The sequence below is a fragment of the Argentina anserina genome, chromosome 1, assembly GCF_933775445.1.
Source record: "Argentina anserina chromosome 1, drPotAnse1.1, whole genome shotgun sequence".
Classification (NCBI taxonomy): Eukaryota; Viridiplantae; Streptophyta; class Magnoliopsida; order Rosales; family Rosaceae; genus Argentina; species Argentina anserina.
In genome coordinates, this window is record NC_065872.1 from 3,647,240 (window position 1) to 3,781,818 (window position 134,579).

Sequence of the window (134,579 nt, forward strand, 5' to 3'; positions counted from 1 at the left end):
GGCTCAAGCAGTTGCAGTTCCATATGGGTTAGGTGATCTGATCTGATTCATCAGCAGTAAAAACCCAAATGGAAATCACTGGCCTCAAATACATCAACCTTGTGATTCAATACTTCTTCAAAGCCAAGACTACCATGTGAGTCCGTTTCTTACAGAAATCAAATTTACAGAAGCATAAATCCTCTCTGGGGTGATCTATGCAAGAAATTGGATATATCTAGTAGTTACATTACTTTCCACTACATGATGATTTATATCTTGTAGTGATCTTACCTGTTGCAGCTGTAATTTCCTTGTATATGTGCATCCTCTTGTATATACTTCCATAAAGAACTAATTTTACCCCACTATAATTTTTTGTTGGTGACCCCTGGTTTCTCTTACGAATTACTGAGTGATCTTCCTTTTCCTTCAAACTGATTAAGAGTTATCTTCTAGTAGTTATATGACCTGTTTCTTTCTATCCCTCCAGTTCACTTGTAAATATATATTGACAAGAGAGCCTGCCCGCGCTTGGCTGCGGGTTAATGTTGCTAAATTAGAACATGATCACACAATTTATGAGGGTGATGCTAGCTGGATGGTAGTATTTGATCACTTGGTTTTCAATTCTTGGTTGCGATTCAGCTAGTCTTTGGGAAGCAAGGAGGACCAAATATATATACATTTCATCTGCCTATCCCTAACTTGTGTCCTTTGAATTAGTGGTTATAGCTAAAGAGAACAAATTTATGCATAGATGGAAAACTACTGTTATAATTACATTAAGTTCTGATTGGAGGTAATAGAAAATTGCTATTCAAGTGATAGCTTTTCCAAGCAGTGTTATGTTTCATCGTACACTGTACTTGAGCAACAAAAATAGCTACGCTATATGCTAGAGTTTGATCTGGAGCTACAAAATTCTTCCATATGCTATAGCTTGATTTGGAGCAACAAAAGTCTCTCATGTGATCATTTATAGGCCTGAGACCGGTTCTAAAATATTGATTTTTTCCGGAACCGGAATTGAAAAAGAAAAAACGGTCCGGATTTAGCACCATTTGCTTCCGGAACCGGAATTGAATCGAATCACAAATATTGGGTCGGTTTTCGGGTTTTTACGGTTTCAAAATTTTACTGTAATATATGTTTATCTTCAATCCTTAAACAATAACCATATAAAATACCAATTGTAAAATGCAAATACAGAACGTCAACAACCTCTTTAGTAATTACCCAATTATCAACAATTAACATACTCAATTATTTCAAAAAGAAATGAGAGAGAGAGAGACTGCAAACCTAGGATAATTTGGATTATAGGGAGTAACAAAATAATAGAGGAAGTCAGGGTGTAAGACAAAGCGAATAGTTTTTTTTAATAAGTTTATATAGTGATTAGTAGAAGTCTAAGAAGTAAATAAAAGAAAATGATGAGGGATGAGGCGACGAAAGATGTTTCTTTTATGAGTTTTTCTTGTATAGTTGTGAGTAATCGGTTCTAACGGTTCCAAAATCATTTTCAAAAATAGAAACCGAAATCGAATCGAATCGGTTATTTTGGTGCGGTTCCTCTAGGGTTAGTAATTTATTTTTTTTGGAATCGAATTGAATCGATCATTTCGGTGTGGTTCTTACGGTTCTAAACGGTTCTCGGGTCTAAAGTCGCAGGCTTAATCATTTATGCATAAAGATTGCAGTTGCTGCAGCTATGTTACTTGACATTTCTTTTATACATTCTGTCAAGAGCGGATGACTTAGACAAACGACGCTCAATCATCTTTTTGTTTATGTTGTTGTTGCTTAGTTGGAGTTGATGATGATGACAACCCAGCTTCATTTGTTTTCCTGTTGAATAAGGACAATAAGCAATAAGGAAGGAAAACTGATTACATAACTTAGAATTAAAGATGGTGATTTATTTTTGGTCTGTTTATTTATACTTGATTTATATTGTCCATTTAATTATCAAAAATGATTTTTTTTGAAATGTAGATGTTTAAAGTACATATATAGACATTATGTAACGGGTCCTTTAATAGATAAGCATCTTAGCATCAGATGAAGCTAAAATCAATGACTAAAATATCAATAATTTCCTCGATATTTCCGCGAAAGTTTCCATTTTTCGACGTATGGATATATCTATTACATAACAATATTTTTTCGATTGAAATTTTCAAAATTTCTCGATATTTCCCGATATATCCGGGAATTTTCGAAATTTTCCGATATTTTCATTATATCGCCACGTGTCAAGCCAACTTCAAATAAAATAAAAAATCACTAGTTAGGAGAATCAAACCTCTAATATATCATTTTGCAAGCACAAAATTATAGTCAACTCTATTACACCAACTTATTGTTATATATGACACTTTTATTATATATTGCATTACATATCTCAACATTCATCTAAAATTAAAATAAAACCGAACTGGTTGTTGAAGGGAATCGAACTAATTGTTGAAGGGAATCGAACCCCTTTGGTGTAGGAGGAAGCAATGATGGACTTTACCCTTATGGGGGAAATTCAACATGCCTTGTCCACCATATTTATCCTCTAATGAGATGCAATCAAGTGAAAACATACGGACACAATCTAATACACAATCTTCACAACTATGGTTGTGGTCAAAGTCGAGAAACGCTTGATCCAAACGGGAACTACCAGTAGCACAACCCACAGTTAATAACTCATGACTCATATGGTTGGCATATAAGTCAATATATGCAAAATTAGAAAGGGGAGGTATCATTTAATGACTATTCTTCACAATATACTCAGGATTTTGCTCAAAAACATGATGAAAATAGTGAAAATTGTGTACCTCATAAATCATTTATGTGGTTCTAAATCACTCATGTAATTTCATGTTTAATGTATCATTTATAAATAAGGTGTGATGAGCTAGTATCTCTCTAGGTATATATATATATATATATATATATTAAGTAGATTTTTAATAATGTTCGACGATTATTTCACCTTAAATTACTATAACTCACTATAAATTCACTCATGTAAATCACTCATGTAAATTAATGTATCATTTATATATCATTTAATGTATCATTTCGGGAAAATTTCGTTTTTAAAAAATAATTAAGTAAATTAATGTATCATTTATGTGGTTCTAAATCACTCATGTAATATCATGTTTAATGTTTTTATATAAATTTCCATTAATTTACTCAATTATTTTTTTAAAACAAAAATTTTCCGAAATTTCTATCGAAATTTCTAATTTTCGGATCATCGATATTTCCGTTTTCGCCGATATTTCATTTCTTGGCTAAAACTATTAAACAAAGAGATGTTTCGTCTGGCATAACATCATTATGTAATAGTTCTTTATTAGAAAACAGCCCGTATACTTTATGAATATTTTGATCACCTGGTAACGACAAACACTAAACATTTATATATTTTTAATTATATTGATAGGAGGAGTGAAGTAAAAGTTTCAGTTGATATTGTTTGAGATATGCAATAATGTATATTCAAATATTATACTGCTATAAAATTGACAAAATAGTAATTATCACCTCAATTTGTTTTTTGCCTCAACTTCAATTAATGGTACAACTGATTCAATAATTCTCAAGCCTATGAGCTGTAGATGTGTGAGAAAGGTATTGAAATTTAGAGTAATTATTGTGTGTACCCGCCACACCACGTGACACTGTCATGTGGTGTACCAAGTTAATCATATTACGCCATGATATAATTAACATGCACACGGTGAAAATTGCAAAAATTTATTTACATATAAGAATCAATCAGAAACAATCACAGTAAAAAATAGACCAATAACGCTAAGGAGGTACGCCACGTGAGATATGTGGTGGGTATATATAATAATTTCTCTGAAATTTAATTCAAATGAGACACCATTAAAATCTTTCTTTGAAGTTAATCACATATAAAGAAGAATTTTTTTTCCAACTGATTACAATGAAGGCATACCTTGATTAGATGGTTTTCTATCAATGTTTTGTTAAATGCTTTGTTTAGCAACGCTTAATCCTAAATGATCACTGATTGTTAGTTTCTCAAAACAAAAAGAAAAAATCTGTTCAGAATTCAAAATCTTATTTCACCTAGAATCTTATTTTCTCAGTCTCAAACAAAAGCACACAACTCCAATTCTATATAGACATAACACAAAATCAAACAAAAAACAATCAGACGATCCAAGTAAACTCATTCTTCCAACTAAATGATCCAAGCAACACCATCACCCAAATAACAGAAACCAAAAAAGCAACACCATAACCAACACATAATGAATCACCCAAAGCCATAGAAGTAAGAGTACCCGATCCTGCTCTGTTGATAAAGTACGAAAATCTATTCCACACCCAAGCTGTTGACGACAATTCAAACCCTAAAAATTAAATCTCAAATCAAAAATTCATAGTGAGTTTCAAATCTCAATCGAAAGTCAATCCCTCTAAAAAAGGGATGAGATTAGCCACATCAATTTTTCTAAGAGAAACAAAGAGAAAGAGACTGAGGATAAGGTAGAGAAATCCAGACTTTTGAACCACCTACGATCGCAAAGAGAGACACGAGAAGAGAGCGCGGAGAGAAGGAAAAGAGAACCAAAACAATGCATAACCATATATCGTTCGATGTTGTAAATAAGAATGTGTGCAGGGGCAAAAGTGTCATGAGTAGTTCATTTGTGCTATGAGTGAACCAGCTCAACGACTTTGAAGTTCTCCAGTGCTCTGAATGAAATAATCCAACGACTCCGAATTTTCTATATATGAAATCATCTCTGTAATCCTAGTCTCCGACCTGCAAAAGGAAAAGAATTTCTAATTCCAGACTTCGAGATAAAACAACGTTGGGTGGGAGAACACATGAATTTGCGTGTCGGAATTGGGAAACCTAACCCATGAGTGGGAACACCTTGTTAGGATCATAATTTATTAAAGGGAATTAAGCAACTAAAATGTAGAAATTAAATGGAAGATAATTAAGACATTTCTCATATTCATATCTTACAAAAGAGAATGCAATGTCTTATATAATGTACTAAATAAAATAACCCTAATATCCGTTAACATATGATGCGATCGGAGTCTAATAACTAGCTCATCTGAGTAAATTAATGCACTGGCCCAAATAGTATAGGGTTATAGAACGTTGGTCCTAATATACCTGTCGGCAAATGAGAGGGCGGTGGGCGTCAAGCACGAAACTCATGGCACAAAGAAAAAGAGAGAAACACTCCCAAAAGATTGGTACAAGTACAACACATTGTTCTTTTCTTCTTTTTCTAATGTTAAAAATTATGTGTCACAGTTTCTAAGACGGACGCCAGTGCATGAACGTATCCAATCCAATTCCACCATTCAAGTCCTCCTCCACCTGTTTACCATTTCTGGTTTGTTTGTTTGTTTACCGCTTTATCTGAAAGGTGGTACATCTCCACGGACACCACCGTCCCAACACTCCACTCTAGCTCCACCACGTCACCCCCTTTTAACAACCAATTTTCAGACTCGTGATGACGTGACGGGGTTTACTTACAGTCATGGACGGTTTGGGTTGGTTTACAGCTTTGTTAATCATCTTCCCTTTGTCAACCTCTCCCCATTTCAATGCTGTCTTCAAAGTTTTGGGGTTGCAAATTACACTAAAATCACGACTATCGGCTTGTTCTCGACACGTATAACAGGGGATTTGTATTATAGGAAACACTAGAATCTATTGCGAAGATAATAATGAGGTACGTTTATTTCGTACAAATAGAGTGATTATAGATACACCTTCATTTCTATTATTTATATCTTGTTAATTATTTAAATTTTATATCACCCCTTTTATAAATTATCGTCTTAATTTTTTTAGAAGATTTCATATTTACAATGTCACCTATTTAACATGCAACAAACTTTTATTTTTCATTGAAGTATATTATATTATGAGAGTTGAATTAAATTCAATCCAACCTTTATTGTAATATAATTATAGAGTGTCAGGTTAAAAAAATTTATTTCTATTGTGTTAAAAATCTTATTTTTAATCAATTTAAATTTTTTATGAAACTAATATGTATTAATTGACATATATAAGATCGTTGATTTAATTTAAAGTGATTAAATTTCAGTTTGGAACATAAAAAGATGAGAATAAATATTAAATCAATACTTTTTTAGATTGAAACATAAGAAGATTGAATGAAAAAAAAATAGAAGGAGGTGTATATAGAAATTAGGTAAATTTAGAAAATAAAAAAAATGATGATGGATTTATATAGTAATTATAGAGGTATAACTAGAATTACTCATACAGATATCATGAGGCGTTTTAGTTGAAGTCAACTATGAAAATTAGATGAGACAAGTGTATTTCTTACAAGAAATTTGCGCTGGGTCGGATATTTTTTATGAAAATCTATCATTTTCAAGAGTCTAAACCCCATTATATTCCTAGGACAAAAGACATAATTGAGTTACAAGCTAAGAAAACTTATATGATTAACTAATTGCTTGCTTGTTTCATGAATGTACGATATTAACATAAATTAGTAAACAAAAAATTGTATTTTGTATTTTTCTTTCTTTCTTTCTTTGTTAATAATTTCTTTAGGAAAAGAGTGTCACGAATCACTTTCAGCAAGATATGATTCTTTTATGTTGAGATATTTTTATCCGACCTATCTTCTAAATTATTAAGTTGATGACGTGTAGATGCTTTGGTTTGGTTCATTCCCATTCTCTGATAAATCTTCAACACGTGGTGTATCGTTTCATTTTAATGACCTCCTTCCATCTTGACCTCTTTTCCTTCTTCTAAGAACTTGCACAGTTGCATGCAGCTTAAGTACCTTCAAGTTTGAGCAACTCAGAACTACTCTGTTTCTTCTTATTCTACCATTTTTGGTTCCCGTCTTAGTTTTGAGCTTAATATTTGTTTGGGGGAAGAAGCTGGAAAAAGCTGAGGGTACATGATAAGCAAAGCTAAAGCAGTTGGTGGTGACTCAGTTCTGCTTTTTTTTTTTTCCTCTGCTTTTGATTAGTTGGTTGAAGTTGGTTTAGTAGAAACAGGAAAGGTGTAGAGGAACATAGAATCCCCCTTAAATTTCTTGAGGCTGATATGGGTTGCCTCTGATCTAGGGAAACTGAGGCTTTCAGGGACTTTCCATTCTGGTTTTTCTGCATTTCTTTGTGTTTGGGTCGTTTCATGTATTGGTTTCTCTGCTTCTCTCTTTCCTATGAATCACTGGGTTGGTGAAAAGCTAGAGAGATCACGTAAAGAAGGTTTTGGTTCTTATCCTATTCTGTTTCTGTGGGTGATAGAGAAGAGTCCAGAGTTATAGAGGTTGAGAGTGATCTCTGGAGCTTTCTATTTATATCATTTAGTTTCAGTATATTCTTTTATTTACCTCTAAAGCATCAGATTCAACTTCCCATCTCCATTCGATCTGTACTTGTAGGCATCTTAGTGTTTTTTCTATGTGTCTCAGATAATTGGACATTGGTTTCTTTCTCAAGAAGAACTTGTTCTGTTTCTTTGTCTTTGATTCTTTTCGAGACGTGTCTATATATCATAGAGGGAGTAGTTGATTGAAGACTACTAGTTTCAAGAGGGTTAGGAAGGTTTAGAAATCCATGGAAGACATAGCTCAAGCTGTTGCAGTTCCATATAGGTTGGGTAATCTGATTCATGAGGAATCAGCAGTGAAAACCCAAATGGAAATCACTGGTCTCAAGCTGATATCAAATACATCAATCTTGTTATCCAATTCTTCTTCAAAGCCAAGTTTACCATGTGAGTCCATCTCTTACAGAAGCAAAAATCCACAGGATGAAAACAGAGATCAGATTTCTGGTGAACCCATTAATTGGGGAAGTAAGGAGTGCAACTTTATGCCTTTGTGCAATCGGGTTCTAGGTAGTTCATGCTTCAAATCTTTGGTTCATGATGAGGGTGAGATTTGCAGTGGATCTAACACTTCTGATGCATCCACCACGTCGGTGAATCGGGCAAAGAAAATATGCAGAACAAGCTCTAATGGGAAGGTTTTCGATTTGGATCGTGCACCCTTTTGGGGATACACTTCCATCATTGGAGGAAGACCAGAGATGGAAGATGATGTTGCAGTTGTTCCCAGACTTTTGCAGATTCCTAGTCAAATGTTGGTGGATGAATCTGATGACATGGGCCACAACCCAAGTCAATTTTCTGCCCATTTCTTTGGAGTTTATGATGGACATGGGGGTTGTCAGGTACTTAATTTGCTAATCATCTCTCTTTTTTGTGTATTGATGAATTCTTCAAGTTGGGTTCTTTTTGTTCAAGTACTAATACCAGTTCTTCAACAGGTTGCTAATCATTGTCGCGAACGTGTGCATTCGGCTTTGGTTGAAGAGATTGAAATTGCCAGAGCAGGCCTGAATGAAAGCACTGGTGAGTCTTGGCAGGAGCATTGGAAGGAGGCATTCACCAATTGCTTCAGGAAAGTTGATGCTGAGGTTGGAGGAGCTCCCAAAGGCACACATTCAGGCAACACTAGTGCTTCTGAGGCTTCTCTTGATCCTATTGCTCCTGAAACTGTCGGCTCTACTGCTGTAGTTGCTGTTGTTTGTCCAACACATATTATAGTAGCAAACTGTGGTGATTCGAGAGCAGTGTTGTACCGCGGAAAAGTTGTGATGCCATTGTCAGTAGATCACAAAGTAAGGCCTTAGTATATGTTTTCCTTTCCATAAAATCTTTCTTATCTTTGATGCTCATAACTGATTAGGATTGTTGTGGTGTTTTAGCCGGATAGAGAGGATGAATATGAAAGGATTGAGGCTGCTGGAGGCAAGGTTATACAGTGGGATGGTTCTCGTGTGTTTGGTGTTCTTGCCATGTCACGCTCCATAGGTATGAGCCTACTCTCTCACTGTTGCAACATAGTTATGTGTTCAGTTTCATGTCCAAATTTTTTGATGTACTCATGCTGTAGAATATATCCAATTCTCAGGTGACAGATACTTGAAACCATCAATCATACCGGATCCAGAAGTCATGTTTGTATCTCGAGAGAAGGAAGACGAGTGCCTAATCCTAGCCAGCGACGGGTTGTGGGATGTAATAACAAATGAGGAGGCCTGTGACATTGCGCGGAGGCGGATCCTTGTATGGCATAAGAAATATGGTGATACAGTGGAAAGGGGTGAGGGAGCTGATCCTGCAGCTGAAGCTGCAGCAGTGTACCTCTCAAGGCTTGCAATCCAGAAGGGAAGCAAAGACAACATAACTGTTGTAGTGGTAGACCTGAAAGCTTCTAGGAAGTTTAAGAAAAAGACTTAAACTCAAAATAAAGAGCTGAATTTACAGAGATGTCCAGTATATGATTACACTATAAGAAGATTATAAACACTAACTTGACTCACTCAGCCCATTAGTTTTTTAACCCTGGGTTTAGTTTGGTCATAAATAAGTATAGCCTTCTTAAGATTTTGGTTTACCTTTGGCTTTTGTTCATAAACTATACTAATTGTGCATAAATCAGAGAATAGTTCTCCTTCTTGCATATCATATTGTGATGTAAAATCCATCCTCAGAGATCCTAAGCTTGACGTGACAACATAAAATCTCGGCTCTGTGATCCTTCATAAACAGAGATATTTTAGAAAAACAAGATGGATTGATAATTACAGAGCACGAAACAAGATTGATAATCAATCATCACAATGTCCATATATTGTTGTTTGCTACCAGTCCAAAATGTGTGGTTATTGAAATTATACATAACCAATGACTTCCGATCAAACACCATTAGATCATGAGAATCTGTTTAGAAACCGGAATGTTTGTAATTCTTGATATGGTTTGGAGACATGAAGTGCTTCATGACCCAAAACTCATAAATTCTTCTTTTTTTGTATGATAAATCTCCATGTGGTGTTATTTATACATAGCCAATTTCTGAATGCCCCTAGGGATTGGAAATTAGGGACCGCCATGGCTTTGATACAAGCTTGAAGCGGTACAAGGCTTTCACCAGTAGCCATGAAACAATGTCGTGTATGATCTCAGGTGGAAGCTCGATGTTCTGGCTACGCTCTTCCATCTTCTTTGTTATTATGACTATCGTCCATCTTCTTTGTTTGCAGAATCGCAAGCGATCAAGGGTTGATGAACTTGTATCTATATAACTTTATATCCAAGTAAGAAATGAATTCCTTGAAAAATGAGTCGGGAGAATTCTAGTGGCATTAGGATTTATCAGGGTTATCAGGGCCCGTGAGGATTAAGAGTTTTGATTTTGATTTGCATTTCAAATTACTTGAATTTGAAATATAAAAATTTCCTTGTTCGGCAACAGTAATTGATGAATAGATTTGAATCAAAGTTTTTCTTTCTTTAACGAAAGGTAGTCTTCATATTAAACCGATGAATAATTTCCAAACTATTCCGGTGTGCAATTTACAGAGATATGAGGGGTAGATTTCATTGACATCACTGTCCAAACGGAATTGTTAACCTCACTGGCTACTATTCCTACTAATGCCTGTAAATTATCCACCTAAATAGTTAATTTTATCTTTTATCTTTTATCATGGTTAGCCTACAGGAGTTTCTTGGCAAAATGTGAAATATTGCTTTGTCATATCATGGTGTTTGTAGAAAACTATTACTCCAAATTATATTTTATGTTCTAGCGCAACTGTCATTGCTAATCAGGCTTCAATTTGAAGTGTTTAACTAGTTAGCAAGTAGTCAAAAATCCAGCATTCCAAGTATCAACAAGAATTTGTCCATTACAACCCTCTTGCTACCAAGGGAACTAATAATGAAAAAAGTGACCAACAGCATTCTGCAGAGCTTTCGATTTTCCCTTCTCACCCGTGGAACACCTAGGCAGTGCCCATGCTGGAATGCGCAGCAATGAGCGCAGATGACTAATCTCATGAAGCAATCATTCCCTAAATTTTGCAAGGAAATGGAAGAATTTAGAGATTGATGTACACTGAAAGCTGATTTACATGGTGACGCACACTGAAAGCAGTTTTACAATTGCAACAATATGAGCTTAATATGGAAAAGGTAGTAAGTTTTGTCTTCCAAGTTCAGATTTAGTCCAGGATTTGGAGTTAGCTCGAGGATTGAACATACCAGATAGGTTTAGAAGGTTGCAAGTGGAGATCCTGCTTCCGTGAAGTAAGCGGACAGATCAATGTTCAAGTCGTCATACATGCTGATGAAAGGATGCTCCTGAAGTCGCAAACAAAAAAAAAACAGTAAGAAAACCACACCAAAAAATAATGAAAGCGTTTACAATATCCTACTAACTTTTACAGTAAACACTAAAAGAAGGATTTCATAGGTCATACTAGGAGATCATGTGCTGACAGTCTTGTCTTTGGATCTTTCCGTACACTGAGAAAATGAAAACAGTTCCCAAAAGTAGAATTAGCCGCCTCAGTAAAAAAACAATAAACAAAGGTCGAAAAGATAATTTAGCCGCCTCACCAACACAATACGATAACAAATCATATCAACACGAGAGATTTTAAGGAAACTCAGTTATTTTGGTCAAGGTTCCGATCACCTTTGGGATAGAAATGACAGATAAAACACATTGGAGTAAGATGAAATCCTATTTCAATAGTGCAATGCACTTGTTCTACAATGACTGCTTCTTTAAACAGATAATGACGCATGTATAAATGAATCAAAGTGGCGAACAATATAACGAGCAGATACACACCAAAACCAAAGCATCACTTACTGGAGCTCACTTAAATCTATTTGATGTTTTACACACTTGCACCAGGTAGTTCACAATTTAAAAGATCACCAACTTTGTCTCAAAGCAGAAAAGTTAATCCTTACCATGCAGAGATAAATGAGCAGAACTCTGGAGAAAACTGATCGGAAGGTGCACAAGGTGGTGGCAAATCAACAACAGCGCTCATAAGCTCAAAAAAGTTTTCCCATCCTTCACTTTGATCTGGTGGTGTATATGGGAATTTACCTGTTGCACACTCCAGTAGTACTAAGCCCAAGCTCCAAATGTCACTTTTGTAGCTATAGCTGTGACCTTGTATTCTCTCTGGCTACAAAACAAAGTTAATATATACAGTTAGTTCCTTATGAAGCATGAAAATGCTTACAACCAAGGAGAGCACAAGATGTTTATTTTTTTGAAAGGGAGCATAAGATGTTTATTATAGCAAAATAATTTAAATTACTCACCGACATATAGTTGTAGGTGCCAACAAAAGTATTTGCCTGTTCAGAGGTGTTTGCCTTTATTGCACTCACACCAAAGTCAGTTATCTTAATTTCTCCTCTGTGATTTATTAACAAGTTTGATGGTTTGAAGTCCCTGTGAATTATGTGTTTTTCATGATGAAGGTACAACAAACCGCGCAACACCTGCATCAACAAGAAAGGGAGAAAAAAAAACAATCGATGTTATCACAATGAATAACAAGTACACATAAGTTTTTTGTCAGAAGGTCTGGCACATTAATGTTACCATGTTAGGTAACTCACCTGCTTAGACATAGCAGAAATATAAGGCTCTGGAATTGATCTGACTTTTCTTAGAAGATCTGCTAAAGACCCACCATCCATGTACTCTAGGATAATTGAAATGCAACCATTTTCATAGAAGGACTGGTAACAAACAACAATATATGGACATTGTGATGATTGATTAATTTTCAATTCTTGTGCAATCTGCCTGCGAATAGACTCCTGGATATTCATTTGGATTACCTGAATGTGGAATATGCAGATGAAGTTAAGGACACTGTTAAAGAAAAGGGAACAAGGAGAAAACAGTAGATTAGGCAAAATATTTAACTGCACATTGTCAAGGTGCTCTAGACTAACAAGTGCATCCAGAAAACCAAATGCCTGTCAATAGTGTAGATTTTAATACACGTAATATACAATTAAAGAAACTGCAAGTAAACTCTATCAACTTTCAGCATGGTATAAGACAGCTCTTATAATGTAAGTTTTGAAAATCTATAAGAACTTGAGTCAACAAAGAAGAGTACATTTCCTCATAAGAAGAGGACTCCAAGAAGCCGACAAGGGAACGCAAACTTCTTTGGGAACTACACCATAAGCTATTTGACTAGAACAATTAAAGGCAGATTATTCGAAAGTAAGGGGCACATAATATACCTTCAGCGCAAAAAACTGCCCAGTCCATTTGTGCTGAACCAATTGCACAACCCCACCATTTCCTTTACCAATGACTTTAACCACGTAGAGATCTGCTAAAAGCATTTGATTGTCTGCTGCTTGAATAGGGGCTGGCTGAACATTTCATTTCCATTTACAACAAAATCAGAAACACTTCAAAAGTTTTCTTTTGACATGAAGCTTAAGATATAAAGACTCACAATGCACGAGCTTGAGTAACAGGTAAAACCCTTTTCTCTAATATCAATAATTTCATACTATATTGGAAACACTCAGTGTAATGCACTTCCAAAACGCAATTTGAGACAAAATTTGCTGGAAAGAGAAAAATATTTGAACTTTGAGAATCTTCAAGCTTATGAATCAGAGAGTGCATAAGTAAAACCTAATAAAGTGATCTAGGATTCACATCCAAAACCAATTGGTAGTGGATAGAGTGGCCCAAACCCTTATAAACCCACAGGCTAGGTCTCAAATTCTGAATGTAGGATGTATATTCTCAACACGCCCCCGCACGTGTGACAAATTTTAAAGCCATACATGTAAACAATATTTTGGGTCACGTGGAATTTGTGTGACCATTTAGGTTTCCCACGTGGATATTGAAAATATACATCATACATTAGGAATTAGGACCTAACTTGTGGGTATATAAGGATTCGGGCCACTCTATCTATTGTCAATTAGTTTTGAATGTGAAACTCATATCACTTTATCATGGGATCAAAGCAAGGAACAATCTAGATCGGAGTTTTGGAATATACATAACTATAGGATCAATTACAATCAATCTACTGCATGATACCAGCTATTACAGAGATGTGATTATATAGATTAGTAAACACTGGAATCAGCCTTGATTTGAGCTTTGATTTGCGGCATTCAATTCCGGATTAGCAGTGTGAATTGATATAGTTAACAAAACCCATTATCCTAATCTCAAAAATGCTCTGAGCCAATCCAAATATCCAATTCTAAAGGATTTGCTGGAAAAAGTAAAAGCTTTGAACTTTGAAACTCTTACAACTTCAACTTCTTTATTAGAGACGATCCGAACTCCTTCCCTATTGACAAGCAGATCCCCATCCATAAAGGTACCACTTTGAGTCCTACAAACAAACCCAATCACCAAACTCAATTAGAAACACAACACAAACACATAACAGATAGAAAACATAAACGAGAGCAGAACTTACAGAAACTTCTGGATAGAAACTTCATCAGGAGGAGGAAGAGTAAGCTTGAGCTTAGGCCCTAAGCTTCCCTTCTTCATGATGATGATTGTTGGGTTTTGCTCGATCAGCCCTTCGAAGTAGTTCAACTAGAGCTCCTCTTTTATGGTTTTGCTGTTGCTCGCTCTTGGTCCACAGTCGAAAGGTAGAGTCTTTGGGATTTAAGTATTTAGCAATTTGATTAATTTAAAGTAATTAGAAGTGGGACCTGACCAGTTGGACTAGTACTAGTGTTTGATGGAATTTGGAGAACAAACTTTGAGGAAGACTACTCAACCTTCTCAGAAAACTGCAGGAAGAAGATGGCATCGTTGACATCTCCCTAATTCACTTTTATATAACCCCTATCTCACATTTTCTTCCTATTTGACCAATATTCATTGTATTTCTAGAACAAAAAGGCAAGAAAGATCAAAGCACGTGTGAGTAAGAATGGGAAGCAAAGGAGAAATTGCCCTGCAATATTTCATCAATAGTCTAGTAGATGGTGAGAGCCTTAAAGGTCTTCTTCCACGCATGTTATTCATATAGCTCAAATTGATGAGAATATGCAAATCAAATGTGGCAAGTTTCTTTTACATCAAATATGGCATGTGATTGAGTAATAAAAAATTTAGAATGTGATATTCTTCATAACATAATGTAACTCGTGTTTATTATGTTTTGATTCTTATATGCGAATCAGTGATAAATTATCAGAAAAAAACAATCTAATGTTTTCACCGCGAGGAAAGCAAGAGTAAATAAGTGCCCTCCAGTCTCCACTACTATATATGGACCTACAGGTTATTGTCTTGTTTCTTCATTACTTCTGCTAATAATTGAATGTAAGAAGAGAAAGAAAGCTGCTGTTGTAACTTGTAACTATTACTATGGCGGCCATAATCATAGTTTAGTATGGCCACCACAGCCCCACTACCAGACACAGTCTTTTAATTGCCTCAATTTCTGGTAACCCTGATATTGGGGATCCAACTCATATAAGCGTCCGGATATCATCTTCTCATGTCGGCAGATATGAAGGTCATAATTATCAATGATGGAACCTCATGCACTTTCATCTGACATCATGTACAGTCACCACTTTCAAGAAACACACCGATCTACGGTCATCTATTTTTTAATTATTTTCAATATTTTTTTTTTTAGGACCATTTAAATACATATTTTAATGATATTTTAATTTTTATATACTATATAAAAAAAACAAACCGTTTAGGCCCCGACTAGTCCTCCCGGCGCTAGTCTCCGGCAATTCGTCCGACTAGCGTTTAACGTTTTTTAAAACCTTGATGCTGCCTCTAGTGTTTTTGGGAGAATGGTGAGGAGGAATGTTGTATCCTGGAACAGTTTGATTTCGGGGTATGCTTTAATGGGAGAGGTGAACTTGGGATCAGCTTATTTGAGGAGATAATGAATACGGATAAGAAACCGAATGATGTGACGCTTGTAGGGGCGTTAACATGCTGCGCGCATGCAGGGTTGGCCGAGAAGGCAAGGATCAAGACGCACGGAATTGAGCCTAAACTAGAGCACTATGGGTGCATGGTTGATGCTCTTGGCAGAAGTGGATGTCTGGAGGAGGCTCATGACTCGATCAAAGAGCATGCCAATGCAGCCAAATGTTGCCTTATGGGGTGCATTGCTTGGTGCTTGCTCTACTCACGGTGATGCAAAGCTCGCGGAACTTGCAGCTAAGGAGCTAAGTGATGTTGAACCGTGGAACTCTGGGAATTACGTGCTGTTGTCCAATATTTACGCCGAAGAAGGCCGGTGGGGTGAAGGTGAGTGTCAGAGAGCTGATGAAGGAAAACTGCATCACAAAAGCACCTGGCCAGAGTGCTATAGGGAAGCCATAAACGTGCACTACAGTGAGGAAGACCAAAGATATAGACTTCAGAAAACCTGATTCAGGTCATATTATTCTACTTATCCCCTTACTATTCCCCCAGATAATCGGCTATAGTACATTATATGAGGAAGTCTTGGTATCATTGTTAACAACAAGCATATATGCTTTTAGTTGAAATACTAAATAACAGATAAAATCACCCCAAAACAGAACAAGTATAATTCATATTGCTGTCTTCAAAAACTTACAATCACATTGTTGTTTACATCACTGTTCTAAAATGTATACATTCTGCAAGCCACATCAATATTCCCAGAGATTTAGATTCACTGTTATTGCTACAAACCAAACTGCAAACTCTGTAATTGTAATCAATATGATCCCTCATGCTTCTTTAATGTTTAAGGTGAACTTCGCTAGCATCTCAGGAACACCAGATATAATAGGTCCATACGTCTACAGGCATGAAACAATCAAAAACAGTCACCACTAGACAGATGAATCTTCATTACTCATAAAGAAGACAGTTATGAACTTCGCAGATTTACCTCGCGATTTTTGTTGATCTGGCACAATGGAATAGCCAGCAATTTTAGGTTTTTCGGAACAATGAACTTCCGACTTTCCGGCAACTTTACAAGATAGAGTTTTGTGCACTCCTGCATAATGACACAGCACAAGACCTTATGCTTCTTGGAAACCCAGTTGAGGCAGAGTCACAAATGCTGTTCATACACTTTCTTCTATTGTTTGGTTCATATATTCAACCATAGCACAGTTTATTAACTATGCATACATGATTAGCTTATAAGAGCTGGGACTTGGGAGTGTATCTATCACCTTAATATCTATTACTTAGTGATACAATACTGTGATAGAAGATTGTGTAATGTAGGATACTAGCACTACTCACACGATAAAACACTAAAACCAAACTAGCTACCTTTGGGTTTCTCACTGAAGACGGCAAGTCCATACATGGCGATGTTTCAAAGTCTGGACTCCACATTACACCAAGGCATTCACCCACCTAAACATTGAACCAATTATTCATTATCAACCTTTCAATGAAAATTCCACATTACCAATGTCCAAATTTCAACACAATGTACTGCACCTCCCAAGCAATCCCATCAGCATTAGTATTGACACAAAGCTTCCTTGACAGTTTTCGCTTCAAACCATCAACCTCTGAAAGTTAAAAGAAATCCTGATTTTAGACCTTGACCAAAAAAAAAATCCTGATTTAGACAAAAACGCCTTTGCAGAACTATATTCTTGGAGTTCTACAAGAAGATGATTCTACCTGATTCCCCAGGTCTTAAGCGACCTCCAGGAAGCTTAAAACAACAATTCCTTACTTGCAAGAGCAGTATATGAGGATGTTTGAACAACTCGACCTGAGTCAAAAGTCAATTTCAAATTTCAAACAAGTATTTACCATCCAAGAAATTACTATTCTTGTAAATCCAAAATCAATTTTATGGTGTCTTATCCCCATTAAACTGTCAGACAGTTGAAACTTCATAATAAGTAAATGAGGACAGAGAACCAACCAAAATAACTGCTTCTACACAAGTCCTCAATCCATAAGTAGCATAGCTACCATATCAAACAGAAGAAAAGTTAACATTCTGAATATCTGAAGCAAACCAAGTACAGGTAGATGAAAACAAGAGGAACCCAATTGAGGAAAAAATAAAAACAAAGAAAGAAACAAAGAAAGAGTTACTTGGAGTTCAATCTCTGAACACGATCAGCTAAAGTCTCATCCTTGAGCGGAATGGCTTCCTTGGATCCAAAGTAGTAGCAACTGAGAGGGTATATGTCCAGTTGACGGCTTTGATCGTCGTTCTGATTATGATCAACACCGTTACTGTCTGACACGCATACAGAAACCCCTGCTTCTTCCCCCATCTTCAAGTTTCGTGAAGCTCCCAACCTGGAGACAGACCAGACCACAGAGACAGAAAGATCGAGCAGAGAAAATATATAATAGGGGAAAGAAGAACGCAGTTAGAAGTATAGGTGGGACTGGGATACGTGGCTTTGTGTCCCAACGGGCGTGGCTTTGTCTGATTGGCCGACTGTGTTTTTGGAACAGAGTTGTAGGGTTTAGTATTCTAGATAAGAGTGAGCATATAACGTTTCGGTTCGGTGTTTAATCTAAACTAATCACTTAATTGGTTTTACTGAATCGAATTAATCTGAATTTAAATAATTAATTTAATCGAAATTCGTTTCGATTTCAGTTCACACGTCATATGTAATTATTTTTTAATTTTTTAAGAGTTGAGATTTAAACTCCTACCCAAAGATGATGTCACAAATCATTACATCACACGCATTTACACGCACTTCTTATTAATAACTATGTAAAGATTATATTTATTCTCATTTTAATATATATTTTCAATAATACATCAAATATCAATGTTAGGATTCAAACTTCTGACCTATAATATAACAACCATGCACTCTACCAACTGTGCTAGACAACCTTCTATGTTATGTTTTGTTAATTTTTGTACTAATATCCATTATTTATTATTTTTTAAATCATTAAATTCGGTCGGTTCGATTTTAAATCGGTAAACCATTTTCCAACCGTTTTAGTTCGATTTTTTTTCATTTTCTAAACTACACATCTTTAATTCGGTTATCCGGACCATATTTTCGATTTAATTGGTTTTTCTTTTTAATTCGGTTTATGCCGACCCATAATTCTAGAGAGACCTAGATATGATAATAGTGAGTAAGATGATCGGTCAATATATGGGCCTCATTTGCTTGTTTTACAATTCTACATGGCCCAATTGTAGACTTTTCAGATTAAGTTGATGCATGGTGTTTAAAGATAACTATTAAGTTCTTGCTAGGCTAGTCCGAGTTAAGAGAGTTTTGAAGAACTATGAGAGGCAAGTGAATTTGACAATTGTAATCTAAATTGAAACTAGCAATCGGGTGATTAGAGCCGAGTCATTAACTATCTCACAAATCATTTTGTTGATTATGAATACTCTCACTATGTAATATAAATTCTCATTGATGAGTATGAGATGGTTCATTTTTACAAATATGATGATAGAAATGTTGTTGATGTTCTACTAGATTAATTCTTCTCATCAATTGTAAGATTACTACGAAATGTATGGACTCAATAATTACAATGCAGGAATCATCTATAATTTGACTTTCCAGTGCTATGGTTATACAACTTGATCATTTAGTTTAGACCACCAGCTATGAAGTTGCAAGCTTCGAATATGAAGAGGAGGAGAAAGCTTAAGCTACCTTGCAAGTTAAGTAACTTGAAGAATTACACAAGTCTTGCTTTAAGATGAGAAAGTTTGCAGTTAAGAGCTTTAAGGCAGTTGCATGAATTTGTTAATCTTTCATAAAAGACAGGGAAAGATTAAGAGTTGCTAATTACTCATTACCTTCAATTTTATGCAACACCAACCAAAACCAAAAACCCAGGCCACCCACCATTACCCAAATTGGCACACTTCTTTTCCCATGGATTCAAGTTTACTACTAATGCAGTACCACTGCCTTCTAATTTTATATTTGTTCAGTGGTAGGGATAAATCATGCATATACAGTGGTTGAAATGTCCTAAATCCATCTATTTTCATAGAGAAAAATATATAAGAAAATAAAGCAATATAATTGTATGTTCTTTATAACTCGTAAACAAATGAACTGAATAAAAACCACACTTGTTCAATCATGGATTCATAACCTCCGTGATACTGAGAAGCCTCTGGTTGTCCAGAAACAAAAAATGTAGGAATAAAATTCCGTTGCCGGGACTTGAACCCGGGTCTTTCGGGTGAGAGCCGAATATCCTGACCAACTAGACTACAACGGATTTGACAACCTCTATTTGCCGAGTGAGTTTATATCTAGATAGCAAATAAGTACTAATTGCCGGCATAAGGCGGCCGAGTCGCTAACCAATACGAGTCCATCAAAGGGCTATATTGTCTTCTAAATCGCTGAACCAATCATGTTCGATGAATCCGCCACCTACCATTCTGCCTATAATTTAAACAACTACCGAAAATTAATTATTTCGTACGAGGCGAAATAATACAAAACGTACGAGATAAATATGTTATAAATTCATATATTATTATTCTTTTTCTCATTAAAAAAGAGAGAGAAAGAGACAGAGAAGAAGAGAGTCAATTCGCTTGAGCTATCAGTGGTTTAATGTTGAAGGAAGCCTTTGCCTGACATGTAGTAGACCCCCTTTCATCTACCCCAAGACTTCTTTCTTTGCGTCTTCTACTTTGATCTCTGTACAAACCTCACAGGTAAAGCTCATCCATCTCTTTCATTTGATTGAGCTCTAATTCTTATTTTTCATGATTCCCGTTGTTCTGGGAATTGTGGAATGCGACTATGTGAATAAAGATTAGTGCTTTTGGTATAGTCGTGCTTGATTCTTGTTGGGTATTTATCAATTTGACCTGCTAAGGTTTTGTTTGATTAAGCTTACTTGCAAGTGTTGAATGATTTATGAACTCAATTGGGATTGTGCTGGAAATGCCTTGGTTTGATTTGGAATTGTGGGAAGGTTTTATTCAATGCAGAGATACATGTGATGTAGAATACAAAGAATGAAACTTTTTGAGGACCCAAGAATTTATTTGATTGATCAATGATCACAGCTTTTTGAAGAACCAAGAATCAAAATTCTGATCCCCTCATTCATAATTTGTGTTATTTTTCTCATCTTGGCAATGCAAATGGGTTTATCTGCAGTCTGCTTCAATTCGTTAAGGATGAATTTGATTCTAAATCGTTTCTGACATAGTAAATCGAGGGGGTTTTAAGTCATTAAGAATTGCAAAGTGATAGTTTAATCTTCAAACTTTTTTTCTGTTGTTTCTGGCCAATCTGAAAGTTCAGTAGAGATAAAATGATAAATGGTTTCTCTCAAATCATGATCTGAATTGAATCTACAATTCTGTGGTACAGGTATATTGAGGTGTGTCACTAAAAGTCAGGACTTCTGACTCTACAAGTTCATCCGCTCAAGCAAATATGGATCAAAGTACTCAACCTTATTTTCATTATTTGGGCCTGCACATCAGTATATAATGTTTATTATTTGAACAAATATAATGAGTCTCATAGGTTCATCTTTATACTAACTCTGATATGGAATTTACTGCTGCCGCAGAAGGTTCGTCAGAAGATTTAAGAACTGATGTTGAGTTGGTGAGATCATCCTCTGAAAAGCAACTTTTGAGGCCTTCAGCTCGATACTATTCAGTATTTAAAGGTATGCATATTGTTGTATGGGATCGTTTGGGGGCAAATGACAGTTATCAGTCTTCCTCTCGTTTTTATCTCTTTCTTTCTTGAGCCTTGACAAGTTGCCCTGGAATTTAGTATAACCAAGAAAGGACAATTGGTTTCATATTGTATCCTTGTACATATCAAGAGCTTAATCATGTTGTTCACACTAATAGAGGGTTACAGTGTTTTGGGTAACCCACTAAATACAGATCTAATGTTTGGATTTGAATGTAATTGTTAGCATGCTATGATTAATGTTTGTCCATATTCCAAAGTTAAGACATGCAAGCAGGTGGAACTAAACAAAACTCAAAAATCTGATTTGAAATATACATACGTATATGTGTAGATATAGATAAATAAATGGATATACAAGATTTTATAGAAACTGGATCTTTTATTATCAAGTGTGTATTCATTAAAGTGAGAGGTATTGTATGGTCATGGTAGGGCAAGCAACAGATGTGGATCCTGAGAAGGGAAGATACACTCTTATTAAAGATGCAGAGGACTTTCCATCAGGAATATACGAGAAACAGCTTCCATGCTTTGGCTGTGGGATAGGATGGTTTTCGTGAGTATCTTTTTATCCTGATCCCTTTTCTTTTCTTTAATTTATCCTTGTCTCATACTTAATTCTTCCATTGCAGATTTCTATTAGGCTTTGCCTTCCCATTGATGTGGTACTATGCCACAGTTCTCTACTTTGGAAATTACTATCGCAAAGACCCCAGGGAGCGAGCTGGGCTGGCAGCCTCTGCAATCTGTGTAATTTTCTGTCTATATGTAGATATTTACATTTTAACGTCTTGGCGTAATTAGCATAACTATGCGATTGGTTGGCTTGGTTTGCAGGCACTGGTTTGTTCTGTAGTGTTGGTGGTCATAGTACTGTTTTTGATATTCTAGCCTTGCATAATCCAATTCCAAGTGTCCTGGCACACATGATGAAAGCATTATCGGAATGGAAATGAGTGTATAGACTTGGAGGCTACAACTTTTGCATAGAAAGGAAAAAGAAACTAGAGAACAGAAATACTCTTACTGGGAATTCTCCATACGTCTATATTACAAGCTTAGAATGGATCAAACATATTCATATTTAGTTTTTGTTCTATCCAGTGGATGAAGAGAAACTATGTTTATAAATCTTGTAATTACACATAATTTTTATAATGGTAATATAGAGCTGTGGAATGTTAATGCCTGACCTTTTGTTGCTTAATTGTGTTGCTATACGTGATTTGAGTTGGTTCTGCTGAATAAATGTCATCTTTGAACTCATTTCTGAGCGTCATAGTACAGCACTCTACTATGCATGCCAAACTTCTGGCATCTGGGTTTCAAGCCATTACGGTTCATATAACAGTTATTTCAGTACCAACGACCAAGACCACATATTAATGATATTAGTGTATTACCAACCAAATTCATTTCGAAAATTTCCATGTTTGGGTTATGATAATGAGCACAACTAATGTTTTCATCTTTTCGAGGTGACTTCATTCTTTTTTAGATGTTCATACAGATGCCAATTTTAGACTAGGGATGGTCCGTTGAGTTGGTTTCACTATCTCTCCCTTTCTGTGTTCCCAGTATTTCGTTTGGATCAGGGTCCCCGTCGGGGCTTTCCGTTGTAATCTTTTGCTGTAGTTGCATTGAAAGAAAACAGCCATAAGAACCAGCATATTAAAAGAGATTTCAGACATTACAAGACTAAACATAAAAGGTCTATAGTGAAAGGCATTGAACTGCTCTGTTTGTTGATACCAACTAATTAGCCAAGTTGATACAAGTTGTGTTTTTTTTTGTTTAAATAACAAGTTTTTTGTTTAGTTCCTCAAGGATTAATACCATCGTGGTTTCTTCTGCTGTACAGAGATGCTGGTCGAGTCCTTGTGGCTCTGGTTTCTACCTTGCAAGTAACCCCGAAGCCACCAAGCCGCAATCAACATATTAACTTTAAAAGTATCTTCAGAGATCTAACCGGAAATGAAGTTAATTAGTTAAACATATTCCCCTGCTAACTGTGATTTTAGAGGCAGATAAAGAATGAATATTGTGTTACAATTGTCACAATGTCTGAATATGACACAACAAAAATGACCCCAACATATCTTCTGAAACTTGTTAAGCAGATATAAGTTATCCGAGAAAACATATGCTCCTCAAATCTTACTCCTAACACATACAACAAGAGGACCAGCTGACCATCTGGATTTCATTTCATAAACTTGAATGGAGATAGAAGAAGGCGAGCAAGGCAACATCATGCTAGAACTCAGTTATCTGCTACCAAGTGTAGTCTACTCCCTGGCCACCAAGTGAACATACTTGTTCTCAACTCTAAATCTGGAGCTCGAATTGATCTGTTACCAAAACAAAAAAGTATCATCTTCATCATAATTCACAAATACTATACAGGTGAAGTCAATATTCAATTGCATCCACTATTGCACACAAGTAATAAAATGAACAAAGGTTTGCCAACTAACCTTTTCCTCAAAGATTGTACTCAGTTTTTCTTCATCTTCTGTTATGCCAGATTCCGCAATAGCATTCAGAACAAGTTTTTTCAGTTTTCTAATTTTCAGAACTCCATCTTTCTGCACCATTAAATGTAAAATGCCATTTTATTATACACTTGAAAACTTGCAATCATATAATACGGATGGGAAGTCATCATATAAAAACAAAACACCTTTACATCCTGCACAATGAAATATTTTCTCATGCCATGTTCATATCCTAGTTGATGTTTTCTTCTTCTGTATGTTCTTAAAATATTTGCACGAACAATAAGTGAGATTTATATTATTCAGCATACTTACCGTCTTTAAGGTTGATGTGATCAACTTCTTCCAATTTATTTTTGCCTTGGGCTCTTCCTTATCTTTCTTCAACTTGGTTTCTTTTTTATTTGCTTCTGCTCTCCCATTCTGAGTCACTTTCCCATTGCCTACTTCCCCTAATGTAGTATCCTTGGTCTTTTTTCTGGATTCTTCATTCTTGGACTCTTCTAGTTTTCTTTTTTGCTTTGACAGAAATTTCCCATTCTCTGCTTCCGAACATTTATCAATAGTATTAACTCCAGATGCTTCCTGCAAAGCAGGTGCTTCTGTTCCTTTTGGAGCTTCCTGAGGTTGTGGTTTTGTATCTGGAGCAGACTCTTCCAGCTGCATAGCCTTTTGCTTGGCAGCATGAATAGCTCGAGCTTTCCCCCTATGCTTCTTTCCCTCAGCATGGAGCATCAGTGTCTGCCTACTGGTCGCATTAGTGTTGCAAAGACTGCACACCCGAGATTATCCAAAAGAAAATGATCAGATCCCAATCATGAAAAGAGAACCAACTCCCACACTACAGAACTAGCCAGATAATATGTCACATATATCATATCCACTTAGTTGGTATCCATTTCTACATCTCTTGGTCCACAACAAATAATGCATTTATTCAAAAGAACATATTTAGCAGTTCGCGCCCGGGCAGTCGCATCACAAATGCATCAAAAAGTTTAACAAAGATGGTTGTTCATTTTCACGACAATGATTGATTCTACCGTAATGAACCAAGCATACAGCACATTACCTACAGAACCACGGGGGGCGCTCAGATAACCCAACAGTTATGTCGAAATCGGCTTGCTGCTTGGAATCCTTATTGGGCTTGGCTCCCCCATTAGCAGCTTTCACTTGCCCCTTTGGACCATATTTTTCCTTACAAAACAAAAACAAAGAAATCAGCCACAAACCAACCAAAGCTCATTACCAATATCAAAGAACAATACACGGCTTTGGGTCACTATAATACATTAACAGTTGCCAATCGAAACTTAGACATAGGGAGACTAAAAGAGACTCACCGCTTCAGTAATACACTGTGTGTGACCCTGCACAGTTTCTCTCCCAAACATCTCACCACAATCGATGCATGACAGCTGCGAAAATCAAGACCCAAACAGAGTTACCAATCCAATATGAATGCGTTAGAAATTAGGATGATAAGTTGAGAGATGAGAGATATAGTGGATACCTGACGAGCAGAGCAGGTGTTGAAGTGGTGGGGCAACTTGGGTTTCTTGAGGTTGTCACCGCAGTCCTCGCATTGAAACCACACCATTTTCTGGGTTCTGTGTGTACAAACTTTACAGAGACCCAGAAAGAGAGAGAGAGAGAGAGAGAGAGAGAGAGAGAGAGAGAGAGAGAGAGAGAGAGAGAGGAGCTCAGCGACGACCAGGTAGCTGATCTGTCTGGGGTTTAAGGCATTTACAGGGAACTAGCCACTAGGGTTTTTGTTTTGATTGGGATTTTTGTAGGCCGCGGCGCCGCGCCATTTCTCTTTAAGTCTTTATACCGCCCCATCTTACAGGCCCAAGATAGCTCTAAAACACGAAAATTTTACAATTTTACCATAAATATTTTTCACAAAGTAAAATGCGGAGTAGTTTTTCACAGGGTCACTAACCGACAAAAAAATCCATACTCAACTGCGTTTAAATTTACATTAAAGATTGAAAATAAATAATTCTATTTAAAAATAGTTCTCTACTGATCTAAAGATAGTTAAACATAAATCTCTTAGTCGGTTAGTGACTGTGTACACATTTATGTTAAAGTGTCACATCAGATTGTATATTTTGTTTACTGTAAGCTCATGTACATGTTGAACGATTTATCAATAATATAGTACTCTATTATTTATCTTTTGAATTATTCCACTTTCAAACAACACACACTTGATAATCCCCATACTGAATCATTAGCCCAGATCATGAATCAGGTCTTTCTTATTTGCATATCTCCCATGCCACACTTCTAGAGTTCTAGTTCTTCAAAAATCAATACCAAAAAAAATTAGGGGGTCTGAAAAGAAAACCATTCAAAAATAAGGGACTTGCCAAGAAAATACTCAAAATGCGGGAAGGCTCCCCCTATAAAAACCCACCCCAAAATCACAGTGTCCCTTAAATCCTAGGGCTCCGTCGTCAAAAATGGGAAGAAGAAAGAAGATTACCTCCATTTCCACCTCACCTGAATCGAAGAGCTGCCTGGATTCTACTTCCAATTCCAATTCCGGTTCCAATGCCGTTCCAATTCCCGGTTCTGATTCTGGCGAAGCAAAATCGAAGAGCTGCTCCATAGAGCAACTGGAGTCACATATCCATGAGCTTCAGATCTCACAATCTCACCTCCACAGCCTCATCGCTCTCGAGAATCTCCCGGTGTTCCACGGCCGCGCCGGCAAGGAGAACCCCGTCGACTGGCTCACCGCCACCGAGCGCCGCTTCGAGTACCTCGGAATCCCCGCCGCCGACCGAGTCAAGATCGCCGCCACTCGCCTCCTCAGCGACGCGAGCACCTGGATGTGCTGGTACGAGTCGCGGTTCCCGGAGCGCTCGCCGTGGTCGAATTTCCGCCACGAGTTTCTGAGGTTCTTCCGGCCGGAGTCGCTCATCGCGGCGGTGTGCAATCTGGAGCAGAAGAGGTCCGTCAAGGAGTACGAGGTCGACTTTCTCAGGGTGGCCGCCGGAGCTGGAGAGCCGTCGCCGGAGGAGTGGAGCGATGAGGAGTTGATGAGGCACTTTGTTGGTGGATTGAAGGAGGAGATACGGCGGAAGGTGGAGTGGTTTCGGCCCAAAACCCTAGCTGACGCCATGGATTTTGCTCGCAATGTAGAAGCTGAAAGCGCATAATGGTATTACTCTTGTCTCGTAAAGACTAATAGATTTGGGTGATGAATTAGAACTGTCTGATTTCACTAATTGCTATATCAAACTAGTATATGCTTATAGTAGTAGTATATATCTTATCAGTTTAGTACTTGTTAGCTTGTTAATATTCTCGGAATTGAACTTGGATTGTTGGAGCTAATTTGAGGAAGAGGCATAGAGCTAGTAATATGGTATACTACATTGTCATGAACAGCGCTATGAATATAATATGAGGGAATGTTGGATTACAATATCGGTCAAATTGTGTGATTTGTTTAATTGTTTCCTTTTATCTTCTTTTTGTTCATACTTTGATTATATCTAGACTCTGATTCATGAGCATATCTGTAGCATTCAGTTTTCTCATTCCATGAGGCAACATAAAAATTGAGAAGGGAAGTCCTTAACTGTGTGTTGTGATGTGCTCTATGTAAGTTCATTTTGCCATATTAACTAACTTGGATAAGGTTTAAGCCATGTTGACTTTAGCTGGAACTCTAGAGAGTTCAGTTTGGAACTGCGGAGAGTTCTGTTTGATCTTAGTGAACAAAGAAGGAATATGGTCAGGCATGTATGCTCGCATGGAGAATAAAAGTAGGGTCGAGTTTAAGCATAGAGTCAAATGCAGCTTTTCTTCTACATTCGTAGCATATAGTGTAGTATATGATGGTTACTTTTCTTTGAAATTCATACTTCATGTACTTCATGAGGTGGAACAACCACCTGCTCAAGTTAGTAAGGTGAGCTCTTGTGGCTGGGGAAGGTAGCTTAGATGGAATTCTTCATTTTAGGCTGTTGAAGTATATGCATATCAATGAGAACTTAGATTATCTGATTATAAGAACATTATGGATTTATAGACCAGGAAATCTAAGAGATGCCTCACATTCGCAAGGCAGCCGAAGTTAGTTGCATCATAGGATTAAGTAGTATTTGTAGCTGTAGCAACAGAAGTAATGAAGTAGGAAACCTTAAGATGTAAGGTTTTTTGTTTGGCAATGTTAACAAGGTAGGTTATACAGAAAACTTAGGCTTCACTTTAGCTGGAAGTCCAGAGAGTCAATATGGTGTTAATGAAAAAGGACCAGACACTAACCTAGGTGATGTTCTGAAACCAAAAGTTAGGGTGTTCATCCTACCTGACCTACTGAAAGTTCCTTTACCGGCCGTACTATAGATACTGCCCTTCTCCCATTCATGGTGACGGATTAACAGTGCCTAGTAGCCTAATAGTACCATAAGACAAGTGAAACATGAGCTGCGGCAGATGCATCTGATATCCAGAGAAATTGAGTCCCATGATTGATCAACATGGAGCCTTGAACACATTTGATCAAATTCTTCAAGCAATAACCATTGCTGAGCACTTGGTTGAATCTTAAGTATCAGCCTTGTCCAAAGAGATCTCATCTAAATTCTCTTTCTCTCTTTCAACGTTTTTCTTCCTTGTGAAAAAAAAAATAATAAGAAAAGGAAGAAAGAAAGAAAGAGAGAGTTTGGAGGACTTCTATGTGGAAATTTCTTCCTTAAAGCATATAGAACTGCAAGGGAAATAGATGGGAAACACTGATCTTTTGATGGTAGATGAGTACATTACCGTAGAGGATTGAACTGAACAAAGATCTCATTTCTCTTCTTTACCCCATGTACTTCTCGCTTAACAGGGCTTTAGAACTGCAAGGGAAAATAAGAGAAACTTAAGAACTTGGCGGCTGATTAAACAAGAGGGATTATAGATTTTATAAAGTGAATGATGACCGAGGAGATGGAATGAATTATAGACTGCGACGAGTTGGAGATTATGGATAAATAGATGAATATCACATGTTCTTTGTGTGAGTTGATTGTTAGTACAGGGTTTGTTGCTAGCTGCATCCGCAGTGTACTTCCTGCTCCCTTTACCAGAGGCCAACATGTCATATTATTGGTTTTCCTCATACTCATTGGACTACACCAGTCAAGTATTTAAATGGAAATTCAAAATGTTCAAGAGGGTATCGCAAAGACGCAAATTGGTGCCCAGAATTAAGAAGAAAAGATGGCAAAAGGAAATGAAAAGAATTAATATATTGCAGTAAACTGTACTCTCAGCAAAAGGGATGGAATTACAGCTGCATCCGCCCCGAGGATGGAACTATTTCTTAAAAAACAAAACAGAAAACAAAAAATCAACTAAGCTAACTAACTAATTCATCAAAAAACTAAGCTAACTAATCGGTTTTAACAATCACAGCAGTTCAATGCCTCTGACATTAGCCTGTGTTTCGTCCTCAGTTGTGTCTTGGCCTTGCCCTGAATGGAAGCTCTCAATGCCCTTTCCTTCTTCCTTTGTTCTGCTGTCATAGTTTGTGAATCACCTCCTTCGGGTATGATCATCTTGATCATGATCTCCTCGACCGTAGGCACGAACAGTTCTGCACCCACATTGTTATTACTATTCGGGTTGAACTCGAAAAAGCTTTGGAGTTTCTTTTCCTTGGTCATGAAGTTCTCAAATTCTTTCCCAAGAAAACTCCTCAGAAATGCCAGCTGAATCACCTGATACCATGATCTCGACTCCAGCTTTTTCCCACAAATAGTTGGACGTGCCATCGGGCTATGAAGAGTCTCGAAGTACTCCACAGCATTTGAGTTCATGTGAAGACTGCTCAGTTTCTCCAAAACCATCAACCTGAGTGTCTCTCGCAGCTGTGAGTACGGCAAGGTTGAATCAGTTGCTCCATTCCAGAATTTGTCAAGAGCATCGATCTCGAAGATAAGTGCTAGTGCTGCGCATGCTGCAACATGAACTTTTATATCATCGTTATTGTCCAACAAGTCCATGAAGAATGAAATTGCACCTCTCCAATACGCATGGTTCAGTCGCCATCCTTCCATGCTTGTAAGAAGAAAACACCAAGAATTTATTGCAGCAACAAGAATCTCCTGCGATTGCTTCTTTCGGTTGATCACATCATTACTGTTGGATTCAGATTTGAGATTTATCAAGAAGTCCCAAATAACCTTCATTGCAACTTGAGTCTCCTCTGCGTTAATCGCACCAAAAAAGGAAACAACGCCCAAGCATTCTAGCATCTTCGTTGTGTTGGTTCCAGCCTTCTTTAGACAAGAACTGGTGGAAGCTGCAGCAAGAAACTCCCTGTAGATCTCAGCAATCTTTTCTTCGCAATCCACGATGATTGAGAGCAACCCAATTACTTGCAATGCATTCTGAACCTCTTTGGTAGAGCCTTTCTTCACACCACTTAAGCATCGGTAGAGAAGTTCCACGACATATCTCTTTTTCAGGTCGTCATGATCCAAATCTTGGTTCAGCAGTGCAATAACTCCGGCCAATGCCTTGGCTCGCTCCGGTCCACGTTTGTCATATAACTTATCAATTAACCAGGGAGAGGCTGTTGCAGGTTGAGGTGGTAGTTGCGGTGTTTGTTCCAGAATCACAGCAGCCGCAGCGGCCGCGACGGCTTCATCTTCTTCATGTTGTCGGGTCTCGATTTCACGTTTGATCTGCCTCTTCAGTGACCCTGGTATTTCCCTGTCATCGAGTTTTTCAATAAGCTGTTTAGTGTCGACCCTTTGAATAATACCCTGCTGCATGAGAGTGGAGTGAACATCTCTTTTCTTTGGGGGAGCAACCTTCTGTCTGGATGCCTTGAAATTTGAAGAACTGGAACTCTTTCTCCTGACGCAGTTTGAAGGGCCAGAAGAAGAACGATTGTTGCCTCTCATCATCATCTTGGAAATCAAAAGGTAGAGATCGAGGTGAGAGGTAAGAGAGTTGATGTTGAAAACTTTAAATCGAAATGAGAAAATGGTGGTGATTGAACATAAAGCGAATAACAGCAGCACTTTCCTATTCTGACTTGGTTAAGGAGGTTAACCTGTCAGAATAGGAACTTCCAATCCTAAACCAAGTACGACTTGGAATCTTAGAATAAGAATAAAACTTTTCCTAAACCAAATCGAAAATAGGTTAATGTTAATACATATAATACTAGCCTTTACCTTGAAATATATTCACGAAGTTAACTTTTGATCATAATTTTTCACTAATTATATTATTTTCCATAATTATCTCTTAATTTTATTTATTTATTTTATTTATTATTTTACAGTCCTTATGTTTATTTGTGAAAAACTAATGACAAAATAGTAATTTTTTCAGTTCTTAATTTAGTAGTACTCTCATGCTCACTTTATTGTAGTATAAATTAGTGTTACCCTATTATTTAATATTTAGCATTCAAAATCCAAAAGATTGAAGTATCTTGAGGTACAAAATCATTGATAACATCGAACATTTGAACATCAAAACTTTACCCAAACACAAGTCTACGTACTAATTAGTTCATGAGAAGTTTTAAATACACATCCCTATTATTCAATAATTCAAAATAAGATTTTGCATATATGTTAAATGACCAAAATAGGTCCACATAATCATTAAAAAAACAAATTAAATTATCATAAATGGAGAATTTATTTTTAGAAACAATTAAAATAAGAAAATTTACATGAAAATTTAAATTAGCATATATTTTGATAGAAAATTAAGCGGGAAATTCAAACAATCAATTCATTCCTTAATTTTTTACACAAAAAAAAATCATTTCTATTTTTAGAGTCTCAAACAAAGTAATCAATGAAAATGTTATGAAGAAAAATGCTCATAGTGGCATTTGGAGAAATCCCAAAAGATATATTATTGAATAGAATAAATAATGAGCAAAATAAAAGAATACAGGAAGTGTTAACCCCATATTTAAGATGTGAGATCCTATTCACATATAGAATATTCTTAAAATATGACTAATTACTTTCGTTCTACTTTTTTTTTAGTACGAAGTCATGTAAGATTTTATTCAGTAAGCAGCAAAAAAATAACACACCTTAATCGGACGACAATAAGAGCTATCTCTATGACTCTCCAAATTTAGAGAACTAGACTTAAAGTATCAACAATGCACCCACCTTTTAAGAACCGTTTATAGCACAAAGATTTAGTACTTAGTAAGACATAGAAGCTAAATAAAGGGTTTGACCATATCTTCTAAGCACCGTCAAGTTGACAGGAGGGTTATAAGGCCCTACCTCTAGCACCATCGTTGCTTCTACCAACTCCTCCTAGGAGCACCAACCACTATATCCTTACCAAGCTAACCCTTCTTTCCTTTCCCCGACTTTTTCTCCCCAAAGACTGGTTTCTTATATAACCTCTTTCAAGGCCATGTAGCAATCAATGAGTCATTTAGTTTGTTCTTACTACCCTTGGGATGACCAAGCTTCTTCTCAGCAGGAGAGATAATTACCTTCTCATCCTTATGTTGCACTAGCATAGTAAATTCTCCCTTAGATGGAAAGGAACCTTGAATATACTTCTTCCCATGCCTTTTAAGATTAATTATGGCATTTTCGTTTCAAATGGTTCACAAATGGTTTAGCCGCAAAGAGAAAGCCAAACCGATCAGTAGCTTTTGGACCTGAAGCAAGCAATTTTGCCAATGTTGACTCCACCGAAGCAAGAGGCGACACTGGTTCCGTAACAACCAAGACACATGTCTCCTCAAGAGAAACGGGGTGCTGGGCAGAAGCAGGCTCATATGGGACCATCTCACCAATCACTGGTAAAACCCTAGTGTCTAGGGTATCTTCCACCATACACTTAATAATTCCAGTACCAGAACTAGATCCACCCACCTCAACTGCCGATAACGAGGGTCGACTCGGTGGCACAACTACCTCCGTTCCCATATTTGAGATCAAAAGGTTAGCAAAATTGGAGCCGTTAATCAGATTAAGCAGATCTATTTTCTCATGCACCAAAAGTTCATCACAACCTCCTGCTTCATGCATGAACATACCACACTCCCGAAAAAATCCTTTAACCTTCTCATACACCAAATCAATTTCAATAGACACAGTATTAGAGATTTAGAATCAAAGACTAGGCGAATCGTTGATCCACCTCCTTACGATAGATAGCCGCATGGTCCAAATACACGACCCGACCTAGCGTGGCTCCAGAGATTAAACGGTAAGCCGGGAACACGCACCCAAGTTTCCATCAAGAACAATGGCACTTCCTCCACCATTGATGGGTTGGACGTGTATTTGACTATTTTCGCATCGATTATATGTCACTTCATTGATAGATAGCGTTCTGTAAATCAAAGAATAGCTTGAAGCCATGGGACCTCTCTCTTTCATCTACAGCAGTATCAACTATTTGAATCTGCAGCCTCAAGGACAAGCGTGGGACTTGGACAAGTTAAAAGCACTAGGATTCAAATAATAGCTTTTCCCACAAACATGACTTGGTGCTGTGATATATATTCAACTACTGTCATTAGTTGTCACAATCTGAGCTTTTCCAAGTTTCATTTCCACATAACAAACAATGGTTATGACTTCTGGGTTGGCATTCATCACATTTCAAAAGCCGACTCTTTGCAATCGCCGTTCAAAGCTACCTTTACAATCTGAACCCAACACCTTCAGAAAATTCGGCACCAAATGTTCCACTCGGCGATCGATTATAATATCAACAAACGTAGTCCGAACCAGTGGCGTAGCCATAAATGTTGTTAAGAGGGGTAAAAGTTATATATAGTTACGATTCTATAAATTAAATGACTTAATTATGTAGGTACAAATTAGTTATTAATTTGTTATTGCCAAAATATTAATAAAAAATAAGAAATTAAAAAGAATAGGAAATACACTATAGTATGTATGGGATAAACTAAATAAAAGAGAGAAATATAATGATGAGAAAATTCTATAAAGACATTGATTTGCTTCAATCTTATAATATAGCAATGTTCTAAAAATCCCCGCCTAGGCGCCCGAAGATCCTTGGTCGTCTCGATTTTGGGCCGATTAATCCCCGATTAATCCTCTGGGCGCTGGCTTTTAACTGTCCGCCCGATTAATGCCTAGCGTTTTTTAGAACCTTGTAATATAGTCAAAAGTGAGTAATTTTATTATCAAATTAGAGGGGTCAAAATGAATCAAATGACTTATATTGCTCTTAGATCAAAGTAAAAAATTAAGACATAATATAATTACCAAGCTAGTGAGAAGGGTTAATTGACCCTTATGGTGTCGGTGTAGCTACGCCTATCTTCCGGACATTAGACAATTACGACTAATAACGAAGTACAGGTCGTAGTCCGAAAAGAAAAACATATTAGGAGGAAAAGAAGATGCATTATCAACAGTGAACCCATTGGATACGAACAATTCATAAGTAAAGCAAATAATAGATGTGATAAAAGAGGGGGTTAGGGTCTTTTTAAATATGCTGGTTTTGACAAAGTGTAACCTAAAGGCATACTGTTGATGTTTTATGGTAATTAAAGGATATAGAAATCAATGATTGTAACCACGCTCCAATCATTCAAATAATGGAAAAGAAGAAGAAGAAGAAGAAGAATGGAGATGATGATGAATCGAGGGCTTCTGTGGCTTATAGGAATACACGTGCAATAAGCAATACGGGGTTGCCTGCCTTAGAAAATACTTCAAAGCTCAAACAACGAGTTCGTATATGTATGTACGTATCTTTGGGTGATCATTATATGGATAGAAAAGAGTCAAAAGACTCATTTGTGAAAACCTTAAAGAGTTTCGATATTGGCATTGCATTATTGTTTATTAGGAAGTTAGGAACCACTTTGGTTGAGGGATTACACTCAACAATCAACTATATAATAAAATTAAACCCTTTGATCTGTATTTATGCATAGTGCATGATCAAGATTTCAATCATTTCATTATAAAAACATCTTGTTTCGTTCTTAAGTAAATGACATAACCACATGATTCACACCCAATTCAAATTTCATTGTTCTAAATTGTATTTTATTTGTTGGTTTTGGCCAAAATTGCTGATTAATATGACTTGCTCGATTAGAAAATAAAAATTGAGGAAGTATGACCAATGTGTTTAATCACAATATAATGATCGCTAATTTATTATTTAGTCAATTACATTTGTAGTCTTCTGAAACTCTCGTCAATAAAATTATATTGAACCTGTTTCCACAAATTAAATTCAGGTCCAAATTCCCAATCTTCGTGTAATTTGATGTGATATACAAACCCTAGTGTATAGTTAAATGAAATCAAATCACGTTATAGTGATCTATTATGTTACAAGCTTTGTTGTTAGAGACGGGGCGTTACATAATTGTAATGACAAGAAACAACAAACGTACAAGCCATTATTTCACTTCGAGCCTCGCAGTATCTCTGTCTTCCCTAAAAGTCATCTCCTTTCCCGGCTAAGTTTATTTCTTATTCTCTTTCTCCACAAGCAAAACTCAACTCCGACTCAAACCCTTATACAAATGCAACCACACCACCACTGAAGACCCACCACCACCATGCCTCGCCGATCATCTTCCCCACTCCTCTCTCCGCCGGTCCTCATCATCCTCCTCCCCACCGTTATCTTAATCTTCCTCATCTACGCCATCCCTCCACTTCTCTCCCTCACTTCCCACATCCTCCAGCCCACCGTCTCCGTCAAGAAAAGCTGGGACTCTCTCAACGTCTTCCTCGTCATCTTCGCTATCCTCTGCGGCGTTTTCGCTAAAAAACACGACGACGCCGTCGAGGGATTGCCTGATGTCGACAACCCTCACGTCCATAATCATAATGCTTCCAACCGTCTACTTGGTTCTCCCATCAACAGACCTACCTCATCTCCACGATCAGATTCATCAGTTCTTCTTACTCCGCAGCAGCAATGGTTTGGATACCCGGATAGAACTCCGAAGATGTATGACACTACTCCGGTTAGGACGCCGGATAACGTCGGTGGTGGCGGTTTGAGGAGAAGAAGCTCGTACCCGGATCTGAGACAAGTTGACTCTCTATGGCAAACACTAGGCGATGTTCAAACTAAGTCTCAGTTTCGTTTCTTTGATGACTTCGAAATCAGCAACTACGGAACTCACCGACAGCACAGTCACAGAGAGACAAGCTCCGACGATGTCAAGGAGATTCCGGTCGATACTTTCGTACTTAAATCTTCTCCAACGCCGGTTAAGTTGCCGACTCCGCCGCCACCTCCGCCTCCTCTGCCCCGTCGTCAGAAGCAAGGAACGTATGAGACAGTTGGTCGACGTAAAAAGAAGGAGATGAAAGTAGTCGAGGAAGTACGTTCCACCCCGCCACCGACACCTCCTCCTCCACCGCCGCCGAGACCGGTAGCTCCGCCGTCTCCAATGCGGGTTAGATCGGACCAAAAACACGGAAGGCTTGAACGGAGAAAGAGTAACGTAAAGAGGGAGATAGCGATGGTTTGGAACTCAGTTCTGTCCAATCAGAGAAAGAGAAAAAGGAAGCAGAAGGCTACGAGGAACATTGACGATACTGTTGCTCCGGAATCTCCGCCGGAACAGTCGCAACTAGTTCCGCCGCCGCCACCTCCACCGCCGCCTTCCTCGGTGTTTCATAATTTATTCAAGAAAGGTAGCAAAACTAAACAGGTACATTCTGTCTCAGCAGCACCACCGCCGGCAGTTTCAGTACGAACACATCAAGCCCGGAGAAGCACTATGCCGCCACCGGCACCGGCACCGCCACGACAACCGCCGGCTGCACACTCTCTGCGCCGGCCGCCATTGCCGACAAAACCAAGCACGTCCTACGAGGACAATGTGATGAACAGCGGCTGCCAGAGTCCGCTGATTCCGATTTCGCCGCCGCCTCCACCGTTCAAGATGCCGGAGCTGAGGTTCTTCGTGAAGGGAGACTTTGTTAAGATACAAAGCGCCCAGAGCTCCCGGAGTGGGTCACCTGAACCACCGGAGGAGGTAGTAGATGATCATGCATTGCCAGCTGGCAAGGAAGAGTCAACGTCCTCATCGACGGTCAACTTAACCGACGGTGGAGAAGGAGCTGGTAAAGCGTCGCCGTCAGTGTTCTTCCTCAGCCCTGATGTTAACACGAAAGCTGACAACTTCATTGCCAGGCTTAGAGATGAGTGGAGGCTCGAGAAGATGAACTCTCTCAGGGAAAAGAAAATGAAATGATCAAAAACTACCACGACTAATTTTTACCTTTTTTTTTACAGTGTTGCATACACAGATATTTACTGTCAATGTAACACATTACCTACAGTATGGTACAGACTACAGAGTCTGTAAATGAAGAACTGAAGAAGATATTGGAAGGCATGCATGCAAACTAGGGCTCTGATTGTGTTTTTTTTTAGTTCATCTTTTGGAGCACGGTTTGGATTCTTGGTTTGATGATATGATGTGGGTAACGAGTGTGTATAATCTACTGCGGGCGGTGGGTTTCCGGTTGTGATCTTATTTTTTTCCTCACGTCTCGGAGCCAATTGTTGAAAATATATAGTTAATTTGGGTTTTAAACTCGGAATTGTTTTGACTTTTAAGTGATGATGTATCGATAATGGTATTGTACAAGATATATGTGCTTGTGTTTAAGAGATTGACCTATTTGCTTACAGAATAGCCCTGAAATCTGACAGTTGTTTGGTATTTTTCTCATGATGATCTTGAATGCAATGTTCTTTAAGCCCATACAAGGTAAGAAGGATCAGAGTTGTAATCTCTGAGTGTTTGAATCTTTGGGTCAACATACTAATGAGCTGTGAGGATGAGATCATTGCTTTATGTCCATTTTAAAGAATGGGGCAAAGCTAGGTGGGGAACTAGGATGGTTTAAAGTGAAAGAAAAGTAATGGATGAAAAAGAGTACAGTACAAGAAATGATTGCAACAACTTAAATTCTATAGCGGTATGCATTATGACAGGGTTAATCTACTGTACGGTGCTCTCGAGATGGGGACGGGAATTGCCCTACAGATATCTCTTTTGGAATTAGCCTGAAGTGCTTAACCATCTCAGGTACCGATCAAAGATAGCTGATCATACAATTGAATCATTAATAGCGTTTGACTTGTAATTTTACCCCAAAGAGCATTTAGGAACAAAAAGAGAAGCACACCAAATCAATCTACCATAATCATCCTTTTTGGCAATTTAAGTAGGACTAGGAGGCCCCGTTTGCTCACCAATCAAGCACTTGAATACAGAGGAGGATTTGACATAATAGCTTCTGCTGAAGGGGGTCCATAGTTGTGTGTGGCCGGTGGCATAAATTGAGTGCATAGGTTGGGGTACTATTTGGACAGTTCAACGCCAGCCTATGTCTTTAGTTTGAACCCTTTGGATAGGTGGGAGGAAATACGTGCCCGCTGCAACAATGGAGAAATTTATCACAGGAATAAAGTTTGGGCAAGTTTATGATACTTAACTAATACAAGTCTACGACATCTGCGGACAAATTAGATTCAGATCGACGTAAATCTAGTCGAATTCATCCTTGGAAGACATGTTAGTGTTTAGAAGCCAGAGATCAAGTTTACAACAGATATCCTCAGGAGCATGAAACAGAACATGTATAAACTAAACAGGAAATGTGAAGCAAAAAATTTGACGCCAGAGAACACAAAAAAAGTCCAATAAATATAACCTGTGTATTGTTATTATACATGAGGTTCCATCTATTTTAGAGTAAAGAAAAAAAGAATACTACACCACTTAATTACAAATTGCTCCCACAACCACAAAATAACGATCTAACAAAATGCTTTCAGTCAAAAACCAGTAGCCAACCTTCCTTTAAACCCGACAAACAAGAAGCTACTGGGCACCACCAATGCCTGTTAAACGAGGCATTTCATCACATAAATTGTGATGTGACTAACTAACAAATACCCTCCTGTTGATAAAACTTGAGGGAAAAGAATGAACTCGCCCCAGCGATCAATCAAACCAAGATCAAAGGCATGAGCTGATAAAACAAACACTATTCACAAGGATGCGTACAAACAATGACTGTGTGCACAGGTTTCAGCACATCAATTGATGTACTTCTGCTTCTCGGATATAACGATGAGGACTGTGATTTATAACATCAGAGATTAAGACCATCAACATCACTCTAAGCGAGGGAGTAAGAACCCAAATCCTGAGTGTTCACGAATCAATGGTGGAGGTTCAATGTCGGTTATATCTACTTGTTGCATTGTCTTAGAGATGTCGTCCACCGAGAATGGTATGCTGGATTTTAATTTTATAAATCATAAGCAACAAAAAAAGAATAATAATAAAAAAACTTCAGCTATCAGATACAGAATCTCACTGTGTATCATAATCATGGATTATTACCTTGAATCGTCATCCAGTAGGAAAGAGCTGCTTACAGCATTGTTGGAATCCTCGGTCATCATGACTCTCATGCTTGATATAACCTATGGAATCCAGAAGAGTTTATTAAAATGCTAATAAGAACAGAAACAGGTCTGGAAAACCGAAATTCAAGGGCAACAGTAAGAAACTGAATAGTATATAATGGGTAGCATAGATTATAAAATCTAGCGCCTATTGAACTTACATCTGAAGACACACTATGTGTGCCATATTTGTCGTCCCAGTACATTGTACTGATCCTGTACAATTGCTGTATGCTAAGCACAGGACAGAGTTCTTTAGTTATTTCATTCAAGGTCTTCTTCGGCTTTTGATGTATGACCTGTATAAATAATATATTTTAAAAAGTCAGCTAATTCTGCAATACTGTAGAAACAAGTTATTCCAATTGAAAGACTAAAGATATGAATTTTACAAGGAATCCAACGGCCTGCCTGATATGCTTCAACTCGTCCCAAGCTGACCCTGCATACTGTAGACAAATATTTCAGCTGAGAACTCAGACATAAGAAACCAGAATATAATTGAAGCTTATAGTCCAAGACATAAGAATGCAGCACAAAAAGTCATTCATAGGAGGATTGCATGGCTCTCACTTCCTCGCTTGCCCCAGAGCACCACTGTTCCAACTCAGCCAACCCGGCTTTTACAAACTCCCCATTACTGAATGAACAACACTCCCGCCGCAAAAGAAGACTGCAAAACATGATTGAATTAGAAGCCACATAAGCTATAGAGAAAACAACCATTGTCACAGAAAAATGATTAAAAGTGCGACAGAAGGATGATATATATATATATATATATATATAGTGTGTGTGTGTGTGTGTGAGAGAGAGAGAGGACTGATTGGATCTACCTATTGAATAACTGAACATTGATGAAGGAGAATATTTGAGTGAACACCTTGCAAACCAAAAAGGGAGGCACCTGCATAAAAGCCAAATAATATAAGAGAGTACATTTGAAAAAACAAATTGATATAGAGACTACTAATCAAAACATTCGTAACCTATGGGTTTTATAGAGCTTACATAATTTGCTTTCATTATCTTCAAGTAATTGTCTAAGCTTTTCACAATGCTTTGCCAGTGAGCAATTAAAGCTTGCTGAGCGACGGCATTAGCTTGGGCACGTCCTTTCAATAAACTAGCCCGTGATGTCCTTGGTGCCTGCATTGTATTGAAAAAGAAACAAAAATAAATTTCTTGCTGTCCAAGTTAGTAAGGTGGAGATATCCTCAAGTTTGACACAATGGTCATCCAAAGTCTCTGTATGCCACACATGATGTGCATGTAAGAATTACAAAGTATTTTAGGGCAAGGACAGAATTCTTTTGGCCCACTGTAAACACAGTTTCTTAAATTTACAATCATATAGCTACGAGTGCTATAGATTACCAGGAAGGGATATTTAGAGTTATAATATACGATGGCTTCTTCATTATCTTCTTAGCTACATTAAAACCAACTGTAGCATTTACACATATTACTAAGCTAGCCCACCTGGATACATAATCCGAGTACCGGTGAGATCTCTTTCTTTAAGTTGTCTCTGATCATCCCATATATCTTCTCGAGGAAAGCAGTAAGCTGCTGCTTAAACAATAATGCAGGATATTTGGCCTCAACTTGCCGTAAGTCATCCAACCTACCAAGTCCTCCTCGACCATTAAGAAATGAGAGTCCCGCACTTTGTGGAGAGGCCCTTAAACCCTAAGATTGAGGGTAAAAACGAAATAATGGGGAGAAAAATAAGGATAAGAGACAATATAATCCAACAGAATAATAAAGGCACATAAATCTGTAACTGCCTCAACCTGAGACATCCTTCCAAAAAGAGAGGCTGATGATGTTCTCCGCCGTTGTGGTGTCAAGCTAGCTGCTCCACTTGCTTTTAGTGTATGTTGGAGTAGTAACAATAAAGTTGAGGTATTAGATAACCAATAGGCTAATGTGTCATTATTGTCCTGAACCTGTAATGAGTAAATTTTACAAACACTATTAGTCAGTGTTCAACATGCGTTATAATCACCTCTAACTGATGACATTAACCGCGGCAATTATGAGGCTTGCATCTCTTGAAACCATAAAAGCTACTTACTTCTATGGCTGAAGCTACTGTTTGAATTACACGGTCAAATATGCCAGTCCTTTCCACTTCAAATGACCGCCAATGAAGAAGACATTTGTATATGACACAAGCGGCAATTGGTCTTCCTCCGAAAAAACCCAAATCTTGTGATATGCACTTGATCAGCAATTCCTGGTTCTCCTGAAAATAGAAAGAAAATGTGTGAAAACCTATTAGAAAGGGGAAGTGAAAGCTAAGACAAGAGAGGATGAAATAACCCTTTACCTGCTGCTTTTCGTTGAGATACTTTTGCGGTTTTTCCTCAGACTCAGGCTCACGTGCACTTGATATGGAAAGAGTCATATCCTGAAGCATATATCAGACAATAAGCAATACAATTATATTATCTTAATAAACAACCCCCTAAATTTTTGTCAAGATATTATTTATAGAAGAAATGAGATTCAAGATGTGACCTTGGATTCTCCATTCACAATAGTTCCATTCTCTGGTGTTCTCTGCAAATTCAAGAAACACTCATCCATGAGCTTATGGGTCAAAGCAAGTAAAAGCACATTGAGTTAGGATCCTGAACACAATAGATACCTGAATAATCACCGTCTTTGGTCTTGAAGACAGAGCTTTTGGTGACATGGTCAGTGCTTGTTGACGAAGTACTTGATTCTCTGACTCTGTGCTGGAAAGTTTCTCCTCTAGCCTGAATTATGGAAAATAATCAACTAAAATGAGCATGGTTTCACAGCAAAAAAGAGTGAGAGAAAGAAATTAGATCTCGAGTCAGTCAGGCATGAGCTGACTGCCCTAGTTTCAATAGAAAGATGTTAACGAACCTTTGCACAGATTCCTGAAGCTGATCTACTTTTCTGCCAGCATCATCAAGTTGTCCGGCCAGCTCTGCATTTCTAGCCTCAGCATCAGAACAAGCCTTCCTGGCCTCTTCAGCTGCCTGTCTTTCTGACTGCAGCATGGTCTGTACATTTGGAAGACCCCATTAAGTTAGCACACCCATGAGCTCAGATTTACGGGAAATCATCAATAATGTGCTCCAGAAGTCATAGAACAATGATTGCAATTATATAACCATGACCAACCCCAACTAGGACCGTCAATTTGGGTAAGGAACAGAACATGCCCAGCTTAGTACGAACTGTAATGATTGAGCCTGAGCTCACCCACCTGACATTTGGATCAGAACTCCTAACCCAAAACCCGCACAAGCAGTTGGGTGTATATAAATGTCTTCCCATGTCAGCATTAGAGATGACCTCTACTAAATAGAGAAATCACTGAGATTTATCAATATTTTTCTGGCTCAGTTGAAAAATGCATGAATTTTGTGAACGTTTACAACCATTACTATGACAAACTGGTAGTACTGAGAGAAGATGATATTTTATCGACAAAAAACGAGAAAATACAGTAGAGCCCACCTTCAAGCTATCAACCTCCGCTGATAACGCATCAATCTTTTCAGTGTCTTGAATTAACACAGGAGTCTCTTTAATAAGAGGAGGAGCATCTTCGATTGCCTTCTGAGCTGCTTCTCGTTCTCTAATTGTTCTTGCATTTGCTTCTTCCAGTTGTATTTGCATTGCATGCAAAGCTTCTTGAAACTTAGCAGCTTCTTGGGCTTTTTCTTCTTCCAAATCAGTCTGCATTTTAACTCAACATAAGTTAATGTACAGTGAGAATAAGATTGTTTCACTTTTCCTCCAAGGACACTACATATTAAGTAATAAAAATAGAATTACCCTTAACCGCTTCTCAAGTTGCACACGATACGTAAGTTCTTCCACACGCTTTTCTAGTTTGTCTTTAGCTTCCTTGAGAGCCCCTGTTTCTCTTGCAGCCTAAATTGATTGCAATTGTTAGTGGAATTACACAGCTATTACATCTTCCTATAGAAACAAAATTACAGTTAGGAGTCCGATTCCAAACCATTTTGAGATTTCGAAGCTCTTTACGGGCAACCCTACGCCTCCACCCACACTGTGTGACTATTGCAGCCTTCTGGAGACTCCTATAATATGAATATGCTAAGTGGCAACGCAAACGAGCCTGCAAGCAACCAACAAAACAATCATTATTATTTCTCTTGAACAGTACACAAAAAGAAGCATTACTTTTCTTGCAGTCATAAACAGGCAAAGCAACCTTCATCTAAAAGTTCCTAGACTTTCTTTTCTAACTTTAAGACAAAACAATCAGAAGATGTATGAAAATAGGACCTGGATGAGAATTGCAGCCTTAGTTTGCTTTCTGAATCTGAATTCATCCCGGGCGGTCATTGCTCTCAACCCAGTCTGTAATGTGATTGCAGACAACCGAACTCTCAAGTATGATTTCCTTGCAATGTATCTCCGCAAATCTTTCTGTATCTTGACAGCCGCTGCTTCTTTCCGCAGCTGCTCAAAAATTTCACGAGACGAAATACCTATACACCAAGAAAACAATTATACGCTGGACGATATAAGAATCAACTAATAGAATAGCATACATTTCAGCTCTTCTCTACTTTACCAAATTCAGTGTGCTAGAGAAAAATCTATTAGGTATGAGATATTTCATTATGATACTATATATTATTATACCCTATTTTACTCATTATCATATCCCAAGACCATTCCAATCTTTAAATAAATAGAGTTCCAAGACATAAGGTTCAACATCCTCACACATGTCGACTAATATGGGGCTGTGTTCCCAGCAAAAAAAATGTCATTTGAAAAAGGAATTGCAGAAGCACTAGTTAAGTGGTAATTTAAGAAGATACCTCGCACATAGGATTGTAATTGAATAGCAGCTTTACGAATTGCAATGAACTCTTTGCGTGCCATATGGGTACGAATTTGCCTTTGTATGGTTCTGGCTGCATTTCCAAGTACCTCTGCTCTTTTAGCATCCAACTCAGCCATCTGACCAGCTCTTAAGAAGATCTTTGTCTTGCCTATCTGCCAAGGCATGTTCAATAAACAAATAAGAAAACAACATTGACAAAAAGCTTGGCAAATAGAGCAGATTATGACGATCAAAGTACATTTGGAAACTTCAAATGACACAATTAAGTGGCATCTATTGGTAAGGGTTCAGCAGTGAGTACAAGGAAATATGCAGTGACAGATAGCTATAGCAAAAGGTATGGTCGGACAGTCAGGTATAGATAAAATTCATCAGGACAGAGGGCCAAAACAAGGGTTAGTGCACTGGGTCTCACCTTAAAGGGCCAACAAATGACACGCAACAGCCAAAGCTAAGTAACATCATCAAGATTATATTTTACATGGCAATTTGAATCACCTGATAACCGGCCAATCCCATTTTATCAAGGATCATCTGACATGCAACCTTGTCATCGCAGCTGTTGATGGAAAAGTTACAAACAGTTTGGTAACTCTGCTGATGTGTGTCTGTGTGGACATACTAGTCCACAAGAGAACCAGTGTCCATATTTTATACAGCAAGAAATAGTAAAGGAAATAATATCTACTTACTTTCCTTCCAAAACATCAGGAGCAAGAACCCCAAAGCGGTTAAGAAACTCATAAAATGTACGTCTGGTAGGGTATCCAGCACAGCTGATCCTGATCGCCTCAAGAACACCCTGAAACATATATATAAATGACTGTAACGGTACCCACAGAACAGGATTCCAAATAATAATTTATCCCGGAATTATACAGAATAAATGAAGCACAACATTAATGTATGGGTAGCTCATACTCACACCACAGCGCAATTGTTGAATTATGTTAAAGTTCTCAAATATAGCAGGCTTGAGGACATTGTTTGGCTTCACACATCTGATATAGTGAGGTTCTGTTGAGTTCAAGGTCTCCATCAAGGATTGAAGTTGTAACTGCATTTTGCGAAAAGAAAAACTCATCCGTTATTCCATAATAGAGACTATATACTCAGCATTATAAGTTAGTTAGATATCTTTAATCCAATTTGAAGAGCCCATTAAATAAATTTGAGACTGATACCTTGAAGCGTGATCCAATGGATGAAAATTTTGAAGACTTGGATGATTCCTCTGGAAGTGGAGGAAATAGCCCTGCCACAAAAGGGCATTTGGAGGCTGTCAGTAGATCCTGGTGTTCTGCTATCACATAATCTTTGTTTTTATCAATAAACTGATCAGCCAGATAAGTCACCTGAAATAAAATTAGTGATATGTCAGAAATATTAATTACATGACTGTTACTAAATTTAAAGGACATGCGTAGGGTCCAAACATCTATACCTCTCCTGCGTAGTGAGAGATGGTAAAACTAGTTCGAGAAAGCTTAGGTTTGATAAACCGCTTGTGATTTTTGAATGTCTGGTACAACTTCTGAGCAAAAGTTTCATGTGTCGATTTAGGGAACATACTGTGGGAAGCAATGAACCAACATGAGTCCAACCAAACAGAAGAATATAAATATGTGAGCAAGACATCAAACTTTTTTCCATCTTTTTTTTTTTGGGTGGGGGTGCAGTGTAGGAGTAAAATATTAGCTACGTACCAGGCTTCATCCAACAGTGAAATTACTCCTCCAGGTTTCTGTAAAATAAAGATAACTCACTTTAATAGAATGCAAAATAACAATATTCTGTCACTCAAAGAAAATAAAAAACTGAGTTTGTAATCATGCAAGTCATCTTAGGCTTTTAGCCATGTTAAATAGACCGAAAGCAACAATATATCACCTTTTCAATTAGATCCAGCACATCTTGGTTATCAACAAACTCAATGTAGCTCCAATTGATTTCTTCTTTTGTGTATTCTTCCTGTTCCATCTTAAAGACATGCTGTAGGATGCAATTGCAAAAGAGTTTGATTACTAGTCGACAGGAATTAGTATTAAAGAGTAAGGGAGACCTATGTTAAAAGTTACCAACCTGATTGAAATGTTGTTGCAGCTTCTCATTTGTAAAGTTTATACAGAACTGCTCAAAACTATTAAAAAGGAACCATGTCAACTACAAGACCACCTCTTACAATGCAAAAGAGAATATCTGAAGCTGACAATTTACCTATTGAACTTAAAACTCTCAAACCCATATATATCAAGAACTCCAATCAATGATTTTGAGTTTGGATCTTGTCCGATTGAGATGTTAATCTTCTCCACAAGCCTGAGTTTAAGGAAAACCCTATTAGAACTGATTACAATAAATGTAGATAGGCTTGAAATCTATACTATAAATTATAATATTTGTTACAGTAATGTGGATAGGTTGCCTATGCATGGACACAAATACATACAGGCACAGTGGTAAAGAAGTCACATTACCAGTCAAACAAGCGTGAATAAACAGTTTTAGCCAAGGCATCTCTGCTAGCCAATGCAGATGCGGGGTCAAGTGTCCTTGTGATGACCTCTTCTGGTGTTACCATTACACGTTTAATCAGAGCATCTTCCAAGCTCTTGGGATCACATCTACAGTAAATCACAATTAAAGTCTGAACTCTGAAGCATAAACGAAAATACTATTGGAAATGCATCCATAAAATTTATGGTTGAATAGAGCATACTTAAGCAGCTCAGCTGTTGTACTGAGATGGAATCTAGACTTCTCATCCTTAATGACAGAAGAATCAATCTCCTCTCCTTTTGCAAATTCAACATTTCCAAGATGCAGAATTGCAGCTACCACCATAAAAATTGCATCCTGAAAAAAATATTATAATTAATGAATAAGAATATCTCAATATCGAATTGAATACAACAACGCACACAATCTATATCGTGGAACTTCTGGAATACCGACCTGCTCTTCATCACTGATCCCAACTACATCCATAGCCCTTCGTGTTGCAGCATATTCCTCGCTATCATCTATTCCGTCAAGCACATAGCAGCTAGATTGATTCAAGTAATGGTAATCTTTAGGGTTTCCCAACTTGAATTTCTCTCTATCCTGAAAAGTTGTAACAATCAAAATTTAGTAACATATGATCATATGATTCAGGGATGTTTGTCACCAGATTGGCCATATTGAATGTCAAAACAGATTATCAGTACCTCAGGTGGTGCGGCACAAAGCAGGTAAAAGCAGTGATAATTTCTTTCAGGATCCGAAACTTGGCAAACACGAGACCTTTCAAGCAAATAAGTTCGTATAGCTGCGCCAGAGATCCTCCCACTCTTGTCGAACTGGATCTCCACAAATTTACCAAACCGACTGCATTATGCAAACAGAAAAGAATTTGAGAAGTGAAATAACCTCTGAGAAGTGAAATATGTACACCAAGCTCTTGTTTATGGTTTCTACAGATTACAAATATCATTAATGGCAGGTGTTGAAGACCCAGAGTTTCTAGAACTAGAGGAAAGCAGCACTCAGAATTCTTGAACAAAGTTGAGATTAACCCTTTTCTATATTAGAATTAGCACACATTCCCAAACTGTTGAGTGTATCCTATAACTTCCATTCATTTCATATTGAATGTATTCCATCAGTCGATGAAAAATTTGGACCACAATCCCATAGTTAATGAACTCACCTAGAGTTGTTATTTCTGACAGTTTTGGCATTGCCAAATGCTTCAAGAACTGGATTGGACTGTAAACAATCAACCCAAGAAAACCATTCAGGTTACAGTAAACATCATGAATTGAATTGAACAGATGTATTGGGAAAGAATATTGAACTGTAAATATAGGCTGAAGAAAGAATATCCAATCATCATACTTCTAGAACTTGCTGTTCAACTGTCCGCCCTTCTACACCTGATCGCCCACCAAGGTATGCAAGATATCGCATAAGCATCTTTGTCGTCTCTGTTTTACCAGCACCACTCTCCCCACTAACCAGAATTGAATTGCTCTTTCCCTCATTGATCATTGCTCTGTTACACACAGTATTAAAGTAGTAAGAATGAAAGGCAGAGGGGAAGCTGGGTGGTTTTGGTCAATCAACAAAATATATCATATTTGACAAGACATATTTAAGTACCTGTATGCAACGTCCGCAATTGCAAAAACATGAGGACTTAACTCCCCAAATCCAGCTCCTTTATATTGTTCCATCATGTGTGTGTCATACATATGTGGTAATCTTTGAAATGGGTTTACCGCAATCAATATATTGCCAGTGTATGTCTGGAAAGATATACAATAAATGAGCAAATATAAACTTTTCTAATCTTCAACACAAGAAAAATGTGAAATGAGTATCTTACATAAATTTCATTGAGTTCATATCTGGCAGCCAAATTATGCAGAACTCCTGGCTCATGCAAATATGAGAGCTTTGTCATGTCATCTACACCACCAGGAGGAGCTTCAGTATCTTCTGGAAAAACTTTTGAGATATGTGTAACAACCTGCAGCCAGGTTTACAGTTAGTGAAAGTTCCAAGACCTCAGAGTTTGAAGTGATCAACAACAAATTTCCACTTTAAGTTACGAAATGAATGCTGATGATAAGTGCAGGTCAGATAATATCTTAATCACATGAAAAGCTCCACATTGGAGCAACTGAAGTTTCTAATCAACAAAATTTTATTTTCTCACCGTTTTCCTATTTTTAGTTTGGACATGAACTTCGTCACCATTAATTCGAGAAACTTCTCCACCAACCCATGCCTCCTTTGGATCTTCAACCCAGACATGTGAGCCTACAATAATATTAACTGGTGGAGCCTGAAAACACAACCACAAATACGAAGTGAAAACAGTAATAATAAAACAACAAAAATAAAACTTTAACTGTCGCAATGCACAAGATTACAGAAACACAAGAACCTAATATTCACACATTAGCATGCAAATACAATAAGCAACATTAATGAACAGGATTGCCAATTTAAATGAATAATTGAGTATAATTGAGTATTTCAGTATTAACCAGTCTTTCATACTAAACAAAGCTCATTGAGCAGCAATGAAGCAATATTTATAAAAAAAACATAAGAGGATGAAAAAAACATAATCAAAAGCCAACCCCGTATGAGTAGCTGAGTAAGTACATAATCAACCATTTGTTTACAAAAGAGATATCCAAATCATTTCACTGGAACTTTAAGTTGAATCGATCAAATGTACTCAATGCCTATAACCAACAGAAACTTATTCACAAAAACTACATTCTAATAAACATTGACAGGCATAAAACAGCAATATGCATAAAATTTCGCCACGCCAGTGACTAACCAAGATTAGAAAACCTTCTTAATTGACAAACCCTACCAAAAATACGATCATCACAATCTTCTTCGACTTCAAACTTATACATTGCTATCTTACTTCTAACGGAACCTTTTCTTTTTGGTAAGAACATTATTCAGATTCTCAGTATGCCACACCTACTCCAACATAGCACTTAATTACCTCGTAAATGCAATCGAGCACGCAAGTTATCCACTAAAACTCTATTGCTCTCACCACTACGCTTTCCCTAGACTTCACCACTAGCACCTAAATCAAACTCAAATCCATTCATTTCTTCTCCTCACCCCTAACATCTACCAACTCATATTCACTGAGTTCAACTTTAACCAAAATACATACAATTTCAATAAAACAAGAAACTAAAACCTCATGTATCGCCATTTCAGCATAACTACAGCTACAGTAATCCTAATCTCTTCGATTTTCTTTCAATCAGAAACTAAATCCGATTAAAAACTTAAACAATCAAAACAAATCATCTAAACAAACTTCAATCACTTCCAAATTTACCATATCGATTGAGCTCGGCGATCGGCCTCCGCTAGCTCATCAACACGCTTCCGAGTCAGATCGGCGAGCAAAGAGCTCCGGAAGCTTCACCGGCGATTCTGAGGAACCGAAATTTGAATTTGGAGGAGGAGAAGAAGACGATGAAAGCAACCGACCAAGTTTTGTTTTTCAATTTCTTCGCCTCTTTCTTTTCTTTTGGTTTTTTTGTATTTCTCTCTTACGAAATCGAAAGGTTATGGAAGCTTATATACGAAAGCGGCTTTTTCCCAAGCTTCTCTGGCTGGCTGTTTGTTTCTCTCTCTAGGATTTGGAGCTGCTTTGCTTTGAGTTGGTGTGTGAGAGTTTCTCTCTCTAGGAAATAGTTTTCTGCTTCTCGTTTTTTTTTTTTTCTTTTTTACTGGTTTGGTCAGCTGGGGGTCCTTTTGAAAGAGAGAGCGTGACCTCCACAAACATTGGCTTTCGGCTCTAAAATCCGACACCGTGTTTCGAGCTATTTATGCTGCCACCCGAAATGAAATTACAGCCATTTTCCGCCAGGGAGTTCCCGTTATTTACTAAATCACCCTTCCCTTCAGTTCCGGCCCTTTCTTTTCTGATTTTGTCTCAACTCTCCGTTGTGTTTTCTTTCGGAGATTGTATAACTCAAATGTAGAATCTTTTGTTTGATAGCATATGAGAGTTTCACGGATATGTAAGGGTTTTTCGTTGGTCGGACACACTCTGTAATGTACGAAATTTAAAGATTGTTGAGTGTCAAACGTGTGCAGGCGGGAAAGTAAAAACATTATGCGCCAAATAATAATATACATTCTAGTAGAGACGATTACCTTATTAAGGTAAATCTCTTTTATATTTTTGTACATAAACTTATTCGTAGTGTTTGCACAAACAAACGTTACCAAACATTCGTTTGTGGTCGGTAAGAGGAGTGTAGTCACTGTTATGCCTAATATGGGATTATCATTGACATTAAGATGGTTTCCCTTGTATAAATATCTGCTATCCAAAATGGTTGGGAACTCATTTTGAAATTAAGTTCACCCTTGCTTTAGGGGTAACCTGGTAATGTTTGAAACAATAAGGGTAATTATTTGAAAAATAATTAAATATACAAAAATATAGAATTACATTTTACGACATGACAATCTGATTTCCGCTGACAATTCGCTGGCGCCTGAATCTTTTATGCCCTATATTATTGGGGGACAAGAAATGCTACGGTATAAGTCACTGACACCGTAATTTTGGTGTGTGCGGGTTGCCAACTTGGCCGCCATTACATGATCAAACGCCGATTATAAATATTAGACCCAATAATAACTGCACGATCTGAACACTAGGGATTATTCTTCATGTGGGTGGGGACAAATCAAAATGAAATTAATGTAAACCTTTTTATTTGGGCCGTGCTTGGATGGGCCAGCCCAAGCACTACTAAGAACACCTCATTCATGACCCATGAGAAACAATTTGATCGGAAGTTACCGAAGTGAAAGCTTTTCTTCGTCTTTAGATTTGTGATCTAACTCATCTAAGTTAGAGAAAAGGTTGGAGACATAAAAACTCTTAATATAATGAGTTTGAGTTTCAAATTAGAGCTTGATCATCACTTAATTTGTCCTCATAATTATATTCAGGCGACATAATGTCTCTTAAGAAAAACGTTAATTGATACTGATATATATCCCCATGGTATCTCGTATTGTAACCTCATTTATGTTGATAGCATTAATTGAACTTTGGCTTTGGCCTTTGAACATGGGTCTTTATCGGGTTAATCCAATTGGAGCCACTTGAGCTCGTTAACTTAACGTCATGATGTCAAAAATGTGTGTTCAGTTTACTAATTTTAAATCGTATAAATAGAGTGTGTTACGTATCATCGATGCCGATGGTACGGAATCAAACTATCCTAGACATGAGAGAATCGACGGGTACCTAGATGCTAGACGACCCATATGGCCTATCAAGAAATATTAAGCCAGAGTTTTGTAGCGATGGACCATTTGGGTAATGCAGGCCATTCAGTTTGACGTTTACTTTTTTGTTTTGGCAAATACCAGGGTTGTAAACTTGGTGGGTTTCGGGCACGGTACACTAGCACCGTCAGTTGGCGAAGTTGGGATCTCATGAACAATAAGACGTTGAGTTTAGACCCCCTCATTCAACGAGACCATGTTCAAGCAAATTAATAAACCCGTAAACTTGCATGGAACAGAGATTTGCTTGCCCATATTGCTTTGTTTTAGCCCAAAATAAGGAAACCAGTATGTATCTTCTTCTCTTACTTTTCTTTGGTAAATTTTGTGATTTTATTGAGCACAAGAGACACCGTAGTCGATCAATGTATGTAAGTATGTTGAGCTTGGAAGTTGTTGGTGCCTTGAGTGTTCACTCGTTCACTTATGATATTAAGTTTGTAATATTAATTGTTTCCACATTAATGTAACTAAATGATAAATTCCTTGTAGTGGTGGATTCCCTTGTAACTTTTTTTTATTACGACCTTGCAAAGTGTAGGAACTAAGTAGTAGGTGTATGTCATTGAAACATCTACATAGGTGCAGATGTTCAAGAACAAAAGACTTTGGAATCCTTGAACAAAAGACTATTTGAAGAAACTTTAGAAGAGAAAGAGATTAAATAGGGTATACATAGTGTTGGAACACATTTTTGAAACCTTTTAATGTGAGCTGAATATTAATCGAGAGATCGAATATCCTTTTTGAAAAAACAAATATCAATATTTGCTATAAATATCAAAATTAAAACGTGGACATCTGGATAGGTGTCCTAAAAGGCGTCCCTCTTTACCCCTCTCTCTTAAGGCCACTCCCTCCCCAAAAGCTTAAACCCAAACCCAAAAATAAGCGCCGCGCCGCACACTTCCTCTCAGAATGGCTTCCTCCTCCTCCTCCTTACTCCACCCCTCCCTCTCCTCCCTCTCCCCTAAACGCACCGTTTTGTACCCAACCCCCTCCCCAAAACGCTCACTCTCCGTAACCTGCACCTCCTCCACATTCGATCCCACCCCCACCAACTCCCCCCCACCGCAGCCGCCCCCTCTCCGCGCCCGCGCCGCCGATGAGAACATCCGCGACGAGGCCCGCCGCCACCGCCCCACCCCCAACAACTTCTCCGCCAGGTACGTCCCCTTCGACGCCGTCGCCGCCGGCGTCTCCTCCCCGGACGAGTCCTACTCCCTCGACGAGATCGTCTACCGCAGCCGCTCCGGCGGCCTCCTCGACGTCCAGCACGACATGGCCGCCCTCGCCAAGTTCGACGGCGCGTACTGGCGCCGCCTCTTCGACTCCCGCGTCGGCCACACCACCTGGCCCTACGGCTCCGGCGTCTGGTCCAAGAAGGAGTGGGTGCTGCCGGAGATCGACGACGACGACATCGTCTCCGCCTTCGAGGGAAACTCCAACCTCTTCTGGGCCGAGCGGTTCGGCAAGCAATTCCACGGCATGAATGATCTGTGGGTGAAGCACTGCGGGATTTCCCACACCGGAAGCTTCAAAGACCTGGGCATGACCGTCCTCATCAGCCAGGTCAATCGCCTCTTCAAGCTCCAACGACCTGTCGTTGGCGTCGGCTGCGCCTCCACCGGCGACACGTCGGCCGCTCTCTCCGCGTACTGCGCCTCCGCCGGCATCCCCTCGATCGTGTTTCTCCCGGCGAATAAGATCTCCATGGCGCAACTGGTCCAGCCGATCGCGAACGGGGCTTTCGTGCTGAGCATCGACACCGATTTCGACGGCTGTATGAAGCTGATCAGGGAGGTGACGGCGGAGCTGCCGATTTACTTAGCGAATTCGTTGAACAGTTTGAGGCTGGAGGGGCAGAAGACGGCGGCGATTGAGATACTGCAGCAGTTTGACTGGGAGGTGCCGGATTGGGTGATAGTTCCGGGAGGGAACTTGGGGAACATATATGCATTTTACAAGGGGTTTAAAATGTGCCAGGAGTTGGGGCTGGTGGATAGGATTCCGAGGCTTGTTTGTGCTCAGGCGGCGAATGCCAACCCGCTCTACTTGCATTACAAGTCAGGGTGGAAGGATTTCAAGGCGGTCACGGCCCAGACTACTTTTGCTTCGGCTATACAGATTGGTGACCCTGTCTCGATCGATAGGGCCGTGTATGCCCTCAAGAACTGCGATGGGATAGTGGAGGAAGCTACCGAGGAGGAGCTGATGGACGCAATGGCGCAGGCTGATTCCACTGGGATGTTTATATGCCCGCACACCGGGGTGGCTCTGACGGCATTGGATAAGCTCAGGAAGAGCGGGGTTATTGGAGCTGGTGATCGGACTGTGGTGGTGAGCACTGCTCATGGTTTGAAGTTTACACAGTCCAAGGTTGACTATCACTCCAAGGCCATTCCAGACACGGCTTGCCGGTTTGCCAATCCAGTCACGGAGGTCAAGGCAGAGTACGGGGCAATCATGGATGTTCTCCAGGGCTTTTTGAAGTCTAAGCAGTCAAAGTGAGCCTGAGCTTTGGTTTTGCTTTTTGGAATTTGGTATTACACAGGTTGCTTATGATTTCCAGAAAATTGGTTTTTCGTTATGTTCTTCACTTCGTATATGCTGGGTGATTATAAAGTAAAACCAGCCCCTATAGCATAGCAGAAGTAATAATATATGCTTTTGTAAGCGAGAAGGTAGAATAAGTTTCATACTAGCGATGTAACTTTTATATTTCTAATCTCATACTGATTACTCTAGTTTCTGTTTCGACTATAAGAGATCGTTCCGACATGCATGGAGTTGCAATGATTGTGATGAGTTCCCTGTAGTGCTGTCTTATGATGATTTAGCTTTTAGTTCTGTGTCCTTTGTTATCATTGAGTTCATGAACATAGACTGAAACCTGTTTTAGACATTTTATTGCAGCATTAACTAATGGAGTTTAAGGACGGAGCCGGATTTTATAATGATTTAGGATAGAAAAAAATTTACAATTATTTATAAACTATATATATAAATCTAAGACGAGTTAATATTTAAAATTTAAATTATTATATTAAAATTTAGCTAGAAATATAATTTTTTTAATAATTTAAGGTAGGCTATAGAGATAGTATTATAGTCACCGGAGTGATGCTCGACATAGTATGACCTGATCACTTTTGGATCAACTATGTGACATGATTAGACTTGACGGGAGAAAGATGTACTTTTATTCTGACAATTTTGATCCATCAAACCAAGAAATCCAATTTCGGAACAAGTTGAGGTTCTCCTCGTAAACATGGCAAAAAAGAGGTTTTATTTGATTTGCGACTATTTGGTGAAGTAAATGGAGATGCGAATTTCCTACCAAAATGAACGTGAGAGTTTGGCAGTAGACATAAAAAACAACTAAACTTAAGAGTACCATAACGAACGCGACAGTTTGGCAGTACACATTAAAAAGCAACCTTCTACACTGTCATCAATCCTCGTCCTACCCATTTAATAGAAAAAAAATGATCATACCACAAAAGAATACAGTACAAAATGGGATCATACCACAAATGAGTACAGTACAAGTCTTGTTGATGCTCCAAACAAAGAAATTTGTACACAACAATCATTCCTACCTGATCTGAAAAACAAACGTAAATTTCTAGAAGTTACCTCTAGGTATACAACATGTATAACAAAAGAGAATTGTCAGTTCTAACAGCTGTGTTAAGACTGGCAAGTTTGGGAGGCCTCAACCGAACTGCAGGTGCCGGCATCATGGCCTAATGATTGGTCTAGCTGTGTTTCAGCTGGTTGCACTTCTAAGGTTTGCTCTACCTGTGTTTCTGTTGGTTCCACTTCCGCCTTCTTCTTCTTCTCCTTGAGAATCACTTGTCTTGGCATTACCTCAAGTAAAAAGCTACCACCATTCCAAACAGATGTGCAGACCTTGAGGATCTGGAAAACTGCATGCAACTCATATGACAAGAAGATGGGAACTGTGAGTGCCATGGTAGCCACAGTGAATATGGCTTGGAGTACAATGTACATGAACAACCGATTTTGATCCCCAAGCACACCACTTAAGCGCCACCACATATTGTTTGCTTTCTGTGCCTTCTTCGAAAGTTCTCTGTCAGAATGATATCATCAGATAACGGTGACAGAATGGATACAAACATAAATGCATGGAAAGATGACGGTTAGAGATTGAACCTGTACGAAGTCATCACTTCAGGATCCCTTAACAGCCTTTGTCGGCGTAAAACATTGACAATGAGAAAATACAAAGCCTGCCAGAGGGAATATGCAACCAGGGGCACCAAAAACAACCATGTCCACAGATAAGTTTTGCTTTCTACATAAGGCCAAGAAGCTCTCGCAGAAGTTCCTTCAGGATGCATAGCTGCAAATGTTGTCGGATCCCACCATCGAATGGTGAAGAAAACTAACCCTGAAAAGAATATATTATTTTCAGGAGCATGAATGTAACGGATCACCACAGCTTATCGACCATAAAATTGACCCGTGAAGGTTGATCATCACCAAAACAAGACAGTTTATGACTAGACAACTACCATAATGAAACCACTGTCCAATCTCATATATGCACTGAGACAACACACATGCTACAGAACCAGTGAGACTGTTTGCAACATTTCCAGAAAGCAGAAGACACTAGATAATAAATAGAGGTACTTAAAAAAAAGGATTAACTCACCTGGTAAAAGATGTATCAGGACACTAACTAGTTTGTCAAGTGAACTAAAAACCAAGCTACAACGCCACACAATTAGTGCCCATGCTAATGGCCCCTGTGGAGGAATTTGAAACAATCAGTAATGGACAAATATTGACTTCCTGAAAAGAAAAATAACTGAATTTACTGCTTACCTCAGCAAATGAGAAGCAAACCATGAAAAACTTTTCATTCCTTGGATATAGAAGAAGGTCAACCAAAAAGATGGTATTGGCGTAGTAGCAGAAATCCTATGACATTCAAACAATTCATCATCACCTCTAATTAATCTTTGAAATATACAAAGGTAGTAAGATTTTATAAAAAGCACTAGCAAACAATTTCAAGGACTGCAAGCACTGTAGTTGAAACTGACAGAAAGGATGAAGACACCAACTACTTAAGTAATAAGAACATCAGAACACAAATATATAGAAATTGGCCAACTGAAACACCTGGTCCCAATTCCGTTCTTATAAACTTGAGTGATATGTTACATCTAAAACACTAATAAGACCAAAATTCAGATAGATTTCAATATAAGAATAAACAAGTTTCAGAAAGAAATGAATCTTTCTGCTACTTGCCTTAAGCCTAAAATCAAATTATCTGCTCTTACTATCTCAAAGCAAAACCAATTTTCTCTCTATCCTTGTAGCACTCACAATCCGCTGGTACCATATGTTGCAGATACAAAACCATCCTATATAATTTTTATCTTGTATACAAATCACAAATAATTTTTCTTGAATCTATATGATCAGTATATTTCTAACATATACATCAATTTGTTAACAAATAATCCAATATAAAATCAGATAGCTTACCAAGAGATAATAATGCCATTTCTTGTACCGATAGTATATCCAACGCAGAGGAACAAAAATGACATAGAACAAACAATATGCATATCGAGTATCTTGAGGTCCTGTTAAAGACAAACAATAGAATCAATACACAAAACCAGAATGGCATTTCTGTCTTCCTTAAAGGGGCAATTATCATCAATCAGAATACTCACTGGCTCCCAACAGAAAGCAAAAGCCACCAAACCCAAGCACCCCAACAAGATGCGTCACCTAATAAGCAACAGAAAAACAACTTAGATAAAACTTCAACAGAATGACGAGAACATTCAAAACAAGGTATTGAACCAACCACATCATAAGGTTTCCAAATCAAAATATCAAACCCACCAACCTTATTGATGAACTTTTCATGTTCTTCAGCTTGTTTAGCGATCTTCACAGCCTGTCTTGAAAGGATCACTTTCGTCTGAACAGCTTGCTTCGACAAAATCTCTTTCGTTTGCGCCACTTTCTGCAGGAACCAACCATCCCTCGCATCACAAAACCCAAAAACAAACGCAACCCAGAATACAAAACGAATCAAGACGACGAAATTTCGTCGCCGAATACAAAAGGCAACCATTTTGGGGTGTATACCTTGGATCGATCTTTTATGCGTTGCTTCACTCTGTAAAACGAACGCCCATCAGCTTCTTCGACGGGCTCCGCATACTCCTCCATGGATTCGTCGCCGTTTGACATCTATTTGGCGTCGGAGACGATTGAGAGGGAGAAAGAGAGAGGAAAGGAGAGGGAAAGAAGGAAGTTTGGTGTTTATTTGACGACACAGATTTTCTGGTTAAAAGAATGGCTCTGGTTCTGTCAGGTTCTACATTTATTAGAGATCCGTACTTTAACGTTTTTACGTTTTGTCTAAGGCTAATTTCGGATCATTAAACTTCCTTTTCTAGGTAAGTTTTCCAATATGAATGAGAAAAAACAACTACAATAATGTGGAAATGGCTCCATTATAAGGTTACAGTTTTTTTATATGTTTCACGTAATAAATAGTATTAAAAAATTACTGTTAAGTATTTGATGAGTCACATATTTTTCACTGTACTCTTTGCACGAATTTGAAAACTAAATGCATGAAGCCTAAAATGAATAATTTTCATGAATCTAACTATTGACATCTTAAGTTGTCTAGTTTGAAGTGTTTACTTTATCAGTTGCATATGAGGGTGATTGATTATGATTTTGTTGTCCCTCTACCAGTACCTATTTTTATATATTATCATTATATATTAAAATAATTTATCATACCGCTCAACCAAAAAATATCATATTCATCCTTTATTTTATTAAATAAAAATATAATAGACGATGGTTAGAACAATAAATAAAAAATAAAAAGAAGGAATTAGATGTGATCAGAGAAATTTCTTCCTACTACCTCTACAAATAAATCTTTTTTCTTCATTTATTAATTTTGTAAAATAATTAATACGCATGTAGGACATGTCAACTGTAAGTATAAAACCAATAAAATTGATTTATGGTATATTGAAACTCAAGATTGTATATTTTCAGGCCGGCTCTTGGGGAGTGCAGCTAGTGCGCTTGTACTGTGGCCATGACAAAATTCTACTTATTTTTTTTGTTTATTAATCAATAATTTAATTTAAAATATTTTAAAAAATCATCATTTTTCGGTTTTTATAATTGAATTTTTCTAAGAAAATCTCACTATTGTCATTCTTTCATTTTTTATCTCTTAAATTTTTGATTTTCTTCATTTATTATGAAGAATACTAATTACAAGATTTAAAGAATTTGGCTTAATTTTTTTTTAAAAGGCTCTTTTTTTCGCATTAAGACCGGCCTTGTATCTTTTGAATCTATATCACTTTTTATAAAACCGTGATAATGCTTACCGATTTGTTACATATAGTTGAAAATCGCTCACAACCCCTTCAAACTGTCTTTTCGAGGGTACATGCTTGGTTTTACAGTTTTACTATTACCTATACTAAGAGAGGGAAAAAAATTAATTTTTATGCGAAAGAAATGGAGTGCCACGTGTTAAGAAACGTGGCCATCTGTTAGCTTTTGATTATTTGGTGTCGTAAGAGAACATTTACGTGTCAGAGCATGATAGTAACACCCATAGGAAATAAGGAGTACAGGGATGGAGTGGATTAGATCTCATGACGTGGATTGTATGGGTTACTGGGCTTCTCAATTATAGAGTATGGTCCTCCTCGACTTTTTCACCATAGGACAAGTTCACAGTTCCAATGATCACAGAAACTCACAATTTGAATCATTTCTTTATTTGATTCGGGGCTCACCCATCTTGACAGACTATTCTTATTTTGGGCCGAAATAAATTAACCCAATATGGTCTAAAGAAAAATTATTCAATGCACTAATATGTAAGCGGAAATATCTACATTTCAACTATTGATATTTAATAATATTTTTTAAAAATAATAAATATATTTAATTAATAAAATTTAACCACTTATTTAAATTGATATAAGTGCACCTCGACACTTTGAATAAATTACCTCTGAAAACTGATATGCTTTCAATTGTTTGATTAATTTTCCGACATAAAACGAGTCATAATTCAACGGCATATCAATGTGTGTTGATAAAGTAGTCATAGTTTTATACATAAATAGAGTGTGTTCAACAGAAAATGGATTAGTGGATACTTATGTATAGTAAATTTACCTCTAATATAAACTAGTTTATCTCGATGTATATGCGTGCTAATGTATTCAACTAAATGCAAGTTAAAGATCCGAAACCTTTTTACATTAAAATATTAAAAATGGAAGATCATAAAAATGTCAGGCACCTCACGAGTGGTATTGATTCTTCAAAAAATCAAGTTTCTTAAAACTTATCTATACTATTATAAAGTTAGTAGAATACCACTAAATTAAGAACAAACATATTTATGATTTGCCAGATTTGGTCATCGATTTCTCATAAATAAATATAAGGCTGGTAAATTAAAAATTAAAAAAATTAAAATAATTAAGAGATAATTGTAGAAAGAAAACTTGAGTAGTGGAAAGTTATGAATCTAACTGGATCAAAATTAACTATTTTCTTTTTTAAGTGGTTGTGCAAGTACGTGAAAATATACACAAATAAATGCTAGTATTAGATAATTTGATATCACATTATCTACTTGCTAATGACCTCTCACTTTCCGGCACATGCTGTATTGAGTGTATTCTGGTTTTTAGCTCCCAAGTGTCCACGGTTTTGTTCTTCTGAAGAATGAGCGTACGTGATGCTTGTCAATCAAGTTGTCAAATGAAGTTCGAGGTGATCAGCCAAAGTTGATCAAAGGAAAGTCACCTTAACACACTTTCATAGAACTGAAGACATGGTGTGTACAGGTGCATATATCATTCTGTGCTACAGTTTGTCCGAGTTTGAATTCAAATTCAAGGACATATGAAGGCAGAACAGAGACCAACAAAGTCGGCGCGTCATTTTGAACTGTGAGGCAGCTAAGAGCTATGTGGGTCATGAAATCATGATCAGCTTCCTGTATTGTTTGAATATCTGAATTCCGATCAATAAATAAGCAATAACAACCATGATGAGCTTGTCATATTTGGTGTCATGGTTTAAAATTTGTTAAGAGAATAAGTTTTGTTTGACGATATGATACAAAATGATAGTATGTAATGAAATATTTTACCAGTAGCAGATCTAGAATGTAAAATGTGGTATGGCTCACTCGAAATTTTTACATGTAATTTTGCTCTCTAAAATTTAGAATTACATTTTAAATAAAAAGAATACTATACTTAAAGGAATAATGAGAGAAGAAAATGAGAGAAAGAGCAAAAATATTTGGATTTTTTTTTGAAAAACTAAATAATAACATTATAAAATAAAAGAACAGAAACAAATGGAGAAAAACAAAGAACAAATGAGTAACATAATAACTAAAAATGAAAAATAAGGAGAAACAAACTTGAAAAAACAACATAAAAATAAATAAATAGCACAAATCTCTTCACTAGATTTCAAACGGGAAAGTGGTGGATAAGATGGGTGCAGCAAACCAACTAAACCAAACACTACATTGCACACATTTGTTGAGGTAACTACATATATACCAAAAACCAAATACTACATTGTACACATTTGTTGAGGTAACTACATATATACCAAAAATGGCAAGGGCTCCAGCACAGCACATGCAAACCGTGGGCTGGATCCACTACTGCTTTATTGCTCACTCTGCTTTGCATTTATCTAGATACTTGCTAGTTATGGTGACTTTACATTTGGCTCCATTTTCTCGAAGCAATTTGGTACACCCCCCTGTTAATGTTGATGCTTATGAAAGCAAAGTATTTCAGAAACCAAAAGGGACATCTTAGTGTGTTCCTACTACGTACATTGATGTAACCCCCATTCAAAGGAACAACAGTTTGGATTTTCCTTGACAAAAAAGAAAAGAAAAGAGAGAGGCACAAATACTTATTCTGTGCTAACTGCATTCATACCCATCTTGAACCTCCCTCATTAGTTGGCTACACAATAGGCTCTCGTCTGAAGAGTTTATATCTCTCTATTAGTTATTTATGCCCCAATTGATATCATATAACTTTGGCGCATGACTAGTTTTTGTTGTTGTTGAAATGATGGATCTGGTTACAAACAAACAACAAACATGCAATGACTATACTATTATTAGTATAGATCAGAACGCAGTGTCTTTCATAAACTACCATCTTTGGATCATTCTCCAAACAGATTAATGTAGACGATCTACAATTACACACAAAAACAGAAAACATAAAAGGGGTAGAAAACCCAAATAAATAGAAAACTCTTAAGCTAGAAAATCAATTACACACAAAATTTATTGTTTTCCTTTTTGTATACTCTGTGTTTTTTTTTTGATAGAGGCAGCGGCAATTCAAATAGAAATAGAGTGACATAGACATAGACATAGACATAGACATAGACAGAGAGACAGGAAGACATAAACGCTCGGTGAACTCCGAAACTCTCTCCGTCTAGGATTTCCCAATTCCCTCATTCTTCCCTCGCTCAATTCAAATTCCCCCGACTTTTTCTCCGAAATCCCAGCTTTCATTTCCCCATATAGTCCATGACTTTGATCGTCTAATTTAGGGTTCCCGATTCCGACTCAGTCTCCGTCGCCGGCCGGCCAGCTCCAATCGGTGATTACACAATTCCCCTTTTACTCTCGTCATTTCCTAATTTACTTTCAACCCAGTAAATTTGATAGCTGTGATTTTGAGATTGTGTGGATTTTTCTGAATTGCATATGTAGACTTGGGTTTTAGATAGATGAAGTAAGTAGAAATGGGTTTATGCGTAGTTTGATTGTTTATGAATTTTGGGTTGTGTCTGTAATGAAGGTAGAAGATGTCGAAATTCGAAGGGGGGAGGAAGATGGGTGGGGATTCAGGTAATGTGAGATTGCTGAATGAGATTGAGACTATAAGCAAAGGCCTATATGCAGACAAAAGGCCCTCCAGGAGTACTAGTTCAAGTTCTATAGGGAGTAATGTGCCGAAGTTGCTAGGGAAGAATCAATTGCCTGATCCAAAATCGAAGGCGAAGCCTGGTGGGGATAACTCATTGCTCAAAGAGAAGAGGTCGTTTTGGAATTGGAAGCCGTTGAAGGCGTTTACGCATATCAGGAACCGGAGATTTAACTGCTGCTTTACACTTGAAGTTCATTCTGTTGAAGGGTTGCCGTCGGATTTGCATAATATTAGTCTTTGTGTGCATTGGAAGAGGAGGGATGGGATTTTTGTTACTAATCCAGTGAAGCTTGTTCAAGGCGCGGCGAAATTTGAGGAGAAGTTGACTCACACATGCTCAGTGTATGGGAGTAGGAGTGGTCCCCATCATTCCGCAAAGTATGAGGCAAAGCATTTCTTGCTGTATGCTTCTGTGTTTGGTGCACCGGAACTTGATTTGGGAAAGCATAGGGTTGATCTCACGAGGTTGCTTCCTCTGACATTGGAGGAATTAGAGGAGGAGAAAAGCTCAGGGAACTGGACAACAAGTTTTAAACTATCAGGAAAGGCTAAAGGTGCAACGCTGAATGTTAGTTTTGGGTATACAGTGCTTGGGGATAATACCAGTGCATCAAGAAGCAGCCAGAATGCTCCTGAGGGGGTGGTGTCAAGGCCAACTAACTCGAGTTTGGCAAAAGTAGGGACCAAATATAGTCAGGTTGATGCAAGGAGAAGTATGCAGCGTGGTGAAAGTCTTCCTAGTCAGCGTTCAAGGGCTTCAACTCGCTCCGTAGGGGACACAAAGGATCTTCATGAGGTTTTACCAATATCAAAGTCGGAACTATCCAGTTCAGTAGGTGTGCTGTATCAGAAATTTGATGAAGAAGAGAAGTCAGGTACTCCAGCTGTTTACAAGCCTGAACTTGAAGTTCTCATCGAAACTGTCGAGCCTATTTCTAGTGAAGTAAAAGTAGAGAATGATTGTGAAGAAGAAGACTTTTCTGTAGTTGAGCAGGGGATAGAACTGCCATCAGAGGAAGTAATGGATTCAGATGTTATTACAGAGCCTGTTGACGCTTTTGCAGCAGGTCATGTTGCTGAAATCACCACTGGTTTACAGGAAGCAGCTGACGAAGGAACTGAGCTCCATTCCCAGGTTGAGGAACAAGTTGGTCGTACGGATAAGCTTGTGCTATGTGATTCCGGTTCCAAAGAAGATGGCCTATGCACCAGAGAATCACTTATGAAAGAGCTTGAATCAGCGTTAAGTAATGTGTCAGATATGGAGGCAGAAGAACTAGAATCTCCTGAAGACATGAAATGTTTTGTAGATGATAAACTATATAAAAGAAATATGATGGGAAGTTCATGTAGCTTGGATGATGTTACAGAATCTGTTGCAAATGAGTTCTTGAACATGCTAGGGATAGAGCAAAGTCCATCTAGCATTAGCTTTGGAAGTGAACCCGAGTCCCCAAGAGAGCGTCTGCTAAGACAGTTCGAGAAGGAGGCACTCGCCACAGGTTGTTCTTTGTTTGATGATTTCGACACGGTACCTGATGAAGAACCAGAATGCAGCTACAGCGATGCAACCGGGTCCAATTGGAGCCACCTCTCCGAGAGTTTTGATCTTTCTTCCATGATTCAAGCTGCAGAGGAGGAGCATCTGATGGCAGCTCAACCTGCAAGGAGTAAAGCAAAGGCCAAAATGTTGGAAGACTTGGAAACAGAAGCATTAATGCGTGAGTGGGGTTTGAATGAGATGGCCTTTCAGCATTCTCCACCAAAAAGCTCTTCTGGGTTTGGAAGTCCGTTAGATTCACCTCTCAAAGATCCATGTGAATTGCCTTCCCTTGGAGAAGGCATAGGCCCTTTTCTTCAGACAAAAAATGGAGGGTTTGTACGGTCTATGAACCCCACACTTTTCAAAAATGCTAAAAGCGGTGGGGACTTGATCATGCAGGTTTCTAGCCCAGTTGTGGTACCAGCAGAAATGGGTTCTGGGGTAATAGATATATTGCAGCATTTGGCTTCAGTAGGAATCGAAAAGCTTTCTATTCAGGCGAATAAGTTAATGCCCTTGGAAGATATAACTGGAAAGACAATGGAGCAAGTAGCTTGGGAAGCTTTGCCGGCTTTGGAAGGACCTCAGAGGTTTGTAGATCCAGTAGTACACTGGTTTTTGAAGTGATAAAAATCCAACTCTTCCTTTACATTTTTGGTTCATGCGACTTTATAAAATTTCGTTTTTAATTCTGCAGGGATTATAGCACGCAGCATGAAACAGTTGTTGGGCAAGATATACCAGATGGGCGAACAAGAGTCAAAGGAAGTTCATCTGGGCCCAAGTCTAAAAAGTCTAAGAAAAACACAGTTGACAATGAGATGGCCTCAGAATATGTTTCTTTGGAAGATCTTGCACCTTTAGCCATGGATAAAATTGAAGCACTTTCAATTGAGGGGCTGAGAATACAATCCGGGATGTCAGATGTGGATGAACCTTCAAGCATTAGCACAGAGTCTGTGGTGCAAAATCCAGCTCTCCAGGGCAAGGGTGTTAATGTTGGCAAATTCCTTGGTTTGGAGGGAGCTGCTGGACTGCAGTTGATGGACATAAAAGATGGTGGGAATGATGTTGATGGACTAATGGGCCTTTCATTAACTCTTGATGAATGGATGAAACTTGATTCTGGTGAAATTGATGATGAAGATCATATTAGTGAGAGAACTACCCAAATCCTTGCGGCCCATCATGCAAACTCTTTGGACATGATTCGTGGAGGGTCAAAGGGAGAGAGAAGGCGTGGCAAAGGAGCGCGAAAATGTGGTTTGTTAGGGAATAATTTCACAGTAGCATTAATGGTGCAACTTCGTGATCCGCTAAGAAATTATGAGCCTGTTGGGGCTCCAATGCTTGCTCTTATTCAAGTTGAGAGAGTATTTCTCCCACCAAAGCCCAAGATATACAGCACCGTTTCTGAACTACGGAAAAGTAATGAAGAGGATGACGAGTCTGGGTCAGTGGTGAAAGATGACATTAAGGAGGAGAAAAAAGATGAGAAGCTTCCTGAAGAGGAAAGTATTCCTCAGTTTAAAATCGCTGAAGTCCATGTCGCTGGTCTGAAAACTGAGCCCGGGAAAAAGAAGCTATGGGGTAATACAAACCAGCAACAATCAGGTTCCCGCTGGCTGGTTGCAAATGGAATGGGGAAAAACATTAAGCATCCATTTTTGAAGTCAAAGGGCAAGGCTCCTCTGAAATCTTCTACTTCTGCGACAACAAAGGCACAGCCTGGTGATACATTGTGGAGCATCTCTGCTCGTGTCCATGGCGATGGATCAAAGTGGAAGGAATTGGCAGCATTGAATCCGCATATAAGGAACCCCAATGTTATCATACCAAATGAAACTATCAGATTGTGCTGAGTGCTGGTGGCCTTGATTTAATACTCTTTACTCAGCTGGGGTGTAACTGGAGTCCATGTAAAGAGGCAAGTTTACAGCGTCCAGACTTCAGACAAGGTTGATTCTTTTGCATGTGAAGTTATTCGTGTATTTGCTTGAAACAAGAGATGTAAATTATTCGTGTATTTGCTTGAAACAAGAGATGTAAATCCATATGGATTTTCAGGTCCATCTTCATTCATGCGGTAAATCCAAATGTTTTGCAAGTCTGTTGTAATTGGCGTGTTGGAATTGTTTTGCAATGAAATGAATAATGTTTTAGGCATCATTTCGATTCTTTTATCTTCACTTGTTTCAACTCTGTACTCGTTTCAAACAAATAGGTTCTATAATAATTCAAGAAGCTATGATTTATGATTCAGGCTTTAGGGTGAAGATATAGTTGTGACTCGAGGTCGTTCACCAAACCTCAACAAGGGAAGAACGCACTAAAATTATACAACAATCATTACAATTTCATCAGTAGAGCATACATTCTTATCAAGTCAATTAGAGAAATCAAGTATATTTCCTTTGTTATTTAGAAATATGGCACTCATTGAAGATAAGAAACAATTCACATGAATAATACAATATACTTTTTTGCAGAGAATATGACTTCAACATCTTCAGCCAGGTTTGCTTGCAGCTAAAATCCAGATCTCCAAACGTTGAATCTCAAGTCTCAACACTTGGCAAGCCTCTGCTGCAAAACTTTCTGAAAAACTACTTTGACACACAAAACTTGAGCAGAGACTACTACAGGTGTTGTATTGTTGTAACACTAACAAATCCAGTGTCAAAGACTTCCATGACCAAAACCTTAAGAAACCAAGAAGACTACAATGACTGCTTCCTGTAATCCATTCATCACACCTCTTCAAGTTCTTCATCAATTGTAGCTGATGGGTCTCCCTCTTTTGGCTTAAGATAACCATACTTCCTGAGAACCCATAAATTCAAACGAATGACATTCCCTATGAAGACAAGCAACATCAAACACAACCATGTCAAAACAGATATTGTTGAGACCTGACGCAAGACATGTTCCACAGTCTTAGGGGACATGTGACGGAGCGAGAGGAAGTAAGTTGCGACTTGTGTAGTAGTGGCAATCCAGATTACGATCATCTGTATCCACATCCACCTCCGCTTTTTTATAGGCAGTCCACTAACAAGAAGAAGAATGATGCTCAGGGATGCAAGGAAGGAAATTGTGTTGAAGATCATGAACACACCATACTCTTTACTATTGTTTGTGGCCATGATAGATGTTCCTACGGTATGAGGGTCATCAACAGGGTTACCATTATCGTCTACTTGGCGGTCATCTTGCCAAACACCTCCAGGTGGGGTTATTGCAGCTTGGAATGCTACAGTTCCGATGAGTGATGCCACCACCATCAATGAATCTCTCTTCCTGCCAAGCCACTCAGTAGGCTCCTGTTTTGCCACCTGTTTGTTAGAATCACTCCCTTTCGATGACACTGTCGAGCCTAGGCGCCTTGATATCTGGCGTTCACCACTCGTGGATACTACAGAAGTTGCACGTCTTGTTAATGTCCTTTCACCACCACTAGAAGACACTACAGAGGTTACACGCCTTGTTATCTGAGGTTCTTTCTTTGGAACCCATTCATGCTCAATTGAACGCATGTCCTTTGCCCTCTGAGCCCCAGCATCTCGAAGGCAATCCTCAATCTCCATGTCCTTCAAATCTCTTGGACTCTGCAGTAGAATGTCCAGTGCAGTAGAGCCATTCACATTCAAAACATTCACATTCACTCCAATATTGGCCAGCATAAACTTAATCATCTGCACACATCCAAACAATCAAAGCTTCAACCAATATGCAACCAAACAATACAAAACAATCCCATATAACATATAATGCGTAAAACTTTCGCTAACAAAATTACACAAACAAGTCCCTATTAACTATCCTATGCTATCTCATATTCCCCAAATCCAAAATTTCATAAAGGAGCAATCTTTAACTACACATGGATTATTTTCTGTATATACGATATTCAAGAACACAAAACAGAACCATACCTCAAGTTGCTTCTTGGTCACAGCAATATGCAGAATGGTGTTACCATTCCCATCCTTCAAATTCACTAGCTGATCATCTTTCCCAACACTCTCCACCAAAACCCTCAAAGCCTCCAACCTATTACTCCCCACACACAAATGCATCACACTCTCCCCTCTATCCGTCAACGCCCGAGTCGACTCAGTCCTGGCTCGGACCAACTCCCCCACCACCTCAGCTCTCCCCTTTACCGCAGCCACGTGGAGCGCCGTCATCCCATCCTGGTTCCGCACCAAACACGCCGCGGAATCCGCCCAAATCAGCTCCTTCACAACCTCCACGTGCCCCTTCCCCGCCGCCAGGTGCAGCGGCGTCGACCCGCGCGAGTCCAACTCGGCGGCGAACTCGGGCTTGCGACTCAGCAGCTCTTTAACCAAGTCCACGTGGCCCAACATTGAAGCTATGTGAAGTGGGGTTTCAGAGAAGCATGAAACCAAAGCTCTGTCAAGTACAAGTGGATCTTCTTGGATCAGATCATTGAGCTTGTTCACGCTTCCTTCCATAGCTATATCTGAAAGCTTCTTCTCCATATTTGCTGTTCTGGGTTTCTGTAAAGTCGTCTGCTTGACCGCTTTGATGGTTTCAGAGTTTTGGCGACTTCATCTGGTTGAGAATAAAGATGGGTGGTGGATCTGGTACTCTGAAAGAGACTAAAGAAATGGTATTTGAGTATAAAGAATTGACCCAGCTGTGCTAAAAGTCAGAGGACTTCGATATCTTTAGTTAAGACTTAAAGAGGAAGAAGGGAAATGCTTTGCTTTGTTTAGACTTCAGGGTGGGGCAGTTGCGGGAAACCTTGGAAGCTTCCATTATGGCCTGGCATTTGTGCGGTTCTTCTCCTATAGGAAGTTCCGGTATATTTTGATCCAATTTGATATTTATACTTGTGACCCAATTTAAAATGTGACTTGTTTGACAGACTGGGGCAGAAAGCAATGGTTTGACCTTGTACTATCATGAGGTTGCTAGATTGTTACTGACCATCTCTGAGCTTTATTTGAGGTTTAGGTGAGATGATCTAAAATTCTAAATTATAAAAGTTAGGAGGACATAGTTTAGAATGATCAAGTACAGTAGTATCAGTGACATGATCAAGTTGATTTTGGTTATGCCAGCAAGTTTGCACCACAATGCAAGCTTCAGAGGCAGAGCACATATCCTCCTCATCAAGATCCCTCTGATCCCTTTCATCAACTAGTCTCTGATCCTGCAGCTTCTCCAAATGTTTTCTCTTCTCTCCCTCGATCGCGTTTGATATCATATCATGATGATATTCTCAGTTATATGGGGAAACAAGTTGGTTTTCACTGATGTACATTTGGAAAGAAGCATGTGTGGATTATGTGAGTCTGGAAAATATAAATCTTGTATGGTTCTGGTCAACCATAAACCTCTAGCTGCCATTGTGATACAGTCTATAGCGGAAGTTGGTCATCGTTTTTAACTAGATTCATCAGAAAGAATCATTTGTATAAGACCACGAGCTTCAAGAAGACACTTATACCGACCATGAGCTCCAAGAACACTGCCAGAGAACTCCATCCTCACTCAGAGGCCTCCGACCACGAGCTAAGAAGATTTGAATTATTCATTTTTTTTTGTCCTTTAATCCGTTCTTACATCATTACAGATCGGCCATCTACCTCAGACAAGATGAGAATAGCAACATGTATAGGTAAACCTAGCCAAAATTGCAACAGCATACATCTAGTTAATCTAAAACTGCCTATGAGTAGATCAGTAGACCATAAAGATTGAAGTTCGAAATTGGATAGAAGATAGTGCACAAGGCATTTGTCAGAACAGGTAACAGGTTGAAACAACACTAAACCAGTTTACGATCATATTAAACACCCAAGTTCAAATCCTTCAAATCACCAAACACTAATATAACCAAAGAACAAAGTACTAACTTAGAGAGCTGTTCCACCACTACTCACATGCAGATAACTCTAAATAGTTAGCTCGATCTATCCAACATTACGACTAGCCCACTTTCTTACAAAATCAAGGCCGCATTCTCTTGTTGCTGCATGCAGGGCACTTGTAATGCTTGATGTGCTCAGCTCTGGCAGGAGTTATCTTCACACACTTTCCATGGAACCACTTCTCGCATATGTCACAACAGATCCAGAATTCATCCGCAGCATAGCTCTCCCCACAGGCACCACACATAGTTTCCCCATGCTCCTCATCATCTTCCTCATCCAGTCCCTCGTCCTCGTCCTCGTCCTTTGGCAGCATTTTTGAATATTTTCCTGGTTCAGAGCCTCGCTGTTCCCCAAAAAAAGGATAGGTATCAGTAACATGTAAATATGGAAATATATGGAAAAACATTATCAACTAATAAGCCACATTATACAACCAATCACAAGGAATTTTTGTTAGGCCACTAAATGAAGAAAGAATGAATTAAATGCTAGGCAATAAACAAATTAAAGTTTCATGCATTCACTCAAACAAGTTCAAGTTCATTTATAATGGTATTTCTAGCACACTCAAAGATAAATTAAATTATACTGGAGTGGAAATTTATTCATGGCCTAGTTGCAAAATAGCAATTCTGCTTCAAATTTAGTAATGTTGATCATTAACAAGACTGAAGAAGGTAACACATAGCCAATCATATTAGATTAAGCTCACTGAAATGCAAAAAAAATTGATCCCGTCATGCAAATTTTACTCACTTGTTATTCTGTAACGCGTACTAAAATTTGATATCATGTAGGTGAACGGTTTGACTATAACAGAGCAACTTGGAAGTTTGGTCATTGGAAATTTGAGAATATTTTCCAATAGTAAGACTGGTGAAAAGTGAAAACCGGATCCTGTATAAACATGTTGAGCAGTGAAAAACTCAATACAAGTATAAGACACTTGTGGGGAATAGTCTTGTAACTGGTGAGAACTTTAACACATACTTTAAAGCTAGTTGCAAAAGTAATCCTTTAATATTGCAAGTGGTGACAACTTTGATATATGTAGATATAGCAACTCATTCTGTATAATATACCACACACCTAGAGACTATCTACACACACAAAATTTCAATAGAACACTCAATTACCAATTAACACATTGCTCCAGGTGCTGATTGATAAAACTAATCAGTATGATTAAAGTCTAGAACGAAGGTTTACCCCTCTAGAGCTTGACTTCGGCTTATGGATGCTGTTATTTGAAACTACTGACTTCTCCAACGCCTGTTTCTTCACAGAGCCTGTCACAATCTCAAAAACTGATGGCAGATCATTTATCATAGTGAACAGCCGTTTCCTGCATCATAAAACTCATTTCAGACAGATGATGAATTATTGAATCACAACCTATTACTCACAATTAAAACCTTATATCTCAAGACTTTTCTTCAGCGAAAACCAGTTTTTTGCTTTTTCCATGTTTTTAAAATACAAGTATTTTGTTTGTAACGAAATTTAAGTTTCAAACCGCTATTTATACCAAGGATATACAAGGTTAACACTTGTTTAGAATAAGTTGCAGAAGCTTAATCTCATCATATACTTCATATTCAATGCGTTCAACTTTGTTATATTTGGATGCGGCTTATCGATTTGACAACATTACATAACCAAGAGATGGTAAATGACACAAGATCAACAAATAAATTCAAAATCAGCTCACCTACAACATTCATGCCAACAATAATAAATGCATTAGATAGCAGCATGAAAGTAAATAGAGATACCTGTCAGCCCTGTCAAAACCAAATCTGGCACCAAAATAGAAAGCCACTCCAAGTAACCATGCATCACTGTGAACTGCAACCAGAGACAACCAGTCCTTTTCTTTCATCCCATCTCTGGCAAAGTTGATGCCCAGAGCAGGTTCAGGAAGCTCCGGAGGAACTTCTTCCGCAGGTAGGTTAACTTCCCAGTCTTCGTTAGGCAGTCCATATAAACAAAGATTCTCCTTCTCTGAACATGCACCAATTAGTTAAAACCCAAAGTAGTCTTTCCAATCATCAAGACGACACACAATCTAAGAAATTTTTTTTTAGATCTTTTCACAGCATATCAATAGCAAACATAAAATAAAACAATCCAAGAGCATAACATGCGACTGTCAATGGCAATGCTACACGCTAACCCACAAAACAGTAGATTCTTCAGAGTACCAACTACAAACTTAGATGAAACTTCATGTATTGAAAGTTAGTAACACATGCTCGAAACATTCTTATGATTTAAGTTATGACGGTGTAGACCTTACTGACATTGTACCCAAACACACACGGAGCTCCCAATTCATGACTACCACAAGAACGTAAAGAAAAACTCGGTTTGGCAATTGGCAGCAACACAAATTCAGTAAAGAGGTGGGCACTTAACGAAACAAGTCAACTAAATATCCACGAAAACAGTATAATGACGTTTTGAAAACAAATGCCAAGTATAATGCAGCAGAACTTCGTTTACAAATCGTTATTTGCATGTATGTATTGCTGCAACAAGCCTAATTCCACACAACAAAAAGAAATACGAACACATTTCGAAAACTCAGCGAAGAAACAAAGCCTTAAATGGAAAGATCACAGCATAAAGTCTACTAAAGACAGTCATTGCTATTATTAGAACAAATAATTTGACCCCATACAGAAAAAAAACAGTAAAAAAAAAACATCAAAACAAAAACTTTCACTTACAAAAATACTGTAATTTTTTTTTATTTTTTAAAAACTTTTCCAGAGTTATAAAGCTGAAGCATGACTATTTCACTGGTACAAATTTAAACCTACACACACGGAGGTTTTCAGGTGCGGAGGTATCTTATCTTAAGGGACGGATTTTTTATCCAGTTTTCACATCTCGACCGTCATATCCTTAGATAATAACGTATAGATCACCTCTGTGAAATTTCAGCCGTTAAGTATCGAACTAAGTTAAATCAATGAACAGATTAAATATGCCGAACTTGAGCCGTTCATTTGTATAATAGAAAGAACGCAGTTTTGAGTGACTTAACGATTAACAAATTGGCTGAAAATGGTGATCTATACTTTATTACCTAAGGACTAGAGCGTGGAGATGTGAAAACTCAATCAGAAAGTTGGCAAAAAAAATGAAAATCCATTCCGCACTTGAAAAACCTCATACATATATATATATATATATATATATATATATATATATTAGCATGTATTAACAAAATAAATACAGAAAGCAGAGAAATCTCACCGGGATCGCATTGTTCGTAAAACTCAGAAACATCTGCACCGAAGTAAAAGACAAAAAAAACACACAGTAAATGTAAGAATTTCAGCACCAAAATTTAGGGGAAAAAATCCAAAAAAACAAAAAAAGAAGAAGAAGAAAGAAAGACTGACCAGTGGTGAGAGCTTTGACTATGCCGGCTCTCCGGCACTTGAAGTCCCTGAAGACCTCCTCGACGGTGCGCGGGCTGAGCTGCGCCGTCGCTGCTCCTTGTCCTTCCATGAGCCCCCACACTCTCTCAGAGCTCGGAGCGAAGCAGGAGGAAGGGGTAGAATGGTAAATTAAGGTAACTCTGGGGCTAAATTAAGCGTATTTATGGAGATGGGGACGACGGCTATGGCTCAAAAACGCAGAGAGAAAATTTCAGTAGCAGGAGCAAGTCTGAGGAGAGAGAAAAAGAAAACCAGCGAGGATTGAGAGGGTGGTTGGTTTTTTAAAGAGAGAGAGAGAGAGAGAGGAATATTGGACCTTTTTGCGACGTGGCGGAAGGGGATTGGCGGGAGGAGTGGGACGATGTGGGGAGTGAGAAAGAGGGTAGCTTTTCCCTCCTCTGTGAGGGTTTATCAGCGGACCCGAAAGGATTTTCAAATAGAGTTTTGTATTTTCTTTTGGGTGGTGAAAAATGGGACTGCCGTTTTGAAATCGTGGTCCACACCGGAGGGACTGTGTCTCCTGAATTAGAGAATGGTGATGGGACCCGTCTTACCTGTAGGATTAGATTCTAGGGACACGTGTCGCGCGAGTTTGGACCACTTGGCTTGGAGGCGGAGCTGGCGGTGGAGCACCACTGTGACCGGCGGTGGAGCGGGCATCGGTCAAGTCTATTTGGCGTGTCTGAGACTGACGATGAAAACAACACTGAAAATCCAAGTGGTATCGGGCTATTGGGTTCATCGCATTTATATAGAGATTGGGTTGGAGATCATAATTTGGAAATGGACTAATATGCCATCACCAACCACACATAATTGCGAAATGTTTAGTTGGCACTCGTTGTCTCTGGCAACTGGGTTTTCCTATTCTGGGCAAACAAGAGGAGATGGTATGCTTCATAATGTTGGAAACATTATATCGTCAAGCATACTTGTTTTCTATTTGTTTCGGGAGCATCTCTGAGACAAAGCAGAGCTGGGAAAACTATTTCAGTGCAGGGAGAGAGGCAAGTACATGTAATAGACAAGGGCAAATACAACTCTGGAGGGTCTCAGACTTAGATGTTAAGATGGTCGAAAACAAGTTAAAAGTAGCTAAACCAAGCACATAATCTCAAATCTAACCCAAAAAAAAAAAACATAATCTCAATGACTCAATAGAATCAATACACAAGACACTGGAAATTTTCATGTCTTATCCAGCAGTAAGGCCTAATCGACTACGCAAAGCTTTGAATGACTATGGGAATCTCAAACTAACCAATTATATCGCAATGTCCTAAAGCACCACGATAACTGAGATACAAGCAGTCCAGTGCTAAACTCCACAAATATTTGCAAGAGATCTTATTTCATACAATGGGGGGTTGGTGCAGGGGAAGATTAGGATTCAAGTGTGTCAAAAGCGATGTAGTATTATCCAAGGCATTCACATGTGTCTGCATCCTTTGTAAGCAAAATCTTTTACAGGGAAACCTACAGAGGTGGTGCAGGCAGGTCTTGGCAGTGCGACTCCTCAAATAGAGCTTTTAAGTGCTGCAGCTTCAGAAAAGGTAAAAAAAAAAGTTTGAGTCCTGCGGGGAGGAGCCAATGATATATGCTTGGAGAAGTCTAAAATCCACCCAATCACTTTGCCACCACATCTGATAGTGGAGAAAGATGTTGTAAGAATCAAGAAACATAGGAAAAGGGAAGCAAGAGATATACACTCTGGGTACTTGCAACTAGTTCTATCATTAGTCATTGAGCATTCAAAAAGAAAACTTTAAAAGACTACATGTATACATGAGGTAGTGGTAATGCCACATCAGCAGCCTTGTTATAACTATTAATCCTTAACAATACTCACCGGTCATTGATGATTCATCATCCTGTCTCTCTGGAACATGCGCATGTAGAAAATCCTTGACTGTTCTCCAATAATGATCACCACCAGAGAGCCAAGTATCCATATGCATACCGTTAGGAAATTCCACAAAAACACATCGTCTATTATGAGTTGCTGCTTTAGCATACAGCATTTGCATGTGGGCAGGGGGAATCATCTCATCTTGCATACCCGAGAGAAATAGGATCGGCTGCTTAACCTGCGTTTAAGATTGTCAAATATGAGGTATCAGTAAATCTGTGCATTCAGAAGGTGAACAGTGTTATGGCAAAAGAAAAGACATTCACACCAGTGTTGATTTTGACTACAAATTATAATTACAACAGGAGTTTCGCTTCTCCAAAAACAATGTCGTATTGTTAGTATTAATATAGCTGAACTGCAAACTGATCACAATATATACACTTCCTATTTACCGTATTAAGTGCATGACGGTTTTAATAAATAGTACAAACCTATGTATTCCACTCTGATATTTTGAACATGAGATGAGTGCATTCATACAAGAGAACAAAAATACGAAGAAAAATGAAAAACCATATGACTTCTATTTTCAAGATCTTTAACACTACAACCATGTAAGCTCACCTCACCAATGACATCGATTGTACTCCAGGGAGAGCGCACAAGGAAATTAAGGATTTTAGGACCTTTGCAACCACTGCCTCCGATAAAATACTTCAGGAAGGGCAGCAAAACTCCAGCCATGTCCAAAATGGATGTGAAGGTGTTTTCAACAATAAGTGCCGCAACCTACAATACATGAACAAAACAAAACTGTTTAAGCCTACTAACTAAATTTATGGGGAAGTTCAATCCGGCAACAAAATTTTGAGAAGAATAAAAGAAATAAAAAGGACAATAAACTGTCTTTGGAGAGCACTTATTAGTAACAAAGGATTAGCATATTTGAAATTTCCAAGAAAAGCAAAAGCTCACAGTAAACATATAATAAATGAAGATGTCATAAAGGTTGAAAATTATTCATGAGATCTGTAGCAAAAAATTTGAGAATCAGCATAAATAAATAAAAAACGAAATAAACAGCTCAAAATTCAAAAAGTTGTGTCTTTGTTGGGTATTTTCTCTCCATCTCAGCCCCCTCCTTTGCTCATTGCTCATTTAACAAGTGCAAAACCATAGCGTTGCAAATGACTTATTGAGAGATACCTTATCGGGGTTATTTTTAGCAACCACAGATCCAACTGCACCTCCAAGTGACCTTCCGAAGACAACTATTCTAGATGTGTCAATGTCAGTCCTCTGAGAAAGATGATCCAACGCAGCCTAACAGAAAGATAAGTATACAGTAAACAAACAGCAACAGAACATACATATAATGTTTCGATGATCCCTTAACCAGGAAACATACCTGAGCATCTTTAGTAATTCCATGTTGAGAAGGAAATCCGTCACTTGCTCCATAGCTGCGTATGACATAGAACATTCTCATTTACTATCAGTACACACATACTAGTTTTGTTTCTTGCAACCATCATTTATCAAACCAATGAAGCTACTGATGAGATACCAAATAGACCAGGTATAAACATGGCAGAAACATACCCTCGATACGAGAGCATAAAAACATTGCACTGCAACTTTTGCAACATTATGCGAACCATCTCAAGACGATGTGCAATATCTGCAGGTAAGTTGTTAAGGCCGACACAGCATACCGGAATCCAATCAACTAGAAGTACACTACAACGGAAAATCACCAAATAATGCTAATTTCGCTATTAAAGTAACAAAGTCTACATTTCTGCAGAAAAGGATACTTCCAGCATTCTCCTGGAAAAACAATAGTGTTGGACCTGCAAACCAAGCAGAACAACAATTTCAGCACGACGAACAAAGTAGCACCAAAACACTGTCTAGTGTAGTACTAATTGCAGAGACTTGTGACGAATAACACGCGAAATGAACAAAAACTACTCTAGTAACAGATGCATTAAGTCTCTACAAAGCTGAAGTGAGCAAAATCAAATCCAGTAGTGAGAGCAAAAGCAGCATCAAAATCAGAACAAGCTCAAATTCAGTTTATTACAATCACACTGAAGCTCCACAACTACCTAAACCCTAACTAGCTGACTAAACTCATATCCAAATTCAGCACAATTCAAGGTAAAAACAAACAGAGAAAAAAAGAAAACGGGTCAGAAATTCGGATCGGACCTCGGCAGTCAGGGAAGAGCTTGATGAACCAGGCGTGGAGGCGAACGCCGTCGGGGGATCGGAGCCAGACGTCCTCGTAAGTGAGGCGGAGGCGGGCCGGCGTAATCTGGTAGGACTTGGTCAAGCCTGGTAAGACCGGCACGTAGACAAGTCGCTCCTGCAGCGCCACCAGTAGAGCCATGCCGGCGACGACGAGGCCTCCGACGCCGTACAGCAAGGCGTTCACGTACGACACCATGGCTTTGCTTTCTGCTGCCGTTTTGCGTCTCTCTGTCTCTCTCTGCCTCTCCTTCTCTTTGGAGCCTTGGAGGTTTTATATTCAGTTTTTTTTTTGTTTGGTACGTGTGAAAATTTTTCCCGTTTCTATTTCGCTGGAAAGTGAAAAAAGAAAAAGAAAAATGCCGTAAGCTATTAAGTTTCCAGGTGAGATTAACCAATGGTGGCCCCTCGGTTGTTACACCCGGCCCAATTGGACCGGGTTGGTAATTTGTATCAGGGAAATTAACATTAACGGGTAGAGGTAGTTGGCGCATGTGAGATGTTCAAATTATGCATTGCAGCAGCTTCGCTATTTTTGACGTTGTTCGAACTATGCATTGCCGGCAGTGGCATTATTTTTGACATTGTCATGAGTAAAAGAGTTTGATTCAAAGAAATGTTGATGAGAGAAAGATTTTGAGTCAAAGAAAAGTATCTCATACTCTGATCTTTGATTCAAGGAAAGTGCCATTGTACCTCTTTGGGTTGGATTAGAAAATAGGTTGGAATTTTGGATTGGTTAAAGTTTGATCCTTTGCAAAATTTGATCATCTTAGTGGACCAAAATTAGAATTGTAGGTTGTCTTTAAAATGTCGAACATTGACTAGTAGCTGGAAGAATATTTCACAACATAGATAAGTAGATACCACACTGGTTGATATCTTATCGCAAGAAATTGTCACAAGCAAAGCATCTGTGATGAGAACAGTACCAGAATCTGACTAGTAATAACCAAACTTGTTTTGATCAGATACACAGATCTATAATTAAAACAGAAATCCCATGTGCTGTAGTTTCAGGATTTCATGATAAAAAGACGCAATACTAAGACCCCCCTTACATTACAGGATCTATAACATGCCACTTCCACGAGAGAAATGTAGAATGTCAAAGTGACAAAGCCAAGGATGAATTGCCAAACCGGTGAGTAGGTCACAATTTGTGCACACCTCTCATCGGACAACAGACGTACAGTGCTGGTTTCCACCGCCCATATGCCTCCCACTGAATTGCATGGCTCCACTCATGTGGGGAGACATGCCACCTGAGAACCTGTGGTCTGGCAGCCGAAACATACCATTGGTACCGGAAACACTTGTTATGCCCGAGTGACTAGCAACAGAAGTGACTAGATCACTGCTTTCCGAGTGATAACTTTCTCTCTCTGGTGTATCCTCTCTCTGATGCAAGTTGATAGAACCTGAGCCATGTTCATTGGAGCTACAGTTTGTGTTCTGATCGTACTGTTGGAGCTCTTTTTTGCTGAGAAAACGTCCACCAGAACCTCTTACCCTGTTCAGTGCATGTTGATGCCGAGACTCATGAAGATATGGCTGCATTCATTCAAAAGAAGGAAAATGTTAAAGGTTTAAATCACAAAAGGAGAACAGATTCAGAAAACAGACATAAGTGGTGTAATGGATGAGGTCAATTGCCTGTTGCTTACACAATCAATCCTCACTTAGTGAAGCATCTATAACTAAATGTATACTTGCAGAGTTACAGTTACCAAATGCAGCGACTAGAGTTCACATCAATGAAGACCTTTTCGATATAACTTACATACCTTTCGAGCTTTTAGAAGTTTGTTCTGAGCCTCCAGCTTTGCACGTGATTGTCTCCTGCGGAGGATTCCATGGTATTGTTTCGCATTGACATATATGGGTCCGTCTTCTTGAAGATCGAGAGGCAATGGAACTCGCAGAGGTGCCATCCCAACCATAGGGGTCTGAAAACAGTTTATTTCCGATTTTTAGTACATACTAACTAGCAGAGATAATGAGAATTTCTTGAAACATTCAAAGGAAAACCATCCTCAGATCAATATGACAGGAAAGATGGTGGATCATCATTCGAACTTTAAAGTTACAACAGGATTGAAGCAAACTAATTTTAGTACAATGAAACACCTTTATTCATGTAGATACTTTAGGACAGGTAATTGCTTCTTAATTTAACTAAATGGCAGTGTCATAGTAGCTACAGATGAATAGCTTACAGAAACATGTGTACTTGGGAAAACTTACAATAGCCTGTGGTCCATACGCAGCTAAGAAGCCACCGTAGTAAGGATCAGCATAAGGATGGTACTGAGTCTGCAAAGAAGGAAAATGACAAATTAGCAACCATATAACAAGTTAAGTTCAGGCTATTACAGCTCAACTTACCACTACATTGCTGTAACCAACTTGAGAAGGATGTGCCATGAGATCTGTATTACTCAAGAAAGCAGGCTTCATTGTTCCTTCGACACCCTTGCCACGTGCATCATCCTCACCTGGGAGGATCATGAAAAACTTATTGAAGGACACTAAGAACTACAGAGCTCATGACAATAAGAAAGAGAGAGAATCAACTGGTAAACATACCACTATGGAGAAATGAAGATCTATCTATCTATTTTTAGAAACTGAATAAAGTTAGCATGACAATTTACTGTATGTTATATGCATTTAACAGCCTTCAGAAACTTCACTTCTTAGGATATATATATAAGTTGTTCTTTAACATAGTAACATATCCCTTCAGAAGTTGGATAGCCAGGAAGATATATATACCAGATTCAGATGAAAGGCATTGACCTTGAGCTTGACCAACTGACTGTGCCGTGCCTGATCCAGGGTCACCTTGTAGTTGAAGGCCTAAATGCTTTGCATCATGATGAAGTCGTGGTGGAAGTTCCATTTTGAAGCTCACATCCTTCGATAAAGGTGGTGAAACTTGTTGTTCATTTGGCTTCCACGACATGCAATTAGTATTAAGGGGCATTGACTGGATGGAACTGTGATTGAAAATCCTCTTTTCCAAGTTCTGGGTTGGTATTGCTAACTCTAACAATGTGTCCTGAATTTTCATGGAAAATGATAATGATCAGGAAAACACTGTTCTTGGCTCATTTGGAGGCTATCTACTCGAACTACTCGAACTAAAGACAAATGGGCATTCAAGGGCATACAATGCAACAATTAATCATGTTATGCATCACAGCACCTGACTGGATCTCATTTAAGAACTCGACATTAGGTTCTCTTTTTACACAATTATAACAATTGCATTTCGAAAAGAAGATCATTCAGACAATGAAATGAAACTTAAAAACAGTTTGATCAACACAATGTAGACTGGGTGAGTAAAATAATATTGAGCATCCAAAGTCTCAACAGATGGCAGCTCTTTCATCAATACTTATCATAACATGAGAGCTTAATGCACCCTTCATTCCAAAACAGTCACGTAACCACTGTAACTTAGCATGCCAGATTTAAAGCAAACAGCTTGGAAATCCTGGTTCGGAAAAACTAAATGAAATTTCACACTCTAAATGCATAAAGAGCACCATGAAGATGTCACAGAGTCTCTATTGACTGCATATATGTATGTATGTATTATCTCATTCTAAAAGGTTCATAGAACCTAACCCAAACACTCACCATCCTGTAAAATTTGTTAAAGTACAGGTAAAGAGAGATCTTTCCATTACATGCAACATCAGTAGGCCTAAATCAAATCAAAGATTTCATGGAAAACAGGATCAGATCAATGCAAGACTAACTAGCAACAAGTCAACGGGAGACTTGAGAATTGGAGACCAATCCCAGTTACATAACCAAAACAAAACGAAGCCTTCTTATTTCAGCTACAACAAACAAGTCACTCATCCCACTACTCACTCAATCCCACAAAGTATTATCTTCAACACCCAGAAACACAAGCAGAGCAACAGTTCAAAACAAGAACAACCAAAAGAAAAGCCCGAAACTCGCCAAAAGAAAATTAAAATGTGCTAGAAGGAACACCCTTCACCAAAAAACAAGGACAACGCAGCACACCCAAAACAGCAAAAAGGCCAGAAACCAACAACAGTTCACAACTTTACCAAAACCAAATCATCATAATCATCACAATCACCATGATCATGATCTCAAAAACCACATGCAACCACAAAACATGAAACAGAATCAAACCCACATAAAGCATGGACCTTCAAATCCACCATCCACAACCAAACCAGCAAAAGCCAACCAAATTTACACAAAAGCTGATAGAAGAAGAAGAATAAAAGAAGAAAAGAAAGAAAGAAGACCAACAGAAGCAGAGCAAGGAAAGTTGGGGAACCTTTGGGATTTGGCAAGACATGAATAAGCAAAGAATAAGACTACTACTGTTGTTGGGTAGATTATAGACATATCTGTCTCCTACCTTGAAACTCTCTCTCTCTCCTACTCTTCTGCTTCTTCTTCTTCTTCTTCTTCTTCTTCTTCTTCTTCTCTTTCTCTCTCTACAAGTCTTGTTTCTGAGTCTCTATTTGTCTTTGGGTTCCTTCTTCTCGGCTCTGTTCTGATTGACAACGCAACACTTGAAAAAAGAGAAGTCATAAATTTATAATTAAAAGCACACCACCACCCACCACCACCTCACTGACTCACTCACTCTCTTTCTCTCTCTACAAACTTTTTTTTTTTTCTTCTTATAGGTTTCCACATTTCGTCGCTTTCCTTTCTTTGGGTAGTGGCCCACGCGCACACGTGTACGCGCCTGCAACCGTTGGCTGCGTTTTTCTCTGTCTCAGCCGCCGTTCACTGTGTTTGTCTGCTTTTCCCACGCGCCGCCGTATGTGGCTCCGTCAAAGACTCAAAGGCTTTGAGCTTTTGGGTTACGGATGTCAGGTGGTGTTGGGAGGTGGTGCCGACGCTCTACTTTTTGCGATTGAGGATTCTAGGTAAAAAGATTCTAGTAGATTGGGATGCATCATCCGTTTCTTTTAATTATTGATTATTGATTTTCTTTTATTCACTTTCATAAGGTGTGAAATTTGATCGTGAGTTCCTGACTGATTGAGAAATGTCGATTGAAGAGGTCAAGAGAGCAACCTAAGGTCACGTTTGGTTCATGGAATGGCATGAAAAGGAAAACAATTCTTGAGATGTTCTATAAGTATGGAAAATTTCTCCTCCCAGCAATTTTCCCTTCTTATGTTTAGAAATGTGAGGGATAGTTTGAGAAAATAAACATCATTGTAATAATTTGCTTATAGTACCCTCAATTTTTTATTAATAAAAAAGAGAAATAAAAAGTTGAATAGGGACAGTGGTAAAAAAAGGCTGCTATCTCATCAATAACTGGGTGGGAAACTCTTTCCATATGTTGGGTGGGTGAAAGCTGTTCCCCCCTTATTTTCCAGATCCTTGGGAACCATTTTCTCTTCCAACTTCTTTCCAATTGCTTCCAAACACTAGAAAGGAGCCATTTTCTTTTCCAAAGCTGTGATTCCTTGAACTAAACGTGGCCTAAGAGTCTAAGATGTAACCGATGATGGCTTGATGAGGGTGAAATGGTATCACTGGTGGATAATCATGTAAATTCTGATACGACTCGATAACACGACTCGAAACTTGTACAAAATAAAATAGTTTGACCAATTTAAGAAAGTGGTATCATTTGTAATACAATTTTAATAAGTCTTTACTCATTTTAAACTAAAATATAGGTAATAAGATAAATTATTTTGCTATTTTATTTAAATCTTTATTTTAATTGCTTATTTTATATAAAATTGATCGATATATATATATATTAAATGGGTTGGATATGGGTAACTCTTTTGATAAGTATGTTGAGTTTGAGTTTAAGTTTTTTTACACGATTATTAAATGGGTTGAGTTTGAGTTTATATTTTATGACACACAAAACACTTTGACCCGACACGAACTCAATCTGATACGACCCATTGACATCCCTACTAGTATACGGTTTCACTTGATTAAACAGAATAAATGAAAAATTAGATTCCATCAAATGAGTTGCAATGTATGCTTGAAGTATTTCATCGAGATCTTAAACGTCTTTTAAGGTATCTTCAAACTGGCAGGAGCAAAAGCTATTGTTTTCTAACATGATTTTAAATATACAAAATTACCCTACTAGTATATGAAACACTGTTAAGAGTAAGAGGATGAAATTAGCACACGATATTGTGTATTACAAGTCGTGCATGCTTTCTATTCTCATGTACTTGTACATTTAAAGATAGAAGAGAACGATATAGTTTGTATAATTTCACTTCTTTCATTAATTCAAGAACATTACAATGTACTGATATCAACCCGATTATACATATCATCGGCAATTTTTTATTCGTATCATACAATTATGTTTGAGATTGAAAAGATCGAGTTTAGTAATACATAGCTAAATAGTCAATTGAATCAAAATTAAATACTTTTGAGATACAAAATTTAAATAAAACATAACAAAGTACAAGTAATTACAACTACGATAGCAATAAGAAGGAAGCCGAAATATTTTCAATTTTAAAAAATGGTCTCTCTCGCTCTCGCGAAAACCCTAGGAATGCCTCTGTGTTTCGGCGACGGATCTCAAAAATATGTGTCATCTGACACTACACCTTATCAGTTTCAATTGCGCTATGCAATATGGTTCAAGAAGGACATGGTGCTTCTTCTTCTCCCCAGGTTTTTGGATGGGTAGATCGCTGGTCTCAGCGAAGCTTTTTGGTTGTGGCCTTTGCAGGGACGATGGCTCATGGTGGTGGCAGGGAGTCTTTTTCCTCCTCCATTGGTGATGTTGGTGGTCTTCCGTTTAAGAGGTGTTATATAAGTAGCACGGCAACGGACACGAGTGCCCGTATTGGACACGAGTGTCCGTATTGGACACTATTTGATACGTAGACACGATATATAGAATTTTTTTGGACACGGACACGTGGTGGACACGTTAATTAAGTATTATTTTTAATATATATATATATATTTATTTAATAATTAATTTATAAATATGAAAGTATTTAGATGTATATATATGTCAAAATGTGCATTAAAATGAAGAAAACATAACTTGTTGGAATGGCTAAGGACTTGATCAGTATCTTAGATAATTAAGGTTCGAATCCCACCACAACCATTCTTATTTTTATCACGAGTTTCTCTCTTTATATATATTAAAGTGTGCATAAATATAACAAAAACTGAATCTGTTAGAATGGTTGAGAAGTTGTTGGGTGTCTTGGATGACCAAGGTTCGAATCTCATCATAAGCACTTTCATTTTTATCATGAGTTGGTGCGTGTCCGCGTGTCTAATGTGGATACTCGTGTGTCCAATTTAGATACTCGAGTGTCAATTACGTATTGCAACGTGTTCGAGCCGTGTCCAAAGTCAGTTCGCGTCCGAGCGTGTCCGTGTCGAATATGCGACACGCGACCCAAATGGCGTGTCCGTGCTTCATAGGGTGTTATGATGGCGGCGAGAGGAGACAACAAGAGGGCGACATATTCATATATGAAGTCATGGTGTATGGTCATCTTGCCGGCGATGATTTCAATTTAGACTCAGATCTTCTTGATTTAAGTGTTCGGCATGAATTTGGTGGTATGGATATGCTATCACCTGATTGTTGGGCCGGGTTTCAAGGAGCCCTCTCTGCAATTGGAGGGATTGCCGGTATAGGATGGGTGGCTGACGGAGATGGATAGTGGCCGGCAGCTATGTCCGATCTAGATCTCGCTTACACTTTGACACACGTAGGACTTAACATGTTTGGGCTTTGGGCCTTGGTCAATCTTTGGGCCTATACTTGCTATGTGGTGTGGTTTGACAAAACCTGGGGAGTGTTTCCTCTACCGGCTAGTGAGGAAAAGTCTGGGCTTGGAGTTGTGGTTCAGAAGGAGTTTCAAATGGTGACTGAGAAGGGGTAACTAACGGTGGTTCCTCTAGTGGGTGGTCTGGCAGAGTAGGTGAGAGCTTCATCTGTCATCTCTGCATAATTTTAATCGCGGCGCAGTCTTACAATGGTGTGGTTGTGAAATATTTATAATGTCTTCTACATTATTTATATTATGTTAGTTTTGTGCTTCATAACTATGAAAAGATAGATGAATCTTGACTTTGTTAGCTAGTTTTACTTAGGAAGTGCTAGTTGTTAACTAATTTTCTTATGGATAGCTAGTTTATTTAGTCATAAGAGATAACTCTTATTGCATTCAGGTGTGTTATCTTAGTTCTGCTTGCTGAAATACAATTTTGTTGGCCTTTTATTAAAAAAAAAAACAACTACGATAGCAATAAGTTTGCTCATCGATCGTTAAGAGAAAGCACTGAAAGACGTGAAAGTTTCTAAACCTTAACTTCATCTTACTTGAGTGAATTGAGTCGATGCCTCCATAGCTTAATCAATATCTGAATATGAACTCTCCGGGCATGTTCTTAATTTTACCCCGACAACCATTGCAATCGCTCCGATTTTAATGAAAGATTTCAAACAAATCAATATCCAACCTCCGCATTATTTTTAACTCCAACTAACCATCGTATTCCCTAACTCCCTAAGCCGCTTTTATAGTAGAGATGTTATGCCACATAAACATTGTTTCAATATTTGGATGAAATCCGAAAATAGAAACACGACCTGCATGGCATGCATACCATCTGTACGAGACAATTTCCCGACCATCCTGAGGCGATACCTAGTTCTAGGAGACCACTTTTTTCTAACCGAATGAAACCATCGTATTATCACCCAAGACTTCGATCAATGGTCCCTTCAAGTTCGTAGGCTGCGAATCCGACTGGAACATGAAGATATCATCTGCTCGAAAAATATCCCCTAGATCTGCTATCTTGGAGCTAGAAGCCTAGAATCCCCAAACTTATATAGTATTATCTTGGAAAGTCCTCTCATGAGTGCAACATCGGTATTGCAAAGAGTTGCAAAAGAAGCGAAAGGATCGACTCCCTTGATTCTGAAGAAAAACTTAGCACAGATGGAGCAATATTTTCCCTTGGTTGTATTGATATGTATTTGAACTTACAAGTGGGAGTATATATGAAAAACCGGTATAACACAGTGGATAAAACTGAAGCCATGCTGCAGCATGGAATGCAGCAAGCAACCTAATCACAGATCCATAAATCTAGCAATAGAAGATTACACACACAATCTCATTTGTCACCAAATCACCTCAATAGATTTAGTACCATACTTATCACCATGCTTCAATACTCCCCCTCAAGCTGGATCTAGGAGATTAAGAGATCCGAGCTTGCCAAGAATCAGTTGAAACTGAGCAGAAGGAAGAGATTTGGTGAAAATATCAGCAAGCTGGTCTGCACTGCGAGTATATTTGGTTACAATGATTTGTGCTTGCACTTGGTTTCTCACATAATGGCAATCGACCTCAATGTGTTTAGTACGCTCATGAAACACAGGATTAGAGACAATATGCATAGCAGCTTGATTGTCACAGTGTAGAGAAATAGGTACCTGACTATGAAATCCTAGGTCAGCTAGGAGACCTTTAAGCCAAATTAATTCGCAGGCTGCAGATGCCATAGCCCTGTACTCGGCCTCTGCACTGGATCTTGCCACAACATTCTGCTTCTTGCTTCTCCATGTCACCAAATTTCCACCAACCAAAGTACAAAAACCAGTCATACTTTTTCGATCAAGAGAGTTCCCTGCCCAATCCGCATCAGTAAATCCAACAATATCAGTGTGACCATTGCTGCGAAAAACAAGACCTCTACCAATTGAACCCTTTAAGTACCTCAAAATTCGCTTGACAATACTCAAATGGAATGAGGTAGGCGCATGCATAAACTGGCTAACAATACTGACTGCATATGATATGTCAGGTCTAGTAATTGTTAGATAAATCAGTTTACCTACCAGTCTTTGATAAGAAGTTGGATTTGAGAGAAGTTCACCACCAGTATCAATATGAATTTTGCTGCCAAGTGGAGTGCGTGCAGGCTTGCAATCAAGAACTCCAGTCTCTGCAAGAAGATCTAGGATGTATTTTCTTTGACTGAGAAATAAACCATTGTGTGAAGTAGCAATTTCGATCCCAAGAAAATATTTTAGTTGTCCGAGATCCTTCATTGCAAATCTAGCCTGAAGAGAGTTTTTGAGTGCCATAATCTCATCAGCATGATCACCAGTAATAATCAGATCATCCACATAGATTAAAACTGCAAGTTTTCCATGATCACCATTTCTCACAAATAGTGATGAATCAGCATTGCTCCTGCAAAAACCAACTTCTTCAAGAACTGAGCTTAGCTTGGCATACCAGGCTCTAGGAGATTGTTTCAGACCATAAATGGCCTTGTGCAGTCTGCAAACAAGATCACTACCTGCAGCTTGAGGATGACCTGGTGGAAGTTTCATATACACTTCTTCCTGTAAATCACCATGCAGAAAGGCATTCTTTACATCCATCTGATGTAAAGACCAATTTTGATTCACTGCAACAGAAAGCAACACCCTTACAGTGTTCATCTTTGCAACTGGAGCAAAAGTTTCTTTGTAATCAACTCCATAAGTCTGTGTGAAACCTCTGGCTACAAGTCTAGCCTTGTGTCTCTCAAGAATACCATCAGCATGAAGTTTGTTTTTGAATATCCATCGACTTCCAACAGCCTTTTTTCCTTTAGGTAACTTGACAATGCTCCAAGTTTTGTTATCCTCGAGAGCACGCAGCTCAGCTTCCATGGCTTGCCTCCAATTTTCATACAGATTTGCATCTTCAAAAGTCTGAGGCTCATGCAGACCATCCATAGTGCTAAGATATGTTTTATAACCCGAAGACAACTTTTCATAGCTTACAAAATCTTGAATTGGATACCTGGATGTGTAAGCAACATAGTCTTTGTGTCTTACAGGAGGATGCCTAACTCGAGCAGGATTCCTTCTTGGTTGAACTGGATGTGTAGGCTGAGCAGGTTCATCATGACTAATAATTACTTCCTGACTCAATTGCACTTCTGGTTCAGCATGTGTAGGATCAGCAGTATTAGAAATAGTTTCAACAAGTTCATGATCACTGGAATATGTGCCTCTTGATGCAGGTTCTGCATAATCCACATTTTCAGTGCTTATAGATGGCTGAGGAAATAAATCATCATAAAACTCCCCCTGTCCATTAGCACCAAGCTTTTCACAGAAATAATTTGACGACTCATCAAACTTAACATCTCTGGAAACAATCATTTTCTTGGTAGTAGGGTTGTAGCAGCAATACCCTTTTTGAGTGCTAGAATATCCCAGAAATAAACATTTTACAGCTCTAGGATCAAGCTTGTCTCTCTGGTTGGACTGAATGTGGACATAGCACACACAGCCAAAAATTTTCAAATGTGACAGGTCAATTTTTCTGCCTTTCAGAACTTCCAAGGGTGATTTAGAATTCAAAACTCTACTTGGAAGTCGATTTATGAGATATGCAGCTGTTAGAACAGCTTGGGACCAATATTTTTTTGGAACATTGGCATGAAACATCAAGGCTCTGGTTTTTTCTAGCAGATCTCTATTCTTTCTCTCAGCAATTCCATTTTGCTGAGGTGTGCCGACACAACTTGTCTAATGAACTATACCATTTAAGTTCAGAAAATGAGACATTTTATTGGACATGTATTCTGAGCCATTATCAGATCTGAGAATTTTAATTTTTGATGAGAACTGAGTGTGAACAAACTCATTGAAATTCTTAAAAACATTAAAAACTTCACTCTTGTGTTTCAAAAGATAAACCCATGTAATCCTTGTAAAATCATCAACAAAGGTTACAAAATACTTAAATCCATCAAATGAGGCTAAGACAGGTCCCCAAATATCAGAGTGGATGATTTCAAACGGATTACAAGCCCTGGAGACAGACAAATTGAAAGGTAATCTAGAAAACTTAGACAGATGGCAGACTTCACAATGCTTGATTTCTTGATTGGAGTTGGGAAACAAAATAGACAACACTTTTTCAGAAGGATGGGCTAGACGCTGATGCCAAAGGAGGTGGTCTGCAGCACTGCATGAACTAGCTTGAAAGGCAAAAAACTTCTTTGACACATAATACAGCCCATTTAGATAAAACCCTTCACCAATCTTCTTCTTGGTGATGATATCCTGAAAGACAACATTGTAGGGAGAAAAAGTGACTAAGCAGTGCAGGGTTCTTATGATTTTTCCCACAGACATCAATTTAAATGGAAATGATGGGACATAGAGGGCATCTGAACTGATATGATTAGAGAAAAAATGAATTTTACCCTTCCCCAAAACTGCTGCACCTTTACCATTAGCTACAGACACATGAGAAGACAGTTTCTCAAAATCATGTAAATTTTGATAATTATTTGTCATGTGATCTGTGGCTCCAGAATCTATTACCCAATAATCATGCTCATTACTCACATTAAGTGCAGTTTGAAAAGCTTTCAGAATACCTGAGATATCACACTCCTTCATATGATTAGATTCGGCCAAAAAACCAGCAAATTTTCCAATGAGAGCTGTGTGAGATCCATTTCCAGAAGTTGAAGCTGTAGCAGACTGCTTTTGTTGCAAGTAACTAGCAAACTCATTTATCAGGGCTGTAGGATTGGTGGTGAAGTCAAATGGGCAGTCAGATGGAGGAGATGAAATTTCAGTAACAGCAAGATTTGCTTTCTGAGAACTATTCCATCCTTTCTGATTTTTCCTGCTTTCTCTTTCCTTTATGAACTTGACCTTTAGTTCTGGATGCAAGACCCAGCAAGTGTCTCTAACATGATTAGTGGCATTACAGTGTGTACATTTTAAATTTCCACGCTTACCCTTGTAAGACCTCATCTCAGAAGTTTCATGAATAGCTGCATAAGCTCTCGAGTGTGCAGTATTGGAGTAGACATCTGAACTCATCACCTTCTTTCGAAGTTCTTCTCTTTGCACAGTAGCACACACATTTTTGAATGAAGGTAAGTCAGCATTCATGAGAATGTGACTTCTCAGATCTTCAAAGTCTGAACTGAGATTGGCCAAGAGTTGAAAAATTTTGTCCTCTTCAGCCCTTTTAGCCAAAGTGACAAAATCTGTGGTATGTGGACGATATAGTTCCAGTTCATTCCACATAGCAGTGAGGCTGCCAAGGTACTGCACAAAAGGAACATCTTCTTGCTGCAAGTTGGAAATGTCCTTCTTGAGTTGAAAAACTCTTACTGAATTGTTTTGATGACCATACAACTCCTTGACATTGTCCCAGATATCCTTGGCCGATCCAGAGTAATTGAAAATCTGAGCCAGTCTTGGCTCCATAGAGTTCAGCAACCATGACTGCACCTGTTGGTCCTTGCTCACCCATGCATCATAACCATTTGTACCAACTTCTGGCATTGGTATATTACCATTAACAAAGCCAAGCCTAGATCTGCCACCAATAGCTAAAGTGACAGCCCTAGACCAATTAAGATAGTTATGCTCAGAAAGAAGAGTTGAGCATAACCTAAGATTGTGATTTGAATCTGCATCTGAAACACTAACCATATTAGAGTTAGTGTTTCCAGCGGATGAAAAAGGATTCTCATCAACAAAAGAGCTACTTCCAGACATTTTACAAACTGGGAGAAAGAAAATGAACAATCACACAAGAGAGCAAGATCGGAGGAAAGATAAGCAGAAGCAGGACACTAAAGTTCCTGCTCTGATACCATGAAGAAAAACTTAGCACAGATGGAGCAATATTTTCCCTTGGTTGTATTGATATGTATTTGAACTTACAAGTGGGAGTATATATGAAAAACCGGTATAACACAGTGGATAAAACTGAAGCCATACTGCAGCATGGAATGCAGCAAGCAACCTAATCACAGATCCATAAATCTAGCAATAGAAGATTACACACACAATCTCATTTGTCACCAAATCACCTCAATAGATTTAGTACCATACTTATCACCATGCTTCAATAGATTCGTATTACCTGTCTTTTACTCCATACTTTGTTCTTGTACGTAGTCTTGCATGGCCCATAGCTCCATTAAGTCTTCTCCTTCACAAATCCATGCAAGGCGGCCTTGGTACTCCACCACCTGATTCTTATTGCGATTTTCGACCGCGGAGCACGGTGGTGCAAATATTTCCCAACTCTCTTTATCTACATCAAAAGCAAAGACTCCGACTGATCGGTGATTGGACAAAAGCCATTGGACTGCACCGCATGCTGATACTGCTGGTTTACAGCACAAGAATGCGTCACTTGGTAAAGCTACGTTGTCCAACTGTTTCCACGCTCGAGCCATGGAATCATATGTCTCACACCTAAGGTTTTGCTTGTACTTGTATACTTGAGACTTAGGTTCTGAGAACCGCACGATCTTGTACCTTAATGGGTTTGATCTCAACACCGTTAAGGCAATTTTTACCGTCCTATACCTTGTTTTCGGATTGCGAATCTGCTCCCACTCCTTAGTGGTTGGTTTGCAGATGTAGTACTGTGGAACACGTTTACGGGTGGTCACACAAACAAGAGTATACCTTGATGAGCAGCTTCAATCTTAACCGGCTCGGGCAGGAAACTCAAGGAGAGCTGGTTGGAATCGGAGATGTTGTTATACACGGTTTGAACAAAAGTGGACACTTGTTTTGTTCTGATGGAGGTTTGAATGAAAACCCCGTGTGATGTTTTGGTTCTCTGAGAGAGTTGATTGATGAACCATGAATCATATGTCAGGTGGTTCCATTGTTTCGATACGAGCCTACAACGGCCAATAGTATATCGAAGCATGCTCGGGTTAGAATCTCAAAAGAGATATCCGAAGGAAGGGTTGGTGATGATGAAGCCATGGGAAGAAAGCAAGAAAATTAATGTAAGAGTACGTACGTGACCGGAAGAGACTACTTTAATTTATAACCGCTTACAGCTTGACTCATCTTTGATATCCTTACTTGGAAGATTGTCAAGACTTGGTTTCCAAGTCTCTCTTGGAATGGATCTGTTTCCAATAATGTCTACTTTTTGAAAAGCCAATTCAAACCAGTGACAGCTTTCTTTCTCAATTGATATGACTACTGGCATAGTAAGGTCTAAAATCTACTTAAAGCTAGGCTTGTTCTTCAAGTTTGTCAATCATCATCGTAAAACGTACTTTAACAAACTTGAAAATCAAGTCTCTTCTTGGGTTTGGGTAAAATTTGCAGTTGAAAAACCAAATATTTGCAGTTTAAAGGATTTCTAAATTCATGTGGAAACAGTTCCTAAACCAATAAGGAAACAGCTACTAAACCCACAAGAATTCTTATTTCTTGCAGCAGAAGGTTTTCTTTCTAATCTGTGTTGGCATCAGTCAAAACGGGATCCCGCATTCTAGGAACAGTATTAACCTGATCGAAACTGTCAAAGGTGCACCACATAGAGACTACTGAACAATATGGCTTTAGAACCAGAATTGCCATCTGATGCACTCGTTGAGATTCTAACGAGATCATCCTTAGAAACTGTAGGGCGTTGCAGATCGCTTTCAAAGGAGTGGAATCATGTCTCATACGAATCAAGCTTCCATCAACTGCTGTGCGAAAGAACGAACACAATTTCTGGATTTTTCATTCAGCACCTAGTCAACTGCCAATACTCGTCGGCGTTTGTGTCGCCGGATACTAATTCCGACCCCACTTCCAAACTGTCATTGGATTTTTTAAAAGTTCCTGTCCAGATTGAAGCTGCGAATCAATGCATACTAGTGTGTGTCAACCAGAACAACAGGTACTTGGTTTGTAAGCCTGCTACGAAACAATGGGAAAGGATACCGAATCCGAAAACCAAGTACCAAACTGCAAGCACTGCCCTGATCGTGTTGAAGTCCAATCCTTTGAAATACAAGATTATTCGATTCTCAAACGCCAAGGTACTTCTCAACAAGCACAACTCTCACTGGTGGCGCCATCTTAGGTGCGAGATTTTTTATTCAACTAGAGGAGCATGGAAGCGGTCAAAGGATTTGATTCTACCTGATCCTAGTGTGTTCTGCGCCAATAAAGAAAATACTGTTGTAGCAGCAAACGGTGGTCTGCATTGGCTTCTGTCAAGTAATCAAGTATTTGCTTTCTATGAAGATTCAGAGAACTGGGAAGTTTTCTCATTGCCACTTTCTGCTATCGATAATGCAAGTTACAACAAGCTGCTACTTGTGGAGCACCAAGGTCGGCTTGCGTTGATTCGAGGTAGAGATGATTTCCTGGACATGTGGGTGATGGAAAATTATGCCAGAAAGTTATGGAGCGAGAAGCAGACATGGAACATGGACAAACTCAGTGCAGAAGAAATTTATGTTTCTCCATTGGCTTTCCATAATGGTGATGCTGCACTTATGGAAGGTTTCAACAAAGTTATCTTTCATAATTTTCAGGAGAGAAAATCTCATCAAATAAGATTAGACCATCCCCCATATCGTATTTTCAAGTTCCAGTCGGACATGGAGGAGGTTAATCTGAACTCCGGAGGAACCTGATCGTGTTCTGAAACATCAGCTCGGAGTGAAGGACCATCCTGAAGAAACTCGAGGTTCTACAAAGTTCCTACTTCAATTCAGGGGTTTCATTCCCTATTTGCTTCTCTTGGCCCCTGTGGTTGGTGTCTTATTCATCAAGTGCTGTTCTGATGCATAATATTTATGATTACATGAAAACCAGTATAAAACGTCTGTCACTCTGTGTTCGGAACTGAATAGTTTAGTTTAGTTTAGTCATTGTACGTTGTAAACTGGAAATAAACCTTTCACTTCGTTGCCAGCTTTGAATCTGCAGATTGCTAGAGTTTGTAACGAGCACAGGGAAAAGTGACAGAACTGGAACTCTTTCAAAATTTTCGTTTAGATTAATGCATATATTTCTGTTTTTCTCAGACATCCAGATATGTAATTTTCTTTGGAAGTAGTTTCTTGCAAGATTGGCTAGTCCTCTATAAAATCCTCAATACACTTCTTACAGCATATAATATCTGCCATCCAGTAACAAGAAGTTGCAAACCAAGTACAGATATAAGAGGTATATACGTTGATTGATCGGATAATTTATTGACATATACGGTCCAATAAATTAATTGAATATCTAAAATCCTATGGAGCTATATTAACTGTATAAGTCAGCCGCACCTCAATTGCCATGAGCCTGGCATACCGTGGGATCTGATTCTTCAAGCCATTTGCGATCTCCCCATTACTTATGTGTCCATTTTAGCAATAAGCTACCCATCTTTTAGGTTTCAAAGCAATTACAGGAACTGGTACGAGAATTTCATCTCCAAATCAGCTTGCAAAATTCATCAGGTGTTTCTTCGAACCCAGGATTACTGAAACACAGAATACTATACAGCTTCAGAAAAGCAAAGAGAGAAGCCTGAAACAAATTATTTCAGACCATCTAAAGTGGTTGTATTGTATTTTTCAGAAACTCACCATGTAACTCAGAGATCTATGTTGATCCTATCAGACCACTTGAAAATATCAGAGTGCACTTTATCTCCGCCCAATTCATCTCCTGTAGCGCCTGCTGCCACTCTAATGACATCCTCAATTAATGCAAAGTTTCCCATTATATCAACATGAGCACCACTCTGGGTACCACGGCCCTCTAGAAGATTAGCTGGAGGGGCATGATCATACTCCCTTAAGTAAGTATGAATGCCAGAAGGGTTGAACCGGGTCTTTCCTCTCCAGGCTTTAGCACACATGAAACCTGCACTCAAGACGGGGACAGTTTCATCCCCATCAGAAGAGTACACTCCACCTTTTAAACAAGGGTTGTCAGTACCACCCTCTGCTGAGGTATCTATTTGAAAGGGAATGTAACATTCAGCAGTTGGAGTCAACTTATACACATATGCTCTTTCGGTAGGGATTCCAACTCCATACAGAGAATAGATCTCCATATCAGGAGCATTTGGTAATCTGCACGAGCAGTCAGAAGTTAAAACAGCAGAAACAAACAGGGAATGTTCTTTAAAAGTGCATTCTTGTGAATCACAATCCCGGAAAGAACTATTTATTAAGTAATACAAGAATGAACTAGAGCTGAACCAAGAGGCAAACATCACATCATCACTGTTTTATTCAACTCAGGTGTATAAGCTATTAGAAAACTTGTTAGACGACCAGAAAAAGAAAAAGACACGATGCATGGCTTCAATACAACCCTTTTCCAGCTATGGTAAAGCCCTAAGCATAGGAAAACTGTGGCATTTATTATTTGCTGATTTTACATCTGAGCATGTAAAGGTAGAAAAGAGCATGCTGAAACAATGAAGAACCGTATCACTAGTTGCAATCAATTAATAGTCATCAAAAGAAGAAAGAACATATTAATCTCGGATCATGATTCACTAAGGCGTAAACTGTTAAAACAGCACATAAAAGAACTGAGTTACCTTGTTTCTAGGGGGTTCGACCAATATCTGTAATGTTCATACTTGGGGTCATCCAAATTGTCTGCAATTCCATATGAAAAATGAGCATCCCCCCGTGCCATCAATTTGGGCGCAACAAAATGAAGCAGATCCAATATTGCTCCAGCAGTGTATATTTTATAATCTGAAACGGCTTTGACACCGCCAACACCCATATCATGGTACTCTGTCCATACATCACAATGGGTAGCATTCGCAAGTAAATTACCCTTTACAGCATCCTGCCAAGTAATCCAAATTAAAATATTAGTTAAAGCATATGTACTAAATATCTCATAACAGCATGCATCATGGGGTTTTTCACATGATTCCATCTTGGCAGATGAAAGCAAATTTGGCAAAATTATAATTTGGATTAATTTAATGTCTTTAAGATTTGATAAAAACCTCATGCTTGAGTCCATATTTAGTACAAGTTACTGGTCATCACCTCACATGGCAAGATTAGTTTGAGCAATAAACAGACAAAGGACACCCTTCATTTACAATCTAAGAAAATACGACGAGATATAACAGAATAAGGGACTACGGAAAAAAACAGTGAATGAGAGAGGAGAGAAATACCCTAAAATCAATCCTCTCAACCTTGGAGGAATGTGTCTCCGCCACGTCTTTCCCAAATGATATAATCCTGCCATAATTTACTCTATATGGGTATTCATTCTTGGTATCATTATTCTTCATCTTCTTTACATTGCAATTACATTTTTCTTCAGGTGACCAGTCAAGACCACCCCAAATTGTGTCCCCGCCTTTTGGTATCATAGACATAGTTGAATCCCATGTCCGGGTCATCCGCATCATATGTTGTAACGTTTGGAGACCAAAAACATCCTTATCCAAAACACCTGGTGCAAAAGCCCTGTAACAAGGATGCAGAGGAGTTCAATGAGAGGCAAAACAGGATACAAAAATCATACACGTCTAGCAAACTAGCCCAAAGAAGAATGGAAAATCGGAAATTTGAAAAAAAGAAAAAAAAACCTGGCAACAGCAATGTCTTTGGCCTCAATAGAGAAAAGTCCTGCAACAGCTTTTGGCACCCCTAAAAAGGGTCCACCAATGTTCATTACAGCTTTAATATGCTTAGCACACCAATCTGATCCACCCCCACCTCCCATTGGTGCTGGTGCCTCAACCCATTTCATAAAATGAATAAAGTACAGAACACCCATTGAGTGTGGGAGAACAACCACCTTGTTACCACCATTTGTAGCTACCATAAGTTCTATGGTACTTTTTATTCTGCTTAAAGTTTGGTCCCTAACCTGGTGAAGGCAATCAAGTTGACATACAGTAAGTCAATTGTCACAGTAAAGTACACACTGCTACTACGAAGGCATGAAAAAGATGTTTACATAACAATACCTCTGTGTTCTGAAACGATAATCTCCAATCGTATGAAGCCATATACATGGTTTTCTCCTCATATCCAATGCGAGCCAAATTAGCAATCAAAACTGCCCACACAAAGTAACCGGGCGCAAAGTAATCAGCTGCCACAAGACCAGATACTGGCCTAACCCTTATACCTTCAGGGTCCAGTCCAGTTTCATTGTCCAGAGACATATGTTCGACCCAGCATAATAGTCTGTCAGAAACGAATGGGAACACAGGGTAACACTTTGTTAGAGTCAAATCCAAGACCATTCAAGAACTTCAAGCATATGTCAAAATTTGGAAAATCAAACTACCCTACTATTCATTAGCAGCCAGGGCATGAAAATGATGAAATAACTGATCAAACTAACACATATGATAAGAACCAACAGCAACTAAACTCTACAGTTCATACCTCCCTATAACTATCCACTTTTTTTTTGGGTACAAAAAAATGGTGGACGGGTGGGTCTAGCACTCCAGATCCAGAGAGCAGATACGGTACATGCCCTCCTCAGGAGTGTTTTTCACATGCGAATGATCGAACTAGTGAGCTCCTATCACCAGGAGTATCACATAAGCATTCGCCCAACATGCAGATACAGCCTGCATTACCACTACACCAAACCCCCATGGGTTCCTATAACTATCCACTTTACTTACTAAGAACAAGAGCAGAGAATCAGTAACAGTACCCTATCGAGGTATTTGGGAAATTGATCAAACTAACAATCGGAAAGTTACTAAATTTTCACTTATACACTCATTTGGTTTAACTGGCTAGCCAGCATCTTAGTTCCTATACTCAAGACAAAAGAAAAAAAAGAAAAGTTGAATGCTTTAACTATTGGAACCAAGAAAGCACCAACCTTTTATAGAGCTCCCCAAACGTGCCGCCCCACAGTCTCTTCCTAAACAACCCATCGGCGCAGTTGTGCCCTTCCCACAACTCCAGCCCGCCGGTGACAATTCCGGGCACAAACACCACCGGGTGCTTGGCCCTCAGTCCCTCCTTCCTCAATTTCACCCCCGGCGGGTCCGACACCGGCCCCGTTATCGCCTCCGTCACGTACTGCGGGAACGACGCCGGCATTGCGTTGAGCAAGAAGAGCATGAACCACCAGATCGAGCATATCACTCCGATCAGCCAGCAGCAGTTGGCCACGCACGACCACCCGTTCGGACCCCTCTTCTTCCTACTAGCACGACGCGTCGTTTTCTCTTGATGCTCCTTCTCCGTCTCGCTGTCGTCATCCGGCTCCGTTTTCTCCGCCTTCCCCTTTCTCCTCCTCAGAAACGACATCGTTTTTCAACCCACAAACCCGCAGTCTTTAATTGAAGCTCCAGTTGGGGGTTGCGGTGATCAGAAGCACGTGAGGGGCTTTTGCCGGAATCTGAGTGGCTGTTTCAGCAGAGTTTTCTAGTTGTTTCCTACTGTCTTGGTTTTGTTTTGGGCTGGCTCTCCTTCGTTTGTGGTTAGGCTTTTTCGGTCCATCTGGAGGGAAAGAGAGGTTGTTTCCAGAGAGAGTGGGGCCCCATAACGAATTGTTAGGACACGTGGCGATGATCTGGGATGGGATCAGACGGTGGAGGGGTTTAGGGAGAGTCATGAACCTTGAATGGTTAGTGAGAACAAACCCGTAACAGAAGAAACAACAAATATTATTTAGGTGACAACAGTCCAAATGAATCTGTGTTTTTAATTTTTACCCAAGATCCAAAGTCTTTTTTTTTATGGAATTGTTGGCTGCTTTAAACCAAGTCTAGGCTTTCTAAGTTTGTTTTGTAATATTTCTTTTTATTTTCATGGTCTTTTACCAACCATTATTTTACATAATCATTGTCACTGTTTTATGGAATTTAAGGCTGGTCTTCTTATTTTAGTGGTGTTGAGCAGTAGAGGTTGTGAGGAAAAAATGAAGTTGGAGAAGGTGAAGCTATGGTGGTTGTAGCAACCACTAATGGCCTTTCAATCTAGAAGAAAGGATATAGTCAATTTACATGAGACCGATTCGATATCTAAATAAGAAAGACCAATAACATTTTGAGATTTGAGAAAACATTATGAAAAAAGGACAAAAGAAAAATGAAGAAATAGGGTTATGAAAGACTCACTTTTGTTAAATTTTGAGATTCTAGATATAGGGATTAACATAAATAAATTGTGTTAAAATTATAAGCATAACTTAAACCTCACATTCAATGCGTCACTCTTTACTAAAACAACGAACATTGCTTTTTTAACATCGCTTTTTTAACAACTCGAAAGTTTTGATACATAAAAAATTGTAAATGAAATTGTGTAATTACAGTTTTGGCTCCATTCTACAACTTGAAAGTTTTGATACATAAAAAATTGAATTGAAAATTTTCTCCCAGCAATTTTCATTAGATTTGGAGTAGGTTTTTGATTTTCAAATTGGATTGCTGTAATAATTATAAAAAAATGTGAAAGAATTTAGTGAAGTGAAAAATAGTAATAAGGCACGTAGAAAAGAAAAAAGTGATAGGTATATTAAATGTAATTAAGAGCAATAAAGCCTTAAATATAAATTAAATTGACATTATAATTGTTTTTTAATCTTTGTGCAACTTAAAATGACATATAAAATCGGAGTCTCAAACAATGAGGTTCTCGACAGGCCTTCCATAGATAGGTCATTGATGATGTAAGCATGTAAATGACTGACTTACGTCTACAAACTTTTGAACATGTGGAACACTCCATCGGCCTCGGCTCTGCTGATTCAATATCCCCAAGTTCCCAACTTGTCATTCTAGTCCAAAGTCCAAACTGACTCCTGGGCCACCTACGTCATCTCCACTACCAGCCCATAAACCGTTACAAAAAACAGGCCTTTCCAGAACAGCCCACAATCTCCACAGACCCCACTACATTGAAACCCTTTTGGCCCCAAGTTAGGTAGGGAATGACCTACCAATCAACCTAGTACCTACAGACGGTAACCACCCGGTTGCAGGTAACAAAAACAAAAAAAATAAAGGGAAGATAAAACGGCAAGTCGTACTCGTACACATCCCCCCGTCCCGTTATAACCAAATTAAAGCGAGCCAAAAAACACCCAAACACTCCTCTCTGTCTCTCTATCTGACTCTTCAGTCATCGCCACCATTTCGCCATTAACTCAGAAATCTCAGAACCAAAACGGTTCGTGACCCAGTTCTTCTTAGCCTTAAATAATCACTGACCCCCCTTTTTTATTTAATTCATTTCTATAATTCTCCCAGCATTTTTTTTTCAATCCCGTAGAGAATCTCTGGCTGGCCGGCGTAATTTAAGCTTCTCACTCTTGCCGCCTCGTTCCCCGCGCCACCTTGGTCGAGTCATAAACCAATTCCTCTAGCTCACTCTTGCTCAAAACGACTGCGTTTTGTGGAAGATTTGAGAACAGCAAAATGTTGACGTGCATAGCTCGGCCTAAGAAACTCGGCGACGAGTCGCTGAGTCAACCCGAGGTCTCCGACTCCACCAACACTCCCAACTCGGCCAACAAGCAAGCGATTAAATCGCTCACTTTCCAGGTAAGCATAAACTTCGCCTAATTTTTCGCTACAATTAATCCGGCGTCGTTTTGGTTTCTGAATTCTGGTATTTCGGTTGCAGCTCAAGGATATGGCGCTGAAGGCGTCGGGAGCGTACAGGCATTGCAACCCCTGCACCGGTCCGGCGACGCAGAGCCGGGTTAGAGGAGGAGCCGGCGAGTCTGACGCGGACTCGGACCGGTTCAGGTGGTCGTACAGGAGGACAGGGAGCTCGAGCTCGACGACGCCGAGGACTTGGGGGAAGGAGATGGAGGCGAGGCTGAAAGGGATCTCCAGCGGCGAAGGAACTCCCAACTCGGCCAGCGGCCGCCGGGTCGACCCGGTCGTGTTCGTTGAAGAGAGGGAGCCCAAGGAGTGGGTGGCCCAGGTCGAGCCTGGAGTGCTCATAACCTTTGTTTCGCTGCCACGTGGCGGGAATGATCTCAAGCGGATTAGGTTCAGGTAATGCTTTCCCTGAAATCCGACCGGTCGGAAATTTTATTTATGATCAGTGGGCCGTGAGTGTTTAAGTGTGCGCGTTGCCGCTGGGATATCTAACATTTGTCATTTTCGAGTAATTTAGGTCCTGTTTGGCTAGCTGATTCTCCCAAAACGTGTTTTGTTCACCCTCGTAGCAGCGATAGCGCCGCCGTCAATTATCGGTGCGCCGTCATCGTTTGTCGGTGCGATGCAACATGGCGTTACAACAATGTGGTTCTAAAGACATAAAAATTAGGGTGCCAACGAAAATTTTAGTATCAATGTGGTTCAAGAGTAGCATTAGGCGACAATCGGTTTCACTTTGTTTTTATATCTCTAATCCAATCCACTTTAGCCAGTGCTGCATTTATAAACTTAAACAAGTACGGGACCCCATTTCCGGTGCGGGGATGCTCTTCTAGAACTTGAACCAGTGCTGTTTTTATATAGACATTTCCTATTTTCTATCCGAGCTTTATTTCCAAACTTGAGACTAGTTTTCTTGGCATCCAAACACTACTTTAGAATTAGCCAATTAGGATTGAAGTCTGCATGGGACCTACAAAGTTACAGTAAATTTCACGCCTCGTTATGTAAAGTCCAAAAGGAGAGGAGGGGAAGGAAAAACTTTTATCATTGAGCATTGTCGTCATGTCGGAGAAGCCCCTTGCTTTCTCTTATTCAATTCCACCACGCCTGCCTGAATCTCCGTGGCTTTGTCTTCTTCTCTTCTGCCCCCTCCTCCATTATTTTTCTTCTTTGTCTCCCCACATTTATAATGAGCCACAGAACACCTGTCACTCCAAAAATACGTACATGACAAGGTGTAAACATCATCCAGTAGTCCAGTACCTTCGTGTCTCCAGTGGACTGGGATTTCATGTAGTAGGAGTTGGCTTTAGTCTGAAGCTTATGCTAAAGTGGATTGATTGGAATGATTTATGTGAACTTGGGTTTTGGTCATTCCATACTATGGACTTGCTTGCTTTTGAAAACGCACCAACTTCGATCTGCCAATAAAGAAGAGAGGTGTTTGATGGGGTTTGCCACTTTGTAGACCACTTTATTTCATGCACCGAAATTTAGTTTTTGCTTTGTCAAAAGGTGTTCTGCATCCAATGCTGTGTGACTTAAGGACCTAAGTTCCTAATATTATCAGCTACACTTGATTTGGAAATACAATGTTAGACCTACAACAAAGGAGGATGAAACGCTTCTCAAGCATGTAAAATGTTAAAAATTGATAGTGCAGGATAGAATCATTGAAAAGAAGTGAGCACAGGGCTAGACAGATTTGCACTTGTTTTTATACTGGCTGCAGAATGCCTTTTGTTCTTAATCTTCATGCAGCATTTCATAACATCAGGAATCTTAATCGTGTCTTTCTTTCTCTGATCAGTCGAGAAATATTTAACAAATGGCAAGCGCAAAGGTGGTGGGCGGAGAACTATGACAAGGTCATGGAGCTGTACAATGTTCAAAGGTTTAACAGGCAAGCATTCCCATTACCAACCCCGCCAAGATCTGAAGATGAGGTAATCCCCTGGCTGGTTATGTAGTAAACATATGATAAATTTCTATAACTTTGATGATCCTGTGCCATTATTCTTGCTGAAGTACCTTGTCGATATCAGTTTTGCTTATTTGATTCTAGTGTGCTAATTCAGCAAACATTTTTCTGCATTTGCTGCTAGGCCTAGTACATATATACAGTTGTTCTCATTTTCAATTTTCATATCGTATGTTGGCTTCCTCTTCTGTTGCAGAGTTCGATACAGAGTTCAAAGATGGAATCTGTGGAAGATAGCCCTGTAACACCGCCACTTACAAGAGAACGGTTACCTAGAAACTTGTACCGTCCACCAGGGATGGGAATGGGATACTCATCCTCAGATTCACTTGATCATCATCCAATGCAGTCCCGCCAATATTGTGATTCAGTTGGCGTAAATTCCACTCCTAAACTCTCGAGCATAAGTGGCACCAAGACAGAGACGTCATCAATGGATGCTTCTATAAGAAGTAGTTCATCAAGGGATGCTGATCGATCTGGGGAGCTATCTATCAGCAATGCTAGTGATTTGGAGACTGAATGGGTTGAACAAGATGAGCCTGGGGTATACATCACAATTAGAGCATTGCCAGGTGGGAAACGGGAGCTTAGGCGAGTCAGATTCAGGTAATATTTTTAACAACTTCATGGTCAGGCTGAGGGTTCATATTCATAAAGACCATAAATTTAACAGCACCATAGTGGACAAACAGAGGATTTGCTTTCGATATTTTTTAGAAAGAAACTAATTAGAATTAGATCCATATTATTTATGTTAAGTGTTATTGCAACTATTAGAGAGACTAGTTCAAGAAAATATAAGTTTAGGGACACATTCTCGCTTTTTATGATCCAATAGCCTGTTACAATGGACCTTTTGATCAGCTTCTAACCCCCAGTAACAACATCAGCATTACATTGGTGCCTTAGTTTTTATGGTACCCTTTAGCTCATCAGTAACATCCTACTGATTGTTTAACTTTTCAATCCTCAGGGAGTCATGGGACAGTAATTCAAAGATGCAACTAGTGTTGACTTCCTTGTAATTATTCATCATCACACTGATCACAGTAATAGCTTTATAGAAACATTGCAAGTTTTCAGGCCACAGTTAATGCTTTTTAGTCAAGAATACTTGATTTTTGGCAGGGTCCCGACATGAGCATTATATAGCACACAGGAACTTCAACTAATTGACAATTATGACTTAAATTGCCAGTCTTAAGGGACTCAATAATCAACCATATGACACCAATATTAGTCTTCCACTAATTCCTTCTGTGATATCTATAGCATTATTGTGTTAATACAACTTCTCTCTCGTGTCTAGCTGTTATCGTGATTTGGAATGATCCCTGACTCGACATGAATTATCTTTTTTTTTTGTATGTGGAGCAGCCGCGAAAAATTTGGAGAGATGCACGCCAGAATGTGGTGGGAAGAGAATCGAGCCAGGATACATGAACAATACTTGTGATTGAAAAACTTGGGTGGCTGCAGGTGCTTTATTGTCTGGAATCTTGAGGTGTTGCATTTGAGATTGTTTTACTTTCGGTCTTGCCATACTAGTAAAGCCCTTGTCTATAGATAACTAGATATCGGAATGAGTGTCGCCGGCACCTCATGATGTTCAGATGCATGCATACAAAGGTTCCCTGGTTGATGATCCAAAATATATGGGGGGTCATAGACTTCAATTTTTGGTATTTTCTCTATTTAAGGGTGAACAAAGAGCCACAGTTGTATCTGAATCTTAAAAATGTGTAAGTCAAATACCAGATCAATCATCTTTGCTCTGCCATTTCTCCAATGATAGGCATTGTGATACTTTAACAAGCAGTAAAAATAGATAAATAATGAATTTTCTTTTAATACAATGTACTGAGATGCGAAAATATTGCCAAAACCGAAGCAATTGATCAATAACATGTCAATATATCAGCAGACATCAGTTGCTTTCAGCATTGATACATGGAGATAGGCATAATTCTAATTAATGGTATAAATAGTGTGAAATATCATCCCAATTGTATGAGATTTTTTTTTGGCCGGTGCGGCTACCCTCAAGCTAATTGTATGAGAATTTAGTATGATTAGTTTAGAGAATTTTGGAAAACTTTTTAAACCATCTGTTAGGTATTTAGTGAAGATAATGCAACAACATGGTGACAGAATACCAGCATTGAGTTTCATATCAATGTTATGCTATCCTTACTTAAATCGGTATTATATGAAGATATTGGTGAAAACTACCTCATATGTTATCCTTATGCACATCTTCTAATTTTGTACGTGCAATCATATTGCTCTTATCGGAATTGATTCTTAAGGATAGTCAAATTGGGATTGAAGACATAAATAGGACAAGTATTTCTAGTTGTAAAAATCGGTAGATATTGCTGTCATTATTTAAAATAATGGTTTTATGCACAACCAAATCCAATTGACAGTGTATTAGACTATTAGCATAAACATTCAACAAACTTAAAGTGCTTCATTGTGGCATTTATACATGATAACTAACTATGTTTGCTGTGAGTAATGTTTTGAAAATCATTGATACCATAGAAATGTGGCCACAAAGTTGAAGTTTGTTTCAGACAAAATATCAAAATATCCAGTTTTGCGTTTGCTCACCGTCAAACTTCAAACAAAGTTCTAGACATCCTGCAATCTGCTGTTGATTTCAAGTGTAATGTTGAGTCCAAAAATGGCCAAATGTTGATTTTTTTTTGGTACATGTGAGGCCAAAGGCTGAGAAAAAAGAAATTAAAACAATCTAACCAGCAGCGCTGGTATTAAAACTCCGATACTTAGAAAATCCAGCAATGTCATCAATGAAAGCTTCAATGATCAAAGGGGTGGTTCATTCAAGATGCAGATTCCCTTAAAATGGCCAAATGTTGTTAGTACAGTGCGAAGTAGTTATGTTCCTTAGTGAAGTAAGAATGTGCGAACTGAAAAAGTTTTCCGAAACGATAATTACATTTACTAAAAATCAATATGTCCTATGGTGATTCATGACATTTGATTCAAAAAATAGGCATAATTCCTGCCCCTTAAAAGAAACAAGTAATACACTGAGGCATTAATAGCTTCATTCCAATTTGAAGTTTTGAACTAAGAACTGAATTCCATGAGGACATTGAAGGGTTTGAAGTTGTATATATATGCTGTGTCACAGAATTTAGTGATGATTTATATGATTATATCCAGTGTAAACTGTGTGATTACTCTCTAACATGTGCATGTTCAACAAATTAGTGAAGTGTGGCATGGACAACACTGCATGGTGATCGGTGAAACACCACAACCTGAAGCTAGATCATATTAATTACTTGAACAGCTGCATCCTGCATGATGATCATGGGAAAATGCTATCAGCTTGGATCGAAAATCAGAATTAAGTAAATTAATGTTAAACTGATCACCTAACTAGTGTTGTGGGTATTGACTAAGGCTCACTTGCTCTGATCGAATAAACGAGATTAACGTCTTCTTCTTTTTGAATTCATATATGTGGCGATCTCAGACCGGTAAAACCGGCTACCAGAGATTAAGCTCAATATCTATTCCCCCAATTTCTCTGTTGGCCTTTGTCATGAATCGCATCAAATGCGAGATGACCGTAGAAGATGTAGATTCCGAGTAAGAAAGAGCTGCATGCATCGATCACAACATTCACAAGCAAGGAACGAAGCAGAAGCAGCGGCAGAGAGCCAAACATAATGAATGAGGGGTGCGACTTTATGTATGTCGTCTAGCATGAACTCAAGTTAGTGAAGTTACAAAGAACTACAAATACATGTGCAACCAAATTTTGGGGATCGATACCATGGCCACCATTGTTCTTATGTAGCTCCGCCAGTGGAACGAAGGAAGAAATTATGAATCTGCTACACAAGTCCTTGTGTTTGTTCTAACAAATTCTACTTAATTTTTAACTACGTCTTGATCAAATTATGAGAAGGCCGGTGGTGAATTGAATTCAGATTAGTGAGCGCGAGTCAATTTCTTCGATATTTTGTCAGCATGATTGTACACAAATGAACGAAGATGCATGCAGACTTCGTAACGTTCTTGTAAATCACAAAATGCATGCGTAAGTCCGGTGCCAATTGTATGAGTGATGGATATATAGGATATGTAATGTACTTATTAGTTTTTCATACATGAGTGACCCTATAAATAAGGGTGAAAACGTGAGCCAAAAGTAGTACTGAATGAGTTTAACTGCAATGCACATTATTTGGATTTCACAAATTCTTTGAGATGTTGGTGGAAATTAATCGAATTCTAAAGAAAAGTGAGGTCAAATGATTTCATCTAACTGAGGTATTCTATATGCGACTAGAGTTCGAAATTGCAGTGGGGAAGCCTTGCAAAGTCTGTAGTCGGGGGGTGCCACTTCATGATAATTACCAAGTATAAACTCATTCCTACTTACTTTATAGCATATGATACTACCTTAGGGGTGCCTTTGGTCATTAAATAGCTCCGCCACTACATAAATGTCTTAAATTTGAATGGTTATCAAATCAATACAGCTTGAAAATATTTAGCCAAAATATACTTGTAAAATCTACTAATATACTTGAGACTAATTGACAATATTTACATAATTTTTGTGTAATAGCATCATGTAAGTCATGATTTTCATTCATGGTCCTGAGGTGTAATTCATCTGTGGTGTGTGTAATCTCAAATACAATTTACATGTTCGTTTCATATTTTTACGAATCTAAACTAGCCCACTATCTTTGCAAAATAGCAAGGTGAGTACTTCACTAGTTTCGAGCCCAAAGGCGACATACTTGGCAGCCCACGATCTATGAAAGACGAATTCAATTAAAGTAACTTTACAGGTGAGTAATAAAATTACTATTTCGTTAAGAAGAATTAATAGCGTCGTCATGATAACAAAACCATACATGCTTCATTGTATAATAGCCTAAAGAATACACATCATTCTTATTATTTTGCTCCTGGTGATTACTGGCCATCTGAGCAAAACATGTGTCTCTAGTCTCTACCGACACCTAACAGCATAGCTTGCTAAATACCATGATAGTTAAATGAGGATTTATTGTATGAATAGCTATAAATCCAATCACATGTTTTCTAAATGCAGTGTCACTCGCAGTGCTAACTGTATGAAAAATGGATATAGAGATATTTGGTGAAAGTTTTTCATATGAGGTAAAAATGTGACTAGATGCTTAAGCAGTTAATTATTTGTGTTAGTTAAGTTTAGGTTTAATTCATGTTGCTTTGAATTTTTATGAAATCTTTATGAGATATTGATAGAAATTAATCAAATTAGAAAAGACAATGATGCAAATTCTTATAATTTATTTCTAATATTCTTTTTTTTTTGTTAATTATTTTTGATATTCTAAACGAGATTCGAAGAGAGAACACTTTTATCGGTCGATGGTTTTCACATCAACTACAAGAGATCATTTTCAACCAAATTATATTCTAATAAAATTGTACTGTTTGTCTAGCTTTGCTGAGTTTACGGCCATGTTAGTATTTTTAAGTGAAAAATAAGAGAAAAGTGACATCATGATATCCAAGAAGGAGAGGCTGTGGACCTGTGGTATTTGCCGATGGCAATTTTATCTTTCAAGGAAGAGTTAGCAGGGGCAACAACGTTCAGCAAAATGTGTACTTTTGTGTTTCTTGAAGCACCATTATGAAAAATTGAATGTTGTTGATCATTACCCCTTAAGTCTAGCTAGATGAAATCGAGCACTGATTCTTATACATCACGGCAGAATGAAGGAAGTTTACTATGTAAATGTGTATGTTTCTTAATAAATTTGTCCATTAACAAAAATGTCTATTGTAAAATAGCCCAAGGGAGGTATGAACAATAGATTGGTCGACCTCACCACCATCTTCCCAGCCCACGATCTATCAACATTAGGCCTCCAATTGAGGTGTTCATGACCTCATAACCATAAGCCCACGAGGTAATTTTTTACCACCTTCGTAAAAAAAACATATTAACAGCGTCGTCAAGGTAATAAAACCATAGAAGAATTACTGGAGTACTGGTTGAGAGCCAAGCTGGAAGAGGAAGAGAGGCATAATTGACCCGCACGCACGGCCCAGTGCTTTGAAATATTCTTCCTCCTCTCATCTGCTGCGTCTCTTTCATTCTTTCCCAGTCACCCGAGTCAGCTTTTCGAAACCCTCGCTGTTCTTTCTTGTTCTCTAAACTCAGTACAAAACGACACTTGAGAAACAACCACCACTGTAACACTAATCTATTCTTCTCGCTTCTCTTTCACATGAGATAGCTACTTGTATTTCTCTATTAATCTCCCCCCTTCCTGCTGCAGCTTTTGACATTCTCAAACCCAACACTCCAGCTCTTCTCCCCCTATAAACTACTCCCTCGAGTACTCTCTTCTTTCACGCTCTCACACTCCCTTGTTCCCTCTTCACTCTGTTTCTTCTGCCTATTAATATACTCTCTTTCTGCTCTGTACTCTCCGTGAGGGTTTCAGTTCAGACATGTACATGAGGGAGGAGGAGAAGCTTCCGGGAGGTGGAGGAGGAAGGAGGAGAAGAAACCCTTCTTTCTCTTCTTCTCTTCTTGATTCTATTTACCGTTCCATTGATGAATCCAACTGTGGGGAAGGGGATGTGGGGTTTGTTAGAGAGTCGAGGAAACAGAGCAGCTCTGTTTCAAAGCGTGAAGAGGCTAAAGGAGGAGGCGGTGGGAAGACCAATCTTCGCCGAGCTATGATGATCGAGAATTGGGTTGAGAGGCAGAGCGTTCATAGCTCTATGTTCACGAACTCGGCTTCGAGTTCTTCAGAGTCGAGCTCCGGAGCTGCATTCTCTTCTTCGGATCAAACAGAGTCGAGCTATAAACGACGATCGAAACAGAGTCCGGTGGTGCTGTCTGTTCGCTCCGAAAATATGGAGAAGGCGAAAAGCCAGAGTGGAAGTGGAGGTGGAGGTGGGTTTACGAAGACGAAGCTTAGAGCTCTGAAAATCTACGGCGAGTTGAAGAAAGCCAAGCAGCCCATTTCGCCGGGAGGTAAAATCGCGAGCTTCATCAACTCGATTTTCAATTCCGGGAACGTCAAGAAAGCCAAGATGTGTTATGTTGGAGCTGTAGAAGACGTGAGCACTTCAGAGCACGTAAACAAGTCTACATACTCTTCTTCTTCGGCTTCAACTTTCTCAAGGTCTTGTTTAAGCAAACCATCTTCGAGGTCCACGAAATCGAGCAATGGCAACAAGAGGTCTGTTAGGTTTTATCCAATAAGTGTGATTCTTGGTGAAGATGATTCTAATATTTCAAGCCATAAATGTGTTTATGAACAAGACCCTAGCTTGATGCCAAAGCCTACATTTCAAAAATATGCAAGAACTTCTGGTCAGAGTTTCCGGAGAAGCTTCTGTGAAGATGTTGATGATGATGAAAGTGAAGCTGAGAGTTATTCAAGTTCAGATCTTTTCGAGCTTAATCAGCCTGTTGGTATTGGTAGATATACAGAAGAGCTTCCAGTTTATGAAACCACTAATTTCAGAACCAATCAAGCCATTGCCAAAGGCTTGATATTGTAATTTTCCTTCTTTATTCAAATTCATGAAGAAGTTATCATATTATTACTAATTTCTTGCAGTTTACTACCAGTAAACTCTTTACTTTGCCCAGAATCAAAAACTTCAAAAGCATTGAAAAAATCCTTAGACAGAGGCACTTTCTTACAGAAGCACTTTCTCTGTTGAAGGTCACATCCACACGCTTAAACTATAAGTACTTGTGAAAAAAGCAGATTGAAAAAAGGAGAGGAAATTAACAAAAGTAAAAACACAAATCTCCTCTGCTACTAGAGAACAGAGAAAAGTGAAAGCAAGTTTTCCTCGTGGGTGCTTTACCACTGGCCTAAGCACATGGCCTCAACCACCTCAGGTGTACATTGTCAGGTAAAAATTCCAAAAGCTTTAGACCCAAAGAAAAACCAGAATGATTGAAAACTGGGATCTTTTCAAAAATTTCTTGGTTCCTTCATCCACAATAGGATTCATTTTCTTGGTTCCTCCAGTTTTAGAATATGATTTCATTCTTGGGTTTGGTCATGAACTCATAGCCATTATAGTGATTGTACCATGAGCTATGAAGGAAGCAAGGAGGAAATAGTAATCCAACAGTGATCTTAAATGTTGGGGACATTAGGTAACATGGATATGAACAGATTAGGAATCCTTGGCAGACAAGGAAGGGGCCACTCATAAGGAATCTTATGAGGTCAATGTGAAGAAGATTTTGAAGCAAAAATCTTATATCCCAACAAGCTTTAACACCATGGGATAGAGGAGGAGATGTAAAGTTGTGATGTAACTATATGTTCTTGGGATGATATGAATATGGGGCACCCCCATTGGACCATATCATTGACTTCTAATACCAGCTCTTGATTACTTTTTCTTGAAAGTAAGAAACTAAGAATTGGAGAAATGTGAACTTGAAATAAGAGATTCCATCTAATTCATCACTCCTTCAGAGAGTACATAGCTCATGATATTATAACATGAGTTGATGAAGACTGAAGAGGCCCAGGAGGTGATAGGGATGCATGTGTAACATGTTAGTTTGCTTAATTAAGAAAAATGATAACACCAGTTATTTAGCTGCAATCACCAATCCTAATTTTTGACAGTTGATACCTTGCAATTTAAACTACCATTACGATAGGTCACCAATGAACGCAGCTAATCGATATTCGATAGCATCAAAACGAAGTTAAAATCATGAGTAAGATGATGTGTTTGTTGAATGTCTCAAACAATTATTTCGTAAAAATAATACGAAATAGCAATACTTGTACGTTATGTTCAATTTCTCGAAATTTTCATCATTTTTTCACTGGGAAAAATTATAGCGCATGCATGATAGAATCATAGATGAAGGTTTTCTATTTTCAGGTATCAGTAGGTGGAAGTGTATGCAATAGGGTACATATAATACAAAATAATGATGATATGCATACAGTAAGTATAGATAATGATCCTGATTCACAAGTAGCAATCGTCTATAAACAAACACAAACACAATTAGCAATCTGAAATATTGCAGCAACAAAATCGACTGTATATTCGTCTGGTTTACTATTTTGGGTACGTACGTAATAGGCACTAGTATTTGTCATTTATGGGACATGTATGTTTCTCAACTACCATGCATAAAACTCTGGAAAATGAATTATGATATAAAACAAACGAACGTGGAGCTATCAAAATTATACGTCGTTATCGATCAGCAGATTAGATTCATTAGAGGGAAACCCTAAGCTAAGATGCATAAGGACCGCAAGTGAAGCACCCAGCTATCTCTGGGTTGGATTCTCCCTTCATATATTTGTCTCACTGCAAATGGTTCATACAAATGGTAGTTAGGTACTGTGCTAACTGCCACTGCCAGTGGTACAAATCTTGTATTATATGTAAGCATGATGAGCATACAATTATATAAGTCCAAACTGCATTATGCAATTTTCTGGTTACATATACGTATAACCATACATGTTGATCTTATTGTCCCTCCACGGCTGCTACAATCTACTGTACGGAGCTGTGACGCTCATGAGGCCCGTACGATGAATTCCACATGTTTGATTTTTTGCTTCGTTGTATTGCTTAGTTAGATCAGGTACTCTAGATGTTGGAATACACATCTATTCAGGAAGATATTAAGAGTACATGAGAACAATAGCTAGAGTGAGAGCAATTGTATGCATACGTTTAAAGCGTCTCATACTGCTTTGCAGTACCACCGCGCTGGATCAAGGTCGTGATAGTACATGGTGTGTGGAAATTAGGATGGTAAACCTTCAAATACATCTCTGCGATTTTTAACTTTCCTAGCTAGCTAATCTCATTTTTTGGAGCAATATAGAGGATCGGTGTACGTGTGATAGTGTTATTGCAGCCTTTGGGAAATATAAGGACTTACTCTCGACATTATAATTGAGTTGGATCTATCAATGCACTGCAATAAAAACTTGTGTTTTTTTTTAAATAGGACTAGAGCGGTTGCTTTAAGTATTCATTAAAGAAACTATCGAATGCAATAAAAAGACGTAAATATCTTAAATGATATTAGTATTCTCTACAAATAACTATCCAATGCACCATTATAAGAACTTGGTGATCCTTTAACAATATTAGATACATTTTGTCACCCCCATAGTTCCACTTAAATCAACCCGTTACAAACATTTCTACAGTATGTTCATGGCACTGAGTGAAATTAGTGTAAAAGCTTGAAAAAGAAAAATAAGAGTAAAATGTAGCCCAATGGACTAACATACAGGCTAGAAAAATGGGCCTTCCCCTGCCTTTTATGTTACAGAAAAAAAATTCATGGGCTTCAACAAAGGAAGAAGAGATCCAAAACAAAAGTGATGACGTGGGGCCCCACGAGCAAGTTGTAAGGAAGGAGCGAAGGGTCGTCTGGGATATTCCATTCCTCAACCACTACACAAAAACACCGCGTAGCAAAACACAGAGGAGAACGATCACACCTTTTTAAATCCATTCAATTTGGTTTCAACGACGCCGCAGCAGCCAGTTACGACCCGACCCGATCCGATCAGACAATCCAGCTTCGACCTTCCGATCCACCGCCATGAGCTTCATCTTCGGCAAGCGCAAAACCCCCGCAGGTTTCGTATAACCCGATCAAATTTCCGGTTCCAATTTCAATAGATTGAATTTAGCTTTACAAGATTTCAATTTCGTTCAATTTTTACATGATTTCTGAAGCTGTTCATCGAATCACTGCAGCTTGTTCTTCAATGATTTATATGAACTAGTTTTGAACAATCGGAGAGAGATTGATTAAAAGAAATAGGGAAAACTTAGACTATATAAGAACTAGTTCATTGCTCTGAGTTGTGTGGTGGTTTGGCAATTTTGTGTTGGTCGGGCACATGAATTGTGTTAAGATTACGGTTTACGAGGTGGGATTCTGATATGCATGTGTGGGTTTGTGATTTCAGAACTGTTGCGGGAGAACAAGAGAATGCTGGATAAATCCATTAGGGAAATCGAGAGGGAGAGAGGATCGCTTCAGGCGCAGGAGAAGAAACTCATTCAGGAGATTAAGAAGAGTGCCAAGCAAGGCCAGATGGTAAGTTATTTTCTCGCTGCCAGTTGCTGTTTTTGCTTTAGGTTGTGGAGACGAGAGGTTTAGTATCTTTCTGTGTTTGTATAATGTGGGTGAGCTACTTTCACCACAGACATAAACCCCCGTGGTGCGTTGTGTTGTCTAGTTGTATCTATCAGAGAGTTTTCGCGTCGCACCCTACACGCTTTAGCTTGATGCTCAAGAGGTTCTCATTTGTGTAATTCTGTTTCAGGGTGCTGTCAGGGTTATGGCAAAAGACCTCGTTCGAACACGGCACCAAATTGAAAAGTTTTACAAGCTCAAGTCACAACTCCAGGGTGTATCTCTCAGAATTCAGGTATGCTCCACATTCTATAACGTATGCCCCTTGAATTTTGTCTGAATAGAACGTTCTTGGCAATTTGTACACCATCATTACCTCAACGCATGAATGGTGTGTGCTTTATGTGAAATAATATCTATGGTAGTTGTTTTTAGGAGTTGATTGGTTCTTATCTGGTTTTTGTTTTGTTTTTAGACACTGAAATCAACTCAAGCGATGGGAGAGGCAATGAAGGGGGTGACAAAGGCTATGGGACAGATGAATAGGCAGATGAACTTGCCATCACTGCAAAAAATCATGCAAGAATTTGAGAGGCAAAATGAGAAGATGGAATTGACAACTGAGGTGATGGGAGATGCCATCGATGATGCTTTGGAAGGAGATGAGGAAGAGGAGGAAACAGACGACCTAGTCAACCAAGTTCTCGATGAAATTGGTATAACTGTCAATCAAGAGGTAATTCTTACAGTCAGAGCTCATATACTTTTCTTAATTCAAAATACAAATGGTTTGAGTAGTAATATTCTGTGTTCTCATTCATTGCAGCTTGTTAATGCGCCATCAGCCTCTGTGGCTGCACCAGCTGCAAAGGGTAAGGTTCCTCAAGTGGAAGCAGCAGCAGCGACTGATGATGGTGGGATAGATAGTGATTTACAGGCGAGGCTAGACAATCTAAGAAAGATGTAGACTTCATATCTTGTATATACTATATTTGGCATAGTGTGAAAGGTCAGATTTCTTTTGGGCCTTGTAATATCTGTGAAAAACTATTTAAGAAATTCTTTCTGATCAGAGGATATGAGATTTGCGGATTCTAATAAATTACATTTGGCAAATCTATACTGAGAGATGCTGAAATGGTAAAACATGTTGTAGGAAACTTTGTCAATTTGTTCGATTCTGCACCGATCATAATTCTGTTATTTGTTGATTGTGAGCACAGGAGATTGGCATTTTATTCTTTAAAAGTGCGGTATAATGGTGACGACGAATTGTTAATTCTTGTGTTCAAAATCTACCTAAGACGATTGAAGTTGACAATATGTTATCTTCTTGTGAACATTTAGACTATACTCTTAAGTCTAATTTAGCCACGCACCAATAATTTGAGTATCATATACAAATTTGAGTATTGTATAGAAGTGGGCAGACCTTGATCCAACATCTAGGGAAAATGAATATAGGAAAATGGTTGCCCTATGTCCGCTGATCCTTGTTTTCTACAATGAATTTCTTGTTATCACCGTCCTTATACCACAGTCGTAAACAAACTGAAAACTCGAAATTAAGAAATCAAAGTGTCCCAATTTCCTTTTCTTTCTCTCTCGGGAAAGAAACTAAAAACCTTAAACCGGCATACTTGCGCTGCTGCTGGAAACCAGCAGGACTTCTCCAGAATGCTCCTCCGGCGTAGTAGTGGTTAACTCCCGGTTGCACCACGAAATAACTGGCACGGTTGTCCGACAGAGCGGGCAATCGGAGTGAGAGTAGAGCCACATATCTATGCAAGGAGCATGAAATGAGTGCTTGCAGCTTGGCAACTTCCTTACCTCTTCTCCATCTTCAAACACTGACAAGCAAACAGCGCATTCATAATCGATCAGTACATGACCTTGTTCTTGAGCCACTGACCCTTCCTTTTGTTTCTTGTACTTGAAGCTATCCATGTTCTCAAAGATCCTGCTCCTTGACCTTGCGGCATCAACAGAAGCGTTGGACCGTACATTTCTTGGTGATGATGGTGGGTGTGGCGCGGACCATTTGATGAAGAGGAGATTGTACATGGCTAGAACAATAGCGGCAGTTCCAACAACTATGAGGCCATAATACAACATAGACAAGCTGGGGCTTTTAGTCACCGCAGGCGGAGGAGGAGGCGGCGGCCAAAAGGGGGTTGGTGCCCTGTAGGAACCCATGCTTGGGCTTATGGAGAATTGGGGAAGGGAAATTTGTTGTGACATTGAGTTTGAACTTAGTTTTCTCTATTTCTTTGCCGTAGTGTATATATCATTTGGGATTAAACTACGAACAAGTAGATAATCAGAAAGCTGTGGTGGTTATGTAGTTGTAGATTATAAACTTGTTTAAGATTGATGGGTTAGAGAATGATTGAATGAAGACAAAGCAATACACAATGACAAGAAACCAGAGTACAGGTGGGATTTAATTGAATATATTGTTGATAAAATTCACCAACATTAGTCTTCCCTATGCTTGACTTAGAGCAAAAAATATATATATTTATATAATTGATGAATGTATCTCTCCGCTTTTTTTTTTATAGAGGAAATGGATGGTCTCTTAATCCTCTTATACAAGTAGCAAGTACTAAAAACAAATTAACTCAGTCGGCAATTGTTTTATTCCTTAATCTTCTATGAACAAAACATTAAGAAATTTCATAGCTACTAGCTATATATGAAACATATCCTATATACTATTCATCTAAGTACAAAGCTTGCACTAATAAGATGCATATGTGGCAAACATTGTTAATCTTTTACTCTCCTCTAACATCTTAAATTAATGAGTTGATGTAACACATTATATGCAAAATTAGTGTACTTAATTAATTATAATGTTCTAAACACCATCGCGTTTAAAAATATAACGTTCTAAAAGGAACAATTCACTCAGTGCATGCATTTATAGTTTGAAATCATCATATGACCATATTAAGTGAGATCGAGTTGACACCTGCGCGCTTTCACTCAAAATTCATACTATAATTTGATTACGAGTGTATGAGTGCACTAACAGCATCAGCTAGCTTTCAATGTTCAATTTTGCAGAGGCTTCTCATTGAGCTACTCTGATGGCGGCTAAAGGATGATCTGCAAACAGAAGTGGAGTAACGAGGTTGGTTCGCGATGATTTGCGAAAGAATAGGATGTAGAGCTAGGAGACTAGATAAGACGCTGCTTGGTAGCTAGCTCGTACACCTGGAGCTCTTTGCAGCCAAGGCCGAACTTGATCTCCGAAGGCCCCAAATTTTGTAAATGTGTCTACAAAATGTCATTTTTAACAATGCTCTGATAAAACTAAAATGAAAACAAACACGAAGATCTGAGTATAAACACATACAGTACATTTGAGAATGGAAATTAATTATGTCTCTAAGCACTTCTTATAGTTATTATAATACTAATTATTATTATTACTATGATAAAAAAGTTTCCTATTGAGAGGAGGAGTACTAACAGAAGAATAGAAGCTAGCAAATTAACCATATTTATTTATGAAACGGAAATGGCTTCCGAGACTGATTAACAGAACTGATCTGGTGGACGTTCTATATATATATATATATATATATATATATATATATATAACAACTCCTTCAAGTACTTACAGATGGTCTTGTTCTGTTGCTATCTTTTCTTGGGTTATTTACAAATATGGATAGTTACAGAAAACAACAAAGTCAAAGTGATGAAGCCACTTATGAATCACAGAAGAACACAAAGCCAATGAGTGTGCCTTTCTGGGACCAGAAATTCTGTTGGACGGTCGGCAGTGTTCCATGGGAAAAGCTCTTAGAGACGAAGAAGAATATGCATCGTTACAAAGACGCTGTGCAATGGAACGACTCTGCAGCTGAAGAGGCATTCAATTGTTGGAAAATGGTTGGAAAAACCATTTAAAACCAAATTTTAATTGATTAATTAAATTACGTTAAACTTATAATTAATCAAAGATGAACATAGATTTGAGTTCTCCATAATGAGGGCTACAAGATCATATGTTTGTTTGTGTAATTTGGTTTGTGGGTGAATAAGAAATTGTCACTCAAAGATGGCTACTTAGAATGAGGGAAAGGCATTTGTCCCACATTAGAAAAGAGAATTGTTGAAAAGACTTTATATAGAATCCATTGTGTATGGATTGTAAAGTGTGTAAGCCCCTTTATACCCTCTCGCGCATGCGCAGGGGTGCAAATCCTAGTTTCGCAAGGGAAACTCGTGTATGCCCGTGCGACCTGCGGACACGAATGCAACACCGAATTGAGGGTCGGAACGCAGATTCTTTTTGCATTATGGAGAATTATAACAGAATTGAAATCAATGTTTGTAACATATGTAACTCGTATATGTTATGATTTTTTGATTTTTATAACAGCCATCTTATTAATTGCTGATTGCAAATCCTCACAGTATAAATAGCCACCATCCTTTCATTGTAAAATCATCCCATTCGAAACACATTTCTCTCCCACTCTCAAAGTTCTTAGTTCTTCTCTGGTGATAGATAAAGGTACCTTTCGAGTTCGTTGAGGGTTCTAGTTAGTAGTGCAACTTTCTAGAATTGTTTAGTCGTTATATCCTGGGAGACAAGCGCCAAGCATCCTTGCACCGGTAGAGGAGGCGTAAACGTCTTAAGGACAATGAGGTATCACACACGTCTCGACTTGTTCTTCCATCACAAATCGTTCGGTATTTTTGTTGAATTTATTTTCGTGTTCTTCATTTCTGATTTATATTTATTTATAATTCAGCTTATTAAATTATATATGCAATATATCACTGTTAATACAACATCAATGATGCAAATGGTCGATTTCTAGATAAGATTGACGGGCTACCTTGCTACATACAATTACCTAATCCTGATGCTTACATTGCTGAAATAGAGTGGAGCAACCCCAGAATTAGTACTGGTCTGGAACTGGTTTCGAATGACCAAACTCAAGAGAGAGGCGAAGGAGACGTTGTTATTGATGATCTTGAGTCCCTCTCGGATCAGTCATCTTCGTGCACTGGATGGATGCAGAAGGCTTCGAACGAGTCTGATGAGGATTCCAAAGAAGATGACAACAGCAGCGCAGACAATGAAGGGAATGTTCATCACAAGGAAGCAGCCGACAAATTGGGATTTGAGTCCACCACTTGGAACAAGCCGGATTATGGTAAAAACAAAATGGTACAAGATATGATGATGGGTTTAATATGGGAGAGTACATTGTGGTAATCAGAATGAGGTCAATGAACCCTCTACTCTATTTGTTATATGATTAAATTAAGAGTAAATTTTGTATATGTTACTTGAAGTAAGATAAATTGGACAGTTATGACCGAATGTTTTAAAGATGACACATTGGTACCTCAAGTTAGATTTTATGTAACATTTTAGTACTTATGTTCACTTTTTTATTAAATATAAATGGTAAAATTGATGTTTAAATATTATTTATCAAAATATAATATTTATGGGTTTAAGGCATTTTTATCATCTTGGTATTCATTATCTTTATATCTTTTGCTAGAAAAGAAACATAAATTGATTTTATGCTTTTATTGAAGATGAAAAATTAGATTTTTGTTTAGAAAATCTTGAATTTGTGATTTAAATACCCACGAGAATGATTTGGTTGATTAAATATAGTTTTGCGAAATAGTTTGTGAGACTATTGAATTTTATAGACATAATACAGTAAAACATTGTTAAATTAATACCCAATTAATTAATAACCTCACTAAAATAATATTTTTTGTATGTCTTGACTCGGAGATAACGTACTAAATTAATTTTACTAAATTTATAAAATAATAAAAAATTGAGAATTCATATAGACTCTATCGAATATATAAATTAATAATGACATAATTTATATAATAAATTTTACATTTGTGAGGGTTTAATTGAATAATTGAATTGATTTAATTATCATCAAATAAAATAAATAATATATCGAACAACATAATATTTTAAATAACGATATCCGTGATATATCCAACAATGTGGTGCATGAATAAAAAGTAAATCTTTTTTAAGTAAAACTTATTGATAAATTAATAAGTTTTAATTAATCGATCAATTAATAAATTATTAATTTATCGATATATTAATATCTCGCTAAAATAATAAATTTCTTCAGTCCCGAGTCCATTAATTTTTAGAGATTTTATTGTATTGACTTATGCTATCAACATGACCAAACGTAAAATGATCATGAGGTCTCAAAAGCTAATGAACACATAAAAGTGATAAAACTCATTTTTATTTTAGTTCTATGAATACATACTTAAATGTCCAATTTACCCTCTCATTTAACAAAAAAGTTAACATAAGTATTATAATGTCACATAAAACCTAACTTCAAGTATCAAACTATCATCTTTTAAACATCACGTACTAAAATGTCAAATTAGTCATAAGTCAAGTACCATAAGAGGAATTTACCCTTAAATTAAACAAGACCAAAACAATAATAGCACAACAATAGATACTACGTAGTATACCAAGAATTTAATCTTCAATTGGTTGATGGGCAATCCACGTACCACTCCTCCCCACATATTGCAGAAAACTGCTTAATCTTCATTTTTGCTACCATTTTCATTTAAATTCGATCAATTTTTTCGCACGAGCATAGTGCGTGCCAAAATGCTAGTTAATAAGAAGAAGAATATAGAATCTAAATCACCAAACATCATAACCCTTCAGGAAAAGGAAACCCAAATAGAAAGGGATTATTAGAAAACCGGCCTATTCTCATAAATAGAGACCATTCACATTTTCTTCAAATCATTCTTCTCTTTGGATTGAATTAGCAGGGTCGGATCTGAGATTTTAATACCTGAGACGAGTTCCATAAATCATACCCTCTAAAAAATAACTCCATTAAACTTGTCGTTTGGTTTTAATAATATTTTGTTACTAAAAATAGTATTTATATGTACATAACATATTCTAGACGTTTAAAATTCTCTTACAATGAAATATGTCTTGTATATATTTAGATAGTACAATATAAAAAAGACACACCGATACATAGAGTTTGTAGCTCTGTAAGATAATTCTCTTTAGATCGTAGACTTATTTGTTTTATTGCGGACAATTTTGTCAAACCTAAAAGTCTAAAACTTAAGATGGTATTGATGACTCCAAACTAATACGGAACATAGTTTTAGATGGTATTAGAATTCAAGCTAATACGGAACGTAGTTTTAGATGGTATTACAAACTCGAAACTAATACGGAACGTTTATATATTAGAGAGTTTGTTCATTATCATTGAAATATATCTCTCTCTCGCTTTGACCTTGGTGCCTTAGGTCCGGTCATGCGAATCAGAAAAATCAAACTGAATTCTAGGAATCTAGGGTTCTCTTTTGGTACGTGCTCTCCCTCATCACCAACTATGGGTAAGATTCTACATCCAAATGTTGCTTCCAGGCCACCGAAAGATAGTTGGGAAGAGCAACTCTACCTGTCTGTCGGCAAAGAGTTGTGGGAGAAACTGTCTGACTCCAATAACAAGTGCATATATCTTTACCAAAACGTTGCCCGATGGAACGACTCTGCGGGGAGAGAGGCCTTCGACAATGCGAAAACGCGGTTCTTGGCAAAGATCAAGGATGTTCCCCGCAACGTGCCGTCACCGGATCCTGACGCTTATATTGATGAAATAGATTGGAGCGACTCCAGTAACGTGGAAGTGATATTGGAAGAGGAAGAAAATAGCGAATGGAGAAATGAAGGGGATTTTGTTCTTGAGGGTTTTGAGGTTCTTTATCCTTCGTTTTGCGTAGGATGGGGACCGGAGATCTGGTACAAGGCAAAGGAGGAAGAGGTGAAGAAAGATGCCGGCGAAGAAAAGGCTTGGGAAGCTTACTGGGAGGCAAACCTAGCGGGGGCGGTAGGAGGAGGAGGAGGAGGAGGAGGCAACTGTGGTGGAAAGTATAACTCATCATCACGACGTTGTATCCCAAAAATGGCGGTGGCTGTCGACGGGGGAAGAGTAAAATGTTCAGGGAGAAGATAAAAGCCAGTCTGCATGCAGTGCAACTTCAACGGTTCAGTCACTTCAGTGTCACCAACATGTCAGAAATAAATGAATAAAACCAGGGGCGGAGCTACGTTTCATGGCTCTAGGTGCCATGGCACCCCCATGTGTTTCAATTAAGGCCGCAAGCTGCAAGTAATATCTATATGAAAGGATTTTTATTATTATCATTAACTTGCCCCCTTTTAGATGGTCTGTAAAAAAATAGTAACAACTACCTCATATGTGTCCGTACAAAAAGCTTTTGCATTCAATATAAAACTTTTTCTCTTCCTGGGCGTCGCGCGTACAGAAACACTAGTATATATGAAATGACTTTTATTATTATCATTAACTTGGCCCCCCTTTTAGATCTTGGTCTGTCAAAAAAATAGCAACAAACACTTCATTTGTGTCCATATAAAAAGCTTTTACATTCAATATAAAACCTTTTATCTTGTTAATTATGACTTTGGTAAAATTGTAATAAGAGTATATGAGATATAGATGATTGAGAATTAAGATTAAATAACTTTTAAAAACTTCATAATAGAGTCTGTGATTGAAACAACGAATCAACTTTGGTACATGTTGTCAATAACCATGGTAGTCATATGTAATTACTCATTAATCCAACACTACTTTTCCTCTTTTCCAATTAACCTCTCATTCTCTCTCTCTCTCTCTCTCTCACTCTCTCTCTCTCTCTCATATGATATTCTTTACTTCACTATTGCTTAGAGGCCACAGTTAATTAACACAAACCTAAGCAAACACCATACTTTGAATTCAACAACATTGATTCATAAACTCAAAGAAACAAGAATGTAAATTAATAGAACAAACCACCTCAACTCACCAATCCCCCAAACTTCTGGCTCTCAATCAAATCGAACATGGATCCAAAGCAACTCAAGCCTAACATCCATCCATAAATAACAAAAGCATGAATTCCTCCAAAATATATATCTAAATTTTTTGTTTAGATGGTCATTTGGGACAAAGAACAAGCCCACATAAAAGATGATAAATCAACCGAACGTAATAAAACAAAACTGAAGGATCGATCTCAACGGAAATGGCATCGTTGTGGCCTTGGCCATCTTGAGCCCGGTTGAACTTAGCACATTTTTGTATTGTGTTCTGCTTCAATGACCGACATACGCTGTCATAATTAAGTCAAATCATTGATAGAGAATCTGTTGCAATTGAGATCGCGTGGCGTTGATGACAATCAAACTAAACTTCTTCATTGCAAAGTTGGTGGAAAGGGAACTAGTTGGCGGCTCGACAAAAGAAATAAATAACACATTAGAGAGAGAAAGGGAACTAGACGGCAGCTTGACGAAATAGGGATACAAGTGAGAAATACCATAAGATAGAAAGATAATTCTTGAAGAGACGAATATACCCTCCGAAATTTGACGCAAATCACATACCTATATTAACGGTCAAACTAACGGCGGGTACTTAAATTGTGTTGGGTTTTAGACTTCGGACACCATTGTGCTATTTGCTAAACTAAATTCACCTCAATTATTAGTGACTCAAATGTCATGTACCGTTCTTAAATTTTTTTTTTATGACTTATGAGGATTAATTACCTTTGTTTTGGTAAATTGATTAATTACCTAATGAGGAATGTAATTAAGAAAGCATCTTCTATTTTACCGTTGCATAATTCAATTTCAAATAAATTTATAAATGAATTCCTTAACTAAGCACAGTAAATTATTGCATATTGCATTTTCATAATGAAATTTGTAAAAGCACTGTATTTTTGTCATCATTTAATTTGTTACATTCCATATAACTTTAATTTTATATACGAGAAAATTATATTTATGTCTCAGCCCCCTAAGCGTGAAATCTTAGCTCCGCCACTGTATAAAACATCAGGTCTTCATGTCATGTGTTAAACAATTTGCTCGATATGATCGATCTTATCTGATAACAAGATTTTGTGTTTCTCTTCTTGTACGTTTATACAAATCACTAATAAAAAAGAGTTATTCCACCACCTCCATATATAAAACGTTATCAATGATTTCAATGAAAGTAGTGAATGTCGGTCAATACTATTCAGTGATGATCATGTAGTAAGCCTAAAGTAGGATTATTTTGAAGAGAAATATACACATTTAAACATAATTTCATGCACAAAGCAATAGGCATGAACGATGTTAATTTTGCATGTCTCCCAATTTTTTTGTTCAAGAGTTGTGTGGTTTGTTAATTTGATTTTGCCAAAAAAATTCGCCTCGACAGGCAGCAATGAGTTTCTGTTCTTCATTTCTTCAGATGCTGATCGACGCCTAAAGGACCTAAACTAGAGTAATTTTCTACCCACACACTGATCAACTGGGTCGTGCTTCGAAGTAGTAAGGTTATATCAACTTTTTTCCCACACAATAATCTGAAAATTGATATGTAGTCAGGTCCGTCCGACTGTCCAAAACCACACTAGTACAGTAGTACATACTGCTCTACATATTATATATGAATATCGATCATGATGGAAATACTAGTGAGACTTACGAGCAAAATGTAACAAAACTAATCTAATTAATTATATCATGATAGATAAAACCTGGGGATAGGTTGCTATAACTGTGTTTACAACAATAAGGTAATTAATTGGTATGCAGCACCACAAAATGAATTCAACATGTGTGGATTATTGAATATAAAAAAACATGTGTGGATTAAATATTGAATATATTGCAGTGTGATCGAAGACCTTGAATTGGAAACAGGCTGCCATACATGGACTGATAGGTTGGCTGCGCCGCCATACAGTACCACCAACCAATCCATGACATCCTCCCAAATCCGATCGTTTATATTATAATTCCAGAGTCAATGAGAAAGTAGTTGATAATTTCCAATCGTTCTAGCTAGTTCTGATCAGCTTGTACATCCGTACTGGGATCCTAGATTCCTAGATGGTTACCAGTATTATGATTATCATCTGGCTAGGCAAGAATTTGTATAGATTTGTTTTTTCTTCTATCTTTCCCAAAATATTGAAGAAACCATTCAGTTGAAGAGGCATATACCTGATGACCTATCTTAAGTGATCACCACAAGTAGACCAGAATTGCATTCCCCAAGTTTCTCTAGTTTGTTTATGTTCATCCGTTTTTAGTGAAGACGATGAAGTTCCTCATTGAAACTCACAACTAAAAGTTTTGTTGTTTTACTTACGGTGATTGATAACTCGATTACGTCTTTCTTGTTGTTAGTGATGACAAATTCCTCAAGGGCGTTCGACTCACCAAAATATAACTTCGTGGGTGGGAACTGATAGCAAATTATCGTTTGTCTTGCTTCACCTTCAACCTTTGGCAAGAGGGGGTAACCTGTAGAAAACCATCCGATGCCAAAGTTAGTACATTTATTAGATGTTCTAATTTCTTCCAATCATAATTAGATATCCTACCTCTTGTCCAACCCCTTGTTTTTTTTTTGAAATAGTCTAACCCCCTCTTTATATAGTGGAATTACTCATTTTTTATTAAATTACATTTACGATCGTCTTCATGACAACATTCATATGTACTTATGTCTGTTATCCATCATTGCTCATTTACTTTAACGGTAAATTACCACATTCATGTCTACTTAGAGCATCTCTAACATTTTCTCCATACTTTTCCAAAATGGAGAAGCAAACTTCAAAATCTCCAAAAAAAATTATACTTCAACTCCAACAGTTTCTTTATTTTGCAGATTTTTACATTTAGTACTTTAATTAAATATGAAATTTTCTTATTTATCATAATAATAATATATTTCATAATTTCATATTGTTGACTTGAAATATTTATTGCAGATTTTTTATTGGTTGTAATATAAGTTTGAGTTGTTGAATAAAGTGTAAGTATTTAATATTTGGTTATGCAAATTTTTGGTAAATGCTGCAAATTTGAAAAATCAACTCTTCTCTTTTATCTATTTCTTTATTTTAGAGAATGAGATGAAGAAGGTGTTGGAGTGAAAAATGAGTATTTTTTCTCTAAATCTTCATTTTTTTCTCTCTAAAATGCATAATCTCTTAGAGATGTTCTTAATGTGTTGGTTTCATTACGAGTATTCATTAGTCATTATAATTACCCTAGTTATGATCGTAATCAAGTCAGATTGAACTACCAAGTCAGATTGAACTACCACTTTCATTGTCATCTTCATTGCCATTACTATTTAGCTGCATTAATTTCCCGTATTTAATACTCTTATTTTTATTTTTTTGGTCTGATCCCATATTTAATACTCCCACACTTGTTTTGCTTTCTTTTTGCATATTTTCTTCATGTGACTATTGGGTAAAAATATTTTCTTTCTCCCACACTCGTTAAATACGAAAGTTTGCCTAAACTCTGTGATACCCGGACAAAATTTCTACAAGTCTATAACATACCAAGAATTAAATACGAAAATTATTATAATTCAAATTTTCTGATACCATTATTAGTTTATTACTTTAATCCCTATTTCTTTGTTGTTTTCTGTTGGACTTGTTGAAGCAGAAGTACAACTTGCCCTTTCTTTTTTCGCGGCTTAAATTACAGACTAAACCTTCAGGAAGAGGAAGAACAAACCGCCATGGTAGCAAAGGCCTGTATCTCTATCTATCCCTCCTGTCAGTCTCTGGTCAACTATTCACAGCTTCAACCAAAAGTCCCACTTCCCCAGAAATCCAAAAACAATTCTTAAGCTCCTATAAAACCATTTAGTTCCTCATCTCCGTCACACAAAGTTCTCAACTTTCCGGCCAAAAAAAGATTCAAACTTTGTCTACCTTCTCAATGCCCATTTCAGTTCTGAAGCTTCTCCAATACTGAAGGAGCAAAGCCCGCAATGGAAGAGAAGAAGCCGCCGCAAAACGACGTCGTCGTTCAGATTTCCGGCGCCGAAGACTCGACCTTTATGTTCTCGCCGCAGCCTTCCCGAACTGGGTCACCTCAGAAAAGCTTCCAAGGCTCCAGCTTTGAGCTAACCGAGCTCAGAGTCCCCGCCGGCTCCTCCTCGCCGGAAATTACCGCCGCCGCCGCCGGCATGCAGCCCAGAATTCCCGGCGAGCTTCGCCGGGTCTCGCTCGCCAGGTCGGCGTTCTCCAAACCCAAGTCGAGGTTCGTTGAGCCGACTTATACTAATGAAGTCAAGGTTACTGAAGAAACTCCTCGGAGAAAATCAAATGCAAAGTCACCAAATGTTGGTTCACCAAGCACCAGAACCGCGGCAACGACCCCCAGAGACGGTTTAAGATCGACTCCTATAACGCCGAGGACGCCGCTGATGGGAGGAGAGGAGGAGGAGGATGATGAGGAGGTGTACAAGACAGCCAATCTTAAGGTGCACCAGAAGACTGGTAAGAAGAAGCTGAAAAAGTTGGTGTTACTTGAGTGGATTGTATTTGTGAGCATTGTTGGGTTTTTAATTGCTTGCTTAACTGTTGATAAGTTAGAGAGTAAGAATATTTGGTCATTGGAACTGTGGAAATGGTGTGTGCTGGCATTGGTTGTGTTGTGTGGTAGGTTGGTTACAGAATGGCTGGTTAATATTTTGGTGTTTGTGATCGAAACCAATTACTTGCTTAAGAAGAAGGTTTTGTATTTTGTTTATGGGTTGAAGAGGAGTGTGCAGGTGTTTATTTGGTTGGGTTTGGTTCTACTTGCGTGGGGTTTGTTGTTTGATCATGGAGTGAAGAGGTCGAAGAACACGAATAAGATTCTAGGGTATGTGACAAGGGGTTTGGCTTCTTGTGAGATTGGAGCAGCCATATGGCTGTTGAAGAACTTGTTGGTGAAGCTATTAGCCACTTCTTTTCATACCACTAGGTTTTTTGATCGGATTAAGGAATCGATCTTTCATCAGTATGTTCTCCGCAGCCTTTCAGGACCTCCATTGGTGGAGACGGCTGAAAGAAAATTTGGGAAGGCAAAAAGTAGCGGCCAGTTGAGTTTTAAAAATTTACCAAAAGCTAAAAATGAGGGGAAGGAAGGGCCCAAAGAAGAAGTGATTGACGTAGAAAAACTTTCGAAAATGAAGCAGGATAACATTTCTGCTTGGACGATGAAAGGATTAGTTAATGTAATCAGTGGTTCTGGATTGTCTACCATCTCCCACACACTAGATGACATTAACGATGAGGAGGGTGAGCAGAAGCAGAAGGATGTAGAGATTACTAGTGAGTTTGAAGCACAGGCAGCAGCTTATGACATTTTCCTGAATGTAGCCAAGCGTAATAGCAAGTGAGAACTTCTGTTTTTTTTCTTTTCTTTTCCTTCTACTTTTTGGTGACTTGGATTTTTATATAAGCTTTCTTACCCTTTCAAATGGACTAGGTACATTGAGGAAGATGATCTCTGTCGCTTCTTGAAAAAGGAAGAAGTTGAGCTAGTATTTCCTCTGTTTGAAGGTGGAGCAGAAAATCGAAAGATAAGAAAAAAGCAATTGAAGAATTGGCTGGTAACTTCTTTGCCAATTCACTCTATTCTCTTGTCATTTACTCCCAGTCTGACTTTTTTTTTTCTTTTTGCCACAATCGGCCAAATTTTTGATTTTGTACTCACCTGACACATCTGTACTGTGAATTGTACACTGTATAATACTACCACAAAGCAAATTTACATACTTAGTTGAGACATCCAGCGATAGCACGTAACTCTAAAAATTCAATTTATGCTCTGGTAGGATACTAGTTCTAGTTCTATCATGTCATGACCATGAATGTAAAATATAGGAATTCAGACTATAACCAAATGTGTCATCTGATAGACCTTACCATTATTCAATTTTGCAGGTGAATGTTTACAACGAACGCAAAGCATTGGCACATTCCTTAACTGATACTAAAACGGCCATAGAGGAGCTGAATAGGCTTGGCTCAGCTGTTGTTCTTATTGTGATCCTCGTCGTTTGGTTACTTCTGATGGGGTTTTTGACAACCAACATACTGGTCTTTATATCATCACAGCTATTACTGGTGGTGTTTGTTTTTGGTAACACTGCTAAAACTGTGTTTGAAGCCATCATTTTTGTCTTTGTGATGCACCCATTTGATGTAGGGGACCGTTGTGTTGTTGATGGAGTACAGGTAACTCTGAAATCCTAAAGTACCTTATTTGCTGCTAATAAAAGAACCTACTTGACGCTTTGAAACTTGACAGTTGATTGTTGAGGAGATGAACATATTGACAACGATCTTCTTGAAACCTGACAATGAGAAGATATACTATCCAAATTCAGTACTGTCTACAAAACCCATCAGCAACTTTTATAGGAGCCCGGAGATGGGTGATGCTGTTGAGTTTGCTATTGATGTTTCTACAACAATGGACACTATTGCAAAAATGAAAGACAGATTTAAAACGTATGTTCATTCCATCTTACTATGCTTCTCTATTATCCACTCTGTATGTTTACTCTTTAGGCTATTTCAGCTCACCGCAGCCAGTTTATTATAAGCTTGTAGAATTTTATTGACTAACTTCCTTAGAAGTATATTTACAGGCAGTACGCACTTAGTTAGGCCTGGTGATCCCATTTCACATTACTATGACATAAAAAATTAGAATCATCTAGTCTGTAGATAAGCTCTTTTAATCCACTTAATATCTGCAAGCTAGGTTTCTCAATGGAATTAGTCTGTTAAGTTAGTTCTCTTGGTTGATCCTGTTATCCTTGTATAACATTTTGCTTCCATGGAGAACTAGATCCTTATTATGGTTTTCTTCTTCGATCAGTCATCTCCTTTGTTGATATATTCCAAATTCTAGCTTACAATAGCAAGCACCAATGTGGGAGCGTTTATTACTTTGTATGAGAGCTTGTCTCACTATTTTCTTTGCGCACATAATGATTCTTCTCTATTACTATCTCACTTGTTAAACTGACATGCTGTCACATGAACTTACTGTTATGCACCTCTATGTACGTGGATTGATGAAGAAATATTTGGAATTTCAGGTACATTGAGAGCAAGCCTCAGCACTGGCGTCCTGCGCATAGCGTGGCGGTGAAGGAAATTGAAGATGTGAACAAGATGACAATGGCTCTTTATCTTTCTCATACAATAAATTTCCAGAACTATGGAGACAAGACCACCCGCCGAACAGATCTAATCTTAGAGCTGAAGAAAATATTTGAAGACCTCAATATAAAATATCACCTCCTGCCTCAGGAGATTGTTCTCACCAGAGTTGGGTCAGCAACTACAGAGCTTCCACCCTCATGGCGCTGAAATTTTTGTCAGAATTTGATGAAGAATGTCCGGCCTCCTACCGGATCGAGAAAGGGTCTCAATGTTGTAATATTGCGAGATTTTTAAGATCTGCATGATGTTGTATTTTTAGAAATTGTTCGTACCAGTTTTGAGTGAATGTATGTTACATTGTAATATTGATTCTTTAATGCAAAGACAAGTACAGTGAGAATATCAGCTCCATTTACAAAAGATTATGTCCCTAATCCGTTGCTTCAGTGATGACAAGTTGACAGCGGTTCCTAAATCAAGTTTTTGTACATGGCTTCACTGAAGTCTATTCTTTAAATTTTGAATTGATTTGTGGATATCCAATACTCAAACCAGAGACTCTGGCATTTTTGACCTGTATCAAGACCTTAAATCAATTTTATAAGGAAAATAAACTTGACAGAATGAAAATGAGGCATAAAATTCAATCTTGATGTTTAATTGGGTCAATCAGATAACCTTATCCACCAATCCCAATGGAGAAGCTGACACCTAGGACAAAGATAATTGACAATGCCTTTCCCACCTCTCATATTGCTTGCTGCTCTTTCCACCACTTCTATGACCATCTTAAACCTACTCAGATTCCTTCATACCAATACCAAGCGCCTCAAACTAAGAACAAGAATTTCCAAATTAGACACAGAAAACAACCCAAGAGAGAATAATGGCTTCAAGCACAGCAGTTACAATGGCTATGCCATTGCCCAATGCTACCACCCAAAAGAGAGTGGTTCAATCCTCAGAGGCCTTCTTCAAGCCACTACCCCTCATGCCATCAAAGGCTGTGTCCTCACCATCAAGATCAAGTGGAAGACTTGAGGTCAGGGCTTCCCTGAAGGAGAAGGCCGTCACCGCAATCACTGCCGCCGCACTCACAGCCTCGATGGTGGTCCCCGACGTGGCGGAAGCTGCTTCCGGAGTGTCTCCGTCGCTCAAGAACTTCTTGCTCAGCATTGCTGCCGGCGGCACTGTACTTGTTGCAATTATTGGAGTTGTGGTCGGAGTGTCCAATTTCGACCCTGTTAAGAGGGGCTGAGAAAATCGATATGGTTGGGAGTGTTCCTAATCATTCTTGATTTTTCATCCTCTTCATGTGTCTATTTAGTGATGTTTGTTATGTTTATGATTTATATCATCGTGTAATATGGCTCTTCTTTCCTCCTCTCAGAAAACTGTGAATGCTGAAACCTCATTTTCCATTTTCAATTCGTAAATGGAATATATATTCATTCATACATACAGAAGTACAGAACCAAATTGAGAAGCATCCAGAGTTGAAAAGCAACAAATTGAAATCAAAAACATATAGTCAAGTAGTCATGAATCAGATTCTATCACAACGACTTCTTGCCTTCTCGGAGTAGAGCACAAAGTCAGAACTAAAATCAACTCACTCAAGTCACTTCCCAAATTTCTAGCTTTCTGGAACTACATCTAGGTTTTACTAGGCTTATATAAATGATGATATGCCAACTTACTAACTTTCTCCAAAATAAGTGTGTATAATCTCCAGGCACAATATTCTACCCCTTCAGAAACAAATTAATAAAACTTAATCTTGTTAATTACCTTGAAAGCTTGGATATCACATCAAGCATGTATCTGCTCTCTGCAGAATAGTTCACCGTATCTGCCTTAACCACTGTGATCTTCACCCTTTGCTCGTCGCCATACAACTCCTCTTTGATCTTAAGCTTGAACATAAACCGGTTGAAGATACTGCTCCGGACTATGTCTGAAAACTTTTCCTCATCCTGCCCATCATACTTTAAAAAGTACAACTCCTTTGCTGTGCAACCCAAGATCTCTGCCCCTGATTCCTGGAAAGCCGTCACCCAAGTCAATCCAGTATAGTCCTGAATTTGGGCTTGAAGAAGATATCTATATTCACACTCCTCAAATTCTTGATTGCACCTATCACACAGCCATCTGTCTCCTGACCGCGACACTTTCTTGTTACACTGTCTATCTCCAATCATCAAGGGGCATGCTGTGTAACAGAAAGAATCGGTTTTAATGAAAGATATGGTGGCCCTCACAGTGACCCAGTCTGGTTTATCTGATCTTCCAAGACCTTCATCCTTGATCTGAGAAACAGTTTTCCGCATCTCATTCTTAGTTACAGCCCCTGGAACAAATTCCTTAGAAATGGACATGGAAGCGGCATCTTTTCCCCCTTGATCAAACCAGTTCCTCACTTGACGAGTCTCTGGCAAATCTGGGTTAATGTATAGCTGGGTAGAATGAATTGTTCCTATGGATTTCCCGCTAAAGTCATTAACCTTCCCAGCTTTGACGGCTAAAACTGGACAATCACCAGAAGCCAACATCTCTTCAAGCTGTTGCCCTTCCCTGTTACAGACCTCCCCCCATAGAGTAATCTCAACGCTCCTACCAGACCAATCCTTCAGATGCAGAATTCTTCTCTGAGTTTCCATACCATTTTTTCTCAGGATAGTAGTAGAAGGATTGACAGATATCACAATACCTATAACATCAAGTATAGTGTTACTCTCAGCATTCTCAACTGCACTAATAGGCTTGAAGTCAAACAGCTGGTCTGGTATAGAGCCATCTCCATCAGGACACAGTTCCACTGTTGAACTTGCATCCAAAGTTATCTCCCAGTCATTCTTCAGATGATTAAAGTTCTTTTGTGCAGGTTTTAAGCTACCCTTTGATATCAAGTAAACTCTGCCAACCCCAATTATATCATAAAAGCGGTCAAGAACAGCATTAAAGCAGGTCACTCGTATTTCCCCACCCTCAGAGTCAAGAAGGTCGAAAGAAAACACCTTACCATCTCCTCGAGCGTTGTTATACCGACGCTGATCCCCTTTTGCAGTGACTCTCGCCTTGATTGCCCACCTTCCCTGATAAGGATTCAGAGCATTAATAGGTATTATACGTGCTGGTGCCTCATTCTTGAAAACGGTGCCACGATTTTTATACTGTGGAGGTGGCTGGTAGGAAGGTTGCACAGTAGCTCGAAAATTTGGCACAGCGGGAGCTGAGGTTTCAGGACGATATGTAGATCTGCCATTCTGAACAATGTTGTAAGAGCTTTCAGACTGGAATGCAGGTCTGGCATTTGGCATACTGGGAACAGAGTTTTCAGGATGAAAAGAAGGCCTGGGGTTCTGCCATTTGGAAACAGGCCCTTGGCCCATCATATGATTGTTGCCACAGGCAGACTGCTGAAAATTGTTCCTAGGCAATGCAGTTTGAGCAGTTGGACCAGACTCAACATATGGTTTTGGATTCCCAATAATCTCCGAGTCCAGTACTATAGTTTCTAGATTTAGCACAACAATTATCCTGCACAAGTGTTCAAGGTCAAGACCAGCCACAAACT

At 38.4% G+C, this 134,579-nt stretch overlaps 27 protein-coding genes and 1 non-coding gene across 40 annotated transcripts in view; 13 read left to right on the forward strand and 15 right to left on the reverse strand.

Annotated features, from left to right (window-relative positions):
* Positions 1 to 6,757: 6,757 nt before the first annotated feature.
* Positions 6,758 to 9,482, forward strand: LOC126782525 (protein phosphatase 2C 77). The gene is made up of 4 exons (XM_050508143.1): positions 6,758 to 8,229; positions 8,326 to 8,679; positions 8,767 to 8,872; positions 8,973 to 9,482. Exons 1-4 carry the CDS (start codon positions 7,612 to 7,614, stop codon positions 9,299 to 9,301), a joined length of 1,407 nt encoding a protein of 468 aa, XP_050364100.1. The 5' UTR covers positions 6,758 to 7,611; the 3' UTR covers positions 9,302 to 9,482.
* Positions 9,483 to 10,680: 1,198 nt separating this feature from the next.
* LOC126783703 (mitogen-activated protein kinase kinase 2-like) lies at positions 10,681 to 14,679 on the reverse strand. Its single transcript, XM_050509222.1, has 9 exons — positions 14,356 to 14,679; positions 14,184 to 14,268; positions 13,139 to 13,273; positions 12,497 to 12,721; positions 12,194 to 12,376; positions 11,831 to 12,054; positions 11,329 to 11,374; positions 11,111 to 11,209; positions 10,681 to 10,920 (listed from the first exon to the last, which is right to left on the reverse strand). Exons 1-8 carry the CDS (start codon positions 14,430 to 14,432, stop codon positions 11,120 to 11,122), a joined length of 1,065 nt encoding a protein of 354 aa, XP_050365179.1. The 5' UTR covers positions 14,433 to 14,679; the 3' UTR covers positions 10,681 to 10,920; positions 11,111 to 11,119.
* A 1,760-nt stretch (positions 14,680 to 16,439) lies between these two features.
* On the reverse strand, positions 16,440 to 18,222 carry LOC126783713 (pre-mRNA cleavage factor Im 25 kDa subunit 1). Its single transcript, XM_050509232.1, has 7 exons — positions 17,976 to 18,222; positions 17,800 to 17,845; positions 17,550 to 17,643; positions 17,361 to 17,434; positions 17,187 to 17,273; positions 16,792 to 16,902; positions 16,440 to 16,699 (listed from the first exon to the last, which is right to left on the reverse strand). Exons 1-7 carry the CDS (start codon positions 18,158 to 18,160, stop codon positions 16,628 to 16,630), a joined length of 669 nt encoding a protein of 222 aa, XP_050365189.1. The 5' UTR covers positions 18,161 to 18,222; the 3' UTR covers positions 16,440 to 16,627.
* A 1,822-nt stretch (positions 18,223 to 20,044) lies between these two features.
* Positions 20,045 to 20,117, reverse strand: TRNAE-CUC (transfer RNA glutamic acid (anticodon CUC)). The gene has a single exon. It is a non-coding gene; the product is annotated as a tRNA-Glu (tRNA).
* Positions 20,118 to 20,431: 314 nt separating this feature from the next.
* Positions 20,432 to 22,763, forward strand: LOC126792444 (uncharacterized). Of its 3 annotated transcripts, none has more exons than XM_050518862.1 (6): positions 20,432 to 20,565; positions 21,233 to 21,308; positions 21,438 to 21,539; positions 22,007 to 22,130; positions 22,207 to 22,324; positions 22,412 to 22,763. In XM_050518862.1, the coding sequence occupies exons 2-6, from the start codon at positions 21,299 to 21,301 to the stop codon at positions 22,463 to 22,465; spliced, it is 408 nt and encodes a 135-aa protein (XP_050374819.1). In that variant the 5' UTR covers positions 20,432 to 20,565; positions 21,233 to 21,298; the 3' UTR covers positions 22,466 to 22,763. The 3 variants fall into 3 exon arrangements, with proteins under 3 accessions (XP_050374819.1, XP_050374833.1, XP_050374825.1); XM_050518876.1 differs by having other exon boundaries at positions 22,013 to 22,130; XM_050518868.1 differs by having other exon boundaries at positions 21,441 to 21,539.
* An 817-nt stretch (positions 22,764 to 23,580) lies between these two features.
* On the reverse strand, positions 23,581 to 25,871 carry LOC126792490 (UBP1-associated proteins 1C). 3 transcript variants are annotated; one of them, XM_050518912.1, is made up of 7 exons: positions 25,769 to 25,810; positions 25,589 to 25,702; positions 25,419 to 25,493; positions 25,145 to 25,272; positions 24,388 to 24,844; positions 24,052 to 24,162; positions 23,581 to 23,925 (listed from the first exon to the last, which is right to left on the reverse strand). In XM_050518912.1, exons 2-7 carry the CDS (start codon positions 25,673 to 25,675, stop codon positions 23,863 to 23,865), a joined length of 921 nt encoding a protein of 306 aa, XP_050374869.1. In that variant the 5' UTR covers positions 25,676 to 25,702; positions 25,769 to 25,810; the 3' UTR covers positions 23,581 to 23,862. The 3 variants fall into 3 exon arrangements, with proteins under 3 accessions (XP_050374869.1, XP_050374861.1, XP_050374875.1); XM_050518904.1 differs by having other exon boundaries at positions 25,589 to 25,869; XM_050518918.1 differs by lacking the exon at positions 24,052 to 24,162 and having other exon boundaries at positions 25,589 to 25,871.
* A 3,615-nt stretch (positions 25,872 to 29,486) lies between these two features.
* LOC126793872 (uncharacterized) lies at positions 29,487 to 31,001 on the reverse strand. The gene has a single exon (XM_050520502.1). The coding sequence runs from the start codon at positions 30,999 to 31,001 to the stop codon at positions 29,487 to 29,489; it is 1,515 nt and encodes a 504-aa protein (XP_050376459.1).
* A 4,624-nt stretch (positions 31,002 to 35,625) lies between these two features.
* LOC126795663 (uncharacterized) lies at positions 35,626 to 37,682 on the forward strand. Its single transcript, XM_050522458.1, has one exon. It carries the CDS (start codon positions 35,654 to 35,656, stop codon positions 37,307 to 37,309), a length of 1,656 nt encoding a protein of 551 aa, XP_050378415.1. The 5' UTR covers positions 35,626 to 35,653; the 3' UTR covers positions 37,310 to 37,682.
* A 1,108-nt stretch (positions 37,683 to 38,790) lies between these two features.
* LOC126799103 (myosin-17-like) lies at positions 38,791 to 50,523 on the reverse strand. 2 transcript variants are annotated; one of them, XM_050526234.1, is made up of 38 exons: positions 50,283 to 50,523; positions 49,116 to 49,244; positions 48,783 to 48,926; positions 48,557 to 48,702; positions 48,293 to 48,449; positions 48,105 to 48,163; positions 47,623 to 47,782; positions 47,369 to 47,518; positions 47,133 to 47,269; positions 46,891 to 47,037; positions 46,631 to 46,732; positions 46,496 to 46,553; positions 46,304 to 46,405; positions 46,120 to 46,157; positions 45,858 to 45,984; positions 45,598 to 45,768; positions 45,339 to 45,470; positions 45,106 to 45,215; positions 44,912 to 44,972; positions 44,388 to 44,565; positions 43,843 to 44,048; positions 43,553 to 43,672; positions 43,366 to 43,464; positions 43,045 to 43,266; positions 42,445 to 42,584; positions 42,200 to 42,311; positions 42,070 to 42,111; positions 41,879 to 41,959; positions 41,624 to 41,794; positions 41,340 to 41,495; positions 41,026 to 41,235; positions 40,555 to 40,692; positions 40,380 to 40,450; positions 40,117 to 40,216; positions 39,936 to 39,992; positions 39,705 to 39,842; positions 39,479 to 39,561; positions 38,791 to 39,370 (listed from the first exon to the last, which is right to left on the reverse strand). In XM_050526234.1, the coding sequence occupies exons 1-38, from the start codon at positions 50,283 to 50,285 to the stop codon at positions 39,247 to 39,249; spliced, it is 4,581 nt and encodes a 1,526-aa protein (XP_050382191.1). In that variant the 5' UTR covers positions 50,286 to 50,523; the 3' UTR covers positions 38,791 to 39,246. The 2 variants fall into 2 exon arrangements, with proteins under 2 accessions (XP_050382191.1, XP_050382185.1); XM_050526228.1 differs by having other exon boundaries at positions 42,061 to 42,111.
* Positions 50,524 to 53,141: 2,618 nt separating this feature from the next.
* Positions 53,142 to 55,027, forward strand: LOC126799182 (threonine synthase 1, chloroplastic-like). Its single transcript, XM_050526322.1, has one exon. It carries the CDS (start codon positions 53,180 to 53,182, stop codon positions 54,770 to 54,772), a length of 1,593 nt encoding a protein of 530 aa, XP_050382279.1. The 5' UTR covers positions 53,142 to 53,179; the 3' UTR covers positions 54,773 to 55,027.
* Positions 55,028 to 55,759: 732 nt separating this feature from the next.
* Positions 55,760 to 58,607, reverse strand: LOC126799195 (glycerophosphocholine acyltransferase 1). Its single transcript, XM_050526348.1, has 8 exons — positions 58,415 to 58,607; positions 58,170 to 58,289; positions 57,991 to 58,048; positions 57,797 to 57,897; positions 57,125 to 57,220; positions 56,952 to 57,045; positions 56,447 to 56,684; positions 55,760 to 56,363 (listed from the first exon to the last, which is right to left on the reverse strand). The coding sequence occupies exons 1-8, from the start codon at positions 58,517 to 58,519 to the stop codon at positions 55,958 to 55,960; spliced, it is 1,218 nt and encodes a 405-aa protein (XP_050382305.1). The 5' UTR covers positions 58,520 to 58,607; the 3' UTR covers positions 55,760 to 55,957.
* Positions 58,608 to 62,761: 4,154 nt separating this feature from the next.
* LOC126799119 (protein PLASTID MOVEMENT IMPAIRED 1-RELATED 1) lies at positions 62,762 to 67,119 on the forward strand. Its single transcript, XM_050526245.1, has 3 exons — positions 62,762 to 62,988; positions 63,190 to 65,451; positions 65,559 to 67,119. Exons 2-3 carry the CDS (start codon positions 63,197 to 63,199, stop codon positions 66,721 to 66,723), a joined length of 3,420 nt encoding a protein of 1,139 aa, XP_050382202.1. The 5' UTR covers positions 62,762 to 62,988; positions 63,190 to 63,196; the 3' UTR covers positions 66,724 to 67,119.
* Positions 67,120 to 67,256: 137 nt separating this feature from the next.
* LOC126799190 (ankyrin repeat-containing protein BDA1-like) lies at positions 67,257 to 69,544 on the reverse strand. The gene is made up of 2 exons (XM_050526334.1): positions 68,797 to 69,544; positions 67,257 to 68,556 (listed from the first exon to the last, which is right to left on the reverse strand). The coding sequence occupies exons 1-2, from the start codon at positions 69,364 to 69,366 to the stop codon at positions 67,612 to 67,614; spliced, it is 1,515 nt and encodes a 504-aa protein (XP_050382291.1). The 5' UTR covers positions 69,367 to 69,544; the 3' UTR covers positions 67,257 to 67,611.
* A 1,157-nt stretch (positions 69,545 to 70,701) lies between these two features.
* On the reverse strand, positions 70,702 to 74,464 carry LOC126799354 (PHD finger protein ALFIN-LIKE 4-like). Its single transcript, XM_050526553.1, has 5 exons — positions 74,181 to 74,464; positions 74,032 to 74,064; positions 72,543 to 72,771; positions 71,977 to 72,112; positions 70,702 to 71,110 (listed from the first exon to the last, which is right to left on the reverse strand). The coding sequence occupies exons 1-5, from the start codon at positions 74,287 to 74,289 to the stop codon at positions 70,844 to 70,846; spliced, it is 774 nt and encodes a 257-aa protein (XP_050382510.1). The 5' UTR covers positions 74,290 to 74,464; the 3' UTR covers positions 70,702 to 70,843.
* Positions 74,465 to 75,396: 932 nt separating this feature from the next.
* Positions 75,397 to 78,586, reverse strand: LOC126799304 (alpha/beta hydrolase domain-containing protein WAV2). 3 transcript variants are annotated; one of them, XM_050526489.1, is made up of 8 exons: positions 78,286 to 78,586; positions 77,889 to 77,924; positions 77,674 to 77,752; positions 77,480 to 77,534; positions 77,278 to 77,394; positions 76,696 to 76,860; positions 76,069 to 76,306; positions 75,397 to 75,755 (listed from the first exon to the last, which is right to left on the reverse strand). In XM_050526489.1, exons 1-8 carry the CDS (start codon positions 78,521 to 78,523, stop codon positions 75,736 to 75,738), a joined length of 948 nt encoding a protein of 315 aa, XP_050382446.1. In that variant the 5' UTR covers positions 78,524 to 78,586; the 3' UTR covers positions 75,397 to 75,735. The 3 variants fall into 3 exon arrangements, with proteins under 3 accessions (XP_050382446.1, XP_050382437.1, XP_050382454.1); XM_050526480.1 differs by having other exon boundaries at positions 75,397 to 75,761; XM_050526497.1 differs by having other exon boundaries at positions 75,397 to 75,862.
* Positions 78,587 to 79,239: 653 nt separating this feature from the next.
* On the reverse strand, positions 79,240 to 82,891 carry LOC126799221 (nuclear transcription factor Y subunit A-4-like). Of its 5 annotated transcripts, none has more exons than XM_050526412.1 (6): positions 82,745 to 82,891; positions 81,103 to 81,388; positions 80,713 to 80,822; positions 80,572 to 80,640; positions 80,112 to 80,273; positions 79,240 to 79,878 (listed from the first exon to the last, which is right to left on the reverse strand). In XM_050526412.1, the coding sequence occupies exons 2-6, from the start codon at positions 81,311 to 81,313 to the stop codon at positions 79,498 to 79,500; spliced, it is 933 nt and encodes a 310-aa protein (XP_050382369.1). In that variant the 5' UTR covers positions 81,314 to 81,388; positions 82,745 to 82,891; the 3' UTR covers positions 79,240 to 79,497. The 5 variants fall into 5 exon arrangements, with proteins under 5 accessions (XP_050382369.1, XP_050382355.1, XP_050382340.1 ...); XM_050526398.1 differs by having other exon boundaries at positions 82,661 to 82,789; XM_050526383.1 differs by having other exon boundaries at positions 82,633 to 82,780.
* Positions 82,892 to 92,298: 9,407 nt separating this feature from the next.
* Positions 92,299 to 93,095, reverse strand: LOC126793901 (F-box protein At5g41720-like). The gene is given in 2 exon segments (XM_050520533.1): positions 92,299 to 92,832; positions 92,835 to 93,095. Coding segments are annotated over 2 exon segments (795 nt in total).
* Positions 93,096 to 93,738: 643 nt separating this feature from the next.
* Positions 93,739 to 94,815, forward strand: LOC126793910 (uncharacterized). The gene has a single exon (XM_050520544.1). The coding sequence runs from the start codon at positions 93,739 to 93,741 to the stop codon at positions 94,813 to 94,815; it is 1,077 nt and encodes a 358-aa protein (XP_050376501.1).
* A 433-nt stretch (positions 94,816 to 95,248) lies between these two features.
* LOC126799173 (phospholipid:diacylglycerol acyltransferase 1) lies at positions 95,249 to 99,580 on the reverse strand. Its single transcript, XM_050526310.1, has 7 exons — positions 99,017 to 99,580; positions 98,136 to 98,358; positions 97,752 to 98,035; positions 97,332 to 97,629; positions 96,729 to 96,988; positions 95,761 to 96,252; positions 95,249 to 95,654 (listed from the first exon to the last, which is right to left on the reverse strand). Exons 1-6 carry the CDS (start codon positions 99,448 to 99,450, stop codon positions 95,769 to 95,771), a joined length of 1,983 nt encoding a protein of 660 aa, XP_050382267.1. The 5' UTR covers positions 99,451 to 99,580; the 3' UTR covers positions 95,249 to 95,654; positions 95,761 to 95,768.
* Positions 99,581 to 101,211: 1,631 nt separating this feature from the next.
* LOC126799211 (protein Brevis radix-like 4) lies at positions 101,212 to 105,509 on the forward strand. Its single transcript, XM_050526370.1, has 6 exons — positions 101,212 to 101,316; positions 101,419 to 101,690; positions 101,773 to 102,152; positions 103,570 to 103,705; positions 103,937 to 104,349; positions 105,121 to 105,509. The coding sequence occupies exons 2-6, from the start codon at positions 101,565 to 101,567 to the stop codon at positions 105,197 to 105,199; spliced, it is 1,134 nt and encodes a 377-aa protein (XP_050382327.1). The 5' UTR covers positions 101,212 to 101,316; positions 101,419 to 101,564; the 3' UTR covers positions 105,200 to 105,509.
* Positions 105,510 to 109,897: 4,388 nt separating this feature from the next.
* Positions 109,898 to 111,340, forward strand: LOC126799287 (protein BIG GRAIN 1-like B). Of its 2 annotated transcripts, XM_050526469.1 has the most exons (2): positions 109,898 to 110,891; positions 110,958 to 111,340. In XM_050526469.1, the coding sequence occupies exons 1-2, from the start codon at positions 110,248 to 110,250 to the stop codon at positions 111,310 to 111,312; spliced, it is 999 nt and encodes a 332-aa protein (XP_050382426.1). In that variant the 5' UTR covers positions 109,898 to 110,247; the 3' UTR covers positions 111,313 to 111,340. The 2 variants fall into 2 exon arrangements, with proteins under 2 accessions (XP_050382426.1, XP_050382419.1); XM_050526462.1 differs by having other exon boundaries at positions 109,898 to 111,340.
* Positions 111,341 to 114,244: 2,904 nt separating this feature from the next.
* LOC126799371 (vacuolar protein sorting-associated protein 2 homolog 1) lies at positions 114,245 to 116,139 on the forward strand. The gene is made up of 5 exons (XM_050526573.1): positions 114,245 to 114,413; positions 114,750 to 114,880; positions 115,110 to 115,214; positions 115,395 to 115,655; positions 115,746 to 116,139. Exons 1-5 carry the CDS (start codon positions 114,377 to 114,379, stop codon positions 115,884 to 115,886), a joined length of 675 nt encoding a protein of 224 aa, XP_050382530.1. The 5' UTR covers positions 114,245 to 114,376; the 3' UTR covers positions 115,887 to 116,139.
* A 217-nt stretch (positions 116,140 to 116,356) lies between these two features.
* Positions 116,357 to 117,175, reverse strand: LOC126799382 (RING-H2 finger protein ATL52-like). The gene has a single exon (XM_050526584.1). It carries the CDS (start codon positions 117,158 to 117,160, stop codon positions 116,546 to 116,548), a length of 615 nt encoding a protein of 204 aa, XP_050382541.1. The 5' UTR covers positions 117,161 to 117,175; the 3' UTR covers positions 116,357 to 116,545.
* Positions 117,176 to 118,597: 1,422 nt separating this feature from the next.
* LOC126793920 (uncharacterized) lies at positions 118,598 to 120,167 on the forward strand. Its single transcript, XM_050520553.1, has 2 exons — positions 118,598 to 118,814; positions 119,764 to 120,167. The coding sequence occupies exons 1-2, from the start codon at positions 118,598 to 118,600 to the stop codon at positions 120,165 to 120,167; spliced, it is 621 nt and encodes a 206-aa protein (XP_050376510.1).
* A 2,173-nt stretch (positions 120,168 to 122,340) lies between these two features.
* On the forward strand, positions 122,341 to 122,964 carry LOC126793929 (uncharacterized). The gene has a single exon (XM_050520564.1). It carries the CDS (start codon positions 122,341 to 122,343, stop codon positions 122,962 to 122,964), a length of 624 nt encoding a protein of 207 aa, XP_050376521.1.
* Positions 122,965 to 127,560: 4,596 nt separating this feature from the next.
* Positions 127,561 to 131,389, forward strand: LOC126799153 (mechanosensitive ion channel protein 10-like). Its single transcript, XM_050526287.1, has 5 exons — positions 127,561 to 129,218; positions 129,312 to 129,435; positions 129,770 to 130,063; positions 130,137 to 130,339; positions 130,936 to 131,389. The coding sequence occupies exons 1-5, from the start codon at positions 127,825 to 127,827 to the stop codon at positions 131,207 to 131,209; spliced, it is 2,289 nt and encodes a 762-aa protein (XP_050382244.1). The 5' UTR covers positions 127,561 to 127,824; the 3' UTR covers positions 131,210 to 131,389.
* A 351-nt stretch (positions 131,390 to 131,740) lies between these two features.
* On the forward strand, positions 131,741 to 132,416 carry LOC126799402 (uncharacterized). Its single transcript, XM_050526607.1, has one exon. The coding sequence runs from the start codon at positions 131,889 to 131,891 to the stop codon at positions 132,258 to 132,260; it is 372 nt and encodes a 123-aa protein (XP_050382564.1). The 5' UTR covers positions 131,741 to 131,888; the 3' UTR covers positions 132,261 to 132,416.
* An 83-nt stretch (positions 132,417 to 132,499) lies between these two features.
* Positions 132,500 to 134,579, reverse strand: part of LOC126799163 (replication protein A 70 kDa DNA-binding subunit A) — a 3,012-nt gene continuing 932 nt past the window's right edge. The window contains exon 2 of the mRNA XM_050526299.1: positions 132,500 to 134,542. Coding sequence (XP_050382256.1) covers positions 132,790 to 134,542 — 1,753 coding nt within the window. The 3' untranslated portion in view covers positions 132,500 to 132,789. The remainder of the gene's footprint in view (positions 134,543 to 134,579) is intronic.

Excerpts from the sequence above, each read along its gene's own strand:
- LOC126782525 (XM_050508143.1), top strand. The coding sequence starts at position 7,612 with ATGGAAGACATAGCTCAAGCTGTTGCAGTTCCATATAGGTTGGGTAAT. Across the intron at positions 8,680-8,766 it reads CATTGTCAGTAGATCACAAA|CCGGATAGAGAGGATGAATA; the intron begins GTAAGGCCTTAG and ends GTGGTGTTTTAG. Across the intron at positions 8,873-8,972 it reads TGCCATGTCACGCTCCATAG|GTGACAGATACTTGAAACCA; the intron begins GTATGAGCCTAC and ends TCCAATTCTCAG.
- LOC126783703 (XM_050509222.1), bottom strand. The coding sequence starts at position 14,432 with ATGAAGAAGGGAAGCTTAGGGCCTAAGCTCAAGCTTACTCTTCCTCCT. Across the intron at positions 14,269-14,355 it reads GTTTCTATCCAGAAGTTTCT|GACTCAAAGTGGTACCTTTA; the intron begins GTAAGTTCTGCT and ends GTTTGTTTGTAG. Across the intron at positions 13,274-14,183 it reads CTAATAAAGAAGTTGAAGTT|CCAGCCCCTATTCAAGCAGC; the intron begins GTAAGAGTTTCA and ends TGAAATGTTCAG.
- LOC126783713 (XM_050509232.1), bottom strand. The coding sequence starts at position 18,160 with ATGGGGGAAGAAGCAGGGGTTTCTGTATGCGTGTCAGACAGTAACGGT. Across the intron at positions 17,435-17,549 it reads CTTAAGACCTGGGGAATCAG|AGGTTGATGGTTTGAAGCGA; the intron begins GTAGAATCATCT and ends TTTAACTTTCAG. Across the intron at positions 17,274-17,360 it reads CTGATGGGATTGCTTGGGAG|GTGGGTGAATGCCTTGGTGT; the intron begins GTGCAGTACATT and ends TTCAATGTTTAG.
- LOC126792444 (XM_050518862.1), top strand. Across the intron at positions 21,540-22,006 it reads ATACTATTCAGTATTTAAAG|GGCAAGCAACAGATGTGGAT; the intron begins GTATGCATATTG and ends TGGTCATGGTAG. Across the intron at positions 22,325-22,411 it reads TGGCAGCCTCTGCAATCTGT|GCACTGGTTTGTTCTGTAGT; the intron begins GTAATTTTCTGT and ends CTTGGTTTGCAG.
- LOC126792490 (XM_050518904.1), bottom strand. The coding sequence starts at position 25,675 with ATGGTGTGGTTTCAATGCGAGGACTGCGGTGACAACCTCAAGAAACCC. Across the intron at positions 25,273-25,418 it reads CACAGTGTATTACTGAAGCG|GAAAAATATGGTCCAAAGGG; the intron begins GTGAGTCTCTTT and ends TTGTTTTGTAAG. Across the intron at positions 23,926-24,051 it reads GTACAATCTTTGAGGAAAAG|ATCAATTCGAGCTCCAGATT; the intron begins GTTAGTTGGCAA and ends TTTTGGTAACAG.
- LOC126793872 (XM_050520502.1), bottom strand. The coding sequence starts at position 31,001 with ATGATGATGAGAGGCAACAATCGTTCTTCTTCTGGCCCTTCAAACTGC.
- LOC126795663 (XM_050522458.1), top strand. The coding sequence starts at position 35,654 with ATGCCTCGCCGATCATCTTCCCCACTCCTCTCTCCGCCGGTCCTCATC.
- LOC126799103 (XM_050526228.1), bottom strand. Across the intron at positions 45,769-45,857 it reads TCTCTCACTACGCAGGAGAG|GTGACTTATCTGGCTGATCA; the intron begins GTATAGATGTTT and ends ATTTTATTTCAG. Across the intron at positions 43,267-43,365 it reads AACTTGAGAAGCGGTTAAGG|ACTGATTTGGAAGAAGAAAA; the intron begins GTAATTCTATTT and ends GTTAAAATGCAG.
- LOC126799182 (XM_050526322.1), top strand. The coding sequence starts at position 53,180 with ATGGCTTCCTCCTCCTCCTCCTTACTCCACCCCTCCCTCTCCTCCCTC.
- LOC126799195 (XM_050526348.1), bottom strand. The coding sequence starts at position 58,519 with ATGTCAAACGGCGACGAATCCATGGAGGAGTATGCGGAGCCCGTCGAA. Across the intron at positions 58,049-58,169 it reads ATGAAAAGTTCATCAATAAG|GTGACGCATCTTGTTGGGGT; the intron begins GTTGGTGGGTTT and ends GTTGCTTATTAG. Across the intron at positions 57,221-57,796 it reads AATGGCATTATTATCTCTTG|GATTTCTGCTACTACGCCAA; the intron begins GTAAGCTATCTG and ends TGAATGTCATAG.
- LOC126799119 (XM_050526245.1), top strand. The coding sequence starts at position 63,197 with ATGTCGAAATTCGAAGGGGGGAGGAAGATGGGTGGGGATTCAGGTAAT. Across the intron at positions 65,452-65,558 it reads GCTTTGGAAGGACCTCAGAG|GGATTATAGCACGCAGCATG; the intron begins GTTTGTAGATCC and ends TTAATTCTGCAG.
- LOC126799190 (XM_050526334.1), bottom strand. The coding sequence starts at position 69,366 with ATGGAGAAGAAGCTTTCAGATATAGCTATGGAAGGAAGCGTGAACAAG. Across the intron at positions 68,557-68,796 it reads TGACCAAGAAGCAACTTGAG|ATGATTAAGTTTATGCTGGC; the intron begins GTATGGTTCTGT and ends GGATGTGTGCAG.
- LOC126799354 (XM_050526553.1), bottom strand. The coding sequence starts at position 74,289 with ATGGAAGGACAAGGAGCAGCGACGGCGCAGCTCAGCCCGCGCACCGTC. Across the intron at positions 72,772-74,031 it reads TTACGAACAATGCGATCCCG|AGAAGGAGAATCTTTGTTTA; the intron begins GTGAGATTTCTC and ends GTGCATGTTCAG. Across the intron at positions 71,111-71,976 it reads CGAAGTCAAGCTCTAGAGGG|CGAGGCTCTGAACCAGGAAA; the intron begins GTAAACCTTCGT and ends TTTGGGGAACAG.
- LOC126799304 (XM_050526480.1), bottom strand. The coding sequence starts at position 78,523 with ATGGTGTCGTACGTGAACGCCTTGCTGTACGGCGTCGGAGGCCTCGTC. Across the intron at positions 76,861-77,277 it reads CTAAAAATAACCCCGATAAG|GTTGCGGCACTTATTGTTGA; the intron begins GTATCTCTCAAT and ends CATGTATTGTAG. Across the intron at positions 76,307-76,695 it reads CAATCGATGTCATTGGTGAG|GTTAAGCAGCCGATCCTATT; the intron begins GTGAGCTTACAT and ends TCTTAAACGCAG.
- LOC126799221 (XM_050526383.1), bottom strand. The coding sequence starts at position 82,731 with ATGTCTATAATCTACCCAACAACAGTAGTAGTCTTATTCTTTGCTTAT. Across the intron at positions 80,641-80,712 it reads TTGGTTACAGCAATGTAGTG|ACTCAGTACCATCCTTATGC; the intron begins GTAAGTTGAGCT and ends CCTTCTTTGCAG. Across the intron at positions 79,879-80,111 it reads AACTTCTAAAAGCTCGAAAG|CCATATCTTCATGAGTCTCG; the intron begins GTATGTAAGTTA and ends GAATGAATGCAG.
- LOC126793910 (XM_050520544.1), top strand. The coding sequence starts at position 93,739 with ATGGCTTTAGAACCAGAATTGCCATCTGATGCACTCGTTGAGATTCTA.
- LOC126799173 (XM_050526310.1), bottom strand. The coding sequence starts at position 99,450 with ATGTCGTTTCTGAGGAGGAGAAAGGGGAAGGCGGAGAAAACGGAGCCG. Across the intron at positions 96,989-97,331 it reads TTGAGAGGATTGATTTTAGG|GATGCTGTAAAGGGTAATTT; the intron begins GTATTTCTCTCC and ends ATTACTTGGCAG. Across the intron at positions 96,253-96,728 it reads TCGAACCCCCTAGAAACAAG|ATTACCAAATGCTCCTGATA; the intron begins GTAACTCAGTTC and ends CTGCTCGTGCAG.
- LOC126799211 (XM_050526370.1), top strand. The coding sequence starts at position 101,565 with ATGTTGACGTGCATAGCTCGGCCTAAGAAACTCGGCGACGAGTCGCTG. Across the intron at positions 101,691-101,772 it reads TTAAATCGCTCACTTTCCAG|CTCAAGGATATGGCGCTGAA; the intron begins GTAAGCATAAAC and ends TTTCGGTTGCAG. Across the intron at positions 102,153-103,569 it reads CTCAAGCGGATTAGGTTCAG|TCGAGAAATATTTAACAAAT; the intron begins GTAATGCTTTCC and ends TTCTCTGATCAG.
- LOC126799287 (XM_050526462.1), top strand. The coding sequence starts at position 110,248 with ATGTACATGAGGGAGGAGGAGAAGCTTCCGGGAGGTGGAGGAGGAAGG.
- LOC126799371 (XM_050526573.1), top strand. The coding sequence starts at position 114,377 with ATGAGCTTCATCTTCGGCAAGCGCAAAACCCCCGCAG. Across the intron at positions 114,414-114,749 it reads CAAGCGCAAAACCCCCGCAG|AACTGTTGCGGGAGAACAAG; the intron begins GTTTCGTATAAC and ends TTGTGATTTCAG. Across the intron at positions 115,215-115,394 it reads GTGTATCTCTCAGAATTCAG|ACACTGAAATCAACTCAAGC; the intron begins GTATGCTCCACA and ends TTTTGTTTTTAG.
- LOC126799382 (XM_050526584.1), bottom strand. The coding sequence starts at position 117,160 with ATGTCACAACAAATTTCCCTTCCCCAATTCTCCATAAGCCCAAGCATG.
- LOC126793920 (XM_050520553.1), top strand. The coding sequence starts at position 118,598 with ATGGATAGTTACAGAAAACAACAAAGTCAAAGTGATGAAGCCACTTAT. Across the intron at positions 118,815-119,763 it reads AGCTGAAGAGGCATTCAATT|ATAAGATTGACGGGCTACCT; the intron begins GTTGGAAAATGG and ends GTCGATTTCTAG.
- LOC126793929 (XM_050520564.1), top strand. The coding sequence starts at position 122,341 with ATGGGTAAGATTCTACATCCAAATGTTGCTTCCAGGCCACCGAAAGAT.
- LOC126799153 (XM_050526287.1), top strand. The coding sequence starts at position 127,825 with ATGGAAGAGAAGAAGCCGCCGCAAAACGACGTCGTCGTTCAGATTTCC. Across the intron at positions 129,219-129,311 it reads GTAGCCAAGCGTAATAGCAA|GTACATTGAGGAAGATGATC; the intron begins GTGAGAACTTCT and ends CAAATGGACTAG. Across the intron at positions 130,340-130,935 it reads ATGAAAGACAGATTTAAAAC|GTACATTGAGAGCAAGCCTC; the intron begins GTATGTTCATTC and ends TTGGAATTTCAG.
- LOC126799402 (XM_050526607.1), top strand. The coding sequence starts at position 131,889 with ATGGCTTCAAGCACAGCAGTTACAATGGCTATGCCATTGCCCAATGCT.